The following is a 138,964-nucleotide window of genomic DNA, read 5'->3' on the forward strand; positions in this document are numbered from 1 at the left end:
TCACCTCTGTAGGGGGGCTATAAAATCCCACTTTAATTAGTGACAATACATACTCTGACTAAAACAGCTGTGATGAGAAAATACATCACATTACCACATGCAACTTCTGCGTGAGGAGCTAAGGAACGGAGAGCATTGAGACTGAAAAACAGTTACAAAGAAACAGAGAGAGAAAATCTTTAACAAGAGTGAGAAATATATTTTTTTAATCTTTTACTTTTTAATTACTTTTATAATTGCTTTTTTTTAAAGTGCTTTGCACTCCTACAAAAATTGCGATTGGATTTGTTGCTGCAAGTGTATAGCTACACATTACTATTAAGGTAATTAAAGGTGTACAAAAGAAGCTGTCTTGTTGGACTAGTGCTTAAGTGTTAGCATGATACACACAAATGCGAGTTTCAGTCCAGACATTTCTGATCCATTACTTGTTTTGTCGTCTCTATCCCTTCCCAATTTTATCACTGATAAATCATATTACAACCAAATGTAACCAATCACAACATTGACAAAAGAAAGGCAATCATATTGGCTTGTTGTATTCATAATTTAAGTCACTTTGGATAAAAGCATGTGCTAAATGAATAAAAATGAATACTGTCCAAAAGTTTGGCATTACTATGATTTTTTTAAGAAATTCACAAGTTTATTTAGAAAATATGCCTTAAATTGATTAAAACTGTATAATGTACAAAATATTTATTTCCATTTCAAATGTTCAAAATTTCTGCTCAAAGGTAGGTGTGTAGCGGTGTGTGTGTGTGTGTGTGTCCGTTTTTGTGACAAATGAGGACATACATTTGTATAATGACACAGGTATGACATAGGTATTACAAGGTGAATTATGAGGACATTGCCCCATGTCCCCACTTTTCAAAACGCTTATAAATCATACAGAGCAAGTTTTTTTTTTTTTTTTTTGGGGGGGGGGGGGGGGGGGGGGGGGGAGTAGAAATGCACAGTCTCCTGTGAGGGCTAAAGGCCATTGCACACTGAGTTTCCTTTCCTTATCCCATCCTTTCCTATCAAAATGCATGCTACGAATGCGAAAACGCAGAAAATCGAACCTGATCCGAATTTTTTTTGATGGACGAAAGTTTTGGAGGTAGTGTGCAAACGTGATTGACACAACGTGACACAATTGTGTCCAATGTGTATTAGAGAAAAACATTTATTTCATAATGATATTCCCCCCCCATTTTAAATTCTTATTATCCAATGAAAGGTTAGATTTTCGTGATTTTTTTAAATAAAAGATCAAAAGGATTAATAATGCAGATTCATTTTCCTTTGATCATATTTACCAAGGGTGCCGATATTTTTGGCAATGACTGTATATATATATATATATATATTTATATTGTTTTTTTTTGGGGGGGGTTATATGAATTAATACTTTTATTTAGCAAGGATACTTTAAATTGATCAAAAGTGATGATAAAGATATTTGTAATGCTACAAAAGATTTATATATCGGATAAATGCTATTCTAAACTTTCTATTCATCAAAAAAAACCTGACAAATTCTACTCAGCTGTTTTCAACAGCAATAATAATAATAATAATAATAATAAAAAATGTTTTTTGAGCAGCAAATCAGAATGTTAGAATGATTTCCAGAGGATCATGTGACTGGAGTAATGATGCTAAAAATTAATCTTTGAAATCACAAGAATAAATTACATTTTAAAATATATTCTAATAGAAAACTGTTATTTGAAATAGTAAAAACATTTCAAAATTTTACTGTTTTTGATATACTTTGGATCAAATAAATGCAGGCTTGTTGAACAGAAGAGACTTCTTTAAAAAACATAAAAAATCTTACTGTTCAAAAACCTTTGACTGGTATGCTGCTCTTTTGAACTTCAAATGCATAGAATCTTGAAAAAAATAAAATAAATAAAAAAAAGACATTAGGCACAACTGTTTCCAGCATTGATAATAAGAAAGTTTAGAGTTGAGCACCAAATCAGAATATTAGAATGATTTTTGAAGCATCATGTGACACTGAAGGCTGGAGTAATAATGCTGAAATTTGATATACTTTCTATTGAATTTATATTAATTATAATAATGTTTCACAATTTTTTTTTGTTTTGTTTTAATATATTTTTAATAAATGCAGCCTCTGTGAACATAAGAGAAGTCTTTAATATATATATATATATATATTATTTCTATTTTTGTTTTATAATAGCCCTAAATACTGACTCACAATAATCAAAGAATTTCACTTCGCTTAAAACCCTGGGAAATGTCTGGTCAGGTTTTGAGTACATATCAGATTTAACAGTTGGAAAAAGTGAAAGATTCAACTGAAGGCAAAAACTCTAAAGTAACGAGGACTGATGATCCCTAATTCCAAAATATAAATAATAAAAATACTTGTCCCTTCCAGCTGAACACTTTCATCTAGTTCCAGCTGTGCAGGCATCTCAAACATGTTCTGTGATGATTGGTGGCAGGTCTTTCTCATGAAAAGTTCACCATGCTGTAGGAAAGACTGAACAACAGGAAATCAAAACACCATTCCTTCTCTGTCTCTCCCTCCCAGTAAGAGGACAACCTAATGATGTTGGAAGAGAAAAGGAGAGAGGGTGGAGAGATTGAGCCATGATTGGGTTTGGATCGTGTGTTCGGTTGTAAGTTTCAGTCTGAGGTAATGAAGTGAATAATGAGACATGAAGCAGCTAGACGCCAACCTAAAAGCCGTGTGAAAGCAGCCACAATGACACTCTGGAGATGATACCACTCCCTTTCTCCTCAGACGCCCACTGGCCTACACACTACTTGTACTCCTATTTCCTGTCATTATTTTCCTTTTAAACATCTCTCATTAGTGGTGTTTGTTAAAGTAAGCACCAACATTACTATTATTCATACTTGGAATTATTCATTTGAGTGTTACATTTTGGAGCACAACTCACGTTTCAAAACACAACGACCTTGTAACACCCAAATAAACAGCCAGAACACCAAAGGAATTGCACAGGCAACCAACACCCTAGCGTCTTGTAAGCCACTCACACATTCTTCAGAAAATATAAACTAACCTAAAACGGTAAAGTAAAAATGTATTTACTTCCATTTTTTATCATTTTAGAACAAGGACTCCATCTTATCAACCTACTAAACCAGCTTGGAACAGCTTAATGACCAGCTTTCACAAACTAGAAACCATTTACAACTAACTACCAAAAGAAGGTTGTAATTGTGATTTTCTAGGATGACATTTCCTTCTGGAAAAAGTCATATAAGTGGATGAACCAGCCATTTTATGGAATATGATAGCCTTTTTTCTGCTCCAAGGTGGCCACCTAGCTTTTTCATGAGACTACAAAATCAAAAGCAGGCCCATCACCTGGTAGTCCAGTTGATCAACTGCCTAGACATGATTGGATCAGCTAATGTCCATTAACAAGTTAGAATCTATGACCAATTAACTACCACTTTAAACTAGTTTTTGAGTCTGTTTCACTTCCATAGAAAGTTTAATTCACTTGTTTTGGGGGGTTGATTACACAATTGTTCTCATTTGTTGCCTGGCTTCTACTTCTGGAAAAGGACATATAAGTGGATAAACTATCTTGTTTTTGGAATATGGTAGCCTTTTCTGGTTCCAGGTGTCCTACTATCTATAACTAGCTCTACCATGAAAGTCTACCAAATTAAAAGCAGGTCCACCACTTGTTAGTCCAAATTAGACCAGCTAACACACTTAAAAATAAAGGTGCTTCACGATGCCATAGAAGAACCTTTTTTGTCGAAATGGTTCCATAAAGAACCTTTAACATCTGAAGAACCGTTCTGTTTCACAAAAGGTTCTTTGTGGCGAAAGAAGGTTCTTCACATTATAAAAAGTTAAGAAAGAGATGGTTCTTTGTGGAACCAACAATGGTTCTTCTATGGCATCGCTGTGAAGAACCTTTTAAAGCACTTTTATTTTTAAGAGTAAATGTCCATTAGTATTAATAAGCTAGAATCTATGTTAAACCACAGATTTTTAAGTCCTTTTCACTTCTATAGAAAGTTTAATTCATTTGTTTTGGGGCGTTGATTGTCTCACATAATTGTTCTCGTTTCTAGCATGCATGGCTTCTACTTCTGGAAAAGGCCATATAAGTGGATTGACCTGCTGGTTTTTGGAATATGGTAGCCTTTTCTGGTTCCAGGTGGTCTACTACCTCTAACTAGCTTTAGCATGAAAGTCTACCAAATTAAAAGCAGGTCCACCACCTGTTAGTCCAGATTGGACCAGCTTATTTCCATAAATATTTAGCTAGAATCTATGTTAAACCACTTGACTACAACCTTAAAAGTATTTTCCTTAAAAGTCAAGTCCTTTTCACTTCTATAGAAAGTTTAACTCACTTGTTTTGTTTTTTTGCCCCATGTAATTGGTCTCTTTTCATCTTATGTTGACATTTCCAAAAAAAAATGCATTTTATTTTTCCTCACTGAGGTGCGCAGTGTGCCTTGTTTAGGGGGGGGGCAGACAGCGGGTCACTCTAAATCTCTCTCTAACCTTTGTTAAACAACAAAAGTGTTCATTCTGTCCTGTACGGCAAACAACAGGCCAGCACCATTCCCTGAACTCCAGCATCCATCTCACGACAGCTGGTCAAGCAGGGGCTGGATGAGATGTTTAGAATTCTCCATTCCACTGTTACCATGGGAATGCCATAGCAGGTGCACCGCATGTGAGGCTGAAGCCACTAGATTTGCTCAGAGGTACGGAATGAGCATCACTTCCTGTCCCAAGCCCACGGCTGACATCAGGCGTTGGGTTTGGGTCAGTCTGTCAGTTCAGGCCAAACTGTCTCTCTCATTCTCAATCCTTTTTATTTTTCTCTTTAGGGGACACAAGTTGTGGTCCAGGGCCAGCTAAGGAAGTAACATGGCAAGCTCAATTAGTCAATGGATAAATCTACCCTCCAAAAAGGCCAAATGATCTGTGGGAGGAGGACATATAAGAGGAGGGGGATTCCTCTGAGACTTTAAGAGTCATGCGATCGTTGATGAAGACAAGGGAAAGACGAATGAAAACAATGGGAACAAGGGAATGAAGGCCAGACAGAACGAAAGACTGAGGGAGAATGAGTGAGTGAGAAGGGTTTCCCCACAGCACAACTGGCATGACGCCACCAAAAAGGCGTCTGCTGTCACTGCTGAGCAGTAATGAGGTTTTTACTGGCACTTTCCATGTATATGGTACACTTTAGCGTCCTATGAAATCTTTAAAAGCACTGGAGACCCAAATCCCATGCTTTTTGTTGTGAAAATAATAATAATAATGTGTTGGGTCAAAAAAAAAACATAACATTTTGTCTCAATTTTTTGAGTTATGATAACTTCTTAAATTATTCAAATAATTAACCTTATGATTTGTAGCATAAACTTTTTTTTAATTAATTATTCAAAAAAGTTGTTCTAACTAATTGCTGTGGCCCCAGAACCAATTAATCTCATCTTAATTTAAGTTAAAATCAACAGCTGGCATAGCACAAAAACTAAGCATGTAGCTATTTAATGAACAATTAAATCATGTTAATAAACTGAATCTTATTTCAAACTGTTATGCAAATTTTGAACAGTTGTCAACAGACATGCTTTGTGCAGCCAGATGGTATAGTTATCTACTAGCAAGGGCAAACAGGGAAATGTTAGGCTTTCACCTTCTTTAACTGACAATTTGTTAACAAAGAAACAAAAAATCCTTTAGACTTACAGGCAATTGCAATTCAAGAGTTCCGGGTACTATTTTGTACCTTACTTGTGGAAAGCGATACTAAATTTAACAAGTATTGAGTTTCATTCTGAACCGTATAAACATGTTCTCCTCTCGTCTTGTCTCTCTTCTCCTTTATCTAAAGTCTTTACGCAACATCCATCTGTTATTTTGCCCCTCTTCAAATCTCAGAGGGAAAATGGAGGACATAATGACATAGAAACACCCACTCGTGCACTTACACAGGGGGAGAAAGAGAATTAGTCACTGTCATTATGAACCCCAGTAAGGAGACGGAGAGGCCTGACTGCTGCTCCTGGGTCTGCCTGTACTTCATTGTTTCCCTATCATTGGCTATATATCATACCATCAAACACTGAAATTACCTACCAAGTTTGACAAAATATGCAGTTTAAAGGCAGAGTACACTGTGAAATGCTGTATCCCACAATGCAATGCGCTAGACTTCACCTGTCATTTCCATATGAAAAAAAAGAGCAAAAGCAAGATAAACTATGTGAATTTCTTAAATTGTTACAAAATGCAAATTTTGTTAATAGGCTTTCATTCTGTTGGCAAGGCTTCAAAATGTAATTTTTTACCAGATGGAGCCATTTTTTCAGGTTTGGTCTATAAAGGGTCTATAAAGCAAATACTTGCTTTATTCCTGTTTTCTGCTTCTGCATATTATAGAGCCAATTGGATAAATAACGCAGCTATAATTGTGTGGGTGTGTTGGTATAGATGTCAGAGTGTGGTTTGTATGTGTGTCATAAAAAAAATTGTGTGTGTGTGTGTGTTCTTGTAAAAATTGAGAGAGAGAAACTCTACTGCAAATCACAAATCCAAGCACTGTGTACACCAGCAGAGTTTTGCTGGCATCTAATGGGGAAAATTTGGTACTGCACCCAAACTAAATTTTACTGAAAGCTCATTTTTTGAGATATCAACCTCAAATTTGCAACACAACTTGTTTAGATTTATGGCTTTGATTTTCTAGCAGGTTTAGAGTTCAACATGTTTCATATATAAAATATTCATAAAATAACAAAATATTGTTCATAAATAATTTTCATAAACTTAAACCAGTATAACTTTTTTTGGTTTCACTTTTTAAACTTTTTTTTTATTTCAACAATAATCTGCCATGGTTCTTCTTTAAAATGAGACCTGCTCCCAAGCTTCCAATTTTTATGACCGTTTTTTTGACATGGACATTTTTGTCCACTATGGACCTAAGTGTAACTTTTTTTTTATTGATGCACAAGGGTTAAATACTTTTATTAATATACAAACACACCCACTCTCACAATGAAGTTAGACAATTAAAATCAACTGTCTACTGAACTTCCTGCGACAAGAACCCACACAAATGAAAAGAGACAGATTCACACACACAGCGACAGAAATCCAAACAAACACGCATGCCTTCTAACAATACTCTTATATTCATGATGTAAAACCTCAAACCATCATTCTAATTAAGTTTTACATTAAGTCTGTAATCCGATATGATGTCTGTATGCCTCAGGGTAATTATTAATCCATAATGGAGACAGCAAATCAGACACTTGACTCTCAAAATCTCTCGTATTGTTTATAGAAACAAATTCTCACAATCACTTACAGATATGTTACATACTATACTTTGTTCCTAAAGGGATATTTCACCCAAAAATAACATTTTGCCGTCTACTCTTCTACCACAATTTCCTACAAAAACAAACACGGAGATATTTTGTTTTAATTATCTGCTTATTAAGAAGAAAGAACGTTCTAGACCTTTGAAACAACATGAGGATGAGTTTAACATACATTTGGGAATGCAATGTGTGCAATGCTTTATTTTCAACATTCACACAAATTCCAGCATTTTTGTGGACAGGAGTTCATAGCATTTCATTAGATTTGTAATGAGAGGCATTTGTAAACCTGTTGTCACCTAAACTTAAAGGTCTTCCTGCAGTTTTGTGCTGAAATAAAAGCTTGAGAGTTTAACTCTTGCAAGTGAATAAATACAATAGTCTACTATAGCATAAAGTAAATCAATACTTATTTAAACAGTAAATAATTATTATACTTACTACTAATTATTCATTTTTTTACAGTCCATTTGTATTACAATAGTAATTTATTTGTGTATGGATGTCACACCATATTAAGCCTGACACCTCTAAAACCACATATCAGGAAAAGGGAAGAACTCTGAGATATTTCTACTGAAAATTAAACAACAAATCCTGAAATGTCCTAAATATCTATGTATTAATTGAAATAATGTAATATCCCCAGATATTATTCTCAATATCATTCTCACTAACCTCAAGAGCAATGGTTGAGAGCTCTAAATCGCCACAAAGACTACAGATTTCACCAGTCTTTCAGACACAGACAAGGCAATCAGCTCTATTGTTTGAAAATTTCTGATTACTGCATGTGACCTGTCGACGGCGAAACATTCTGCGCATATCTCCGCATCCGAGACACAAACATTAGAAACACTATACTGGAATGCAATGAACAATCTGTGCTGTCTTGTGGATGCCAAAAGAAAACGGGCTTGGAAAGACAAAGGCATGATTGAAGAGCATAACTGAAAACTATGTTTGTGGTTTGAACCCCCGTTGTGAGATGCAGTATGTGTGGGAATATGTGGCCATTTCTGTGGCCGCAGATCGTGTTTAAATGAGCGTATCGTGAGCGCAGGACTGAAATAGTGTATGTGAGAGCTCATTCATTCACACCAAGGTTTGATACTCATGAATGAACTGATAGAAGACCTTAATAACAACCGGTGCGCTCTTCCAAAACACACACAAGGTTGCATACGACTGAGATTCTTTAAAGCTCCACTGCCGATTATGGTTTGGCCACTGGGTTCGACACTCGGTTGAGTGTGGGCAAGTACTCTAAATTCCCTTTCTAAAGAACTAATGCAATAAAACCCAACCAAACCTCATATAACTAGACTTCATAGAGCATAATCTAATATAATTAAGACTAAATGCTTCTGAATGTTTGCAGCTAGTACATACTTTCCTAAAAACACATCTGGGGCTTTAATCAAGATGATGAGAAGAGGCTTCCTGTTCCCATGCAATCAGCGCCAAAGATGAAGCTCTAAAGCAGCTCTACCAATCATAGTGCCAAACCACATTGGGAACAAAAAAAACATTATGCCATTTCTACCAATTAAACAAGTCAAACTATGGGCAACAAAGCCATCTCTCCATCCATCATTGGAGAATATAGCTTTATTACCATCTACTCTAAACCTAACCAATAGTGTTAAATGCATATACTGAAGTGATCATGCTTTTTTACCTTTTTTTCTGCGCTCTTTTATAATGACTCGTGTTTTATGGAACTTGTACTAGAGCACCCTGCACTGTGCAGTTCTGTACCAGGTGAGCTCTCGAGCAAGTTTACTACATTAGAAATAAGCCAAAGCAAATGTCAAAATATACCATACCATAGTATTGTGGAAAGAATCATGTGGAAATAAGTCTCCATTAACAAATAACTTGCTCCTTAATCAGAAGTTGTGTGAAAATGAATAAAATTAGCTGGAGTTTTACTGATACTAGTGGTCATTTCAGCTGTAAACTGTAGTGAATTGTAAGTATAAGAACACTTCTGCAAAAATGTAGGCGGAGGCAGTCTTTCCAATGAGCTTATGATGCTTTATCCATATAAATTCATTCCTATATCCATCAGTCCATTTCACTTATCCATTCATCCCTCTACCATCCATCTAATCTCCCATCCATGCATGCATCTGTGTACCCTGAAAGGCGGCGGCATGTGCAGAAATTAGATATTTCAGCTCAAAGCTGTATGATCTGATGTTCTGGGTGTTGTCTCTCAGGACTGCTTCTCTGTAGCTTTCTTCCATTCTTCGTGTACAACATGACGGCCCAGCGTGCTTGCATATTGACAGGTCCACATCTAAAATAAGAGAGAAAAATGCATTTGTTAAACAGACCTTGAACAAATACAGGGACGCTATAAAACCAAATTAAACCTGCATCAGTATCCCCATTCACACACATTCATGCAACTATATATTCAGCGGTTGAGTGTTATGGAGGCTCTGCCTCTTGCATTGGGGGGGTAGATAGTATAATGAAAACTGATCCTCAGAAAGCTCTTGCACTCTCTTCATAGCTGCAACTTAATTACCCAGGATGCACAAGGTTCTTTGGGTCCCAGAAGACTTAAGTCAGTTCAAGCAGCACTGAACCTCATGCCCCCACCTGCTTAGGCCTTGTGAGGGCATGTGAACTTTGTATGGCCAATATCCCCACGCTCAAAATACCTTGTATTTCCAATAGCCTGAGTTTACGATGTACATAAAAACAAACATAATCATCTTCTAAATAACATCACATGCTATAAAACCGTATTTTAATACACAAGTGTAATAATGTTTTCTGCTTTTTCCACTGCAAACATTCCTAAATGGCTTCCAAGCTAACGTTCCAAAATGGGAAAAAAACAATTATGTTTTTCTGAAATATTCCAATTCATTGTGTCACTCGTTATTCACAACAGTATGAAATGCCATGAAATGTTCACTTACTGTTTCCATCAATAATTAAGTTACATTTAAGGTTTAAAAAAAAGTGCCATTTTGATTTTTTGCTGCTGGGAAAATGTTACTATAGCAGTTTTAAAAAAAAAACATCCCTCAGTGTTAAACTGTGTTTGGATAGGCCTACATGTTCCTCTCCTTCCTAACATAGGCTGATTGGAAAAAACATGCCTCTAAATACCTATATAAAAGCACCTATATACATACAATTCACTGCATTTCCGGCTAAAATTAAATACTAACAACTTTTACTCCTTCTCACACAAATCACGATTACAGGTGCGGAATGTAAATTAATTAGTTTGTAAATTAATTCCTTGCAGAACTATGTTATGTCCTCAAAACGCTTTTGCCATAGTGCATTTGCAAACTAATTTTAATGTTTGCATCACATAGCCATCTTCATATGTATGGCCCTTCTGAAATAGTAAACTTGCTCGGTAGCTTACCTAGTATGGCACTCTAGTACGAGTCCAGTGAAACACAAATCTAAGTTAAAGGACTTGTACAAGCAAGGTAGAACGCATGTTAGTGTACCTAGATGGTAAAAAATTTTAAAACAACACAGCAATAACCTTTTAGCACCACTCAACATACACATAATTTCCAATCTGCCACAATACATACAAAACATTGCCAGATTCACGTTCAACTGTTTGTTAAACCTGAATGCACTTTTAGTGCCACCTACCAACCATTTCACTTTAACATATTTTGATTTTAAATAAATAAATAAAATGTCCAGTGAAAACAAAGCCCAATATATACCAAAACTAAACATTTTATTAAATCTACTTAACTAAACAAACTTCCCCAACACAAAATAAACACCTATCCAAACTAAACAAAACCTAATAAATATGAGTTTAAGAGTGTACCGTATTACCACTGATATTGTAATCCAAACCCTCTGCTAATACTGTGAATAATTATTATCTTTGTTAAAGAAAGAGAAACACACAGCAAAGGAAAAAGTGAAATATAGGCTGGCTGTCCGTGATGACTGATGCTAAGGCTGTGACGAAGCTTCATTCCATTTCCATGCTATACAGACGTCCGCTATGCACTTTTGAGACTGTAGGTCACTACTGTGACTCATTGGACATTAATGAAGAACTTTCTGAGATTGAGTTTCACTAGCCACGCTGGCAGACAGACCTCGTCTACACCAGGAATCAGGTCATCAAATACAAGTAAAAACCACAAGCACCTGCTCTTTAGGACACCGTGAATAACAGTGGTCTGATTTTAAACACACACATACATACATACAGGTACATGTGATATGATCACAAGCCCACAGCTGACAAGACAAGCCTTAGGGATGAAGGAAACACAGCACATATTTAGAAAGAAAGAAAGAAAGAAAGAAAGAAAGAAAGAAGTTATTTTTACCATCTTAAACTTACTATCTTACTATCTTTCTGGGCCTTGAACGTGGTAGCTACGTTGCAGTCTATGCAGAGTCAAAACACTCTCGGATTTCATCAAAAATATCTTAATTTAAGGTACAAAATTTAATGACAAAATTTTCATTTTTGGGTGAACTATCCCTTTAAGGCGTTATTAACTCAGCAGGAACAGTCTAATAATGCAGGATTTGGCAGGAAATATTAACTAGGAGGCTCTTAGCAAAGACAATATAAAGAAGGCAGTAGGCTAATATTCTAATAAAACAACATGTTATAAAAAAAATATATAAAAAATAGTTAATTTGATCAGAGGAGGATCATAACATGCTTCAATTCTCTGCAAATGTGGAAACACTCATGGAAAAATAAATCTAGAACAGGGTTTTTTTATTCTTTTTTTAACTTTTAATTCAACACATCTGATAACATTACATTTTATATTGATAATATTACAATATTTCCTTTTAATTTCAAAAGACTGGACTTCTAATGACTACTGTCAGCACTAGTTTTTAAAAGTAAAGGGGAAAATAAATCTGCATATAATTTTATGGAAAAATATTTAAAAAAACATTAAAAACTTAACTGTTAGATATAGTACAATGACAACGTAAGTCAAGAATTATGCAAACAATTATTTCACTGTGTTATCTGTACAATACCACTTTTAATATACTCACACGTTATAGATTGATTTTATACAAGCAACTATATAGCTGCCTTATTATTTTAGGAAAGGGAGAACATTCCTTAACATCAAAAAGTAAAAAGAAAAAAAAAAAAAAACTCGTCTACAAGACTACCTGAAATCATCTCTGGCGTCTGTCTCTCTCCAAGCCTTAATTAACAGACGATGGAATGAATTCAGCCCCTGGCGAGTGAATTAGGACCCCAGCAGGTGTCTGTGGTTCTGCCTGAGTAGACACTTCCGTATTCTTCCTCCTGTCTGGGGTTCAAACTTAGCCAACCTGATCCCATAATCACCTTCAGGTGACAAAAACCATTCATTTGATTGGCCGCATTAAGCCTTTATTCAGTTTGTATTTGCAACATCACAATGACCACCAGTGACCCTGGGGCCATTCTCAAAATTCCCACTACAAGTCAACCAGAAAGCGTTGTGAAGAACCCAAACAAGACATCCTCAGTGAGGACTGAAAATTTTATGGTTTATTTAGGTTAAGACAAGCAATTTCCTGATGCTTGAAGTGCAGAAGCAACTTTATGGGAAAGGAAAGTCATTAAAGTAGATGGCAGCCCAACTGGATTTAACCTCTGGCTCTCCTGAGGTTCTTCTCAGGAAGCTTTCGGTGCTTTGAAGTACTGGCGTACACTGGAAGCAGCAGGATATTTACCCACGACTGGTGTGCTGTTTTTGGGAGGGACCATGTTAAAAAGAAAACATCTCTCAAAAGGCCTGGGCAACACACCTGCATTTCTCAAAGCCACAGGCGTGCTGCTCCGGTGTTTGGCTTTGTGGAGCGTTGGCTGGCATTTACGCCCACAGTAAGCGAGTGAAAAGCTGATGCTTAGGAAAAGATGGTGGATTGGGTTGAAATCAGAAGGAGAGCTGAACCTCAAAGGGATTTGTAGACACTCATCCAGAACTCCAAGTTAAGCTAAAGTCAAATCTATGGTTAGGCCATACAGGAGCTTGGAAAGCCACAAAATGCAGAGGTCAAACTGACCACTAGGGCCATGGCTCAAGTGCTTCAAGTGTTCATACAACCAGATCACACCATATCAGTACAAAGTTAATAATTTAGAGCATAAAGGCACACACATCAAACATAAACTGGTTCCTAGAATTCTTGGCCTGGTACTTGGAGTTGGGTCAAATCAGCAGGAATAGCTTTACCTGGCCTCAGTAGTTTAAACATGGCAGATATATTCCCACCTTGACCTGGCTCTTAAAACATACCACAAATTCTTGACACATGGGTGCTAATGTCTAACAATATTTTCTTAGACATTATTTTCTAAGAATATTTTTTATATAAACATTTGCTGCACTTTTAATATTTCAGACTATTTTTGATATTTCTTCATAACTTTACAATTCAACCATACATGCCATGCAATTTTTACTACTTTACTTACTTTTAGTCATTTAGCAGACTCTTTTATCCAAAGCGACTTACAAATAAGAAAAAGTAACTAAAAGTTTACTAGTCCCATCATAAAACAATTTTTATATTTAGCAATGTATTTTCATATATGCTATTTATGAATGCAATATTGCATATTTCAAAATTTTTACAGCAATAAATAAAATACACATAAAATATCACATTTTAACTCTTACCGCACACTGTAAAAAATCAATTTAACAAAATGTTGGAAGGGCAAAAATATTTCAGTTGAACTAATTTTATTGCTTGGGCTTAGTTGAGAAAACATATTATAGTAAGTCTGCACAAATATATATTAAAAACATTAAATGAATGGTTATTTGCATATCCAATCAACATTCAAAATGCTAAATATTGAGTGAGCAAATAAAAACAAATCCAGCCAACATTGAGGTCATTCTGCATGTCTCTTGTCAATCACGTTCTCATCCGAGAGGTTTAAAAGGAGAAATTCGCGGGAGAGTTGCACTAAATAAATGTAGTTTATTTAGACTAAATGTAACGAAATGTAACGGAAAAAAATCATGCAACATTTTTTCTTTTTTTGTTGTTGAGTGAACATTTATAAAATGTTTTATGAGTTGTATATCCGAAGAAAAGTGGATATTTAAGTGTATGTCAAGTTCAGTCGTCAGGTAAGTCATGGCACTGAATAAAATGTTGTTGATGGAAGCAATTTACTCTATATATGTTTTGATCATTGTTCTGAATCCGATCAGGACGTAGTCTTTGACAAAAATTTTACTTTTTCATAAAATTAATCCACACTCAAGTGTTGATGAAAAAAGAATGAAGCGAGAATAAAACAGGTTTTTTTGTTTAACAGCAGAGGCTCTATTCTTTCGTTGGACATATTGCATGTTCAGATATTCATACAACAAAATGTTTCATGAAAGTTTTGCGAAAAAATTCCGGTAATTTTTTATCAAAATTGCTGGTGGCTGGAAACAATAAAAACCGCTGGCAAGGAAAGAGTGCCATGTTGTGAAATGTGTAAATGTTGTGAAATTAACAAGCTGGAAATTATATAGTCACAATGTAAGTCCTTGCAAGAAAACATATTTCTACAAATCAAAACATTACTGTATGATTTGTAGTTTCCAACATGCTTTCAAAACTATTACAACTCATATCAGAAATGACCAAAACCTCATCTATTTTTTTTGTAGGAATCATGACCTGTCATTTCTGGCAACAACAATGTAAAATACATTTAGCCTCTCTCGTGGCAGAGCAGTACTGGCCTGAAACTGTCTCATACTGGCCCTAGGTCATTCTTATGTTTGAGCCTTTCCGTTAAATGCACACAACAGTAAACAACTGAAGTCCTAACCACCCAGAAGAATGTTTCTGAGAATACACTTCCATGTAGTTTCAATTAAGTACACTCAAATGAATATAAGCATTAACATGTAAGTAATACCTGGCTCCTGTGGAGAAGTAAGGGGATATATCAAATCTCTAAAGTGGAGCCTAATTTGAGCTCTCCACCTAAGTACTCCGCAAAGCTGTAGATGAGAGAGGAATGAAGAAAATACTAACAAGCTGGCACCTCCAATCCAATTAAAGTCTGCGATAGCATATCAGACACATAAGGAGATCAGGGGGAGACTGAGATTGGTCTCAAAGACAGAACTAGACAGACTGAACTGGTACTGTAAATGAGGGACTTTCTGGAACAAACAACCCTATTACTGACAATGTTGCTACTCCAACAGTACAACCAAAATTATAAAGCTGTGCAAGGCAAGGCTCAGATATAAGGTGTATCTGAAGCAACTTAAGGACACAATGGTTATGGCTCAGCCGTCACAGGGCTTGAACCAACAACATTCCAGTTACAAGTTCAAAAAAATTTTCACTATATTTGCGATGCAAAAACTAATATGCTTTGGCATTAACGTACAGGGTTCTGGTCGCTCTAAAAAGGTGATTTGCTGAGAGCAGAGAGACTTAAGAGGAGCGCCTGCAGGTGTTAAAGCCTGAAGAAAAGTAAATATGCAAAGACATTTGGGTCTTTCTTCTCATGCCAGAGATTGAAAGCATGAATGCACAGGTTGTTCTACACCTTTCATCACAGAACAGTGTTTACCTCAAGAGACCCCATCAAAAAGCATTTGATGTTCCACACAAGCATTTAAAAATGAGTGGTGGGGATACTTTACAGCGGGGCTAGTTAAAGCTATGAGGCTTTGCTGTGTACATTCTGGTCACATTAAAATCTGGAGATAAACAGTGCTAAAGGATATAAAAATACAAAATAAGTATAAAATTAAGAATTAAAATAAAAAAATAAAAGCATTAAAAATTAACATCTTCACATTTTTATTTAAATGTTATTATATACATTTTATTAAATCCTTATATCATCTATCTTCTCAGTTGAAACATTATTGTTCTTCAGCTTAGATAGATACACAAGCTGAGCAACGTTTGGAACCAAAAACAGAAAAGGGCGTAATATTGTGTAGCTGTTGCAACCAAGCAGAAGACAGTGGTTCTTACTCAGCAAATAATCCATTCAGCTAAGAGTAAAACAATGCAGCAGACATGAGGCAATTCAGACTGCTGTAAGGCTCACAGAAGGCAAGTGGTTGTGTGTCTTTACGAGGAAAACAATCTTCACTCTGTGCTGTAACTGACTGTAACCTGTCTGCCACTTCAGCACACAAACCTTCATACGGATGGCTTGACTGCCAGACACAGATAGAGGTCTCTGCAACTTAATTAACTAAAGGACTTTTTAACCCAACAGAATGGCTGAAAATCCAATATTGATTAATTAGGCCTGTGATTTAATGGTGTGGAGTGTAGGAGATTCGGACTGTCCTTTAAATATCTGATTGCAATGGTTGCTTCATTTCATTAAACGAGTCATAATTAACCTGTCCTCTTTTTAAAGACTAGATAGCATCAAATAGAAGCATGCCTGAGGAGAAAGGGTAATTTTGTTTAATTTTATGGAACACATTCTATCTAATATGTGCTTATGTCAGATGAACATAAGACATAGATTAAACACAAAAACATATACACAATGTCCTAAAATCTCTTTCTTTCAAATATCCATGCTGCTCTAGCCTCACAAAGACTCATGGGATTAACAGAGCCTTTTTTGTCTTTTTTGAGAAATCTTTTTTGAAGGAGAGCCTGGGTTTCAGAGGTGGAGATTCAGAAGGCTGCTTTACTTGGCATCTGATCTGAGAACTGACATCTCATGCCCTCGAATCCTGTCAGCACTTCTGAGGAAAGGAGGCGACCCCAGATTTGAACCCTGTGCATCATTAAGACCTCACTAAGCGACAAACAGCTCACAACTGTTTTGCTACTAGAAAACTAGGAGAGGAGGGATCTATTTAGAGATAGATCTCTATCGTCCATGTATTGTCTATCTATTGTCCGGGTTAGTGCTTGATGATAATAAACTCATCCTGGAACAAGAGAAAGCTAGATAGATCAATAGGAAATGCGGAAAACCATAGAACAGCCATTAAAACGGGATGGGAGGATTGGGGATGGATGGATGGATGGATGGATGGATGGATGGATGGATGGATGGATGGATGGATGGATGGATGGATGGATGGATGGATGGATGGATGGATGGATGGATGGATGGATGGATGGATGGACGGACGGACGGACGGACGGACGGACGGACGGACGGACGGACGGAATGGATGGCAATTCACAGGACAATAAAACAATAGAAAGTGATAAACTGACTGACTGACAGACCGACAGAATGATAGATAGAACGATAGATAGAACAATAGATAAAACGATAGATAGATAGAACGATAGAACGATAGAACGATAGATAGATAGATAGATAGATAGATAGATAGATAGATAGATAGATAGATAGATAGATAGATAGATAGATAGATAGATAGATAGATAGATAGATAGATAGATAGATAGATAGATAGATAGATAGATAGATAGATATTTTTTTGAGGAGTGCTTTGAGTGGTTACTATTATAAGGTGTGTTTCTGCCCATCAGTGATAGTGTTTGGGAACATTCCGACGTGTCTGAGATTCCAGACTCTTGCTTAAAACCTCTTGTTGTCTGTGGCTGCTGTCTTGCATGCAAGCTGACCTCTGGGCTTCTATCTCACTGCTCAATGCCCATCAGCTGTCACCGAAGGAGTGGAGAGCTATGTCTGCAGCTAAAGCATTGTTCATGGCACACAGTCTGTTCTCTGCTATTCTGAATACAGGACTGGTGCTCCAACAACTTAATACTCACCTGATGAAAGTATTCTAAGATCAATGCAAAAGGGCACATTTTATCAAGAACACACTCCAAGCCTACCATTTTCAGCTGCTTTGGTTTTGGTTGCTGTCTCAGCCTTAATTGCGCCAAGTCGCTGTGGCAAATAAACAGACTGCGTAGTCCTGCAATGCTGATACAAGAACAGCTCTCAGTTATAAGGTTAGTGCTTGATGATAATGAACTCATCCTGGAGCTGTGTGAGCATTTTTCCTCAAACCTGGCACAGTCTGATATGCTGCATAATTGCAATAAAAATTCGGCCATAATTTAGTCACCCTTAAGCTGTTCCAAACTCGTCTGACTGATTTTTTTTTCTGTGGAACAAAACAGAAGATATTTTTAAAAATGTCTGTTTATTTTTATTTATTTTTTCTTCTATCAATAAAATGAATGTCGATGGGATCCAATGTTGTTTGGACCCCAGCGTTCTTGAAAATATATTTTGTATTCCACAAAAGTAATACGGGTTTGGAATGATATCAATACAAATTTATTAGCATCTTTTCATTTACGTCAAGTTATTGGAAGTTTGGTCAGTGTGATATGCTCCTTTTAATATAAAAATAATTAACAAACAAACAACTCACAAAGCTTCATCTAAGAGTTCCATGCTCGGAGACTCTGCTCATAGGAGAAATTCATAAAATGAAAATTCCAGTCTTTTTGCAACAAAAGTAATTTAGAACTTATTTAACCTTTGGCTTTCTTTAAACCTTTTTTTGAAAACCACAAAAAGGAAATAAAGAGTTTAATGATCTTAGGAGGAAGGCGAAACCACACTAACCTGAGATGTATTGTAATTATGGTTTTGCTGTGGTATGGTCTTGGTTCCCAGAGGAACGATTTCTATGCTAAGTCTACATATCAGTATTCAGTCAAATAAACAGGAGAAATTATACCAGAGGGCACAGGGTGTATACTGAGAGAACAGGCTCCTCAAAACTCTTCTGCATGCTCTGAATTCTTCTGCACATGTAGACCTTACCCAAAAGAGAGTTATAGCTCACTAACAAAACACAAACCACCAAAACAACTCAGCATTCAACTTCTAGCTAACCCAAATAAGCACCATCATGAAAAACTTTCCATCCCACTACTGCTCTTCAAGAATCCAAAAAGAGGAACTGGTAACTCAACTAGAAATATAGATCTGTCTCAGCCAAAGAACAGGTGTTTCACACACCTTGTCTGAAAGATGGTAGTTTAGTTTGACCACTCAACTTCGCGTGTACAGTAGGTGCTCTGTCTGAATTAAAATGAACTGAAATTCCAAAAACAAATAAAAATATTAAATGATTACCCAAGTTTGTCATGACAAGTCTTTTTGTCTTCTTGTCATTTGAAAGTTGAGGAAAAAAAAGTTTAATAAGTCTTGAAATGGACAAAGCGATAGAACAACAGATAGATGAAACGATAGATAAAAATGACAGAACAATTAACAAAACAATAGATAAAAATGATAGAATGATGAAGCGAATGATAGATAGAGTGATGGATAAAACAATGGAAAGAATGATAAAATGATACAAAACAATAAATGACAGAAAGATACAACGATAGATAGAGGGATAAAACAATAGAAAGCTATAGAACAATAAAATGATAAACAATGATAGAACGATCAACATAGAATGATAGAATGATAGAATGATGAATAGATAAAATGATAGAATGATTGATTGATTGATCGACAGGTAGATAAAATGACAGATACAGAATGATAAAGCGATAGATCGATTGACAGTATGATAGAATGATAGATAGATAAATAGAACGACAGACAGACAGACAGACAGACAGACAGACAGACAGACAGATAGATAGATTTGATGCAGGTTGATCTCTAGGAGCAGGATGGACACCCCTGTCACAGGAGAACTGGACCTGGGTTCAAGCACTGTGAGAACTCTAGACCCGCGTGAGCTGGGCCGGTGTCATTCCAGCAGGACTCGCTCCTGTTCACTGAGTCATGCGTCAAAAGCAGCTGGCTGAATACATCTGTCAACACTGATTCCCTTAACCTGACACGATCCTTGTCTGAAGATTACCAAGACATATTATTTACAGTGCAGAGTCCAGAGCCTTACAGCACACATGGGCATTCACACAAACTTTGTTGGGCAAAAAAATCAGTCAATGAACTTGTAAAACCTACTAATTAAATTTTCATGACAGGAACAACTAAATAAATTAATAAATAAAATTCTCTTGAATTCCAGTGGTAGGCTGATGAAAATATTGATTATACAATATATTTGAACAACTTGACTCTATATACTAATTAGGAATCAATCCAATCATGCTCTGCATAATGGCAACCAATGATTGTTTATCATGTATCTTCATTTCAGTTTTTAAAAGTACAGTGCCAGACATGCAGAGACACGACAATATTTCCAGTAAGTAAATATAGGGAGCAGCTGATGGTTTTTAACAGCATACTGTGGGAATTTTAAGGATGCAAAAGAAACACTGGAACGAATCTGACAGCACTAGAAATGGATGAGTCCCTGGGCAGTGCAACTAAAATAATGATTCAGACAAAACCCTTGAGCTATAGCTACCTTGAAAGTTCTTCTTTGTGGTTTAATGGCATTTGTTTAAGAAATATTTTTGTGCTAAAAAAAAAGCAATATTATTGATAGAGGACTCATATTTTAGCCAGAGGCAATGTTTTGAAGTTAAAAACATCTTAGTGATGGAATATAATGGTCTGGAGTCGTGATGTGTATTATTGTGATGCATCTATCAGCGGTTTGGACTCTCATTCTGACGGCACCCCTTCACTGCAGAGGATCCATTGGTGAGTAAGTGATGTAATGCTATATTCCTCCAGATCTGCTCAGATGAAGAAACACACTCATCTACATCTCAGGCGGTCTAAGAGTGAGTAAATTGTTTAGCAAATTTTCATTTTTTAGTATACTATTCCTTTAAATATTACCTTTCATCATTAAAACGTGCTATGAAACAATATAGGACCCAAAGCACCTGGTTGTTGCACCTCAATAAAAAGGTTTTCCATAGTAACCATACAGTTGTTTCTGCACAAACACCAAATTAACTACAGATAATGTTGCTTCAGAAATTCTATGGTAAAAGTAAAAAAAAAAAAGGATCTTTTTTTTTTACTATAAACCAGGTATAGTTATTTGGAGTCATCTCCGTTTACCATGGTAAATATTAAAGCAGGGACAACAATATTAAACTTAAGGAGACACATTTCAGTTTTGGCCAGTCAAACAACAACAGCGTTTACAAAAACCGCTCTTCACCAAGATGACAAACGGTTGCACGTGGCGTTCACACTCACCTGTAGCAGGTGTTTCCGGAACCCATTTCAGCTGGCCGATCTGACGCACCTGAAACGCGGTTTTCACCTCGTGACAGCTGTGAGCGTGCGCGGCGGACAGTGTCGCGAGCTCCACCGCGAGCACCGTAATAATCCAGCTGGCATTCACGCGTGGCATGACGGCATTTCAGTGGAGAAATCAGTGTGGAGGAATCGCTTAATGATCAGAGACTGGCTGCAAAATGTGTATCAAGAAAAGAGGAGAAAGTCGTCTGTGTTGGACTTTCACATGCTGCACCGGCTGTAGTGAGTCCTTCCTTCCCAAACCGAGAAGGGAAAAGCGCCGCTGCGTCCCGTTCACTGAGTGTCACTGAATTCATTCAGCATGTGGAATCATTCAGAAATCTCTCTCTCTCTCTCTCTCTCTCTCTCTCTCTCTCTCTCTCTCTCTCTCTCTCTCTCTCTCTTTACTGACACTACTGTAAGCATTTACATTATTTGCAAAGTATATAAAGAACTTAATTAACAGACAACAATACATAGGTGAGATAAATTAAATAAATGGGAACTATCTTACATAACATTTTACTTGCAAAATAATATAAAAAATCTACAATAAAACGTATATATATAGCTATATTTATATATATATATATATATATATATATGTGTGTGTGTGTGTGTGTGTGTGTGTGTGTGTGTAAAAAAAAGCTATATATATATATATATATATATATATATATATATAGGCATGATTGCATGTTATATTACTGTACATTATTATCACGGCAGTGTTAGACTGCAGTTTGCATGATAAAATATGACCTGCCCCGTGTGAGGATCGAACTCACGACCTTCAGATTATGAGACTGACGCGCTACCTACTGCGCTAACGAGGCCGATGCGGAAGCATAGGCGTCTGATTGGCTCATTAATATGTCTAGTTATTTGTGGATGATTGTGATTGGTTATGAAAGTTTTTAAAAGCAGCAACTACGAAGTCATTTTCGTTTTTACGTGTTCGTTTTACTGTTAGTGTTTTAATGTTGAACTACACTGTACTGAATGCTGCTAATAGTAAAATCAACGCGTTATTTAAAATTAAAATCGTCCTCTTACTGATATAATTTCTTATTTTTTATTTAAAAATAGCGTTGATGTCAGATTAAAACACTGTAATCTGTGTTCACGGGTTAGTAGTGCTTTCCTGGTGATTTGTCTCCCTCTGGTGGACTGGTAGTTTGCTCACTCAGAGTTGATTTAGCACTCAATAACGTTTTAAACTATAAATCCTGTATAATACAATATACTTCGTGTCATTTAAATACTCTTTTCCTTATACTCCAAGCAGCATTCCTATATAATGTTTTAAACTGTATTTGTGTATTGTGTATTTATTGCTATTTGTGTTGTACTTCCTTTTATATGTGTACATTCTTTATATAATAAAGGAATGATGATGATAATGAATGGTCCAATAAACTCAAATAAAAGTCCAATTTTCAATTTTTTCTTACTGCTATTACATCAAATTATCAACAAAGTCATAAAATATACGTACCATCGAATTATATGAAATTCTGTTCCTTTACCTGTCTACCTTTACCTTAACATTATTATTTTTCCCTTTCCCTAAAAATTAGAATGAAACAGGGTTTATGAAGGCCAATAGAATAGAAAAATATGCTTTAGACTGCAGAATGGTAATGTTACAGCATCGACCAAGACCACTTTATTGCTCCAACTTTTTTATTATTATTATTATTATTATTAATTGGTCTTTAAGACGGCCACAAAAGCCCTCTTTGAGTTTACATATATTTAAAAAAAAAAAAAGATGAATACAAATGTACACAGAAATATAAATACAATTTATACGTACATAAATAAATATTATTTTTTATTCTAAAATAATGATATTATTCCATGAAATTATATTGCATGTAAAAAAAAAAGTATTATTCCTCCTCGAGCTCCATATTCTCCTATATCATATTATTTTAGCCATAACAGCTACAAAAAATAGACCAATTAACATAATATAAATGAAAAATAAATTACTTTAGATTCAAATAAATAATATTATATATTCATTCTGTTTTAGTTAGCATGATATAGTTTGGATGGACTTTTATTTTGAAGTGTCGTCAGTTGTCAGTTCAACGCAGTTCACGCAGCAGCGTTTAAAAAACTAGCGTCCCGCACACACCCAAGCGTTTGGGTTCCTCTCCTGAAATCCCATTCGTGAAGTATAACAGCAAATCTGTCGTCCTTCGCATATTCGATTAATGGCGTTCACCATGATGAAAAAGAAGAGGTTCAAGTTTAAAGTTGATGTGGAGCTGGAGGAGCTGTCATCTGTCCCGTACATGAATGGAGTTCTGTTTTGCAAGGTCCGACTGACGGATGGAGGCTTTTCAGATGAGTCTTCGAGGTGAGTTTATCCTAATTAATATTAATATGTATGTTAATGTTCCTGAATATACAGGAATAACCGTTTACTGAACGGTTACATTCCGACGTTCCTCCTCATAAACACCACAGCCGAAGGTTTACTTGGCATTAGTGCTACTTTGTTTTCAGGAACAACATGTACAAAGTCAGTGAAAAACTACTGCAGAAAGCATTATTCTGAAATATTCCTTACAGAATAAATATGATGTCTCCCTGTAGACATTACTGTAATGTGCCTTTTCATTCAAATCTCCCTTGACAAATGCTTTCTCTAAATCACTTTCCCTAATAACACAGAGCTTATAGAGATGTCCTTGTGTATTGGGGCAAAGACAGTAAACACTGTATTCAGATTTCATCTGTCTGTATGTTATATATTCTATCAGTCATGTCTACACTATCTACATTATCTTTCTTCTGCAGAGAGCCAGTTCTGCTGAATTGTGTTAAATGGAAGAAAAGATTCTCCTTCTTATGTAAGATGAGTGCTAATGCAGGGACAGGGGTGTTGGATCCATGTGTTTTTCAGGTATCTGTAAGAAAGGTATGATTTAGCATCCTCGGTGTCGGGGAAAGTTACTTTTAAATATTACAATACAATAATACAAAATTGTGTTAACCCCTAAAATAGTAACTATTATGTTACTTAGCTACTTTTTATAGAAAGTAATGCGTTATGTTACTTTTTAAGAGTTGCTTGTTTGTTTTTAATATTAAAAAAGTAGTTCTTTTACAAAGGTAAAAGCCCTTTCACAACAGAAGTTAAATAAATGGGAAATGTAAATTCATGGCTGTACAGTAGAGAGCACAGCTCAAACAAATTGCATGAAGAATATGACGCAGGAGAAGAAAGTTCAATTTAGCAATAACAAAAATGAAACAAATGTGTCATTTTTGCTTAGAATGGTTGAATTGGGTCAGCGAAGGTTAGTAGCAAAGACATTGGTTAATAAAATGGAATTAAATACATAAATTATATGTCTTATTTAGCATATTTAATAACTGCAGGTTTGTATAATATTCTGAGTTTGCATTTGACTGTTTTTATTCATTGTGAGGAATACTGAATATGTTTATATGCAGGTGAGATGAGAAAATACATGTTCATATTTAGTCTAGAACTACAGTCATGTGCACACAACGTCACACTTACTCTCGATTTTTCTCAACATGGCAATACGAGAGCTGTCAGTCAAGACATGGGAAACAAAGTAACGCGTTATTTATTTGAAAATGTAACTCAGATATTTCTTCTAAATGAAAAAGTAGTTACTTTACCACTAAAAAGTAATCTGATTACTTGTAATGCATTACCCCCAACACTGAACATCCTTATTGGAAAATTGGGATCTAAGCAGTTTGTTTCTGTACAAATGTAGTTGGTGAGGTTTTTGATTTAGTTTTTTTCTTTTATGAAGGAGCTCAAAGGTGGGAAGACATTTGCAAAGGTAAGATCAGTTTATCTGTGGATTATGAAGACTTTTTCAATCAGATCACTGGCACTGATACCGTGTGTGTGTCACACAGCTTGGCTTTGCTGATTTAAACTTGGCTGAGTTTGCCGGTTCAGGAAGCACCACACGGCACTGTCTATTGGAGGGATACAACACCAAAAACACACGTCAGGACAACTCTATACTGAAGGTACACACACACGCATACGCATACATAGCAGAAAACCTTATAATGAAGATGCACAGTTGTCCCCTTTGTCTTGAGACTGCATGTCCTATGTATTTTATTTTCTAGTTTATTTTTGTCATAAACATGCGGTTGGTAGGGGACGGTGAGGGGCGTATCCCCTCAGATCTGTGCGTGGTGTTATGTTACTTCATGTTCCGCTTCACATGGGTTATGTGTGGCATGCTTCGGCCTGTGTTGAGCTGTGTTTTCCAATCCACAACCCCCACCTACGCCTAGAGCTGTTCACAGCGCCCCCAGAATTCCTCAGGCCTATATCCTTCCACCTCCGCCTGGAGCTGTTCGCAGAGCACCCAAAAATCCACAGGCCTGCACATATAGCTGTTGAAAGCCACACACATGTTCAGACCATTTTAACTTGCATCACTGCAGTCCATTAACATTTGAACACACATATTGCCATATTTGTAAGTTTATTATAGAAACAAGTCATGTAATGCATTACAGTTGTTTTATATATACGGGATGTTTTTTATTTTTTCAATATTCACACTTTTCTATTTTGATTCTTTAATATAGGGTTGGCTGATAATTGGGCCCTTAAAAATAACACCCAACAATGGTTCTCACAAGTAAAGTGATTATTATTATTTATACATTTTTAATATTAGTAATAATAATAATACATATTATAAAGAAAAACATTTTTAATTACATTATTAGTATTATTATTAATAATAAAATGCATTTTATGCTGTAATTTTATTTTTAAAACTATATTTTAAGCTGTAATTGAGCTCAAAAGCAGAAGTGACAATAATTAAAAATTGGTTCTTCATTTTGAGACTATTAAACATAATAGTATAAGTAAACTTTTGATTCTTTAATATTGGGTTTGCTGATAAATGGTACCAAAAACACTCAACAATGGTACTCACATGTAATATTAATAATAATACTAATCATCATCATTATTTCACAATATTAATATATTCAGTATATTTAAAAAAATATTAGATAATAATCAAACATTTGTTTCATTTTTAAATCATATTTTAAGTTTAAAAAAATTTGTTCTGCATTATGAGACACTTAACTAAATACCTTTAAACAAAATAAGAATGTGTATCTGTCTTAAAATTATATGTGAATTGATTAATTTATGTGTATATTGTGAATAAATGGGCTATTATTACAGTAGCTTCAAATCTTACAGTGGCTCAGTCAATCAAATTTTTAAAGGCGTGATTATATCCTTCATGAAAATACAATTTACCACTGCTTTATCTCTTACTGTATGTATGTGCGTATACTCTTTCTCTAGGTGATAATCAGTATGCAGCTAATGTCGGGTGATCCTTGCTTTAAAACGTAAGTTGTCCCTTTTTTAATTTTTAATATATTTATATATAATTGTAAAAGTTTAACAAGTGATACAGAACACTGAGTAACCCAGCAGCTCAGAATGACCTTGAAACTGTGCGACAAAAGCAGACGCAGCCGCCGTGATGCCTTTGTATTTGTTTGCGTGTCTGTGTGGCTATGCCAGAGTGCTTGTGCCAGTGTTTTTCTGACACCAATGTCTAGGATTGCATGAACACAGGACGTCAGGTTCAACCACTTCCTGGTGATGTTTAGTTAGACAGAGGTGACAGGTGTGTTTTTTTTTCTTTTTTTGAACACAGAGGTGTCTGTAGCTTGAAACCTCTGATTATTAGTTGAGGTGGTATGTTTACTCAACCATTCTAAAGTTAGCAGTAAGATTTATGTTCGAAAGAAATTATGCTTTCATTCAATTCAGTTGATCAAATATAACAGTAAAGACTACAGAATCCTCAATAAGATGCATTACGGTTTTCTATTCTATTAAAAGAAACAAATGTAACACTAAAAATAATAAATGTTTCTTGAGCAGCAAATCAGCATAGTGGAATGTTTTCTGAATGATGAGTACATTAACAATACAATAACTTACAATATGAAGGTTGTAGATTTTTTTTTAAAAATCACATTTCTGATCAATACTTAATATTAAAACATTTTATTTACTGGGTTTTTGTGAAGAAAAATGAATGTTTTCTTTTTTCACTGCCCTCTCTCTTTATGTAGGTCTGATTGTATTCAGATACACTAGTGCTTGAAGCACTAGTTTTTCTTGTATATTAGAGTAATCGTGTGGATGTGTTTGCATGCATGTTGAAATAGTTGACATTTATCCTGACATTTAGAGGGGGTAATATTAATCATCTCACACAGCACCCAGAAACACTGAAAGGTGTGCTTCCTGTTATGTAAGCGAGCTGGCACACAATCTCCCATCAAAACAACACGTACAGTGTTCTGACATGACTGGATTAGCAACTGAAATGATTGACAAATAAACGTCCATGAAGAGGTGTGTATGTCTCACTTCTGTCGTCACAGACATGTGAATCGTGCTCTAGTGAGAGTTGTATCATTGTTTCACTGTGGTTGGTTGTCAAAAATAGTCACGCGCACTCATAAATCAAAGTGTTTGGTGGTGTTTCCCTGTGAGTGTGTGTGTGTGTGTGTGTGTGTGTGTGTGTGTGTGTTTGTGAGGCCTGCATAAGTGTTATCGGGGTGTTTGTGTGTGTGTGGGAGTGCTCATACTCCACCTCAAGTGCTTTTAGCTCTGGCTGGTGCGTCATAGTCTTATGTCACTGACGGTTTTAGAGGCACTTGGTATTGATTCCTAAACATATAGGGGACGTTACCAGTTTTTTTTTTTCCTGGATATTTCCTTCGAAAATGAAATTTAACCACAGTGTCCTCGGCTCAGATGAGGGGAGATTATGGTGACTCCTATGTTCATTAGTGCATCCCAAAACACAACACTTGTAAAGCCTCTTTGGTGCTGACATTGTATATATCTCCAGTAATTGCGGACCGCATCTACGATCTTCTCACTCAGGGCTGTGTTTATGCTAATAGGGCAGAGAGCGTCACAAATGGGCAGGACTTTTTCTCCTCGGTGACGTGAACAGAGGGAGAATCTGAAACAGCTCGTTTGGAGAGACTGTTCATGATTTATTGGTTTTATAAAATAAATCTGTGGATTTTTTACATTATAGGCTGGTTGTTTTCACACACTGCAGCCATACAACTGTGTTCAAACATCTTATAAAAGTGATTTTGCATAATAGGTCCCCTTTAAAAAAATATTTAAGTTACTGTTTAAGTTAAGAATAGTAATTTTGTATATGCAACAATGTCTTATTTTGAAGATTTTTATGTTTTTGTATGTTTATATGTTTTAATGGAGATATTTTGGACTCTTCCAGGCCTCCATCCACTGCAATGACCATTGGTTTTCCAGGAGAAATAGAGACATGTCTACATGAGGACAGAAGAGGAGAGACACCGAGTACAACTCATATCTGTACAGGTACCTCCACAATCCTCACACAAAAATCACTACTTATATACTGTCAAAGTTTGGAATAAAATGCTTTTTTATGTTATTGAAAGAAGTCTCTTATGCTCACGAAAGCTGTTATTTGACCAAAAATACAGTGGAAACAGTAATAGTGTGAAATATTATTAGAATTTGAATATTTGAAAATGTTATTTATAACACATTTTTTGTAATTTATTTATTTTTTAAAATTTAATAATTATTCCAAACTTTTGACTACAGTAGCATATTTAATTTTCTTAAAGATCTAGTAAAGTCTAATTTGCATTTCAACAGTTCCAAAAATCACAATGATGGTAACAGTTTTTATTTGTTTGTTTTTTTAATTCTAGAAAACCTAGGAAAAAGTGGCTTCAGTCATGGTTCTGTTCCAGATGAACTGGGAAAGTGTGGTCACTCAAGAACAGACAGCTACGCCAGCCAGCAGTCCAAGTTTTCCGGTCTGTTTATTCACACCAAATGTTTTGCTTTTCTGTTATCTTTTTATTCTATGACTTTTTGCATTATATAATTTCATAATATTAATCAGCCTGGACATTCTTGTAGGCTACAGTACAGGTCATTCGCGCTCCTCCAGCCTGACGGAGCTCTCTCATAGGAGGAACTTGTCTGTGGGCAGTGCCTCCACTGGGATTGGCAGCCTACCAGAGCCCAGTGAGGACAGAGAGTCCCGTACACAGGCTTGCACACCTTTACCCCAGCACTTTACCACTCCGTCCCACAGTGGGATCACAGCCAACAGGTAAATGTGTGTGTGCGTTAGCACTTCATGCAAAATGTGTTTGTAGAAAAATATTTTAGTGAAGTCTTGTATTTCTTGTATATGTTTGTATTTCAGGCACCCTGTAAAACAGGACTCGGTTGAGTCTCAGCTGAAGCGAGTTGATGCTACCAGAGTGGATGCTGATGATATCATCGAGACAATCCTACAGGGCCAAGACTTCAGCCGCAGCATACTGGACTCCAGTAATGAAGGTACTTCTAGAAAGCACCTTGATGTATGCAGCATTTACAGTCCAGATGTTCAAAAATCCTGTTAAAAAGCCATGTCGTGTAATGGATTTTACATGCTCGCTTGAAATAGCACAGTTGAATGCATTATGAAGATGCACATTATTGTTTAAAAGTTTGGGGTTGGCAAGATTTTTTTAATATTTTGGAAATAAGTTTCTTATACTAACCATGGCTGCATTTATTATATAAAAAATACAGTAAAAAAAGTATTTTTACCATTTAAAATAACTTTTCTATCTGAACATATTTTAATGTAATGTAATTTATTCCTGTGATGGCAATGCTGAATTTTCAGCATCATTATTCCAGTCTTCATGTCACATAATCCTTCAGAAATCATTCATATATGCTGATTTGCTGTTCAAGAAACATTTCTTATTATTATCAATGTTGAAAACAGTTGTGCTGTGTAATATGTTTGTGGAAACCGTAATACACATTTTTTAGGATTCTTTAGGATTAACTTTTTTAATAATATAAATGTCATTAGTATATCTTTTGATTAATTTAATGTGTCCAAACTGACAAAACATTTTACTTTATACAGTAGCAAAACAGCCTGTTTATTTCTAAGGTGTCAAAGAGGGGATGAAAAATGATCATGGAAAACTAAATTACAATTGCTTGTGGTACAAAGAAATTGACTAACATTATAAGTGGACATTGGGGGGAAAAAATAAAATGCTATTGTTTCCTTTAAAAATCTACTACATTGTGACTTGGCAAGGAAAGGCACACATATTATGACATTTGCTTCTACAAGTATATTTTGTATAGCAACCTCCCTGAAAACAAGTTTAAATTTAAACATTATCTCCATCTCCATAACACCAGGCTGTGGTCAACAGCAAACCGATGCACACGCATGGCAACATGTCGTATATGACTAGTTCACACAGACCTTCTCATCACAGCTCACTGTATTCCACTGTCCCATAGTAGGCGCTCAATGCATTCACAAGACACAAACTCTGGATAAGGAAATTCTGAGTTGTATTTTACCACAGATGCTTAGTTGAACTTTAATATGCACCACATTGTGGCTTTGTAAGATGAATGTTTACTATGGTTACTACCGTCTCAAACAAACAGATGGTTAAATTTCCCCTCTTCTCTCTCTCTGACTCATGGATAGACCTCAGAGACTGCAACTTTAAACTTAGTTTTCTAACATCTGGTAATTCATGTTAGCTAACGCTTTTACATTTTAATGTTAAAAACTGAGATCTTACTGTAAAATGGTACCATTTGTTAACTTTAAAAAGCAAATGCATTAGCTAACATGAACTAATTATCAGCCATATATTTTCTAAAGCATTTAGTAATCTTTAGTTAGTAAAAATATAATTATAATATAATTGTTCATTGTTTGTTAATGTTTGTTCACAGTGCATTCATTTAATGTTAACAAATAAAACTTAATTGCAAAAAAATTAGTAAGTGCTGAGATTGACATGACTACAAATATCTGAAAATATTGTTACTATTCATTATTAGTTTAACTAATATACACTGCCATTCAAAAGTTTGGGATCAGTTAGATTTTTCATGTTTTTAAATAAGTTTCTTATGTTCATAAAGGCTGCATTTATTTAATCAAAAATTCTATTTTTATTTCTGAAGAATCATGTGACACTGAAGACTGGAGTGATGGATGATCAAAATTCAGCTTTGTATCACAGGAATAAATAATGTTTTAAAGTATATTAAAATAGAAAACAGTTGTTTTAAATTGTAGTAATATTTCACAATATTGTTTTTGTGTGTATTTTTGATCAAATAAATGCAGCCTTGTTGAGCATAAGGAACTTCTTATGTGTATATCATTATGGTATCATTAGGGAGGTTTTTGCCCTTTTTATCATCCACCAGTTGATGTTGATATATATACAGTATCTCACAGAAGCGAGTACACCCCTCACATTTTTGTAAATATTTTATTATATCTTTTCATGTGACAACACTGAAGAAATGACACTTTGCTACAATGTAAAGTAGTGAGTGTACAGCTTGTATAACAGTGTAAATTTGCTGTCCCCTCAAAATAACTCAACACACAGCCATTAATGTCTAAACCGAAAATGTCAAACTTGGTCCCAAAGTGTCAATATTTTGTGTGGCCACCATTATTTTCCAGCACTGCCTTAACCCTCTTGGGCATGGAGTTCACCAGAGCTTCACAGGTTGCCACTGGAGGCCTCTTCCACTCCTCCATGACGACATCACGGAGCTGGTGGATGTTAGAGACCTTGCGCTCCTCCACCTTCCGTTTGAGGATGCCCCACAGATGCTCAATAGGGTTTAGGTCTGGAGACATGCTTGGCCAGTCCATCACCTTTACCCTCAGCTTCTCTGCCCAGTCTCTGCTTCAGTATGTCACAGTACATGTTGGCATTCATGGTTCCCTCAATGAACTGTAGCTCCCCAGTGCCGGCAGCACTCATGCAGCCCCAGACCATGACACTCCCACCACCATGCTTGGCTGTAGGCAAGACACACTTGTCTTTGTACTCCTCACCTGGTTGCCACCACACACGCTTGACACCATCTGAACCAAATAAGTTTATCTTGGTCTCATCAGACCACAGGACATGGTTCCAGTAATCCATGTCCTTAGTCTGCTTGTCTTCAGCAAACTGTTTGCGGGCTTTCTTGTGCATCATCTTTAGAAGAGGCTTCCTTCTGAGACGACAGCCTTGCAGACCAATTTGATGGGTGTACTCGCTTCAGTGAGATACTGTGTGTGTATATGTATGTGCGTATGTATATATATTTTTTTATTTTTTTCTTTCTTAAGCCTTTGCACTGACTGAATGATTTCTGTGTTGTATGTGTGTTGCAGAGGAGGGTCTGCGACTATTTGTTGGGCCAGGAGGCAGCACTGCACTGGGCTCTCAGCACACCAGGTGAGATACATTATGTAACTTTCCCTGCCGCAAGGTCACCACAGCTACTGGTCTTGTCCGCTTATGCCGTCCTTGTGTGATACATGGTCATTGTGTTTTGCATTATGAGAAGCAGATTACAGAGAGGTATTATGTTGCATAAGCTCTGACCATATCATAAAATTGCAGACTGTGGTAATGTAATTCTGTAATGTAATGTAATGCCTTCTATCGCTCTTTTCCCATTATTCAGGGCTGGTGCAGGAGCTTTTGAACAGGTGGTTATAAAACGCTAGACTGAACGTCCATGGGGGAAGTGATGTAATATCCTGTGTCAAACGAGAGGACAGCAGTTGTCTTCCATCACAAGTAGCAGTTCTATACTGGGTTCCTGGCAAATTCATGGGCTCTAGGAATTTGTGGAATCACTGCTCCCCCTAGTGGTAAAGCTCTGAAGACAGACAGAAGCTTTGCTTTAGCTCAAAGTAACAGGAAATACTTGGATTGGTATTCTTTTACCAAAAATAGATGGTTATAGTTCTCACAGACACTTTAAAAAATGCTTGGAACCACTGGTGGAACTGAAAATGCGTGTTACAGATTCAGGACTATTTTTAATATAAAGATCAGCTTTTATAAATCCACTGACATGGACTGATGCACTTTGGATTGTCTAATATTTCCTTGGTTGGATGCTGCTGATTAAAAAAAAAAAAAAGAAGCTAGTATACTAATTAAACATATACTACTGATTTCAAGTGGACCACTTGAAATCATATATTTCTGTCTTTTTGTGAGTGCATCCATAAAGGTCAAGTTAAAATATTACAAATGTGTTGATTTATAAGAAAACTGTTTATATAGTAAACAGATGAAATATATAGTAAACAGATGACAGCTAAGATGGTCTGTACTGTAGGTGGCTGTTGGTACAACACCCAGTCAAAGTGACCCACAAACTAGTCAGCTTCTAATATCCCAGTTTAGTGCTGTCATCATAAACAAGATTCAACCACAAGTTCCACAGGGATGGATGCTGCAAATAGTGGACTATTTGATAAAATGGCATAATCTAAATTCATTTTACAGGCATTCCTTTTCAGTTAAGGAGAGATGTAGAAGACCTGAGCCAGGATTCAGGATCCTTTTAATGTTTTGTTTTTTTAAAGGGGTTTGTAAATGTGGGATATTTTATAGTGTATTACTGCAAAAAATGTGTTTGAAAGAACATGCCAATTATAAAGGCTAATAAAAAGGCCTGTTTATCAAATTTCATATTGTAATATTTTTTTAAGAATGTATATAAGGGGAAAACGTTAATTGTATGTGTTCAGGCTTTCTGATAGCGACAACTGTTAAATTATAGAAAAACTGAAGATTTATGATATATGTGATGTATCAAATCATAAAGGTCATGAAGTATATACAAAATTCAACATGCAATATATGTGCTTCACTATAATACGTTGCATTTTAAGAATAATTTTTGTTTAAAAAAATAAAACTGTTATATAATTTAAGTATTTGATTCTGTATTTTTAATTTGTTGCTAACTTGCTATGCTGGGTAGTTATCTTTGCACATCTGAAATAAATGTTGTTATAACTTGAGCTGGTGATGCAGTTTACATCTATATTATATTAAGTTAGAATACATGTTCAATAATCATAATAAACGCATCTTAAAAACATGCAGCCCTGGCCTTAAAATAAATTTGTAGTATTACTGTCACCCAACATCAAGAGCACATGGAAAAACATAAGCGCCTTCAACAATAAGGACATCTGCAGTCCGGTACAAGCCGTTGTAAACCACGCTGGAGGATCGTGTTGCCAAGTCCTGTGTAAAACATATTCCCAAGCAATGCGGGTAGCGATTAACTTTTTTCCACCTGTAGACGGACCCCGTTTTTATTTTCACACAGAAATACATAGATATTTTATTAATGATTTTTAAAAACAACATTACAGATTATTTGTGCATGCACTTTTTTAAAGCATTTCCCTAATTTCTTCTTTCTAGGGATAAAATAGCATTTTACTGTGACAACGTGGCAACCCCAGTTTTGCGTCCCTTTCCGCCGCCCCTCGTCCGTGCGCCATCTTGTCCCCACAACTCGGCGTAACGTTAACTGAACGCATCTCGTGCGTCTTCTGATCGCAGAGAATACGACCAAACGATTCTAAATCATATTCGAATGAATCAAGAGACGTTGGTCCGCCACTCGCGCACCTCGTCGCTGGTATATTCGTTTGGGGCAACGGTCGTTTTCTTTCGTTTAGTAGTTTAATGGCGTTGTGAAGGAACTGCCATGGCGGTTAGTCAGCAGCAACAACAGCAGCAGGCCGTGAGCAAACCGGCCGGCGGGAAACACGGTAACAACTTGCCGTTATGGGGCAACGAGAAGACCATGAACCTCAACCCCATGATCCTGACAAACGTCCTGTCTTCGCCTTACTTCAAGGTCCAGCTGTACGAGCTCAAGACGTACCACGAGGTGGTGGACGAGATATACTTCAAGGTGGCGAAATGAAACCGGGCCGATGAGCGAGAAGCCCGCGGTTTTCTTATTTGTGTTACATTGGTGTTTTGAGTATTTCTTTCTGGTTATTATTTTTCCTATTAGGCTTAAATAGTTTTTAAATAATAGTATTTTGTTTTAAATGAAGTATTACGTGAGCTGAACTACGTTAGGCCTTGGTAGTCCACGGAGGCTAATTGTGCTAACTAACTAGCAGTAGTTCAAAATATACCTAACGTTATATGAATGGTTAGTTACCTCAAAAATGAAACTTGTCGTCATTAACTCACCCACTCCCGTAAGATTGAGCTACTAGTCACCATTAGCTTTAATTGTATAGAAAATCATTCAACGAAAGTGAATAGTGACCAAGTGAGACCCATCACTTGTTGGGTGGTCCAGGGTCACAAATAATCGTTCTGAAAGTGATTCCAACGATATCGTTCCTCGTTGTTATAGTTGTGGTGTGAACTTCCCTATTCTCATAGAATTACAACGACTAGATTAAAGTTAAAATCATTTGTATGAACCCATTTATTGTTACTACAAAAAATAAAAGTATATCTTTCTATTAGCCAGTACTGTTGCAAAATAAATAAACAAAATGTAGAAGATTGTGAACTCTTTTCCCACTATTAAAGTTTTAAAGTATTAGCTTTAAGTAGCATATTTACAGTAAGTTGTAGAATCTAGGTTTGAAAGAAGGTTAGCTTGGGATTGAGTTGTATTTTTCCTCTAATTGTCTGTACGTTTCTTTCTCAGGTCAACCATATGGAGCCATGGGAAAAAGGCAGTAGGAAGACCGCGGGGCAGACGGGAATGTGCGGAGGGGTAAGTAGAAGTACGTGCCTTGAGACCTCCTCGAGTTCATTCTCCCGTCCTCTGTCATTTTGATTAAATCGAGGGAGAGGTTCACTAAGCAGGAAATAAGTCTTGCTGTAGGACTCATGATGTTTGTCTTGCAGGTTCGAGGAGTCGGGACGGGTGGGATTGTGTCCACTGCATTTTGCTTGCTGTATAAGCTATTTACACTGAAACTGACCCGCAAACAAGTGATGGGTCTCATCACTCACACAGATTCGCCCTATATCAGGTCACTGGGCTTCATGTACATCAGGTATGACTCAGAACACGCAACATTACATAAATTGTTTTTGGGGTTTTTTGTATCCGTTTCAGAAGTCACTTCTTGGTTTGTTTTTTAACACTGCCATAGAGGTTCATTTGGGTGAACTACTTTTAATAATCAAATTCTTGCGTCGAATTTAGCAAAATAATATTAATATGTAGAGCAGATGCGTCCAAACTGCATTTAGGTCAAGCCGCATTGTTTGTTTGGATGATGCGTATTTTCTGGTTTTGATGATTACACATTTATAAAGTCAAATCTATGTTTTGTAGGTATACTCAACCACCTCCTGACTTGATTGACTGGTATGATGAGTTCCTTGACGACGAGGAGGTATGTCACCACGGGTAATGCCTTCATCTCTCTCTTATTTCTAATGTACTCAATGGTAACCTGTAAGCTTTAGGCCAAATGCTGATTGTGATGCACATTGCTGTCCTTCAACCTTTGACCTCATTTGGCTTAATGTTCCTCTTGAGATACACAGTTACAACTTTGTGTGTGGTGGCAAGTTTACCCAAGACTTTAGATGACTGGTTTCTTGCTCTCACTGGGTATGCCATATCTGTTCTGAGATCAGCACAAACTCTTAGCAAATGGTCCTTTGAGCTAGATGTGAAGTTCCATGGTCATTCCTCTGTGGTTAAATGTGTTAAATTGCATGCAATATTCTCTTAGCCCAAATAAGTGTGTATATGGCAACATGCCTCCGTGATTCATAGAGACATTTATATTTGACGCAGATATCCATTACTGGGTGCTGGCTCATCGTGTGCTCCTTCACGCCCACTCTCACCTGTAAAGGAGTTAGTAATATATTATCCATTTTAAAACTAGTCCAGAAAAGATGATCTAATTTGCTTTGAGCAGAAGTTGCTGCCAGGCGTGGTGGTGGTTATGTGTGTCTCTGGCTGACTGCCCTGTTCTCTCTCCCAGATGGCCCTTGTGATGCGGGTGGATTGGATATAGGTGTGCTCCACACTCTTGGCTGGCGTTCGTGAGTGCAGTTAGACACCCACCCACTCCACCCCTTCACACGCACCGGTACAGCATATATATGTCAGCTGACCTACGACCTCTTCTGCATCGCACCTATTTTGAGTCATTGCATAGTAAGAGACATTGTGGAAGCTAATTATTTTGAAGCTGTGTAATAAACTGTATTTTCTATATAAAGCAGAAATACAGGAAATGTAACTAGTCTCTTAAGATTTCCACTTATGTTAAAGGTGCACTAACATATGATGGTATTCCTTTTGTATACATGCTGATTATTTGTTACTATAAAGTCCAAGATGACGGTCAGTGAAAACAAACAACAAAATTATATGGTGCACCTGTAAATATTGAATATTAAGTCAGGTGAGAGCAGAGGTGAAGACTCGGTATTTGGTCATCACAAATGAAGCATTTTATTCAGGGCAGTGTACAGTCTAATTATTAGCGTTAACATGTATACCAGAGGTTGTGCGATTAGTGCATGCCTGAGTGTGGTGCTTGTGTTTGTGATTGTAGTGGTAATTGTTTTGCTCCTCTTTGTGTCTGATCAGGAGTTGGACGTGAAGGCTGGAGGAGGATGCGTAATGACGATCGGCGAGATGCTCCGCTCCTTCCTGACCAAACTGGAATGGTTCTCAACGTTGTTCCCACGAATACCTGTTCCTGTACAGAAAGCAATCGACCAGCACATGAAGAGCCGACCACGTAAACCCCCGCAGAAAGATGAGCAGGGAGAAGAGGAGGCAGCCGATTCGGGAAGGCATGGAGATAGGCGCCGTTCCAGGTACAGTCGTTGTGTGTGGGTGGGTTGAGATTATTTGGTTAACCAGATCAGTGTTTGTGGTGTTGTTTAAACTGTAGTGGAAATGTAAGAAGGCATCTTCTTCAGCTTTTTTAACATAAGCTAATGATCACCAACCATTTTGAATGAACTAATTAAGACCAGCCATAAGTACTCTGTAATTAAAACCAATTCCTGGAGTATATTTTACAAGAAAATAACGTTTCAGTTTTTGATACATCACGTTTAATTCAATGTGGCACTTGCCATTTCTTTGTAATTGTTTGCATATAATGGACACTGTTGGATTTAAGCCCAATTAACTTGTGTTGTTGGTTGTTGAAAAAGTCATGAATTGTCTTTTTTGTTAATTTTGTACTGTTCTCTGAGGTCCACATGTTATAACGATTTTTACATAAACATTATAATTTAGAAGTAATAGGCTATTTTCTGTCCTGTTTTGATGCCCCTCATCGGCATGGAAGATTAAATACTTGGAAGTAAATGCCCACTGGTATGATTGGCAGTTTTTCATAGATGGACCCTGCTATGATTTAGGTTAAAAACATATAAATACTACATATCAAACAATCTGTAACAACAGACAAAGCATTAGTGACCACGTAATAAAAACAGTCACACTTGTGTGTTGCGACATTACTGTCGTTTCCAATATAGTTGCACAGCATCGTATTTTAGTTTCCATCTTTCTGAACATCCTGTTGAATTGTGCCTTGTTTGTAAAAAAATCCAGGATAAAATGAAAAAAAAGTGTAAATGATAAAAGTGAAATGCTCTTATTTCTGTTCCAAGTTATGCTTGTCTATATCAGATTCAGTCTTCCATATAGTGCCTTGTAATGTTGTGATGCCTACATTTAATCTGAATGCAGTTAATAGTATTGCGGTTTCTGAATGACCCTCACTCTCTCCTATTTGACAAAGTGTCCTGTGGGTTCAAGTGGATTTTTTTATATGCCGTGTTTAATATTTTTATTTGTGTCTGTTCAGGACACCTAGGAAAAGTCCCACTCCCGGGAGATCCCAAAATCGTTCACGGAGTCGCAGCCATCACAAAGAAAAACATGGCCCCAGCTTCGACCGTGAACTGGAGAAAGAACGAGATCGGCAGCGCAAAGAGAGGGAGGGAAAGGACCGGGATAGAGATAGAGATAAAGAGAGGGAGAGAGACCGAGATAGACGACGCTCCAGAACACCAGATCGAACCACAGAACGACGACACAGTCGCAGCAGGGAACAACGCCGGAGTCGCAGCGCCAGTCGTGAGAAGCGGAAAGACAGAGATAAAGAGAGGGAGGCAGAGAGTGAGAGAGAGCGAAGTCGCAGGAAAGACAGAGAGCACCATAAAGATCGGGAGAGGTCCAAAGACAAGAGGAGTAAAGGAGAGGGGGAAGAGAGGAGGCGCAAGGAAGATAAGGAGGATAGAAAGCACAGGGAAGAAAAGAGGAGTAAACGCTCAAGGAGCAGAAGCAGAGACAGGAAACACAAAACCGAACGATCTAGCAAGAAACGCTCCCGCTCAGGCAGCAGGCAGGAAGCAGGGGAAGAGAGGAACAGGAAACAGGAAAGCAGCCATAGTAAGGAACGCTCACACAAACGCAGTCGGAGCAAAGAGCGCTCGCACCGTCGAGAATCCAGCAATGGACGAGAACATGTAAAACTAGAGCGTCCCAGTCCTGAACCAGGAGAAAGAACAAACAGTGTTCGAGCGGAGTCTCCCTGATCCAAGTCTGTCTCTATCTCCCCCTCCTCTCTCTGATTCCCTCTGTACCTTTATTCCAGTCCCTCTCTTATTACTTCATGTCTTTATCTTTAATCCTCTTGTGCACCACTTGTTGAAGTAAGCATATGGAAAAGCGTATGGGGGGTTGCACTGTTAATTGCCACTTGTGTATATCAAAAAATGTCATTTCTCTCAGTTGCCCATTACAGATGTCCAGACTGAAAATGGCATTTTAAAACTTTTTTTTTTTTTAATATCCCTCTTCTTTCCCAATTTGTGTTCTGGATTTTCACAAATGGCTTTGTACATAGAGCTCAGAGAATGTTTTAAATTTCAACAGAGCTACCACAGAGTTGAGTTTGTGGCACAGGCTGCTGAAAGCTGTCCTGACATTGTGCTGTTTCATTGCTCTGTTGCATCTCGTTTTCTAATAAAATTCTTGTATGGCACACAATTGCTCAGTTGTGTATTTTTGATGTCATTAAGCAAAACTGTTGGGTTCTGCAAGTAAAAATGTCACAGTTTCTTCATAGAGGTTGATCGTTTGCTCTGACAAACCTTTCAAAGCAAACCTGCCATGAGATTTTTTGTTATTAACTTAAGACGTGCTTCTGCTGTATGATTTCAACTTTAGTTTTGCACTACAGTACTATCCATAATTTTAAAAAGAGATCTGAGAAGTTGCTATTACTGTGTAGGTGAGAGAAGTAGCAGCTACCCATTCCCATGAAGCATTGGGACGTAATTTAGTCAGTCCTACTCTCAAATTGTGCAAGTATTAATATTTTAGAAAAAATTGTAAAAAATGGGAAAAAACGATAAAATGCACCATTTTATATTTAAAATGATTTGTTGGCAATATAGTCCATAGTTGGTTCATGGGATGAGTAATTTACTCAAAGATGTTAAATAGTCTTTTAAAGTGATGCTTTGCTTTGAATAGGTCGCTGTTGTGCCCTTGTCAGTTCCTTGTAAGAACATTCATTTTATAAGAACAGCAGGTGTTTAGTGTATGGTTAATTTATTTTACATGTCATAAATTATAAGTCTGATCACATGGAGAAATGCTCTTTGTATTTAATATAACTACTCGTACAAAAACATAGGAATACATATATAAGACCTTTTTAAAAAAATATTTGGCATTGCATGAAAGTAAATCTTACAGCCAGAAACAACAGATTTTGGAAAACATTTTAAAAGAAATAATGTTAATCTTTTACCCAGTCAATCTATTCCACCCTTAAGTATTGTTAAAAAAAAATTGAACCTTGAACCAGAATATATGTAACATGCAAAAGTTAAATATCACAGAATTTCAAGAAATCTTAGATAAGTGCAGGAATTCTCAGAGGCAAGAGTTTGAGTGCGATGAGATGCAAGCGTTTACTCAGGGTTGGTTAGGCCTGGTGTAGAGAGAATCAAGGGTTAATACTGGAAACCATTTTAAGATGTCTGGCTTTTAAATATGCTTTTAAGATGTTAACCCTGTAAAACCCAAATATAGAAAAGCACACAAAAAATGTTTTTCAACCATTCAGATGTTGTTGTAGGAGGCCTTTGGGGCTGAAAATTTAGTGTTTTCAAAAATTTTATGTTTTAGTAAGTTTTTACAGAAATGTTGTAATATTGCAACATTAGGCTTAACGGGGAGCAGAATATGCTGTATTTTCACTCACTGTCTGAGCAACAATACAGAACTAAGGATTCATTTGCAGGCTTTTGCTTTTCCCAAACCAGTATATAACATGAATAATAATCTCAGTCATGTTGTTATGAGGAGTCATTTATTCCAACAACAAGAACTTTGACATTTATTTACATTATTTACAGTGATAGTCCCAGAAGCAGTTCTTGTCCTCTGAAAAACAGAGGCGGACATCACACTTGCTGCACTGGGTATTAGTATACCCTTTACTGCAATTTCTGCAGCGTCCTCTCTTTGTCTTCAGTGGAAAATGTCCAGTGAGGTCCGTGCGCACATCCAGAGGGGGGTGTGCACATGATTTTTTGGAAGAGGGACCGTTTGGACTCCCATCACCTAAGGATGGTCTCTTTCCAGCATTCAAAGGGCTCCCTGCTGCGACTGGGCTTCCATTGCCTGAAGATGGTCGTCCTCTCTTTGTAGTTTTGAGTGTTGTGTCCACCTGATTAGAAAAAAAAGAATAAATATATCAATTCATATACATCTCAAACGCACATGAAGATACTAGTCTAATATATCACAAGGCAAATAGCAGAAATAGATAATTACCAGGATGAGAGAGGATGCTAGCTGTGCCTGGAACTTTCTCATGTTCAGCATCTCCTTCTTTGGCATCCTGAGAGCTTGGCAGTGCCGCCTGTAGAGGAGCCAGGCGTTGACGACAGCGAGGGTGATGGTGTGCCAGAAGATGTACATGTACCATCGCCGGGATTTCAGGGCATACTTGTATTTTGCTGTAAATGAGTCCAACAAATCCACACCTCCCATGAATTTGTTGTAGGTACCCACAATGTAAGGCCTTTCGACGTCAATGTAGGTTTTGGTGGCTTTGTCCCAGCGTTGAATCTCCTGCACAGGTTCTGGTCCAGCGAGCATCTTGCATCAGTGTCGTCGAAATCCATGTCCACATCACTTTCTCCGTTTTGGACGATGGCAATTACATCCTGCACACTGTACCGAGGATCTTTCCTTGCTGGTGGCATTCTGAAATGGAAAAAATAAAATTGAAACAAATGTATATACAAATAGCACACATGCTTACTAGATTCTAGATTACCAGCAGGAAAGATGGGGTGGTGGGGAGACTGATTTCATTATAAGAGTTCATCATCAAGTGTTTACACATTGCACTGAAGTAGCCTATTCACACATTTCACTGTATGGCTGACCTATTGTAGACTGTGATTATCATCCTAATAGAAATGCATGTAGCCTCCAGCTTACAACCACACTTTACATTCATGAACATTGACACCTGTTCCAGAACAATGCCACAAATGCACCAGGAGCATCCCCCACAACTGCTTTGACTATGGATTGATAGGAACATTTTCTCTTCAATAGAGACTAAGACAAAGGGCAGACATGCACAAACAGAATTTCTTTGTTAGAAAGTCCTGCATTCTGTGATAAGAAGAAAATACTGAGAGTGTTCATTATATATCATTATATATTATATTATATATATTATATTATAATCATTAGTAAACATGTAATCCAATATAAGGCTAAAGGCTAGAATGTGTAAATCATGTGTAGTTTAAAGTTATATGTGAACATTTTGATTGAAGTTCCTCTCAAGACGTTCCTCTCAAAAACTGGACTGTTTTGACTACCACTCCTGCCCAACGTTGTAATATTGCAACAATTATAAAACATGCTCTAAATAAAATATAGGGCATATTTTCCACGACAATTACATATGTTCATGTTCTAGACACTGTAATAAACACAAAAAAAAATATTCAAAGCATTTTACTTACTTGAATCAGATGAATCCAGTCCAGTAAATCGAAGGGATGTTGCGCGATCGAAAAATTGGAGATTGTGTGACTTCTTGACCTGAGGGCGGGCCTTATATACAAATGTTGAATCCAATCGCATTGTGAGAACAAACAATAGGACCTAATGATCATGTTAATGTGGTTGAGCCAGAAAAAAAAAAAAAAAATTAGAGGTTTTTTGGGGATAACCAAAATTGTTGTAATTCTGCAACAGTGGGTCTTATTAAGGAAGGAGCTGTTGTGGATGAATCTTTAAAAGCAAACATTAGGTGGCGTCACGGCATAATTTATTTGCATGTGGAATGAGGCTGAGGGAGACAGAAATGGGGGGGTGGGGGGGTTGATCCACTGGAGAAGATATTTTGTGTTTCATCAACCCCAATATTGGTCTCTGCTTTTTTTGTGTTAAGTTCAATAAACCATTTATCCTAACTAAAGTATATTTTGAGAATTGATCTGAAAAAAGAAATCTCATGAACTTTATTTTCTGCTATTGAGCATCAACTCACCTTTCTCACTTTGTGCCAGGTCTCACCTCCTCCTGCGACCTGCTGTCACTGCCAAAGGATGGGTAAGATCAAAGGTTACAGGACTTTCACCAAAGCAAGATACATATTTACAAACCTGTTTTCATGGAAATTACCACTGATCTGATGTTTGATTTTTGTTCTCTAAAATCACCTTATTACCTACAACAGGCACTGAGTCTTCACTCTCCCCGGCAGTGTTTTGGGCAGTTACGACAATGTGACCACTGCTGAAATTGGTGACAGAGCAGAGGAGCTGTGAGGTCATGCAGAGTTTCGTCCTGTCAGAGGAAGTAACCCCATACACACTGTAGTTCGTAGCAAATAGAGACTCGTTCCATGCCACTACTGCCGATGATGAAGAGAACGTCACATTTAGAGGGGCACAAGGTACTGGGGGAAGGAAACAAATGAGCAGATGAGTTATGGATGTTTTTGCATTTTAAGCATCTTCATTTCCCATTTAAGTATCGTAAGATAGTACTGTGGTGACTGAACGTTGTGCACCTGTGGTTCCAGTGACAGCAGCAGACTTGTCGCTTGTGGCGGCAGAGTTCCTCGCACTGATGGTTGCGCTGTAGGTGGAGCCACAAGGGAGAGGCACCTCAAAGAACGTGTGACTTGTCCAATAGGAGGCGAGGTCAAAGAGTGCTTGGTTGTTGCCCTGAATGCTGCCCATGAGTGCCAGAAGGTATTCCGAATTAGGACAGTTCACAGTAGACCAAGACGCCCTCAAGATCTGAGTATCATTTACTACAGTACGAGGGACAACCCTCAATCCAGCTGGAGGACAGGGAGCTGAGGGAAAGAGGTGAACAAGACTTAAAACCTGTTTTCCAAGTGGGGATCCCAAAGAAATGTCACAAATATCTATCTTCACAATGGATTTGCCAACACTATATACCATGGATGGACAAATCTCACTGTCCAGCTCCAACCCTAATCAAATGCACCTAAACCAGCTCATCAGTGTCTTCAAGATTACTAGAAAGCTGATGGTAATGTTATAACTCTGGCTGCAGTGCATGCCAGTTAATGTACAACTGTGGTCGGAGCTGGTGCAGCCGATGCGATGTCCATCAGAACCAATAGCCTGGACTGTGTGACGTGAGATGTTATCACTGAGCTCCCAACTTACAACAGCAGAGTTGGTGTCACAGTTGAGGTGGGTGCTAGCATTCTGCGGCTTGCAGGACACTGAAGTGAAATTAAATATTAACAGTCATCATAATTAACAAAATAATAAATGTAGTACTTGAAACTTAAAAATTAGTACTAACGTGATAATTAAGTGATAATTTTTCAGTTATTTTGGGAACCACATTTCTAAATAATGAACAGTAAAACATCCTTGTCCTTGAAATAAAAAATTAGAGGGCTGTCGTTTTATTGCTATAAATTTAATTAAATATTAATATATGTTTTATTTTATTACACACTGTCTAGATGTGTTTTTTACCCTTAAGAACAAAAAAATTAAAGTAATATATGTATCATTGCACTAAAATACACTGTTCAAAGGTTTGGGGTCAGATCTTTTGGGCAAAATTTTATTCAGCAAGGATGAATCAATTTGATCAAAAGTGACAAAAATAAAGAAATTATATTTCACATGAATACAGTTCTTTTGAACTTTCAAAAATATTTACTAATCAGCATATTAGAATGATTTCTGATGAGTCACGTAGCACTGAAGGCTGGAGTAATGGCAGCTTTGCTATCACAGGAATTCATTACATTTTATTAAAACAGAAAATTTTAAGTTATTTTAAATTGTTGTAATGTTTCACAATATTATGATTTTTACTGTATTTTGATTAAATAAATGCAGCCTTAGTGAGCATAAGACGCTTCTTTTAAAAGCATAAAATAGTACTGACCCCAAACTGTTGAACTACATTTATAGTGGATGTTATTTTTCTGTTTTTCAGGTACCTGTACTCAGCACAGCTGGTGGACTCGGAGCAGTGTTGCAGGTCCCGTCAGTGGCGCTGACAGCTAGACTATAGTTCATCCCACAGAGTAGATCCGAGAAGTCACACGCTGTTCCAGTGCTGTTACACACTGAAGCGTAGCCACCACTAGTCTGAGCAACTGCAGCATGGACATGGAACTAGAGGAGAACAGAACAGAAAAAGCATTTGAGATCTGCAATATGGGTCAGTCTCAACAGACTGTATAAAGAGTCAAGCCATCAGTGTTTCTGTATTACCTGAAGACAGGTAAGCAGGTGGACTCCATCCACTTCTGCATTGACTGTTGATTGCTCTGACTGTGAACTGGTACTGTTGACCGCAGAGCAGCTCTGATAAGAAGCCACTGGTAATGTTGGTACTGAATGCCAGTGTGTGCCTGTCTTCATTCACTGCTTCCACCTCATATGTCTCAGCTCCAACACTGGAAGCCCAGCTCAGTGAGCCCACCCCTGTGCCACAGTCCAGGATGGGCGTCAAGGCTTGAGGAACACATGGGGCTAAAGAGGCAGAAAACATAGCACAGATTTAAAAATTCCCCTGAAGTTTGTTTGCACACACAAGAATGGAAAATGTCAGGGTATTGTGAAAGAGCCTTTTATTTAAAATAATATATATTTTTTTTTTTTACTTTTTTTTTTATTATTGAACGGAATGAAATATAGATTAACAGCAACAACTTGATGTAATGTAATACACAGTTTGTACTGAACTTCAGACAAATGTGTTTAATAAAAAAATTATAATTTATAATCATTAGAAGTTGCATATTTTTCTCTCATTATGAGAAATATAATCATTGAAAAAAATATTGAAAATGCGTAGTTTGTGTGGTTTAGCTGATTTATTACACTTTTTATATATGTATCTATTTACCTAGAGAGAGAGAGAGACAGACATGATCTACAAAACTGTTCTTTTTTACCATTATTTTTAACCAGCTGATCCCCCTCAAGTTCAGTGTTCAAATCATTTTTATCTTTTATCTTTTTATTATTTTAAACAGTACATATATAAATGCAATTGTCAAGTGAATGCCACTTGGTTTGATCTTTTCTTATTTTGTTATTTTCTGTCTAATGCACATTCATACATTTGTTTTTGTTTTATGTTTTTAATTTACTATCATGTAAATGATAAGTATGTAATGTTAGTTACGGATGCAGACTGCTGGTATATTTATCATTAGAGTGTCTTACCCATGTGTATGGTGGTGCTGTTGCTGCGTGCGCTCGTGCAGCGGCTGTCATTGGCAGTGACCGTAACATTATAGACTTCACCGCAGTGCAGGTCCTCCCAGGTGCAGCTGGTCCCATCAGTAACACACAGGTGTGAGTGTCCATCCTCACCCACTGCTGTAGCAGTGTACATGTTCGCCCCATCGCTTGGGCCCCAGCTGACAGAACCCAACTGATTGTCACACTCGAAATATGTCTCGAGATTAAGGGGCGTGCAGGGCGCTGGATCACAACACACATTACAAACGTAGGTTAACTAATTTCCTACCATTCTCACTCAAATAACAGAATTATTTGCAATTAATTCTCTTTTTTTATAACAACAGGAAATTGCATACTGCCTTTGTTTGTTTAAGGATGTGGATTTTTGTTTAGTTCACAGCAGGTTTATGTCTAATTTCAGGGACATATCGAGTCTGAAAACCACAGGAGTGCTCGGTAGGCTTTCACAGTCATCACTATGCGCTTGGACAGACACGTTGTAGCTTTGTCCACAGAGCAGTGACACAGACAGGTTAGTAGAAGTAGTGTTAAAGTTGACAAAATAGCCCAGACTCCCTGTTGCCATCACAATGTAGAATGATGTTCCTTTGGCTTTTGACCAATCGAGCGCCACCGTCTCGCTATCACATGACACGTGAGCAGTCACGTTCTCGGGTTTGCAAGGATCTGGAGAAGTGCAGGGGATTGTTATTTTGTAGCATTGTATAAAGTTATTTTGTAATCATTTAAATAAAAATATTAGTAGTAAAAGATATTAGCAAAAAAATATACAGTGGTGTGAAAAAGTGTTGGCCCCCTTCCTGATTTTTTTTTTTTTTGCATGTTTGTCACACTTTGTTTCAGATCATCAAACAAATTTAAATATTAATCAAAGATAACAAGTAAACACAACATGCAGTTTTTAAATGAAGGGTTTTTTTTTATGAAGGGAAAACAAAATCCAAACCCACATGGCCCTGTGTGAAAAATTGTTTGCCCCCTCCTCCCCTGTTAAAACATAACTGGTTTATCACAGACTTTTTAGAGTTCAGTTTCTCTAGCCACACCCAGGCCTGATTACTGCCACACCTGTTCAAGAAAATCAAGTGAATCAAGAAATCACTTAAATAGGACCTGCCCGACAAAGTAAAGTACACCAAAAGATCCTCAAAAGCTACACATCATGTTGAGAAATTCAGGAACAAATGAGAAAGAAAGCAATTGAGATCTATCAGTCTGGAAAATGTTATAAAGTCGTTTCTAAAGCTTTGGGACTCCAGCGAACCACAGTGAGAGCCATTATCCACAAATGGAGAAAACATGGAACAGTGGTGAACCTTCCCAGGAGTGGCCGGCTGACCAAAATTACCCCAAGAGCGCAGCGACGACTCATCCAAGAGGTCACAAAAGACCCCACAACAACATCTAAAGAACTGCAGGCCTCAGTTAAGGTCAGTGTTCATGACTCCACCATAAGAAAGAGACTGGGCAAAAATGGCCTGCATGGCAGAGTTCCAAGACGAAAACCGCTGCTGAGCAAAAAGAACATAAAGACTCGTCTCAGTTTTGCCAGAAAACATCTTGATGATCCCCAAGACTTTTGGGAAAATACTCTGTGGACTGATGAGACAAAAGTTGAACTTTTTGGAAGGTGTGTGTCCCATTAGATCTGACATAAAAGTAACACAGCATTTCAGAAAAAGAACATCATACCAACAGTAAAATATGGTGGTGGTAGTGTGATGGTCTGGGGCTGTTTTGCTGCTTCAGGACCTGGAAGACTTGCTGTGATAAATGGAACCATGAATTCAGCTGTCTACCAAATAATCCTGAATGACAATATCCGGCCATCTGTTCGTGACCTCAAGCTGAAGCGAACTTGGGTTCTGCAGCAGGACAATGATCCAAAACACACCAGCAAATCCACCTCTGAATGACTGAAGAAAAACAAAATGAAGACTTTGGAGTGGCCTAGTCAAAGTCCTGACCTGAATCCTATTGAGATGCTGTGGCATGACCTTAAAAAGGCGGTTCATGCTCGAAAACCCTCCAATGTGACTGAATTACAACAATTCTGCCAAGATGAGTGGGCCAAAATTCCTCCACAGCACTGTAACAGACTCATTGCAAGTTATCGCAAACGCTTGATTGCAGTTGTTGCTGCTAAGGGTGGCTCAACCAGTTATTAGGTTTAAGGGTCAAGCACTTTTTCACACAGGGCCATGTGGGTTTGGATTTTGTTTTCCCTTCATAATAAAAAACTTCATTCAAAAACTGCATGTTGTGTTTACTTGTGTTATCTTTGATTAATATTTAAATTTGTTTGATCTGAATCATTAAAGTGTGACAAACATGTAAAAAAATAAAAAATCAGGAAGGAGGGCCAACACTTTTTCACACCACTGTATACAAACATGTTGTTTTTATATGTATTATACGTTTAATGATAACAATATTTAAATAAAATATATGAATTATAAAAATAAAAAGTATTAACAATAAAAAATAAATATACAAATGTATTATTATTAATAATAAATACTGGGTAATAAGGCACAAAGAGTGAGAAGGGGTGTATCTAAAATATTAACAATAAAATACTAAAACTATAACTAACTAATAAAAATAAATATCAACTTCATATTATTATTTCTGTAATGATATTAATATCAGTAATACTCTATACTAATATTATTAATAACAATAATTAAAGTATTATCAAATAAAAAATATGAACAAATGTATACAACCATTATTATTATATATGTTGTAATAATTAGTTATTTATATAATATATTATTATTATTAAGAATAAAAATAGTTAAAAATTAATTGTAAAAATAAAATATGAACAAATTAAATAAATATGCAAATTTATTTTATTATTATTATTAATAGTAATAAAATACATGTTAAATTGTTATTAAAATACATTTTATTATAATTATTAGTAGTAGCATCATCATCATTAATAAATAATAATAATACTTTTCTGATTAAAGACCCAAGATTAGATATCTGAGGATTATTTTACACTGCATAATGCTGTACCTGTAGTGAGGTATACAGGTGTGCTGACGTCGCTTTGGCAGTGGCCTCTGTGGGCGGTGACAGTGAATGTGAAGGTCTCTCCACAGCCCAGAGTAGGGAAGGAACATACAGAGTTGGTGGAGTTACAGAGCTGATATTCTCCTGCTGCACCGATGGCTCGGGCGACGTAGTAATCAACATCTTCTCTCACATCCCAAGACATCACAGACATTTTGTTACCACACAGTTGATAGACGACTGGCTGCAGTGGTATGCAGGGTCCTGCATGGTGGTCACAAAAAAGTTGGACCCTAGTTAGCGTACTTCATCTTTCAACACTTTCCACACATTAAGCTTTGCAAACTCACTGGACAGGAATGTGACATTGGTGGTGGTGGTCGTTTGGCACTGCTGATTCGTAGAGCTGAAGGTGAGGTTAAATTGCTGTCGACACTGCAGGGAGGAGATGTTACAGTGGTTCTGACTGGTTAAACAGGAGATTGTTTAACCTTCTGACCCCAAAGCGGTCACGGAGTAATTCTCCGCCCCAGCAATAGCGCTCCAAGACACTAGAACTGAATCTGTAGGGCAGTCCACCATGGCAGACACACTGGTGGACAGACATGGTGCTGAAAATTACAGAAGTATATTTAATAACTTATATTTTAAAGTATATTATAATAGTAGTAATAGTAATATTATAATATATACACACATTTTTTTTTATTCTGGTAATGGCAAAGCAGAATTCTCAGCTTCGGAAATCTTCAGAAATCCCTTCAATATGCTGATTTGGTGATCAGTTATTAATAATAATTAACAACTTATTAACCATACATACACTACCATTCAAAACTTTGGAGTAAGTAAGATTTGTTTTTTCAGCAAGGATGCATTAAATTGATCAAAAAAGTGACAGTAAAGACATTTATAATATTAAAAGATTTCTATTTCAAATAAATGATGTTTATCAAATTTTTCATGGTGTATCAAGTGTACTGCTGTGACAGGAAAAATATTTTTGTTTCATTACAATATTTGTTTTTAATAGTTTTTTACAGACCTGATGTCATGTTGACCCCTATGCTGTCAGAGCTGTTGAACACCTCACCGATGGCACGGACTCTGACATAGTACACTGTTCCACAGGTGAGATCAGGTACACTGCAGTAAGTATGATTTGTCCGACAGGAAGTGGAATGACCATTTCCGCCTTCCAGGAATCCAACATATCCCACTGCCAACTGGCTAGGCTCCCAGGAGACAGCAGCACTGAGGCTGGCGCAGTTTAGGCTAGCTTTGACATTCTGAGGAGGACAGGGTTCTGGAATGACATGAAGTAAAAGACACTGATTCAAGAAGCACATCATGCAGATTTGAAATGACATGAGGGTGAGTAAATAAGAGATTTTAATTTTGTGTGATCATTCCTTTAAAATCAGTGGTTACACGACTGACCTGTCTTGATAGGATCAGAGGTAACAGTGTCACTACAGACACTGTTGTGAGCCGTCACACTGACGTTGTAGATCTGGCCACAATCCAGGTCTGGGAAGGCGCAGCTCGTGTTAAAGGTCTCACAGGTCACCATCAGGCCCTCGAGGGTCACAGCCTCTGTCATTGAATCGGATTAGACTATTAGCATCTCGCTCAAAAATGACCAAAGAGTTTCGATAATTTTCCTACTTAACGCTTGACTCTTCTGTAACTTCACTCTCATTCTGGCGTAATAATCAAGGAACTTTGCTACTTTCAGGTGCTGCGTAATATCATACTGCACCCATGGTACGGCAGCAAAGATTCTTGATTATTTCGCCAGAATGAGAGCCTAGTTCCTAGCCATATCAGCCTAAAAAAGTCTTCTGTCAGACTGGCGTCAGTGGCGGGAAAGCGTAGTGGGCGTGGTCAATCTGTCACTTCAATCGAGAGTGGCCAATAGAAAAGGGCCTTTCATCCTGGTGCATAGAGACCGCCCACTGACACACAGTTTCACTCGCAAACAAAAGTTTTAGACCCTCAAAAAAAGAAGGCAGGAAAGAGCAACATTTGTGGATTAGTGATGAAAAGTTTTTGAAGTGCACAAAGAAAAATATATATTTTTTAAAGATTTACACGCACTGCAAATTATTTTGTTTTCAATCACTTTCATTTTGAACCTTAAGAAGACTTTACAAATATAATTCCATATTTTATGAGTCAAAATTGCGATATGCAAAGTCGCAATTTTGAGAAGAAAAATCAGAATTGTGAGATAAAAAGTTTCATATCCTCCAGATGGATGGATTATAGTCTGAAGCTAAAAGAAACCGTCTGTGTCCATCATACATATTCCGTATATTCTGTGAAATCTGGCGTCGAATCATGCAGTAAATTGGCGCAAAAACCTTGGCAACAGTTGTATAGTATTCCAGAGACAAATGTGACATTACTTGGGCCTGTTGCTTAGAATAAGAAAAATAAATTTATTGTCTTGTAGTAGAAACCAAATATATAAGTATTTATTTACCTGGTATAAGCGTCATCAGTAATCTTTCCCACAGGATAAATGATCAGTGTCATTGTATGGCACGTGTTTGAGGCACATCTTTTCTCTCAGAAGCTATACATAACTCTACACCTTATGTTCATGCAAGACAATGAGAGGTCTGTCTCACGTTCTGCCAGCATGCTGCTGTACGGTATATCTCTGTCATATCAGTGCAACTTTTTTACAAAGCTACTTACAGTGCACTCACAGTATATCAAAATATGAGTTATTTGGCAAGTTTTCTATTATAGTTCGTATAACCCAAAGTATTAAACTGATGTTTGTTCAGACATGAATAATGCTACAAATCTTGTGTCTTTTTGAGCAGTTATGTGCTATTACTTGTTCAGGTGGTTAGGCTTATAATTGTAAAAATAAAAATACAACCTGGTGGACAATAAAAGAGACAAAAAAAAATCCATTTTGGTTGCAGCACTGCTTACAATTTCTTAAATGTAAAAATATAAAGAAAATGTCAAATGCAAAACCAATTGCCACAATAATAGAATGTTGCGGGTACTTGCTATAACATTGCTATTATGGTTGCTGTGATGTAACTAAATGTTTGCAAGGTTGTTCTTGTTGGTTTTATATGTTATGTGTTATCTGGGTTTTCTGGGTGGTTGCTAATTGGCTTCAAGTCTCCATATGATATTCTGGTTTTCAGTGTAAATCTGTGGAAGGTTTTCATCTGATTTGAGGTATTGCTCACTCCCATAGCACAGATAGTGCAGGATGAGTTACTGAAGTTTAATATTTATGGTTCAGGGTGTGTTCAAATCCAGTGTTGATAACAGTGATGCTTATCTTAGCAAGTGCCACTAAATATGGTGTTGAGAACATAATATATTAAAACCTTTTGTGGTTTTCTTGCAAAGTTCTGACGGTTTACACCAGTTATTAGAAACAGAATAGTATTGTCAAATTATATAAATAAAATTGTCAAATAAATTTAATAGCGTTAAACATTTAGTCAATCTAAAGAATTAGTGTGTTAACTTTAGCAGCCCTATAATGTACATAAAATAAATCTGAAATGTTAATTAAAAAAATATATTCTCCGTATGTAATGCTTCATGCTGTTTATTGAGAGTACTAAACATACATATTTTGCAAATTCAATGTAATATATCATCCAAAGGACACATGACCTGGGGCGGACACTAAACATGAAACTTGTGCTGTTCAAATTTCCCATCCTAGTTCAGAAGAGGTCCACCCTGTATAAAACACACTTGTCCACTCCCTTTGGAGGCTTGCTGCTTAGGGGAATTCCTACAAATGCTTATAGTGTTGTTCCAATCATTACGCTACATTAACGTAGTCATTTTTCATGTGACATTGATATTACTTATTCTTTTTTGGACATGTAAATATTTGGGCTCCATGACATGCTTTGAATAAGAGAAAATTACAATATAAATGCAAACGTCTTAATACAAAGGAAATGTATGTATAAAATATCACACATTTATAAATGGTTAACAATTTGATTGAAAAATATATATTTTGGTTTTCATGTTTAAAAGATCTTAAAGATACACATTTTCATTGAGCCAACTGTTATAGATATTGCTGGCAAACAGAATGATGAAAGTGGTGAGAAGAGAATGCCCTGTTGTCTCTGTTGATGACGTCAGAGCTCCATCTTCTTTTATCTGTGCCCTTTGATAGAAGACAAAAAGATATGAGAACCGGACATTTGTGGGCGTCCAACTTTGATCATATACACACCGAAATGTATATGGCCTATACATCATTCATGTCATGTCATGTCAAAGACAAGATCCTGCAACATTCTCATAATTCTTTTGTCTTTTTTCCACACCAACTCATCACTCACACATATGCACACACACACACACATATATATATATATATATATATATATATATATATATATACACACACACACTATGTACAGTATCTCACAAAGGTTTTTATAAATATTTTATATCTTTTCATGTGACAACACTGAAGAAATTACACTTTGCTGCAAATGTAAAGTAGTGAGTGTACAGCTTGTTTTGCTGTCCCCTCAAAATAACTCAACACACAGCCATTAAAGTCTAAATCGCTGGCCACAAAAGTGAGTACACCCCTAAGTGAAAATGTCCAAATTGGGCCCAATTAGCCATTTTCTCTCCCCGGTGTCATGTGACTCGTTAGTGTTACAAGGTCTCAGGTGTGAATGGGGAGCAGGTGTGTTAAATTTGGTGTTATCGCTCTCACTCTCTCATACTGGTCACTGGAAGTTCAACATGGCAAAAAACTCTCTGAGGATCTGAAAAAAAGAATTGTTGCTCTACATAAAGATGGCGTAGGCTATAAGAAGATTGCCAAGACCCTGAAACTGAGCTGCAGCACGGTGGCCAAGACCATACAGCGGTTTAACTGGACAGGTTCCACTCAGAACAGGCCTCGCCATGGTCGACCAAAGAAGTTGAGTGCACGAGTACACTTAGTGCTGCGTTCAACATTATAGACCATGACATACTCATAGATCGATTACAAAACTATACTGGTATTCAAGGGCAGGCTTTAAGATGGTTTAGATCCTACCTGTCCGATCGCTAACACTTTGTTCAATTAAATGGGGAGTCATCTCAATTAAGTATGGAGTACCACAAGGATCTGTCCTATGCTATTTTCAATTTACATACATCTTATAATCTTGTACTGCAGTTATATCTGATCAAATGTACATTATTATTATTCTTTAGCTTGGGTTGAACAAATAATTTTTGCTTAGATGGAACAGCAGCTATGCTAATTATGTCTCTATTTGTTTCTCTGTTTCTGTCACGGGATTAACATCCCGTGGTAACTAGGAATTACAGAAGCTTCAGTCTGGATCCAACCCTTAAATGATCTGAGATGACTGAACACCAGAGAAAAGATAATGCCAACCCCTCAGAGGATGCCAACGCTCAGACAACACACAGAATTACCAAATTTTGCCATAAGTTAAATATATTAAGGTTCTGCAATATATAAATATATTGTGTAAACTTAATTTCCTGTAGAGCTGCTTTGCAACGATTTGTATCGTAAAAAGCGCTATACAAATAAACTTGAACTTGAACGTGCTCAGCGTCATATCCAGAGGTTGTGTTTGGGAAATAGACGTATGAGTGCTGCCAGCATTGCTGCAGAGGTTGAAGGGGTGGGGGGTCAGCCTGTCAGTGCTCGGACCATACGCTGTATACTGCATCAAATTGGTCTGCATGGCTGTCGTCCCAGAAGGCATCTTTAGAATGCCTCTTCTAAAGATGATGCACAAGAAAGCCTGCAAACAGTTTGCTGAAGACAAGCAGACTAAGGACATGGATTACTGGAACCATGTCCTGTGGTCTGATGAGACCAAGATAAACTTATTTGGTTCAGATGGTGTCAAGCGTGTGTGGTGGCAACCAGGTGAGGAGTACAAAGACAAGCGTGTTTTGCCTACAGTCAAGCATGGTGGTGGGAGTGTCGTGGTCTGGGGCTGCATGAGTGCTGCCGGCACTGGGGAGTTACAGTTCATTGAGGGAACCATGAATGCCAACATATACTGTGACATGGATTCCAACATGAAAATGACCCCAAACACACCTCCAAGATGACCACTGCCTTGATAAAGAAGCTGAGGGTAAAGGTGATGGACTGGCCAAGCATGTCTCCAGACCTAAACCCTATTGAGCATCTGTGGGGCATCCTCAAATGGAAGGTGGAGGAGAGCAAGGTCTCTAACATCCACCAGCTCCGTGATGTCGTCATAGAGGAGTGGAAGAGGACTCCAGTGGCAACCTGTGAAGCTCTGGTGAACTCCATGCCCACGAGGGTTAAGGCAGTGCTGGAAAATAATGGTGACCACAGAAAATATTGACACTTTGGACCCAATTTGGATATTTTCACTTAGGGGTGTACTCACTTTTGTGGCCAGCGGTTTAGTCATTAATGGCTGTGTGTTGAGTTATTTTGAGGGGACAGCAAATTTACACTGTTATACAAGCTGTACACTCACTACTTTACATTGTAGCAAAATGTAATTTCTTCAGTGTTGTCACATGAAAATATATAATAAAATATTTACAAAAATGCGAGGGGTGTACTCACTTCTGTGAGATACTGTACATGTGTGAGTGTGTATATACAATGCCCTCCATAAGTATTGGAACAGTAAAGACAAAATTGCTTGTGGAGTCAAGACATTTGCAAATATGATTAAAAGATGAATATGAGACAAAACTACAGAATGTCACATTTTCTTATTAGCCGTTTCAACACATTCATGTTTTACCAAATAAAAAGAAAAGCACTTTTAGAGTTCATCCCACTCATTGATGTGAGCATACGTATTGGGTCAGTTGAACATAAGGCAGATATAAAAGATGAAAAGCTATTATTTATTTGCACAGCAGTGAGTCTGCACACAGCAGTGAGTCTGTGACCCATAGTCATCACCAGACTCTTGGTCTCATCCTTTGAAATGCTTTTCCCAGCCTTTAATGCAGCCAATTCCAATTGTTGCTTGTTTTGGGGATTTTATGCCTTTACTCTCCTCTTCAGCTGGTGAAATTCATGTTCAATCGGATTTAAATCTGGAGATTGACTTGGGCAATCTACGACTTTCCATTTCTTTGCCCTTATAAATTCCTTGACTGAACTGCAGGGTGTTTTGGGTCATTATCCTGATGCAATATGAAGCACTTACCAATGAATCTGGTGGCATGTTCTTTATATATTTCTTTCTAATATTGGTAGGCAAGATGGTTTTGTACCCTTCCAAATTCGTTCTGCTACTATCATCATACATTAAGTCACCAGTAAAGCTGAGAGGGCCTGTTCCAGAGGCAGCCATGCATGCCCATGCCATGACACCACCTCCACCATGCTTTACAGATGAGGCACAATGCTTGGGATCATTGCAGTTCCCTTTTTTCTCCACATTTTTGCTTTCCCATCACTTAGATAAAGAGGTCCATAAACACAATTCCAAAACTCTTCTGGCTCACCTTTGTGCTTTTTTGCAAACTCTAATCTTGCCTTTCTATTTTTGGTGCTGGTCAGAGGTTTGCATCTTGCTGTGTAGCATCTGTAACTCTGTGTCAAAGTCTCCTGAGGACAGTAGATTATCAGAGCATCACCCCAGCTTTCTGGAAGTTGTTGGTGATTTTACAGACACGTCTTTTATGGTCCATTTTCACAGCTTTTATGATTTGTCTGTCATCAACTACTGTTGTTTTCTCAGCCGATCAGGTCGTTGTTGGTTGCTGGTGGTTTCCAAACTCTTGATTTCTCCATGCCCTTTGTTTTTGCTAGAGCTCTAATTGACTTCCTCTTTTCTTTCAGCATCCAAATCACTTGCTTTTCTCCCAAAGTCAGCTCCCTCGTCTTCATCCTGATTTGTGTGTGTCATCATCGAATGCAAGATTCAGAATACAGAAGTAATGGATATAACTGATGAGACACATTCCCTGCTTTTAATATCTGAAGAATTAATGCAACAGGACACAGCTGATCACTTAGAAAGACCTGTGAGGCAACTGTTCCAATACTTATGCTCACATCAGATAGAGGGATGAAACTCTAAAAGTGCTGAACTTCTTAGCTGGAAAAACATCTATGAGTTGAATCACCCAATAATAAAATGTGACATTCTGTAGTTTTGTCTCATATTCATCTTTTAATCATATTTGTAAATGTCTTGACTCCACAGCCAACAGAGCAATTTTGTCTTCACTGTTCCAATACTTTTGGAGGGCACTGTATATAAAATATAAATAATTGTACATAGGCAAAGTGCTTAATTGTCATGAAAATAATGTCTTAAGTAGGATTTATTTTAAAATATAATTAGATTTTTTTCCAGGGGATATTTAGAGAGACTCTATAAGATTTATTTTTATTCCTAAATGTTTTAAGACAAGTAACAAGACACTTTATCATTTATCATATCTGAAGACATTTTGACTGAGATGCACATCTGGAGTCCCAAGAGCACAAGTGTCATATTTTATTGTCACAGGCAGTACAGCAATAAACATGTCCACATGTTGACATGATACGCTTTATCTTATGGTGGACACAAAGGCCTCCAGTTTCGGATGCCCTGGGTAAATCTGTCCCATGAGACTCTGCATCTGTGTGTGATGACAGTAAATGTAAACATTCAGTCATAATTTATGTGCAATTACTCACAAAAAGGTTTTAGTCCACACTCCTCCGGCCTCGATAGATCACTGCAGACGCACAGAAAAGCAGTTATATAGCACGGAGTCATAAGGAATGTGCTTGGAAGAGCTTGTCATTTCTAAATGTCTATTTTTTGATGTGTATATTTAAAAAAAATAGTACTATATAATATTCAAATTACATAATATTATATTAATATATAATATAAATATTTAAAAATGTATGATTGAAGATGAGTTTCAATAAGAATACACACCCATTCCCACCGTGTTTCCAGAACAGGAAACTTAAAAAAAAGTAAAGAAACGTCATTTTACAAGATTAAAATGTGATGTTTTATTCATATTTTTTTCTTGTTTAATTTATAATTATAACATCATTTTGTACCGGAGTAGAGTCTTCTGGGGCAGTACTTGACCTTTGAACCCTCTTGTGTTAAGGGAGCGACCACGACGGTGTACACTTCCCCACACAGGATCTCAGAGATGTCACATCCATGAGCCGCATTTGTGGCACTGCAGGTGTAGTTGGATCTGGTACCGTGCAGGTCGGCTGTGTAGTTGTACAGGCCGGGAGAAGAGCGCCAGTTCACCCGAAGAGTGTTGTTATTCATCCGGTATAGTCTCACGCTGGATGGACAACATGCACCTGAGAGAGGTTACAGATATTAAAATGAGATAGCATTTCTATTTTTCATTAGTTTATTCACATTTTTGCGTAAATCATTCTTAAAACCATTCTTAAGTATTGTTATACTGAATCTATGCAAAAAATGGTTTTACACCTGATTTACACAGGCATTTTGCTTGTTTCTTTATTTTAAACTGTCATTTTCATTCATTTCATTCATTTTTAAGTTATTAGACAAATGTCACAGTCATATATTAGATTTTTATTTCTCAATCAGACTGTTTCGTTTTATTAATCATTTCATTTTTTATTTTCAATTATTATATTATAAAAATATAATTTTTACTCTCAAATATTGTTTTTGTTGTCTTTGTTTATATAAATGTAATAATATTAATAACAATTATTATTATTATTATTTTAAAGAAAGAGCACAAGCTTAAAGTATAAATCGATAGAAGAACATCAGGTTGAATTGCTAGAGTAAATGACTATTAACCAGTCAAATGTTTGCAAGTGCTGAATCTGTAGTGAATAATTTTGTTAGTTTTTTAATAATTTCAATTTTTTTTCTTTATTAGTATTTTTTTATATTTGTATTATTTAGATAGATAGATAGATAGATAGATAGATAGATAGATAGATAGATAGATAGATAGATAGATAGATAGATAGATAGATAGATAGTAACGAGTTATGTGGTTAAATATGTTAGTGTCTAATCTGTAGTGATGCCATGAAAAAGCTACTTTACTCACTTGCAGAGAAACCGTGGTAACTGCACTCTGATTTATGTCCAGTAATGCTGAAGGCCTCCAGCGACACATTGTAGCTGGTGCCACATGTGATGCATCCCAGCAGGCAGTGGGTGTCCATGGTGTGACATCTGGCTTGACCTCTGGGTGATGTCAAAGAGGTGACATAAGACCGTGCCCCTGTGGCAGCTGACCATGTGACATTCGTCATAGACTGGGTCACCTGTTCAACACTCAGAGTTTCTGGACAACAGGGTCCTGGAAAGAGAAAGGGGACATTTATATATCACTTGGCCATTGTCAACCACTAATTATCTATTTCCGGATGTTTTCTATCTTCATAACTGCACCTGTTTCCAGGGGAATGGAGTAGCTGGGAAGACTCTGTCCAGCTGTGGTGGTGGCGGTGGCGCTGACATCATATGTGGATCCACAGGACACACTGATGTAGCAGGAAGTGCCACTGGATGAGCAGGTGAGCATGTGGGAGAGACCCATGGCGATCACAGTGTAGTTAGCCTCTGTGTTTGTAGCCATCCAGAACACCTCCACCGTGGAAGAGTTCACCTGAGTCACGTTGAGTATCACAGGGGCACAGGGAGCTGAGAGAAAGAGAAATAAGCTCAATTTAATAAAAACTGATACCATGTTACAGCGATAAGATCATATAGTATAGCAATGCTATAGTACTTTGAAATATACTATGGTAATGAAACTACTGTTATTCTAATTATTTTAGGAAATCCTTTACCATTTTGATTTTGTGTTTTGTTTTATTAAACATTTAATTTTTTCTACCCATGTTAATTTTGTTTAATAAATAATTATTTTTATTTTTAAATATGCTTAATGATTTTTTTTATTTCATATCTTGTTTTTGTCATTTTGTTTTCATATATAAAGTGCATTGAGAAGCTACCTTATGAATATTTATATAAATCATGCATTTTTTAATATTAATCATAATAAAATGTAATATTATTACACTACTATTATTATGACATGGTATTTCTGGAAGTACTTTAAGCATCATACATAATATATGTTAACATATATGTTATTATATATAGTATATAAAATATATCTTAACAATAATAATGATAACAACAATTATTGTTGTTGTTAATTGTTGTTTATATTGTATGTACATATTAGTTAAAGTACTTCAAAAATACAAAACATGGTATTCCATGGTACTTGGAACATACATGGTACTTATTTATTTTTTATATATTTGTTTTATAAGTGCATTGCGAAGCTTTTAAAGGTACTATGTAAAAACATATTAATATTTATATAAATATCATTCATATTCATAATAATAATATTATATATGTAATATATAAATAATTATACATATTTAATAATTATAACATTATTTCAGAAGTACTTTGAGTATCATGTCAATGCAAAATAATAATAATAATACTTAATAATAATAATCATTATAATTAATAACAACAACAACGTTATTATTATTTTATTTATCATTATTATTATTTTATTATTATCACAATTATTATTAGACCATTGGTATTTGTATATGAAATTGTATTTATACAATTTCAGTTTCAATAATTGTTACATTGTATTCACAGTACTTTAAAAAATACCATGGTACTACTATTGTAAATATAAAACAAAACATGGTACCATCATGGTACTTTTTGTATGCGGCATATTGCAGTATCTTGTGGGTTCAAATGTACCTGTCCGGCGTGTATGTGCACTACAGGTCTTATTGCATCCTTGTGTTTCACTGCAGGGCCGCACCACCACGCTATACAGGCTGTCACAGGTGAGATCAGACAGCGCACACACAGGAGCCGTGTCATTGCAGTGGATCCATTCGCTTCCGTCTGCAGCAATCGTCTCGTATAGCTCAGCTCCTCGAACTGAAGACCAAGAGATCTCTAGAGTCTCGGTGGAAATCAGAGACACTGACAAATCGTCTGGACAGCAGGGAACTGAGAACAGAGAGAGATGCATATCATATTTCGTGCAAAATTGTTTCTGTTAAATAAATAAATGTAAATTTATGTGCATGAAATACAAACTTGTAGTATAGTTGACTATTTGACCCGGTGGACTGCTCCCAGCCAGGTTGTAAGCGAACACAGTTGAGAGGTACGTGTATCCACATATGCACTGGAAATAGCAGGTCGTGCCAGTGGTGTTGCAGTTTTCCTCTAAGCCATCATCTCTCTTCACATAGGCAATATAGTAATCTACCCACTGAACCTCAGACCACGTGACGGAACAGTTCCCTGTGGTCGGCTCCTCAATCCAAACCAGCTCAGGAGGACATGGGACTGAAAATGATTTAAAGAAGTCAACAAAGAACTGCACAAGTCTTTATTAATGCGTATGTGTGGTTTTGTATGTGTGTGTGAGTAAAATCTACAGGTGAGAAGGTCCTGTGGAGCAGAAGGTTCACTGGGTCCGGCCTCGTTCTCTGCTGTGACGGTGATGGTGTGGTTCTGGCTGCAGCTGAGGGGACTGATTATGCAGTATGTGCCTAAGGAGGAGCTGCAGTTTTGGCCCGTTGAGCTCACAGCAGTGTACCCGTCGGCACCACGGACTACCTGCCAATACACCGCCATATCAATAGAGCGACCCGGCGTCAACTGAACCTGCACCTCTCCCGGGACAGGAGGACCTGTAGAGGACAATGGGACAGAAAGAGAGAGGAATTTAAATTCTGTCATCATATACTCCCCCTTGTTCTAAACATGTATTCAGGGCCTAAAATTAACACTCAACAAGCAGCAAATGTGAGTAAAAATATATGAGTATATGAAACAGTGTTACTCGCCAGTTGGACTGATACTCTTTTTTTTACTAATTCTAACAATACCTGAGAATGCAATGTGGTTTATCACGACTATCAAATCACAAAGACTGCATTAATCATATGATTAGATAATCTTGTGTTTCTTTCATAGTGAAGTGCTATGAGATTTCCACACGAGTTGCTCATGATAACATTGTCTCGGAGCGGTTAGCAGTAAATTCTGCTCCATGAACGTCATCTCTTCAAGTGCTGTGCGTTTAAGTGCATTTCAAAATGCAACATGCACCAAACGTTTTCCAAAGTTTGTAATAAGAATGGTTTATATATCTGTTGTCAACAAAACTGAAGTTTCCCTATAGATTTCTGCCCAGCAAAGAAAAGAAAAACAACTGTAAATATTAGTATTGTATTATTAATAATATTACTAATAATAAATTGCAATTAGATGTGTTTCCCCAATTTTGTCTGCATATTTTTTAATGAAACAATGCACATAACGTTTCATGGATGGTAAAAATATTTTTGGATGTTAAATCTTCTCAAGTAACCAGCCATTGGCAGACATGTGGCAAAATGTTTTAGGACTTCCTTTCTTCTGTGGAACACAAAAGATGATATTTTGAAAGAAGACATTTTGGGTCCAATTGGCTTCCATAGTTTGGACAAAAAATACTGTGAAGGCAATGGGACCCAAACCTGGTTACCAAAATTCTTCTAAATTATATCTTCTTTTGCGTTCCACAGAAGAAAGGAAGTCAAACAGATTTGGAAAGACGTGAGAAAATGATAACAGAATTTTCATTTTGGGTGGACTAGCTCTTTAAGGTTTGATTCATAATTGTATTTACATTTTACAAAATTATGAACAGATTATCTAGTACACAGTGTCAGGCAAAACCGTTCACGGAATTTGTAAGGCTGAACATTTTGGTTGTGGGACACTGGGTCCCGTCTCTTTCAATTAAAAGAGCCAAGGGATTTACTGGGAAATGCATTGTGTGAACACATTCTGTTTAAAGTACTAGAAACAAGTGAGCCCTTACGTGTGATTTGGGAGACAGTGATGTCATCTCCTTGGTTACCATCTGGATCCCAGGCATTGACCTTGATGCTGTAGGTGGTGCCAGGCTGAAGGTCAGTGTAGGTCACATTGGTCTCAGTCGTGTTGAATCTGACCTGTGTGTCTGAGCCCTCTATGGTTATGAGCAGGCTGTACAGCACAGCGTGGTCCACTGGATTCCACTCTATCACAATAATGTCACTGCTGGGGGAACTGGAAATCAGATCTGGGGCTACCAACACTACAAACAGAGAAAAAATTATAATTTAATAACTTAATTTTATTAGCGTAATGAAATACAGAAGGAATAGAACATGTTGACGAAACACCAAGTGCATATAATCACAGACAAAGACTCAACAGTTACTGTCCCTAGTGGTGAGTTTTGATCACTACAACTGAAAAAAAAAATCCTATCTAAATTAAATGGATGTGTACCCAAATATGAAAATTCTGTAATCATTTACACACCCTCATTTCATTCCAAACCTGTATGAGTTTCTTTCTTCTGTGGACCATTTGGGAACCATTTGGTTACCAGCATTCTTGAAAATGTCTTCTTTTGTGTTCCACAGAAGAAATAACATCATGCATATTTAGAATAACATGACAATGATTAAATAATGATAGCATTTTTATTTTTGGGGTGGACTTAATACACTAACATACTACACTAAAAATATTATTTGTTGTGAGATGTGCCAGTGCTCATCTGCAGATATACTATGATTAGTTTTAAAATTATACTAGTATAAATGTCTGATAGGGACAGATATTGGATCTTGAGATGGAAATAACCTGCAGCGTATCTGTAGGGTGAAATGAGATAGAGTGCAAGTTCTGTTATAAATGAAACTTTATGAAACCCATCCCTCTTATGTTACGTCAAAGCCGTTCCTTGGGGAGAAGCAACAGCCTAGTTCTCATGGTTTTATCTTTTCACTCAGTTTTGGGTATAAAGTCCAGCTGGTGCAGTTAACGTCAACAGTTGGTGGAGCCAGAGGTCCCAACTCTACACAATAGCTGGAGTTAACAATACTGTGTTATTGTTACAGGTTTTAAATACCAACTCATTGTCAACCAAACAGGGAATAGAGCTTAAGTTTCCATTGCTCAGGTTGGCTGACCAGCTAGTTGGACAGGTAACCAGTTGAAGACCACCTAAACCATGGTAAACCATCTTTTTTCTGTCACAAACAGCAGGGATGTTACCCTTTTTTGAAAACAAAGAAAGAAAGAAGTATAAAATAGCCAAAGTATTAAGCGAAAGGCATGTTTAAATCAAGCAGAAGGTGTTTTAATTAGTCATTTTACCTGTCCTAGCATTCACAGTTAGAGAAGGCTGACTCCTTCCCCCAGTGTTGACGGACATCACGCTGAGGGTGTATTGGGTGTAAGGCAGCAGACCGACCACTGTCCCGGGGGAAGTGTTTACCAGGCTTTCAGAGAAGAACCCATCCTCATTTTCTGCCCGGATGATGTAGCTGGTGGCACCAGACACCACACCGAACTCCACTGTGATGCTGTCACTGTTTTTGGAGTAAGCCTGGTATATGAGGGGAACCTCAGGAGCTGATGGCACACAATACAAGAACATAATAATAATAACAACAACAACAATAATAATACATTAAATTACAATAAATAAATAACCAATAGCTACATTTCTAGAAAATTAATCAATTATTAATTTTGTGATGATGGTAGATAAAAGCACTGTTTTTTAAATAATAATAATTATATACTTTCTATAAACACATACAAATAAATGCATAAATATATAGATTATAAAGTGCCCTTCGTAAAGTCTATGGAAGCATATGGGTAGCAAAATTCATGTTGAAAAAATCTGAATGCAATATGTAAAATGGCTATGTATTTCTTTATTTAAATTTACATTTTCCCATACATATGTGCAACGTTTAGTGCAAAATGAAAATGAAAATTAAATTACATAATTTACATTTGCCATTTTTTACACTAGTTAAAAAACATATTTTAATGCTTTATAAGTTGCGAAATTAAAATGAAATTGATTAGATATGTTTAACATGTCCAAGCAAAAACTGTAGCAAAATTATCATTTAAATGCCATTTTTCGTGAATGCATTTAGACTTATGGGTAGGACACTTGAGATTGCATTTTCATCATGATACCACGTGATAATTGTAGCAAAATGCAGTGTGAACGTTTCGGTGCCATGGAACACGCGCTATGTTACGGATTAAAAGAGAGGAATAAAATATAATGTAAGGTGGTAAATAAGTGTAGAATTACGTGCAACACTCGGCATGCAGAGTGAGATGTGCGACGCACCTGCAACGCTTAGGTGCTCGGGGACATGCGATGCATTATATATGGAAGCCCGTTTCTGCCACTGAATAAAAAATAAAAACGGTAATTGTGACTTTTTATTTCACAATTCTGACTTTTTTTTCTCAGAATTGCGTGATATAAACTCACAATTCTGAGAAATAAAGTCAGAACTGCGAGATATAAAAACTCAAAATTTTTCTCAGAATTGCGAGTTTATTTATAACAATTATGACTTTTGCAATTCTGAGAACATATCAAAATTAATTTTGCTACCTATATGCTTCCATAAAAGTCTGTGGCTCAAAGGTTTTTTTTTTTTTGGTTCCCACAATCTCTTGAATACAATGTTAAATCCTGTAGATAAATGAATAAATATTTAATCAAGACTGCAGTTCAACGGTATTTGTTAATGGTTTATTTCAATAAAGTAACGTTAATAAAATACATATGAATTAATGCATATAATTAATATTTATTACATAATATCGTTACCATTTAACCATTAAATGAAATAAATAAAAATGTTTCTAATAAATTAATACTAAAATTATTACTATTAAATTCACTTTATTTACTTTTTCTTTTGTAATTAATCATGGCAGCTTGTCCAATGCTCCAAATGTCCGTCTACCTGTCGTCTCCTCGGTTTCGGCGCTGCTGAGCACGTTCACCGCGTTGTCCATGGCTTCGACCCGCATCCGGTACACAGTGTTCGGGGATAATGAGTTGACGGAGCCCATCACCGTGCTGCCGCTGAACTGCGCGAAAACCGACGGCTCTGGGGAGTTTCTCGGCGTGGCGGTGATTTTGTACGAGCTTGCGCCGGTGTGTCCGCTCCAGCGGACCGTCATACTTTTGGAGGTGACGGTAAACACGGATAATGTGATGTCTGCAGACAGAGAAGCGGTTAGGATTGCATAATAATCATAATGCTGTTATAATACTACAATATGAAAACACAACCGGGTCATTCCAAGTCTTTAAACTGAAAAGGATGCCCTGAAAGGATGATTTTTTTATTTATTTTTATTTTTTTATATATAACAACAGATTTATTATAACAGATCTTACACCACTGCAATGTTAACAAAATTAGTCAGATTTAAAACTAATTTAGCTTTTATTTCATATTTAATTTTAATTGTAACTAGAAAAACTTGTAAACAGACCAAAAAGTGGGAGAGAAAACTAACAAAAAATTCATAATATTTATAACATATAGTACAAGTTTATGTCAAGTATGTGTTGAAGTAATCTTTTACAGTTTTTACATGAAAGACAAAATGCACCCATTTCACAGAATGACCCAAATATGACAAATATTAAAGATCTCCTACCATGTGCTTTGCATATCTGTAAATTAAGAGCAGAAATACAACAAATTACCTTTAAAATAAACCATTCTTTACTTATTTCAGGGCAAACTATTATTCTGTCATATGGTATTATGTGCCAATAGTGGCCAAGGAAGCTTATTTGAGCATCACTCAGCATAGATTTCCTATCCAGAGCTATTTTTCCTCCTATCTGACTTGAAAGTGTGTACAAGTGCAAAATATGACAGTAGTATAATAAAAAGGACTATTGTTTATGCATTACAAATAATCTGTTTTTACAATACTGTTTATTAAGACTCCCAATACACGTTTAAACACTCTTCCAGCATTATCGCATTAAACTTATCGCATGCATAAGAAAAAAATAATTCTTACCTGTGCCACAGTAATAATCAATAAGACAATATTAGAAAGATGTAAATATTTCGACTCCATGCCTCAAATTTGGTGCTTATCAGCTACCTTTAAGGCTCACTTCCTTCTTCTGATTTGACTCTATTTCTGCAAGGTAATGGCTGAGGCTTAAGTTTTTTTCTTCTTCTCTCTATTACCGTCCAACAGGTATTTTATTGTTCTGGGAGTACTGAGCATTCACATGTACCCCCTCCCTCTGTCACAGAGGAAGACTGGACCTATCAGCGCTGAAGGACGGCACAGGTAGCCATCAATACACTTGAGGATAGACAAAAAGATCCACTCTACCAGAGAATGGGCTGCTCAGGATTGTTTGTTCTATTGTCTGTCAAATACACCAGATATTGAATGTTCTATTGTAAATATAAACTTATATTAACTTAATAATACTTAGGTATTAATTCATATTATGAATTGAGAAAGTGTACTACAAATCTGATAGTGCATACTTGTATGACAACCCATTTGTTTTGTTGAACGGTTGCTATTTTATACACTAGAAACAATTGTCACTCATATATTGCTAAAGAAAATCAAGTAACGCACTGGATTAAACATGTAGTTTTGAAGTAGACTAAAATAGTATTTTGTCAAACACGCACTAGTAATCTTTAAATATGTTTTAGTACTTTTGTTTTAGTACTTTTTCCCAGATGTTTCACCTAAAATTGTAGTAGTCTATAGGAGAAAAAGAGCTATGAATGGAAAGCTTAGATAAGTAGATCTTTGAAGAACTTAATGAGTTCATTATGAAAATTCAGACTTTTGATTCCAGGTTTGATGTCTTACCAAGTCTGAAAACAGTTGGTGATATTAATGCTAGACATGCGTGAGATTATTGGGGTCATTTTTTGTAAAGAGGAACATGAGAGAAGCAGGAGATCTAAGCAAAAGTTTTGCTTAAAGAACAGATTATTGTGAGAGACGCAGATGAAATGTGTACGTGTAATATCAGTGTCAAAAGATCCATGTAGCTGAATGACCAGAGGAAATGTAAAAGCCATAAATCTGTGGTTCATTAATGTCAGTGTAACATGACATGCTTTAGTATATATCTTACAGAGCTTATTTTTCCTTTTTTGGGGACATTTAAGAATTTCAAAACCAAACTAGGAACAGTTTCAATTCAAGTTGTATAGCACTACAAATTAACACTGGTTTAGGTTGCCTGAGCTTAGGGCTGTTGTGACATACATCAGTCATGTATGTTATGTATACAGCCATCAATATGCCTGATGTATCATGAAAAATGACCAAAACTGGCCAGTGCTTAGAGAATTCACTTGAATCCCTCAGTTGACTGGACTTTTGTAGTATTACACTACCTTTCAAAGTTTTTATCTTTGTTTTTGGAAGATATTGCTACTTTTATTCCCCAAATATTCATTAAATTGATTAAAAGTGCCAGGAAATACATTTATAGTGTAACAAAGGATAAATGCCATTCTTTCGAACTTTCTATTAATGAAAGAATCCTAAAAAAAAAAAATATTTTATCAGTTTTCATTAAAATATTAAGGCGCACAAAACATTGATAATAATAAGAACTGTTTCTTGGGCAGCAAATCAGCTTATTAGAATGACTTCTGAAGGATATCGTGACACTGAAGACTGGAGTAAAGGAATTCACAGGAATAAATTGCATTTTTTTTAAATCAAAGAGAAAACTCTTTTCACAATATTCCAGTTTTTACTGTTTTTATTTAATTTTATTTAAAGGGGTCATATGATGCTATTTTAAAGATCATTATTTTGTGTATTTGGTGTAACAGAATATGTTGACATGCTTTAATGTTCAAAAAACTACATTATTGTAGTTCCTCTATGCCTCTGTTCCTCTCTCAAACGTCGTTTTCTACAAAGCCCTTCCTTCCAACAAGCGCAACCTGCTCTGATTGGCCAACGGACCCAGTGCATTGTGATAGGCCGAACACCACAAGCAGGCGTTGGAAATGTAAAGCTCCTTACCATAATTGAGAGCTTCAGCTTTCAAGTTAGTTTTATCAGTTCAAGCCCGAAAGGGGAATAGAGTCGCGTGACAGACACATTGATGATGCTCGTAAGTATTTGCAGTACACAAGCCACGGTTAACACGATTTCTGACGGGCTGTACACTCTGCTGTGATGTGACCCTGTTCCCCTCACACTAGGGTTGTGATGGTGAGGAAATTTTCCCACCGGTTAATCGACGTGTGACAATACCGGTATCACCGTAGTGGGGGGGTTGATTGAGTTTTCCCTCTTTTCCTCGCTTTGCTTCAGTTTTAAATAGATTGTAAAAGCTCCGTGCGCGATTTACTTTAACTTTCAAATTCAAAAACAGTTTGTTTTTAGGTTGCCTGAGTTTTCACGCTTTCCCTCACTTTCCTCTGCTTTTAAATAGCCTAGCTTGTAAAAGCACCTTGCGCATTTTACTTTCACTTTTAAATTAGCGGCAATTCGGCATCACATGCTTGAATTCAATACAAGCAACAACAAAATGCAACATATAACTTTTATTAACAAAACAAATAAAAATACACCATGCTATATGCCTAATATAAAATAACAAATAACTTACAAATTTTAAATAGGTATACAAAACTGAAAATCATTAAAGACTGAGGAACAAATAATTATAAAACGTAGAACGTTTATTAGCAAAACGATTAAGAAAGTTTGGAGGCAAGGACTGCATACACCTTGATGAAAAATCATAGTTTAAATCAAATAAAAATCAGCAAATACTGTGGAACCAAATAAATGAGAAACAAATGTTAAAAAAAACTTCCAATATCACCTTAGATAAATGGCAGGTCAAGAAGCTTTTCAAAATCCAAAATATTTTTAAAACAGGCGCTTTTCCGTTTAGTTTTGAAACTCTTCTGCCATGGTCTTGTCCGTCTCACCTCACTCTTCTTGTCAGTCAGCTCGACTCGCTCTCCTCACGTGATAAATTAAATCTGATCTGGGATGCGCGACTGTCGTTCGTTCTGTGTGCTGGATTGAGCAGCCGCGTTCAGTTTTAATTGTAGTGTCTGTTCTCTAACTGAACTAAATGATTTTTATTACTATTAAAAAAAATCTAAATGACGGTGAGGGACAGTGCGTGGTGGGAAAGTGACGTACACACACAAACACACGACGCGTTACGCGCAAAACTCTGCATTTGAACAGTCAGTAGCAAATAATTGAACTAATAACAAAACATACTTACAGTCACTGATTCAGAAGCACCAGATTGTCATAGCAAAGTTGGAATTGACCCTTTTTTTTTTTTAGAAATAGCCTTGTACTCTTCTAGGTTCACGAAACTGTCGTCCATAAAAAGCGTTGCACAAATTCGAACATTTGGGTTGTGCTGTTGTGCACAACCCAAATCTTAACCAATGATTCCTAATTGCATCTACTTTCGGAAGGCCAAATAAAGTGCTTTTGCTTTCGCATAGAAACGCACAGCGTCTCCCTATCATGGCTGCATCAACACTACTGCGGTTACTGAAACCACGCCTTCTTTCTTTGCGTGAACATTTGGGCGGCTTTACGCAAATATTTCCACATCATGACGTAGACATGTGGGGGCGTGTTTGAATGAGCCGTTTTAGAAGTGCGTGGATGAGGCTTAACTTTTATAAAGAATATCTCTTTGGGTTTGAGACTTTAGGCTTTGCAACTTTAGGGATCTCATCTTTGCACAAACAGCTTGTAACACTCCAAAAAGAAAGGAAAACTTGAAATCGCATCATATGACCCCTTTAAATAATTGAAAAGGCATCACTTTGAATGTATCATACTCAAAACCTCAGTATGAATGAAACAGACACGCTGGCACTTGTAAGCCAGATCTGATAATGAGATTCAGGTTCAGCAGCTACAGTATCATGGTGCCACATGAATATTTTTGTTTAACCAGAATGAAACAGGTCAGAGCAAACAGGAAGTGTGTTACTATGGTGTATTTTAGGTCAGAAGTGTTTAAAAACACCAAAATGCATTTTTAATTTGCATTAACTTTGTTATAGCATATCTTTTTTATTTTGTTTGGGAGCGGGAACTGGGGGTAGACAATTCAAAATCCCACCCTGTAAATCACACTTATCTGGGTCACTGATAGGTTGCGTTTGCCTCAGCATTGTTGGGTTTTCTATAGAGAACGGAACATCAGAGTTGTAGCATATTCATAGGAGTCATGGGAGAAGGACATCTGATATGTGCTTTTGACCTTTCATTTTAAGTGTCTCTAAAGTTACTGTATTTTACACTGAAATTGCTATAGGAGATTGTTTACAGTGTAACTCCCAGTGATACGCTGAAAGTGGCATTATACAAGAATCACACGTGATGCTGTCTCCATTGTGGAGAAATGTAATATAATTATATTATTAAAAGTAGTATGCTTACAACAATTAAAGCAAATGTGAAACTTAAACATATATATATATATATATATATATATATATATATATATATACACTCACCTAAAGGATTATTAGGAACACCATACTAATACTGTGTTTGACCCCCTTTCGCCTTCAGATCTGCCTTAATTCTACGTGGCATTGATTCAACAAGGTGCTGAAAGCATTATTTAGAAATGTTGGCCCATATTGATAGGATAGCGTCTTGCAGTTGATGGAGATTTGTGGGATGCACATCCAGGGCACGAAGCTCCCGTTCCACCACATCCCAAAGATGCTCTATTGGGTTGAGATCTGGTGACTGTGGGGGCCATTTTAGTACAGTGAACTCATTGTCATGTTCAAGAAACCAATTTGAAATGATTCGAGCTTTGTGACATGGTGCATTATCCTGCTGGAAGTAGCCATCAGAGGATGGGTACATGGTGGTCATAAAGGGATGGACATGGTCAGAAACAATGCTCAGGTAGGCCGTGGCATTTAAACGATGCCCAATTGGCACTAAGGGGCCTAAAGTGTGCCAAGAAAACATCCCCCACACCATTACACCACCACCACCAGCCTGCACAGTGGTAACAAGGCATGATGGATCCATGTTCTCATTCTGTTTACGCCAAATTCTGACTCTACCATCTGAATGTCTCAACAGAAATCGAGACTCATCAGACCAGGCAACATTTTTCCAGTCTTCAACCGTCCAATTTTGGTGAGCTCGTGCAAATTGTAGCCTCTTTTTCCTATTTGTAGTGGAGATGAGTGGTACCCGGTGGGGTCTTCTGCTGTTGTAGCCCATCCACCTCAAGGTTGTGCGTGTTTTGGCTTCACAAATGCTTTGCTGCATACCTCGGTTGTAACGAGTGGTTATTTCAGTCAAAGTTGCTCTTCTATCAGCTTGAATCAGTCGGCCCATTCTCCTCTGACCTCTAGCATCAACAAGGCATTTTCGCCCACAGGACTGCCGCATACTGGATGTTTTTCCCTTTTCACACCATTCTTTGTAAACCCTAGAAATGGTTGTGCGTGAAAATCCCAGTAACTGAGCAGATTGTGAAATACTCAGACCGGCCCGTCTGGCACCAACAACCATGCCACGCTCAAAATTGCTTAAATCACCTTTCTTTCCCATTCTGACATTCAGTTTGGAGTTCAGGAGATTGTCTTGATCAGGACCACACCCCTAAATGCATTGAAGCAATTGCCATGTGATTGGTTGATTAGATAATTGCATTAATGAGAAATTGAACAGGAGTTCCTAATAATCCTTTAGGTGAGTGTATATAGCCATTTCTCTTTCATATTTTTAAAAGTTAATATTTTTGTACAATTAGTTATGTGTACACACACTTCCAACACACATTTATGTTCAAACAACTTGAAAAGTGAATTTTGCATCCGATGACCCCTTTTAGTCATTTTGTAAGGATTTTTTTCCCAAGCAAATTCTCTGAGAACCTGACACATTGCACTTCTGGATACCCCACGTAAGTTGCAGTTCTGAAAAATGGTGGCACTGGAGACTAAAGGGTTAATAATAATAATTATGAATGCACTATTGTTCAGAAGTTTGGGGTTGATCAGAGTTTGTAATGCTTGAAAGCCAAGGCTTCTTTTATTTGAGTAAAACAGTAGTATTGTGAAATAATTAATTTAAACTAAACTGTTTTTTTATTTTTTATTTTATGTAATTTATTCCTGTGATGGTGAAGCTGGACTTTCAGCAGCCATTACATCTTTTACATATAAATGTGAAAACAGTATCTTTTTTCAATAAATTCAAATAAAATGTATAATCTAGTGTTTATCAATGTAAAAAAACAAAACATTAATAGTTACTGTATATTACTAGTTATTAATATTTACTGTAATAGCAAACTGTTATGTTCAGTGGTTTATGAGTTGGAGGGAAAAATGAAAAAAAGTTGTAAAAATTCAAATGTTGCCTCCAGTCTGCCCTAGTCTCATCCTTACACAGACATTACGTTACAGTCTGGTTCTACATTACATATTGACAGGTGTTTGCGGTCAACAGATCTGAATATTTCTTCTACACCAACAAGAGAGTGTAAGCTACTTTGCATTAACAAAAGCAATAACCAGAGGCTTACTACTCACACACAACATATTGACAGAAACTTGAGCGGTTTTGTTTGTGATTGATAGTGAATGATGCCGCTGGAGTTTCAAGTGAGACATTCAGCCGAGAGGAAAAACGTGATAGTCTCATGAAGTTGAGGGAATTTGTAAAAGAAAAGCCCTGGTTTCATTAAAACTCACATTCTCCTTAATAAAATGATGGTATGTGATGACCGGGGAGGAAATCCTTAGGTGTTTTATGATACATTATACTAGAGATGGGCATTCTGGTATTGTGCTAATCTGGTAATTATATAATTGCATCACACTTACATGCTAAAAGTATTGTGTTATTTTGGCCACATTAAGAGGATCTATTCTGCCCCCTATTGGTCATGATCAAATATTACAAAAGACGAGCTTTCAGGTCAGCTTTTTTATTTGACAATAATGCAAAACCTCAAACATTGTTAAAAAGACATGTAAAAGCAGATGCATGTAGTGATTTATACTCCACTGTAATGTCCTGAAGAGAGTGAATTACAGCACAGCTAACTGCCTGCTCTGCTGCTGAGAGGATGTAGGCCCAGTAACTTCCTCTGGAGCTGAGCTTTTGCCAAGTCAGCAGAGAGAGTGTCTGCCATCCTGTCTGTGGTCTGCTTCATTAGAAAAGCTGCCTGCAAGGCCTTGTCCAATGTCTTATGTATTGATTCCTCCTGAAAAGCATACAACACAAATGAATACATATATATGCTGTGTGTGAATATATAATACACTACTGTTCAAAAGTCTGGGGTCAGTAAGATTTTGCGATGTTAGCAAAGTCACATCATTGTAAAGCATTGTAAACTTTACAAAAACATTGTAAAGTTCTTTACTACATTTTCCCCTTACATCCAAAATAATACTAAAGTATGTTTTGTTCTGTTGTGTGGATGTTAGCTGTATGACAGTCTAAACTGACTCTGCTGGTGCGGTGTCGTCTTCCACTGGTCCTCGGCGAGGTCCGTTGAAAGAAGACATTACTGGGAAGCAGTGCTGAATCAGATTGAGTTGAATGCCTCCTCGTGGACACTGGCTCTGACGCTTGATCTCGCACTTTAAATCTGGGAAAACAGCCAGTGCAAAGTCAAATGCTGTTGCCAAAATTCAGTTAATGGTTAGTGACTAATTTTAGGTGTACAGCTTGACAGATCGAATTGCATTTGTGCATTGGCGATATGATGTGTTTGACGTAATGATTCATTGTTCGGTGCATATTTAATAGTTTGTTTGCCATGTAACTGATTAATTGCTTACCCTGCAGGTAGACTGCAGGAGGAGCCATAGTTGACCTGCAGCAGTGGCTTATGAGAAGGATGAGCAGGAATAGGAGGGGCAAGTTTTGTGCTGTTTAAGAAGATATTCCCCAAGTTTCCCACTGAAACAACAAAAAACACCATTTCTGTACTTTCCATTCCACTCTACATGATATGCAGGGGTTTTAGTAAGTTTGAAAGTGGTTCCTCACTTGCAGGTCTGTAGCTGGCACTTTTGTTGGTTGGCTCAGTGTCAGTGCTGTGGATCGTTGGCCCAATGCTGGCTCTCCGATGGCTAGCAGACTGGCTAAACTGAGATGTGTCCAAAGGAAAGCTCTCCACTGAGGCTGTGACCATTGAGAGAAGAACATTGAGTGCCTTTATCTCACTACATCCTGAACTGCAGCAAAAAACTATTTTGCTAAAAGCACATTCTTACCTTTGGATGAGGTTCTGGAGTCATGTGACCTCTTGTCAGCACTGAATCGGGTGCGTATTAGTCCGTGAGATGGACTGAAGGCTCTCTGTAAATTCATGGTGTGATCTGAATCCTCACTGTCAGTGACTAACAATACACAAATACCCTTTACTTCAGTTTCACTGTAAATACCTCAACAAACACCAGTATTTAACTGCTTTAAACCATATTTATTACATATGTGAAACAAGTGTGAACCAAATTGTCATGCTGTCACCTTTGCTCTTGCTGAGCTCCATATCAGAAGAGATCCAGTCCTCAGTCGTCTGAAGGTTTGAGTCTGTCTTCACACGTCTGATGGTATAGTGAGAATGCATATTATGCTTGCAAACCTTTGAAAAACACTCTTATTAGCTTCTATGGTCCAATGAAGAACCTTTAACATCCTTGGAACCTTTTTGATGCAAAAAAGTCTCTTTAAACTGGAAAAATGCTGTACAGATATTAAAATGTTCATTGCACCAAGAAAATAATGGTTCTTTTAAGAGCTGTTATTTGGTGAACCATATAACATTATAATCATTATAACTATATTAGATTGGAAAAGGTTTGTCAGATTATTAAAATGTTCTTCACACTAAAAAATTCTGTTTTCTTTAGACACTTATAGGATGGGACCTGTTCCTCAAACCCAACTTGAAGTACCTGCTGGAGGCACCTCTGTTCTGACTACGGGTCTGTCCCTTGTGCTTCCTCTCCAATGGATACCTGCCATTGGGATAATCAATCTTCTTGCTCTCATGAGGCAAGTGACCAAGGCTTTCCTCTAGTGCCCTCTTGAGGCGCAAAACCTCATACTGCAGTGCGAGGATAACTTCACTACTATGAAGAGCACAATGGAAATTATGGTTAATCTAACAATTTGCAGGTAACAATAAATAACTTCCATTAACACTTACTTGTGGCATGAGCAGTGTGATGCTGAGTGCGCCTCATTTGCAGAATGGCTCTTTCCCAGTTGATCGTCCCCTATTCCTTCAGTTACCTGGTTATGCATGGCAGTGGCACCACCTACTGATGTGCCATCTTCTTTTGGAGCTCTAACAGGTGCATTCTGGGTAATGCTTCTTGCTTCCATGACTTGTGTAATTATCTGTTCATATTCCAGGTGGTTCACTGTGGGCTGCACAGGTCGTGGTGCCACTGATATAGTTGTTCGTACATTGGAGTGGGAGGCTTCACTGTCTGAACCACTAGTATTCACTATGCTGTTGACATCGTCAGAGAGTGCAGAACTGAAGGGAACATCAGATATAATGTCATATTTTTTGAAAGGTCAGTTCTGCTATAGAATATCTTTCATTGATAAGATACTATTTATAATCTGAATATAGTATCACATTTATTTTAGTATTATGATATTATTTTTTGGCATTCCCATTTGTGAAATCACATACAGTTGGTTTTTCCTAGACTAGTCATTTATTAGACACCAAAATTAAATATTTTTCCAGTAATAATTGACATATGTGCTTCCCTCTTTTAAAGCACTAGCTGCCAGTGTGTGGATTTACCTCACAGCACTAGAAGGTGTTTGGGACAGTCCTGTGCTTGGCCGGCTTAGGTTAAAACTGCCAAAACCACTGTCAGTTTCTGGACTGAAAAATCTCTGAAAGAAGAAAAACACTCTCTGTTATTCTGTCCTTTGAAGCAGTGACATACAGTAGCAACAAATACCTTAACAATAACAGCACCAAAAAATCCTACAATATCTTGATTTGGGGGACTGAAGTTTTTGTACTGTATCTAACATACAACATTTACTCTGTCTCACAAAATGTCATGCTGACCCCAGTAATTATACAGTCCATGAGGAGATGTGATCATTTTATCCCCCTAACAACTGACATTATTGATATTCTTGCATGTAACAGATTTGTCTCACAGATAAATATAATCTCTTTCTCTCCAGGTCATCTTGTTGCAGTGTGTGTGTTACCTGTGTTTTATCTGTGGTTGGCTGTGGAGAGTTCCAAGGAGACGGTCCTACAGAAGTGAAGGTGGCTTCACTATGTCTGATCTTCTCTTCATACCTGAGAGAGGAACGGCGATCACACCAGCCATCAAAAGGCAAGGTTCTTTTACATTTATAATAGTTAATATAAGATTTTTAAAACTCTGATAATGGTTGCAGCATTGTACCTGAGAAAGTGCATTGCTGATGCAACAATGGACTTAAAGGACACTACACATACAAAGTACTGTGGCAGTGCTATAGTATAATGATTATTTACACAGTACTCCACAGTACTTCAAAATACAGTAGTATTAACATGGTACCATGTTCAGAATTATTTGTTCTTTATTTGTTACTTTCCAATAATATAGTCATACCATGCTGCTTTGACAAATAGCTGAAATAAAATAAGTAAACTTTTTATATATTTTATTCCAGTCAGTGTAAACAAAGTATGTTTTTTATAATAACCCTAAATCATGCACCTTTGATTTACCATATTATTCTTGTAAAATTGTAAGTTTTAAAATTACAACACACTTTCCCAGTTTAAGAATGCACCAGATTGCAAAGCATGCGCAGCAAAGCATACAAATCTGTCAGTAAATACTGACCTATCATGTGTCAGCTGCTTTAATAAAGTTGAGGTGGATGCTTGTGTCAGGACGTCCTCATAGTGTTGGTCCTCTCCTGTTGTCAGTCTGTTCTCCTTTTCCTCATTGGCAGTGCCAGCCGTTTCAGTGGAGACGGTGGAATACCTCAGAGGATGATACAGAAAAAGAACAGAGGGAACTAAGTGTTTCCATAATGAAACTGATATTCCCCCGTCCCTCCTCTCGACCTGCAACCTGATCAGCCTTGAGTGAACTGTGCTAAATATCACGATACGCTCTCTCCTCTTACAACCCTCATCAGTGATCTTTCTGAGATGAAGGCACTGGATCACAACATTTCTAAGTAACGTAACAAAGATTTTTCACATGTTTTGGGTGAATTATGCTAATTCTATGCTAATAGGTATTAAAGTTAATAATTGCGGAGTATGAGCCTGCAACCTTTTGTTTACCACCCCAGATATGTTTCTTTAAAAAGTAGCGAGACGCTAAAAAATCAAAGTAAAATTGTGCGGTTCAGGAATGAGTGACTCTTTTATTGTTTAAACAATCAAAATGAGAATATAGGTAATTTAGTTCTACATTCAGATGCATTTGTTCCCCATAACAATATAGTGTAAAGAATAAAACATGGCTGTACTGTAGATAGAAGCTGTTTTCTGTTCTCCTGGGTAAAAGCCCATCAGCTTTGTGATCTTCATTGGTCTCTTCATCATCGTTGTCCTCAGTGTTGTGTGTAACAGAGGAGATGCTGAAGACTGACTCCTGCAACATGACACATGCTTTTCATTCAGCCCCAGCATCCACAAAACCTACCACAGGCCAGTCATTCAGTTCTCACGTTACATACCAAAACAAGCCATGCAAACGGATATGGGGCACACAACAATATCAGCTTCACTGCGTGTGTACACACGGACATGAATAATTTCAGGAGAAGTTGTTTAAAGGAACAGTTAATCTGTTACTCATTTGTTTCACCCTTAGGCCATCCAAGATATAGATGAGTTTGTTTCTTTTTCTGAACAGATTGCATCACTTGCTCACCAATGGATCCTCTGCAGTGAATGGATGCCGTCAGAATGAAAGTCCAAACAGCTGATAAAAACATCACAATAAACCACAAGTATTCCACACGACTCCAGTTAATCAATTAAAGTTTTGTGAAGTAAAAAGCTGCATGTTTGTATTAAAAAAATCCACCATTAAAACATTTTTAACTTGCGTCTAGCTAAAATATGATTCCTCTATGCATAATATTGCATTCCCCAGTAACAAAAATATGGATTATGGACTTTGGCCAGAAGCAATGATTTATAATAAAAATGCCTTGATGGATTTGTTTATCACAAACACATAGCTTTTCACTTCACTGGAGATGTGTGATTACTTGTGGATTATTGTAATTTTTTTATCAGCTGTTAAATTGCTAGATGCTAAATTTGTCCAAGTCGTCTACATCCTTGATGGTCTAAGGGTGCGCAAACTTGAAGCAAATGTAAAAAAATTTAAACAGAAATGACTTAAGCTAAAAAGTATGTGTACACTATATGAATGATTGAATAAATGAATGAGGGAAAGTAATCTAAAATGTAGATTAATGTGTGTTACCTCCTGCAGTGATGGATGGGGTGATGAGAGAGGGATATCTTCACAAGGTGGAGGAGAGGGAGTGGAAGATGAAGATGAAGGAGGATAGAAAACATGGCACACATTTCTGTCAATCTGCTCTTTAATGTCCTCCAGGTGCATGCCTATCCTGAAAATCTGGCCCTCGACCTCCCTTAAACATAAAGGTGAAGACACGACACTTGCAAGTTGACCCTGTGACAGTTTCATTCTCTTTTGACAGACTCAAAGGAATAAGTCAAATTACAGTTACACCGCCTGTCAAATGTTTAGACACACTTGAATGAGTTTATCTGTGAAGATTTTAAGACACCTTTTCATTTAAAGGCATATGCATACAGTTTATGACTGAAATTTAAAACTAAGTATATAAAACATTATATATTAAGTATAAATTGTGTCCATGTAGGAATTTGGTTCACAGAAAAAAACTTTAAATTAAAAGTATGTTAATGGCTTTTTGTGAAGTCAGTAGTGAAGATGGAATATACAATCACAATCTTATAATTGAAATAGTCTTGTTTCTTATAACTTTTGGACATCAGTAGTAAAATACAGCTTGGCCAGAAAAGATGTCTACCTGTCAGGGTCAAACTCTCCTGTGTTTCTGGTTAGTCCCCTGTAGTTCTGCATCTCCAGAGCTCGATGGTCCTCCCTCTTTGTGAGGTAATTCCTCTCCAGCTGATCCTGGGCCTCCATCATGCTCTTTAGCACCTGCAGAGCGATCGAAACAAACTAGATGAAAAGTTTACATTTGTTTCCCAGTTTGTAATGCATGGTTGAATTTTGATCTTGTGCGAACAGTGTATGATTATAAATATGGTTTCATGCAATTTATGATAAATCTATACAGTTACCATCTGTTGTTCCTCTACATTCATTGACATGGTGGTGACACATGTTTTGAATTCATCCACCTGCAAATGAGGGACAAAAACAGATGCACCCCAATGCCTCAGGACGTTAAGAGGTTCTGCTAAAGCTAAATGCATGAGAGAGAACTAAAATGCAGAGGGCAGAGGGCAAAATCTGTTAACTTGTGGTATTTTTTTCTGTACCTTCTGCATAAACGATCTGACAATGTCTCTGAGCTCAAAGGTCAGTCTCTCTCCGTCTGTCAGGTTCTGTGATTCAGGCTCCACAGGTTGAGAGTTCTGCAGGCTAAATTGCGTTTCACTTGGACCTGCTGAATAGACATCAGACATGAGGACACAAATTGCATCTGTTATGCATCTACATAAATGTAAGTGTAAATGATCTAAACATGCAGCGTCGCTTGTTCATTAATTCATATTTTATCTTATAGCACTTTCTATCATTTTGTAACTATAAACCATCTAATATCTGGTGTTTCTTGTTTCCCTCTCTTAGAAGGTCTGTTTAACTGCTGAAGAATCCAGCTCAAATTTCCCTGTGCTGTCAGGGTTACAGTGTAGTACAGTACTTCAGTTGGAGAAAGAAATACAATGGCTTCTTGCCTGTGACTGGTGCTTGTGGGTTAGTTGCTGTCAGTTTGGTGTTTTCATTGTTGCTAGTTGCATCATTCCAGTCAATGGTCACAGAAGGCTCACTGGAAGCATGAATCTGCTACTTAAAAAAGGCAACAATATAACTGACACAAACTGGGCTGCAAATCAGATTAGAATGAGGGTATGTTGAAATGCAGATCATATGTGTGTACTGAGAGCATATAAAGGCATAATATTTATAACGTTAATATTTAGTGTTATAGATATACATATGAACTTATAAACAAAGAAGAAATGTTTTAACATTAATGGAAGATCCTTAATAAACTTAAAAAAACAAAAATAAAAACACTTGAGTCTCACCTGACCGATTAGGTTTTCAGCTTCTGTGTATTTAGCGAGCAATCTGTCATATTCAACCTGTAAACAAATAAAATGGTAAGTTATTTAAATTTTAAAACTTTTTTAAATGCTTTTGTTCACACGATAAATGTCACCGGGGGTCCAAAACAATATTAGACCCCAATGACTTTTTATGAACAAACAGAACAAAAAATAAATAAACAAATAATCTCTTCTTTTGTGTTCCACAGAAAAAAGTTAGTTCTTAGGTCAAAGGTCAGATATCAGGTCAAAGCAGCTTGATGCTTATTAAATCTATTTGTCTATCTAAATTCTAAGCTTTTCAGATTTTTTTATTTAAAAAATATTTCTTAAATTCTTCAAACTTCCAGATAGGATTTCTTACGCAGCATCAAAGCTTATCTAAAACCTTTACTATCTAGTTTACATACAATATTACATAAAAATAAAGATTCACCTGTAACTGATGTGCTACTTCCTTGTCTGCGAACACATTCTCTGGTGGCATAATTGAGTCCTCTAAAACCCTGCTGATGATATCTGCTGTAGGTTTACAAGAGGAGGCTGATTTACCCAGAATGCCTGGGGATGACTGAGCTCGGGCCATAGCTGGTGACTGGCTGATGGGCTTAACGCTTCCATTACCTTTAGGCATTTTGACTTTAGGTGCCACTTTAGAGAAGTCTGGTAGTGGGTAATGCACCTTTCCCTGCCCGTATTTCAGCTCGCTATAGGACCTGGTCCTGCTGAAGGAGCACTTAGGTTTTTGTGCATCTGCTTTAGACAGATCTAAAGAGTTAGCACTGCAGTTCTGCTTAGGACACTCTTTATTATCATCATCATCCCCAGCAGATGCAGCATCACTGATGCAAGTCGTTCCAGGTTCCTTAGATGAGCCTGACTCATTTGAAACATTTAGTTCAGCCAGTCCATGGCTTTCAGCAATGCTTGGATCAGGCTCCTCTATCATAGCCTGAATCTTCTCCCTCTCTCCTACGAAGATCTGTGGAGCTTGAGAAGCTCTACTCCGCACGGTTTCATCAATGCTGTCCATCAAAGACATCTCGGGTAGGGTCTCAGCTTCAATGATCCTGCTTGAGTTAAGCAGCTCCTCCTTGGAGAAGTGTCTGAGCAGGAAGTCATTGATGTGGTCGGCAGGTTGAATAGGTGTGGCTACAGGCGGAGCCAGATCCTTAATTGCTTTAAGACCGGGAGTAAGATTAGATTGGCAAGCCTCTGTTTGTTCTGCATTACCAATTGACAAACTTAACTTATCAAGCATAGAGAAATTCTGACTGGGCATCTCAGTAACCATTTCACGTGGAGATGCTTTTAAACTCATCTCTGTTTTGTAGTTGCTGTGTGCACCATCATATGGGAGGTCTTCTTGTTCTTCATCACTGGTGTTGACAGCATCATTCTCATGTGTTCCAATGACTGGCTTCACTGCAGGGGTGGTTTTCTGTACTGATGCCTTGGGTATGTTTCTCTTCCTGTTTCTGGTGTTTGAATGCTTTCTGAATTCACTACTAACTGATTCAGTGCTCTCTGAAGAGCCCTCTTCAGTCTCACGTGACTCTGACAGCTCTGCAGTATCTGTACACAAAATAACAGTGGGTTGGTTTGGTAGGTTGGTTGGTTAAAGTGGGAGGACAATGGGTTGGTTAAAGTCTTTAATGTCTTAGAAAAATGTTATAATTTAAACCCTTAAACCAATTTGTGGTAAAAATTGTCTGGAGATCCAGCAGACAATAGGTCATTATGATATCATTAATGTCAATAAGATTTTAAATAAGTTCAATCAATGTCAGAGGGACTTTAATTCATTGTGTTCTGAATGATTACCATAGTCATATACATATATAAGGTCAGTAAGATTTTTAATTAGTAAGCCACTTTCAGAAGGATGATTCAAATGATCAACAGTGACAGTAAATATATTTATAATGTTACAAAATATGTTCTTTTGAACTTTCTTTTCATCAAAGTGTCCTGAAAAGCTTGATCACAATTCCCACAAAAATTATGCAGCACAACTGTTTTCAACATTGATAATAAAATGTTTCTTGAGCAGCAAATCAGCATATTAGAATGACTTCTTGAGGATCATGTGACACTGAAGACTGGAGTAATGATGCGGGAAAATTCAGCTTGGCCATCACAAGAATACATTTTATTTTAAAATATATTATAATATTTTAAATTCTCATAATAGTTCACAGTATTATTGTTTTTTCTACACATTTCTTAATAGTAGTGTATCTGTATTTCATAGCATTTACATTTCAAAGATAGGCAACTGAAAACTACTTTTTGGTACTTTTTTATCAGTGACGACTAATTGCACAGTACTTAAATAGTATAAACCATGATATTACCATTGTAGTTTAGCTTTATAATAAAACTAATTTCATACGGATGTAAGCATCTCTTACCAGTGAGCTGTGGGCTCTCAGGTACACCAGAGGCCTGTGAGAGATGAACAGTGAAGGCGCCCTGCAGGTCACTGAAATGCAGGCTGTCATCGTCGCTGATATCCACAAATATACTCTGCTCGATGTGTCTTTCCCACAGCACTGATGAAGGTCTGCTATGAGCGTCATCGTCACCGTCCATATCCTCTCCATCAAGCGCGCTCCCTGCGCTATTGCGCGTCTTCCGCGCCTCTCTATTCATTTCTTAGCAACAACAATACACAAAATGAATGGAAAACTGTTACAACTACAAGTGAATTTTTGGTTTTCCAACCACATATTATAAATCTGCTAATTATATTTAGGCCTGTAATAAATTATACTTAATAAATTAGAATTGAATTAAAATTTAAATTATTTCCGACGTATCCTGCAGGATAAATCAGTAAATAATTAAGTAAATAAAAACAAGAAACTGATAAATGAACACTGAAGTTGCTCTAATAATGTGACATTGCACTTACATGTGATGCTTGTTCCAAGAGTTTCTAAGGCACTAGAAGTTGTAATAGAAGAATGACATAACATCCTATTTGAAAGGTACAATGAAGTCTCTGTCTAGCTTCTCAAGCCTGTGGTGTAGGATCTTCTTGGGCAATTTAAATAATAAATGCCGTATCTGATGCTGATGCTTTGGGCAGGTGCTACACGCGCACGGGGGTGAAACAGATCTGCTCCAAAAAAAACTCTTTAATTCATCTGAATAGATAAAATAGCTAATGATTAATTGTTTTATATTTTAATGGTCTCTATTGATTTACTTGACAATTAAAGCAGCATAAAAATAGTGAAGTGTTTTAGGAGTTATGTAAAACAAAGAAGTGTTTTCCCTCACAGAGTAGAGAGATAAAACATTCAAATTTCATTGGTGATCCATAGGGGGTGTGGATACATTTGAATTCTGTGCTCTGATTGGTCAGTCGAGTCACGACCACGCCCCTTGTCCGGGTTTGAGTAAAGTTTTTCTCTGTAACTTACTACCGCTTCGATGTGATCAAACGAGTAAATTACGCGGAAACGATTTTAATTAATCGGTTCTTACAATATGATTGGATTTAATTGATTTGGGTCATCGATCCTGTTGTAAGAGACTGAACCGAGAGAAGGATCGGTGGAAGCGGAGGAGTTCAGTGAGTATGACTGTAACGGCCGTTAAGACAGACCTGCACGCGCTAACACAACAAAATATCAAATTAAAAGCCAAAATTAAAACTGCAGATACCATATTATGATTTCGTTCAAATATAACGTGTGTTTTTTTATTTAATTTAAAAGTAGGTTATCTTATGTGCCCTCAAGTGATAATATGGTTAAACATTTACATTAATCTACCAGTAAACTAGTAATGTGCTTTCCCTCTTTGGTTTTGCTCAGGTCTGTACAGAAGTCATGTTTAAGGTTAGTGTTTTATGTGATTTTATACATTCGGTATGGATTATAGAAATACTTTTCTGGCTTAATCCTGGTCTTGCTTTTATTGTTTGCTTTGGGAGTGAGACGGGTGTCTTTATACAGCTTTATAAACGATGTGACATTGGCTTGTTTTTTCAGAATTATAGGTTTTACATTGGAATATAGTTCAGTTTTTATTTATTGTTTGCTTTTAAACTTTCTTTATTCAGACAATATTCTTATCACAATCCTCTCTGACTAACACGTCTATCCTCCTGCCACAATATACTGGAAAACTCTGGTTTTGGCTAATGTTTATTAGTAACTGCTTACTCGACACACTGTGTGTGTGTGTGTGTGTGTGTAAGTGTAAAAGGGGTCTTTAAATGGTGAGCACCTCAGTAACAGCTGTCAAGTGACAGTCACGCATTGTGATGACTGAAGTCAACATCACTTCCTGTTTCATGAAAGGTGCAGTTTCTTGCTAGCCTCTATTCATGTCTCATCTTGTCAAGCTAACCTGCCTCTGAGGTACTCTGACAGTTGTTTTTCTGTTGCAATTATGACACACAAACCAGTTTTGTAACTGAGAGTTTATGCAACTCTGTTTTTGAAGTTCTGATTGTTGTTTGGAATGAAGAATGAGAGTACAATGAATTTGAAGGTCTTTGGCGTAAATGCTGTTTTAGCAGGCAGAGTGTGGTTCACTTTTCAGTGTCAAATAAAAAAGGACTTTGTGTTTAATGTCTTTTTAATGAGGGAATAATTACACAAGAACTAGTATAAAACTATAAATGTAGTTAAATATGTTGATTAGATGCATAGAAACAACATTTTACATTTATTGCAAAATATGCATATATGTTTTTAAGTAGTTTGACTGTTACATCGTTTGCAGTGCTTGTTTCTTTGATTTTTTTTTTTTCAGAATTATGGTAATGTAGTTTCTCATGATTCCCACTGTTTAACACAATTGTTTTAAAAATGAGTTTCAACAAAAACATATTCTATTGACTAACAACCTGACAGCTGACTGTAGATCTGTCTTTAATGATTTATAAGTTAACAATAAAAATATAGTAAACATTTATCGTAATTTTGCTTCCAGAACCTGACTGTTCCACTCTATAAAGTCTTGCCTGACTTTTTTCTCATTTAACATCGTTTCCTCAAAAATGTCACATTATGTAATTGTGCATTAATGCAACCTCTTTTTCATGTTGATTAATACACAAGTTCACATGAACTAAAAAAAATCACCCTATTTTTATTTTAAATTTTTTGTGAATAATGCATCCATGTATGCTTTTTCCATCCATGTAATTTTGCATAAAAAAATCATAATTTGAACTTCCAAGGGAAACGACAGACTTCTCTTTGGTGACATATGCCTTTTCGTCCACTTAAACACCGCCTTCCACTATTGACCACAAACATGCATTAATTTTTGAGCGAGACACCCACATATGAAAATACAATCAACAACGGATTGATAGAACCCTGCCTAGCATTTTTTTCTCTTTACAATAATCCATTATACCCAAATGTATGTGACAATACAGAAGAAAATTTGTCGCTACTTCCAGTTCGTCATGACTTTAGACCACACTGGGATTGTGCAGCATTTGCATCTTTGTAAAATGATATAGACAAATATATATATATATATATATATATATATATATATGTGTGTGTGTGTGTGTGTGTGTGTGTGTGTGTTTCAGTGAACTCTATGGTTCCTCAAGCTGATTATCTTCTTTCTGGATTAGTTTGGCAATGACAAATCAGCTTTCCAAATGTTACAGAGGTGTAATAAGTTTGAAAGTGACCGACAGTTACCATTAGAGTTGAAAATTGTCTCTTCTTTTTCCTGCTATGATTCTTTTTACATCTGTGGGGCTTCGTAAGAGAAGGGTGAACAAAGCCCTTCTCTTGCCACAAACCTGAATGCGTTTTCTTTGGTACCGGCCTGCTTGCATGGCAGATAATCAACTGTGTTCATGGGCCAGTCGCTCTTGCTTTCTCTCTTGTTGTTGGGCCCCTTGATTTAGCTTTCAAATACACAGAGCTGACACACACTCTTAATATCTGCCTCCACTGCATGTGTCCACCGTCTTAGTGGGTGTTGCCATGGCATTACATACAGAATGAGGCTTCACACTCGGCATCTTGTGTTCTTTTCACAGAGAGCTCCGGAAGAGCATCCTGGACAAAACACACACAAACACTCACTTCCCAGACCCATGTGGTGAATATTAGTCTGGATAAGCTCATCTGTAGTGCACTGGACTCCACAACTGCAAAACGTCAGAGAGACTTTGGAAGTGTTTCTAATTTATTCAAACTTTTTTTCTGGGATTCGGTTCATTATTTTTCCCTGTTGGATTACTTTCTGGACTTGACTCGGATCAGTACTTCATAATGCTCTTCAATGGCTGCGAGCAGTGCAGTGGTTAGCATGCAGAATGAGAACCGGACCTTTGTCCACTACAGGTAGGCATGCAACACTTGAATTACGCTTTCTTTTGTAATACACCTTTTAAGATATTCAGAGCTAGTCCAGTATTAACTCATTCATAAAGACAAACCAAAATTGTATTGATATGCCACTTAATCATAGTTTTTTATTTAGTACTGTAATAGATTAACAGACCATAAATGTGTCCTTTGACTCTTTTGATTTAATACCTAAAATTTATTTTAAGGATACAAGTAGGCTTATAATCGAAACTTTTCAATAAATCATTGCTAATTGCTTGTCATCATCTTATGCATTTCCCTTTATGTCTAAAAAAAATGTTTTGTTGGGGAAGGTGTTTGACTGAATTTTAATGTCATTATCAATCTGAAGTTTTGAGAGAAATCTAGTAGCAAAATAAACCCAAATCTTGCAACATAGCATTTCCAAGGTAGTATTATTGTAGCGCTTTAGTGTGTGTGCATGCGTGTGTGTGTGTGTGTGTGTGTGTGTGTGTGTGTGTGAGAGAGAGAGAGCCGTTGTGCCCCAGTTTACTCAATATTTAATAACACTGTGAATCATTTATGACGATTGCCCATATTCTGTTCTGCAGTCCATGAGTTGGGTTAGTTTTTTATCTTTTAGTCAGTCTTCTGCAAACATCTGTCACTCAGACATTGTTAGCAATGCATATATAGTAATATTTACATTTATGCATTTGGCAGATGCTTGTATCAGCTTGCATTGCATTCAGGGTATCTGTTTTATCATTACTTGATTTGCCCATGACCTTGGCATTGTTAGTGCATTGCTGTACTGTTGAATGTACAAGGTAGATTTTTAAATTAACCATAATCATACTCATTTGCATTAATTTCCCAAGACCAGTTTGTCATGAGAAACAAACTACAATCACTGTTTCTGAGTTTCTTTTATGCAAATCGATTCCATTTTTTATATTCTAGATGAAAGCTCTCTGATTCGTGTAGTCTGTTGATCAGTCACATGATGAATTGAGTTTCATGTCATCAGAAGCAAACGCAGCGGGTCTAATCTCTGTAGTGTCCCTCTCTGTGTGCGCACTAATCGCTCATGACAGTGGAAAGCAGAAACACAATCAGATTAGCTGTTCAAGTGCTGAGCATGACAGTTTTTCCCAAAGCCATCTTCAACCTCTGCCCTCAAAGAGTTTGTAGTGGTGTAATTCCTGGTGAAGAATTTGGTTGATTGGCAGCCTCGTCGTGATGTATGTGTGTTTGGGACGGTTGGTTTTAGAGATTACGGCCCCATCGGAGGACTTTTTAAGGAGCCAACGAAGCCCTTTAGATGCCTTTCACATGTCCAGTTTTCTTTGATTGTGTGAGGCGTGAAGGCACCAGGTAGGACCTCTACAAACTCTGACGGACAGATTATTATGTGTAGGGGTTAATTTTATGGAAATCTGGTAAAAATAATTGCAAGGCCTGATTGATTTGTCACATATTATGCAGTGTTGGACTGATTGGTAATGAATTTTTTGTGTTGGGTGCGTTTTCCATTTAGCTTTATTGTTTAATTAATTTGTAAGAAGTTGTAAGGGCTTTACATTGGGCAGTATTCGTTTACTAATGTGAAAATAATCCACAAAGTTAATGTGTCATGCATTGTTGTATATACCCTAACCTACAATGAAATAATCAAAAAAATTAAATTATTTCCCTGAAATTGTGTGCCAAAAACTTTATTCCTTGGATTTAAATGATATCCTATAAGCCCCCCAAAATTAAGACTTTTTTTAAACAAATGTTTTGTTTACACACAAAGTTACAAATGTCAAACTGCCACTTTTTTAACTTTCCCAGCACAAACAAATCAGTGGTCTGTTATGGCAGCACCTAATTCTCCTTTAATTTCCCCAGTTTTTGACTATGAGTTAGATTCATAAAATTTGATCCATAAAAGATTTTGTTGGTTTTTGTAATGAAGACATCCTGCTTTGTTGGTTTATTCCTACTCCAGTTAATGCAGAGACATATTCTCTTCACAGTGATTCATAAAATAGTTTTTTGCTGCCCCCTGCAGGATGGAGGCATCCTGTTTGGACCTGGCTCTGGAGGGGGAGCGTCTCTGTAAGGTGGGGGATTACAACGCCGGCGTTTCTTTCTTCGAGGCCGCCATGCAGGTTGGCACAGAAGACCTGCAGGTTCTGAGTGCCATCTACAGTCAGCTGGGCAATGCATACTTTCACTTACATGACTACAGCAAAGCTCTGGAGTTCCACCACCATGATCTTACACTTACTAGGTATACTTGCACAACTTTACAGCAAATGTAGCTTCCCCAACTGCTCAACAGTTTGGGCTCAGTAAAGTTCCAATAAATGCTGTTCTTTTGAACTTTTCTATTCATCAAATAATTCTGGGTTTAAAAAAAATCACAGTTTCCATAAAATTAGGTAGTGCAAGTGTTTTCAAAATTGATAAGAAATGTTTCTTGAGCATCAGCATATTAGAATGATATATTACAATAGGAAATACTTATTTTAAATTATAATAATATTTTTACTCTTATTTTTGATCAAATACGCAGCCTTGTTGAGCATAAGAAAGCAACAACAACAAAATGTTGAATGGTAGTGCAAATTCCAGGTGTTTCGGTTGTATTACCAATAATGAATGTTCTTTAGGATTGTATGATATTTGTACTGAATGTTAATGACAGCGCTAATTTATTCTTTCAGGACCACCGGGGATCAGCTTGGTGAGGCAAAAGCCAGCGGTAACCTGGGGAACACATTAAAGGTTTTGGGACGCTTTGATGAAGCGGTGGTCTGCTGCCAGAGACATTTAGATATTGCCAGGGAGCTGGGCGACAAGGTGAATGATTCGTTTAATGTACACAATAGACATTACATTACCATAATGGACCATATTTCATACAAGACTTACACATTCTATTAATTCTATTAATGCTGCATTAGAAAGCTCTGGCATTGACTGGAAAAATTAGCTTGCAAACTGACAAACATTTGTGTAAATCTGACATAAATCTACAGGTCTTTATTTACCTTAAAATCAAAGTTGTGAATTGTTAAAGAGAAATAGATTTTTCTGACCTTGATTTAAAAAAAAATTAAAAAAATCAGCACAACTAAGATTTAAAAAAAAAAAAAGCTATTACCTTCTTTGTTTTTTATTTTGTGGTGGGAGCTTCCATAAGATGCACCTGGGAGTATAATTAACCTCTAATGTTCACATGCTTAGTAGTACTTTTTATTTTTTTCAATTGATTTAATTTGCTTTTTTCATTAAGGCGGGGCATGCCAGAGCACTTTATAATTTTGGAAATGTGTACCATGCCAAAGGGAAGAGCATCTGCTGGAGCGGAGCAGAACCTGGAGACTTTCCTGAGGAGGTCATGACAGCACTTAGAAAAGCAGCGGAGTACTACGAGTGAGTACCACCAAGACTCATGTGAATGGACATGTGTATGGTACAGAGTTTTAACATCCTCCTCCTTTTCTCCAATTGCTCAGGGCAAACCTGTGTATCGTGAAGGAGCACAGAGACAGAGCAGCACAGGGCAGAACTTATGGAAACCTGGGCAACACATTCTACCTGCTAGGAAACTTCAGGGATGCAGTAGCCTCTCATGAACATGTGAGTGATCTGTGTCATCATTTGATTATGGAAATTCTATTAACAATGTAAAGGCCTGTTCACACCAATTACGATAACAATATAGATACAGTTCTCAATATCATTCTCAGTATTAATGAATAGCTGCGTCCACACCACGGCTATAACGATAAAGGCACAGGGAAAAGATATCGTTGGAATCACTTTTAGAACGTTTTTTTTTCCTAGCTGATGAACAACAAAAACATTGACACCCAATCAGAGACAATTCTGCTATTACAAGGTGGAGAATTTAAAGCGGCGGACGAGTGTGCGCTTAGAATAGTTATCGTTCGCTGGTGTGGACGCTAAAATTATGTTTACAGTTATCATTATAGTTATCGTACTTGGTGTGAACGGGCCTTATCACTGTGCAAAAGCACTCACTGCACTGCACGTGAAACATTTGTCTTCCAGCGTTTGCTTATCGCTAAAGAGTTTGGTGACCGTTCTGCAGAAAGGAGAGCCTACTGCAACCTGGGTAACGCTTGTATATTCCTTGGGGAGTTTGAGAGGGCTGCAGAACATTATAGGTGAGTGTAACAGAAATATCTTCTTTTTTTATATACAGTGCCCTCCAAAAGTATTGGAACAGTGAAGACAAAATTGTTCTGTTGGCTGTGGAGTCAAGACATTTTACAAATATGATTAAAAGATGAATATGAGACAAAACTACAGAATGTCACATTTTATTATTGGGTAATTCAACACATGGATGTTTTACCAGCTAAAAAGTTCAGCACTTTTAGAGTTTCATCTGATGTGAGCTGCCTCACAGGCCTTTCTAAGTGATCAGCTGTGTCCCGTTTCATTAATTCTTCACATATTAAAAGCAGGGAATGTGTCGTATCAGTTACAGTGGGGCAAATAAGTATTTGATACACTGCCAATTTTTCAAGTTTTCCCACTTACAAAGAATGGAGAGATCTGTAATTTTCATCGTAGGCACACCTCAACTGTGAGGGACAGAATATTGAAAAAAAATACAGAAAATCACATTGTATGATTTTGGAATAATTAATTTCCATTTTATTGCATGAAATAAGTATTTGATCACCTACCAGCCAGCAAGAATTCTGGCTCTCACAGACCTGTTAGTTTGTCTTTAAGAAGCCCTCCTATTCTCCACTCATTACCTGTATTAATTGCACCTGTTTGAACTCGTTACCTGTATAAAAGACACCTGTTCACACATTCAGTCAATCAGACTCCAACCTCTCCACTATGGCCAAGACCAAAGAGCTGTTTAAGAATACTAGGGACAAAATTGTAGACCTGCACAAGGCTGGGATGGGCTACAGGACAGTAGGCAAACAGCTTGGTGAGAAGGCAACAACTGTTGGCGCAATTATTAGAAAATGGAAGAAATTCAAGATGACTGTCAATCTCCCTCGTACTGTGGCTGCATCTCGGACTCTGTGGGATCTCGCCTCCTGGAGTATCAATGATCCTGAGAAAGGTGAGGGATCAGCCTAGAACTACACGGGAGGACCTGGTCAATGACCTGAAGAGAGCTGGGACCACAGTCTCAACGGTTACCATTAGTAACACACTACACCGTCATGGATTAAAATCCTGCAGCGTGCGCAAGGTCCCCCTGCTCAAGCCAGCACATGTCCAGGCCTGTCGGAAGTTTGCCAAAGACCATCTGGATGATCCAGAGGAGGCATGGGAGAAGGTCATGTGGTCAGATGAGACCAAAATAGAACTTTTTGGTATAAACGCCGCTCGCCGTGTTCGGAGGAAGAAGAAGGATGAGTACAATCCCAAGAACACCATCCCAACCGTGAAGCATGGGGGTGCTTTTCTGCAAAGGGGACAAGACGACTGCACTGTATTGAGGGGAGGATGGATGGGGCCATGTATCATGAGATTTTGGGCAGCAACCTCCTTCCCTCAGTAAGAGCATTGAAGATGGGTCGTGGCTGGGTCTTCCAGCATGACAATGACCCCAAACACACAGCAAGGGCAACTAAGGAGTGGCTCCGTAAGAAGCATTTCAAGGTCCTGGAGTGGCCTAGCCAGACTCCAGACCTGAACCCAATAGAAAATCTATGGAGGGAGCTGAAACTCCGTGTTGCCCAGCGACAGCCCAAAAATCTGAAAGATCTGGAGAAGACCTGTATGGAGGAGTGGGCCAAAATCCCTGCTGCAGTGTGTGCAAACCTGTTCAAGAACTACAGGAAATGTCTGGCCTCTGTAATTTTCTGTACCAAATATTAAGTTCTATTTTTCTATTGTGTCAAATACTTATTTCATGCAATAAAATGGAAATTAATTATTCAAAAATCATACAATGTGATTTTCTGGATTTTGTTTTTAATATTCTGTCTCTCACAGTTGAGGTGTACCTACGACAGATCTCTCCATTCTTTGTGAGTGGGAAAATTTGAAAAATCTGCAGTTTATCAAATATTTGCCCCACTGTATATCCATTACTTCTGCATTCTGAATCTTGCATTCGATGATGACACACACAAACCAGGATGAAGACGAGGGAGCTGACTTTGAGAGAAAAGCGAGCAATTTGGATGCTAAAAGAACAGAGGAAGTCAATTAGAGCTATAGCAAAAACAAAGGGCATGGAGAAATCAAGAGTTTGGAAACCACCAGTGACACCAGCAACCAACAACGACCTGATCGGCTGAGAAAACAACAGCAGTTGATGACAGACAAATAATAAAAGCTGTGAAAATGAATCCTAAAAGACATGTCTGTAAAATCACCAACAACTTCCAAAAAGCTGGGGTGATGCTCTGACAATTTACTGTCCTCAGCAGACTTTAACACAGAATTACAGATGCTACACAGCAAGATGCAAACCTCTGACCAGCACCAAAAATAGAAAGGCAAGATTATAGTTTGCAAAATAGCACAAAGGTGAGCCGGAAGAGTTTTGGAACTGTGTTTATGGACCGATGAGACAAAGATGAACTTCTATCTAAGTGATGGGAAAGCAAAAATGTGGAGAAAAAAAATAGAACTGCAATGATCCCAAGCATACAGCCTCATCTGTAAAGCATGGTGGAGGTGGTGTCATGGCATGGGCATGCATGGCTGTCTCTGGAACAGGCCCTCTCAACTTTACTGATGACTTAATGTATGATGACAGTAGCTGAATGACTTTGGAAGGGTACAAAACCATCTTGCCTACCAATATTCAAGAAAATGCCACCAGATTCATTGGGAAGTGCTTCATATTGCATCAGGACAATGACCCAAAACACCCTGCCAGTTCAGTCAAGGAATTTATAAGCCGGGCAAAGAAATGGAAAGTCTTAGATTGCCCAAGTCAATCTCCAGATTTAAATCTGATTGAACATGAATTTCACCAGCTGGAGAGGAGAGTAAAGGCAGAAACTCCCCAAAACAAGCAACAATTGGAACTGGCTGCATTAAAGGCTGGGAAAAGTATTTCAAAGGATGAGACCAAGAGTCTGGTGATGTCTATGGGCCACAGACTCACTGCTGGGATTGTGTGCAAGGGATCTGCAAATAAATAATAGCTTTTAATCTTTTATATCTGCCTTATGTTCAACTGTCCCAATACTTATGCTCTGAGTGGGATGATCTCTAAAAGTGCTGTTCTTTTTATTTGGTAAAACATATATGTGTTGAAATGGCTAATAATAAAATGTGACATTCTGTAGTTTTGTCTCTCATTCATCTTTTAATCATATTTGCAAATGTCTTGACTCCACAGGCAACAGAGCAATTGTGTCTTTACTGTTCCATTACTTATGCAGAGCACTGTATATATAAATAGATTTATTTATATATTCTTCTGAAAGAGAGTGCATTACAGGCCTGTTGAGATGGGGTTTGATATGGATTTTGTTCCAGAGTTTCTGTGGGTTCTTAAAATCTTAATTTTAAGTTCAATCAAATTTAAGGCAAGATAAAGTTGATTTATTTAATGTACATCATTGACATTACCATAATCGAACATTGCATTCATTCATTTAGTTGTATTCATCGACCCTTTTATTCAGAGACACTTGCAAATGAAAATGCTACAAGACTAGCGGTTCATTCTGATCATAAGGCAGTTATATTAGTGCTGCATTAGAAATTTAAAACCATACAAATTTGTGAACATTATAACAAAAGTCTTAATTATCTTTTTTTTTTCTTAAATCCTAAATTTAGGATGGAAAACAGGAATTGCGATACATTCTAATATTATATTTAAACTTAAGGCTGGCTATGATATTTTATTTCAATAAAAGTGAGTGCTGCATAGTCAAAGTCAAAATATGGTGCTCTTACACATTCCACAGTCTCACAGTTTCAGAGTAATTTATAATCAGTGAATACTACACTATTTCTGGCAGGCAGTGACTTCTGATCTACTGCTACGGAATTACCACTTTATTATTTTTATTTTGTAGATTGTTGTAAGTGCATATTTTATCACCCTCACCTTTTCGAATGAGCAGCTGGATATAGTAAAGCAAACATATTTCAAAATAATTTTGGCCTAATTTAATTCAACATAAACCTCTTTTAGCTTCTCTATGGGCCACCCTGTAACAGGAAGGAACGAGTAGGTACATCATTTGATTTTCAGAAACTCTGGCTGAGATCTGACAATGATTGTGTTCTGAGTGCAGGAGAGCTCTACAGTTGGCGTGGCAGCTGAAGGATCTGGCGGTGGAGGCTCAGGCCTGCTATAGTCTGGGCAACACATACACACTGCTGCAGGACTATGAGAGAGCTATCGACTACCATCTCAAGCATCTCATCATCGCTCAGGACCTCAATGACAGGTGCTCTCACACACTAGCAATCATGTTTTGGTTGTGGCCAACTGATATCTAAAGAACGGGGTGGCAAACGGTCAAATAAACTCATATATACTGTATAAATATTCCCAATGTTCCCTGCTAAATAAAAACCGTTATAAAGCATAATAATAATTTGCATACTCATTATGGAAGGTATGTTTTCTGTAGGATCGGTGAGGGCAGGGCCTGCTGGAGTTTGGGAAACGCACATACAGCACTAGGGAATCATGACCAGGCCATGCACTTTGCAGAAAAGCACTTAGAAATCGCAAAAGAGGTACGTGCAGTTAGACACATCAGTAGGTGTATATCTGGAAGTACCTTTGATAATTGTTTTAAAGGAAACCAGTCTTGCTCTAAACTGCAGCAGGGTAATATGCAATTTGAATGAGTAAATAAATTATTATTGCTCTTAGGATGTATTTGAATTAAATGCTCGAATTGTCTTATTTACAGACTGGTGATCGTAGCGGGGAGCTCACTGCTCGCATGAACGTCTCAGATCTCCAGATGGTCCTCGGCCTCAGTTACAGCACAAACAATTCAGTAATTTCTGAGAACAAAGAGATCGACTACAACCTGCACGGTACACAAATAGAGCACCTGGTCTCCCTTCAGCCATAGTATCCCAAGTTCCTCTATAGGATTTATGAATGGAATAAAGTGAGGGACCACTGCATTTAAGGTTTTAAACTGATTGATTGGTTTGTTGTTTTTCCAGGAGCCAGACCTAGGATGAGTCGACGGCACAGTATGGAGAACCTAGAGGTGATGAAACTCACACCTGACAAGATCAACGTGAATGTAAATGTATTTATATGATTCATAACTCTTAGTCATCAGTTCATAAGACAATGAAGCATAAATCTATGTTTTTAAATCTCAGCTTCAGGGATTCATAGACTAATTTAATGTCTGTCCTGCAGGGTCAGAAGTGGACCAGTGACATCCTCTTCAAGCAGTCCAAATCCTCACTGGCCAAGTCATCCTCAAAGCTCTCCTTTGTCAATCGTTTCCGAGGAAAGAAGCACAAACTGCAGAACAGCTCCACTAAAGTCCTGCAGGACACCAGTAACACACGGGAAGCTCCTCAGAACAAAGTACTTAAATCACATGCAAACGTGTTTACTAAAACCCATAGAATACTAAGTCAAAAAAGACTATATTTATTAGTTGAGATTCCTGATCTGAGAAAGATTCATGAGTCTATATTATTCTAAAGAAAAAAGTTTTTGTAGTCTTTCATCAAAATGTAATATCTTGCTTCACATCTGAAACGTCTTCCCCTTTAAAGTCTGAACAGTTCATAAGTTGAAAATACTGGTTGCAAAATTGTGTATGTGTTCTTAGTTCTTCAGAGGGCATTAGTTTTAACCTTTGACCTCTTTGCTTCCAGAATGGGAGTACTGACGTGTTAGGAGACGAGGGCTTCTTTGACTTGCTGAGTCGATTCCAGAGCAACAGGATGGATGACCAGCGTTGTGCCATACAGGATGGGAGGAGCCACCTGTCTGTTAATTCTAGCTCCACCTCCCCACCCACCACCCCACCCAGAACCATCAAGAAATGTTAGTCATTGTTCATTGAATTTGTCTTTGAATATTTAAACAAGTAGCATTTAAAATGACATGGATATCATACATGTAGCTGAACGTATGTCTGTCTATCCAGCTTTCTCAGAGTCGGCTGCATCTCCAGGTCAGGAGCCATTCCTCAGACTGTTGGCCAGTGCTCAGGGCAGGAGGCTGGACGAGCAGAGGGCAGGAACAGGAAACAGTCTGCCAGGCCTGCGCACCCTATCTGAACACAGCAGCACTAGCAGCAGACAGATGATCCTCAGCCAGGTCATGGCCAGCACAGACGCCACCGAACCCGACGACCAGTTCTTTGACATGCTCGTCAAGTGTCAGGTGAGAACATGTTTGAACTGGAGTAGAAAACGAATGCAAAATAGCAGCTGTAGGAAAGGAATTGCATTCATTCGTCTCGTTTTTCTGTCTCTCTCAGGGGTCTCGTCTGGATGATCAGAGGTGTGCCCCTCCTCCGCCCTCCTCCCGTGGCCCCACCGTCCCGGATGAAGACTTCTTCAGCCTCATCATGCGCTCACAGGCCAAGAGGATGGACGAGCAGAGAGTGACGCTGCCCTCCTGCCGCTGATCAAACATACACTTCTCTGAATATATTCAGAAATTAGCTATTTTTCATGCACGAGTTACAAACCTCACGCTGTAATACAAACATAATGATGGAGTAACTTGCCATCAGTATGAACTGTGACCTGTCTGCTACGTGATTACGAATGGCTTTTTGTGTACAGCTGTACTTAGCAACTATGGGGAAAATGTCTTTGTAAATAACACGTTTAAATTTTTTACTGGATTTAAGCTCTTTGTACGTTTGCATTTGTAAAGATTTCAAAGGTTGTTTTAGTTTAGGATGTATTGTTTTATGATCACGCCAGTAACTCACACAAATGTATATTTCGATACAAAACTCCAGGTTTATATGTATTTATTTAAATAACATTTTTACTACCACTAGTTACCTTCCATTTAGTTTATGTAGTTGTGACAAAAATATCTCTGTATTATTTTTTTGTAATGTCACATTTAGATTATAAAAAAGTGGTTAAATTGTCAAAGTGATTGATACAGTAACATTTACAGCACAACTGTGTAGAAATAAAACCTGTACAGAAATATTTAACATTCACCTTGTTCAGTGTTCTTATCGGACAAGAAAATGTTTGAATCTCATTTTTATAGGCAAGCAGAGCATTTGAATGCTCTTTAATTCAAACAGTAACTAAAATACTGTTCTTCAAAAGTATAGTAGGGTGAGCTCTCCAGTGCATTGGTCACTTGTAGTTTACATCATTTCCCAATTCATGTAAAATACAATGTAGAATCATCGAGCAAAAAAGGTTAAGAGTCAGGTAAAGGCAGATGATTTAAAAGGTTGGGATCTTCTTCCAGAAGAATGGAGATGAACATTTCTTTCACGGTGTCACTACCTTTACGCACTATGCTGCAGATCTTTCTCATGCTGGCTTCACTGGTTGAAGTTGGATGTGTGATTTCAGAATATAATTCTTCATGAATGATTTGCTTCTGCAGCAGGTTGTCTGCGATATTATTCACATTCTCAACACTTTTAATAAGAGCACACCAATTTCTATCAAAAAACTGAACTTTATCAATGTTGGCAGCCACTTGTGGAAACAAATTAAATTTAGAATGAACTAGCCCGACTCCAAACAAAGCTTTGCAAATTTTTGAGGTCCATACTGATTTCTGATCATCCACTCGGCTAAGGGTCATATTGATGTCATCAACCACAGGATGTATGACCTCAAAAAAGTTTGGCTTGATGTCTCCTCTTAATTTGATTGCTTCGGGTTGGACAAAAGCACCAGGAACCTCAAGACTGTGTCGTTTATTCATTTGTAATGGGGTTTCAGGTCTTGAAAGACTGATTTGATGACTAAATTTTTCTCCTATTTTAATTTTTTCTTCAGAAAGTGAATCTATTGGTAAAAAATACACATGGAGAATGATTGGATCTTTGTGTGTCATGAAGATCAGTAGATCACAGTGCACTTTCACTGCTATCCCTAGTTTCATAAGCACTGTTTTAGGAGAAAAAGATGGTTGGAGTACTTTAGCATGAAAACGAGTCAACTCCACTGATTCCAAGGATATTCCCTCATCTTCAACACTGAGGAGCTTCACAGCATCTCTGAGAGAGGGGTCTGACTCTGCTAAACAGGCATAATGAGGTAGATGGGCCTCCTCCAGTTTCCCTGAGATCACGGTCACATCAATCACAGGACCAATTCGCTCACACTGAAGCCTCTCCAGCTCTGCTCTGAGGAAATGTCCATCCACTGCACGGTACTGGAGAGTGACGTCACCACCACAGACCCATCGCATTCTGGTCCTGCTGCACTCGAATCGACCCGCTGGAGTGCTGATCCTGAACTCTGACCCTCCTTCATCTGTACAGACTGACGGCTCCACCTGAACCCACTGATCAGAATCACCAATGTGAACACAAGACTGACACACCGGGAGCGGCTGAAGATTCAGTCCAGACTGTTCAGAGTCAGAGGTGGTCGGCCTAGAGAACAGGGATTACAATGATAAATAAAATGATAAATGTATGACGGAGAAAGTCTATAAAAAAATATAAGATGATCTCACTCTTCCAGCTTTTTCAAATCCTTTGGTTTGAAGTGAATCTCCACTTTCTCATTACAGCTGCGACTCCAGTCCTGTTCTTTGCACTGGTCAGTGGATTTACTGCACTTCCTCCTTGATAAACATGGAGGAAACCAGGATTTAAAAAAAAAAAAGATGCAAAATATACCACCAGTAAACTTTTCAATCTTTATAGGAAACAAGAAACCATGTTTTTGTTAGATCTATACCAATATGACTGTTTCAACATTTTCAGCAATAGTTTTATAGATTTTTAGTTTCTATCCAAATAAAAAAAAATTGTCATGTTTTTTTTTTTTTTTAACTAGTTGCATCTAAACTATGCATTAAAAAAAGCACACTGTGCACACAAACCCTTCAATGATCACAGTGCAGTGTGGATCTGTCAGTGATTTCTTCAGTAACATGAGCCCCTCTTCCAAAAGCAATCCAGCGACACTGACACTAAAATGTTAATGTTACACAAACATCAATATGCAAAGAATCATGATAATAACTTTAATAATAACATCATAATTTTGCACTGCTTTCAAAGCAAAATTATATTTTTTACCCACTTTGTATTACGTTTCTAAACTACGATGTACTAACATTCAAGTCAATCATTTGATACAGTAGTTATTGTGCACATACATATTTTCATTGTACTATAAAATTTAAATTCATTGTAATATAAGAAATATCTCCATGTACTTGCATCTGTAAGTAATTTCTGTAGTTACATCTATAATTACACCTACACCTACCCCTTAACCCACCCTTAAACCTAACCATACCATCTGTCCCTAAACTTAACTTCATCCCATCGTAAAAGTGTTTTGCAATACAGCATGAACACAAACATGAATAAGCTTTTTTTTGAGAGAAGTACAAACCCGATTCCAAAAAAGTTGGGACACTGTACAAATTACGAATAAAAAAGGAATGCAATAATTTACAAATCTCATAAACTTATATTTTATTCACAATAGAATATAGATAACATATCAAATGTTGAAAGTGAGACATTTTGAAATGTCATGCCAAATATTGGCTCATTTTGGATTTCATGAGAGCTACACATTCCAAAAAAGTTGGGACAGGTATCAATAAGAGGCTGGAAAAGTTAAATGTACATATAAGGAACAGCTGGAGGACCAATTTGCAACTTATTAGGTCAATTGGCAACATGATTGGGTATAAAAAGAGCCTCTCAGAGTGGCAGTGTCTCTCAGAAGTCAAGATGGCAAGAGGATCACCAATTCCCCCAATGCTGCGGCAATAGTGGAGCAATATCAGAAAGGAGTTTCTCAGAGAAAAATTGCAAAGAGTTTGAAGTTATCATCATCTACAGTGCATAATATCATCCAAAGATTCAGAGAATCTGGAACAATCTCTGTGCGTAAGGGTCAAGGCCGGAAAACCATACTGGATGTCCGTGATCTTCGGGCCCTTAGACAGCACTGCATCACATACAGGAATGCTACTGTAATGGAAATCACAACATGGGCTCAGGAATACTTCCAGAAAACATTGTCGGTGAACACAATCCACTATGCCATTCGCCATTGCCCGCTAAAACTCTATAGGTCAAAAAATAAGCCATATCTAAACATGATCCAGAAGCGCAGGCGTTTTCTCTGGGCCAAGGCTTATTTAAAATGGACTGTGGCAAAGTGGAAAACTGTTCTGTGGTCAGACGAATCAAAATTTGAAGTTCTTTTTGGAAAATTGGGACGCCATGTCATCCGGACTAAAGAGGACAAGGACAACCCAAGTTGTTATCAGCGCTCAGTTCAGAAGCCTGCATCTCTGATGGTATGGGGTTGCATGAGTGCGTGTGGCATGGGCAGCTTACACATCTGGAAAGGCACCATCAATGCTGAAAGGTATATCCAAGTTCTAGAACAACATATGCTCCCATCCAGACGTTGTCTCTTTCAGGGAAGACCTTGCATTTTCCAACATGACAATGCCAGACCACATACTGCATCAATTACAACATCATGGCTGCGTAGAAGGAGGATCCGGGTAGTGAAATGACCAGCCTGCAGTCCAGATCTTTCACCCATAGAAAACATTTGGCGCATCATAAAGAGGAAGATGCGACAAAGAAGACCTAAGACAGTTGAGCAACTAGAAGCCTGTATTAGACAAGAATGGGACAACATGCCTATTCCTAAACTTGAGCAACTTGTCTCCTCAGTCCCCAGACGTTTGCAGACTGTTATAAAAAGAAGAGGGGATGCCCCACAGTCATAAACATGGCCTTGTCCCAACTTTTTTGAGATGTGTTGATGCCATGAAATTTAAAATAAATGTATTTTTCCCTTAAAATGATACATTTTCTCAGTTTAAACATTTGATATGTCATCTATTTTGTATTCTGAATAAAATATTGAAATTTGAAACTTCCACATCATTGCATTCTGTTTTTATTCACAATTTGTACAGTGTCCCAACTTTTTTGGAATCAGGTTTGTAGACATAGTAAAGGCACCTAATATAATGTGGGACCTTTTCTAATATAAAAATAATTTTCATTTATATATTTTTTTTTTATAACAAATAGTGACTGTTCAGTCAGCCTGCAGCAAATATTCACCAGAGAGGGGGAGTTTATACTATTAATTATGATAAACAAAAATATAATGTGGACTTGCAGCATATTGATTTTTAGGGATCACCCAAGTACATGTCCACTCAATGATGAGAATTTTTTCATTATTTACTCAACCTTGTGGTTTCAGATGTGTTCTCAAAAGGACATGCAACAAAAAGGCATGTTCTAAATAAAATAGCTGTCGGTTACATTACAATAAATGGGATCTGTAGCTTCTGAAATATGATGCAATAGTACCATAAAATCATTCTAAAAATCAGTTACATTATTTACCCCCTATACTGTGTCGCATCTGAAGCCATACAATAGCGTTGTGCAAGGAACCGATCAAAACTATACCCTTACATAAACATCTTTAAGTTCATGAAAGTTTATGTGCACTAAAGTGTGACTTAAGCATCCAGTAACTTTATGGGGCCATTGTATATGGTATCAGAGGACATGACAGAAATCCGTTTCATGAATAAAAGCTAATGATCTAACCTGAGCTCCTGTAGACTGGTGCAGGTCTGGGCAAGGAAAATAATCCCAGAAGCCCAGCTCTTATTCAGACTGACCAGCTTCAGATTCAACGTCTTCAAACCCACAGATTGAAATGAAGACAGCAGCAAACTGACATGCTCATCAAGAGCTGAAGAACTGCAAAAATATATTTGACCACAAAAAAAGTATGAATTAACAGTAAATCTACTGATGAGATAAATAGAGCAATGGCAAAAATAATAATTTTCTTACTCTTCTGCTACTTTTCTTTCCTTGCTGAGTCTCTGTAAGAAGAGTGTCCAGTCAGTGCTGGATATCTCTGACTGTGGACATGTAAGTCTGATGTTTAAGACTGCTGGAAATGACGGATTCTTCTCTGAGGAGCTCAAAGACAACCTAAAACAGACAGAAACACAGAGAAACATTTGATAGCATTGTACACTCACTATAGCTGCAGTGTTTTTGCTTTGGATAAGCGATTACAACCAATGTGTTATAGTTTCTTACAGAACATCTCCATGAGTGACTGACAGATCAAGTGACCATCTGGGACTCTCAGCACGGTTCTTGCTTTCCTGAACCCTACCAGGAACAAAACATTTGTATCATAAATTCATTTAAATACAATACGGAAGAGGATTAGGTCCAAGCAATAATAAAAAAGTAAAACCATATCGAGAATAAAGTCATTATAATACGAGATTAAATTAGTTAAATTTCAAGAAAAATGTAGAAATAAAATGTTGAGATTAAATGAATGACACAAGTGTATTTATTCTTGACAAGTTTTTTCTTGAAACACAATGACTTTTTTCTCGTTATTAAATTAGTTTATTCTCAACATTTTATCTCGACTTTTGTTACCGAAATTTAACAAGTTTTATCTCGAAAACATAACTTTATTCTCTAAATTTTATTAATCTCAACATTTTATTTAAACTTGAGATGGTTTTAATTTTTTTTATTATTGCTTTGCCCTAATCCTCTTCCATAAAATACAATAATTTATTAGTTGTTTAAATATTTCATATGACTTTATCAGACGCAGGATGTTTGTTAAAATTACCTCATTTCTTTCAAGAATTTCGATTTACCAAGAATTTGGATCAAATCTCCAACTTCTGAGAGGTGCTCTACAGATAACCTTGAGTCAAACACAAGAAATTCATTTAGAAATTAAATGCTTTACATGTAGTTATTAAAATATGTATTTTAAAATGAGTTTCATTCAAGAATTAAGTTTCAATTTACAAGTGTTTCTCCATGCAAACACACTGACCTCATAGTCTTACACACACAGAGTGCTGGCTGAAGAATCTTGAGTTTCTCGGCTGTTAAATCACAGTACATGAGGTCCAGGTCTCTGATGTGTGAACAGCACTGAAGACAGTACAGCAGCACCCAACAGTCTGTGCTCCTCAGGGAAACGTTAGACAGATCCATGGATACCCAATCTCCTAAAGCTCTCCTCACAACTTTCTCATCCTGGAGCTCATACAGACAGTGCAGAGCAAACAGTTCACATCCATGCTGTCTTCTCAATGTAAGAACACATTCCTGCAGGTTTATCTTCAGTTTTATGATTTGAGGAACAGTCCACTTGATCATTTCAAAGAGTGAGCTGCTCGCCTTCTCATTTAAGAGACCACAGAGAAACATCACGACTGAAGGGATGGGATTTGATCTTCTTTCTGGAGAAGGCCTATTGATTATACCCTTCAATTTCAGAGAGTTTAGCAGATCTGTGACTTTCCCCCAGGACTGTTCTTTATCCAGTAAAACATAATAAAGAGCAGTGAAAAACTCCTGAAAGCTGGGATGCATAAACTTGAAAACTGGCACCTGTCTGTTATTTCTTTTCAAACTATCTTTATACAAGAACACATTAGTAGCAGGATCTAAGCCAGTCGCAGTCACACTCCTCTCTTCAAAAAGACCTTCTCTCTTCTCCATCCCTTCCTCTGCCCGACGACCCAGACTCCTCAGCATGGTGAGGACAGACTGACTCTGGTCATGATGCTCCAGTAGAGTGGACACAAAGTGAACATATATGGAGGTGGTTGTCTTTAGTTCTCTAATCACATGATCATCATCTGTAAAGTGTTTCTTCAGACAAAAACAGACCATCCAACACAGCAAAGGCACAGAGCAGGCAGTCAGGAGGCTTTCATTGGCTTTCACACTCTCATATGCTTTCCTGAAGAGCTGCTCATCCTGAAAGAACTTCTGGAAGTACTCCTGCACCCCTCTCTCAGAGAAGCCCATAATCTCAGTGAAACGCTGAGGACCCTTGAGGAGATTCATCACTGCATCAGCAGCTATAGATCTTGTGGTGACAAGCATGAATGACTCAGGCAGCAAGATTCCCTTTAACACACACCTAAGAATGTCCATAGGTCGGGCTCTATCGCATGGATTGGTGAGTAGTAACATCGAATGACTGGGGGGATGAAATACATGCTCATCAATTCCATCAATGAGGAAGAGGACTTTCTCTGGTTTTAACTCCAGTATCTGTGAGATCTGATCTGATCTTAAACTGCAACTCCAGCTCACCAGCTCACTCAGGCTCATCTCCTCAGAAATACACTTCAGGTCTTCACACTTCAATAGGAAAATTACATCAAAGTTTTTGTAGTAAAGTTTTCCAAATGCCCAGTCCAACATGATCTTCTGTAACATGAAGGATTTCCCTCTTCCAGAATCTCCACTGAGAATCACAGTTTTCGGTGTGTTTCCATCACAGTCAGGACTGAACAGCTGGTCTGTTCTGATGCTGTGATTTTTGTCATTTGATAACAGAGGAGAGGATGTATTGAATCCAGAAGCATGTGCAGACCTCACATGTTCATGATAGTATTTCTCATTCTGTTCTTTGCTCTTCTGAATGATCATTGGTTTAGTATAACGGCCTGCCAGCTCCACACGTTCATCAGATGGAAGATTACACTCTGTCACAAACTTACATTTATCAATGACTGATGCTTTATAGTGAAGAACTATGTCACTCCAACCTACATAAAAACAGAGGAGTACAACAGTTATTGACTTTAATGGTTTAAAAAACACACAAGGACATGAACAATCAGTTTAATGGCTAACAGTGTTACAAAAGATTTATTTTTCGAACAAATCCTGTTCTTTTGTACTTTCTATTGGCCCTGAAAAGACTTCCACAATTAAAAAAAATTTTTAAAGCCAAATTTCTTAAACAAAACATTTGTTATGTTTTTGTTTACATACAAATTTAGTTTATCTTAATAGCTTAAATTTACTGACTGTGTGGTATCCGAACTCAAAATCCAAGTGTTTTCAAGGCAGGTGAAAATAATTAATGTATTCTCGACACAAGTAACAAAACATTTTACAAAATTAAGATGTACGTAATTAAGTTTTGAAAGAATGTAAAAGAATTGCATAAACTCAACAAAAAGCTAAATATTTTTGAAAGTATTAATGACATTGATACAGGATCATTTGTACCTTTCCGTGGCTTCCGCTTCTGTTCTTCAGGGATGTGCTTTTTCATTTCTGTGGACAACCTGTCAGACCAAACAAATTCATTTAAAAAAAAGATTCACACATGCTCCAAATTGTGGTAACAGTGTATATGTTAAAGGAAAAAGAAAAAAATATATTTTATTTATTCCAAAATTCACTTATCAAAGTGCCTAAACCATAGCCATGTACCTAAGCCATGTCAAACTGGATGATACAGTAAAATTAATTTATCACTTGGGAATATAGAAATAAATCCTGTACAGATTTTCTTATATTCAATGATCTTAGCTGACCAAATATACTGCAGCAGTCTGTGTTTTATGGGATTTTGAAGGTTAGAGGGTTACCATCTGAGTGCGGTCTAACTTTATGAATTTAGTTAAAAAACTATTTGTAAATTGAACTGAACTGATGTTAAATGAAAAATATGTAATATGAAGTATTTTTATCTTTAAACAGTATCCATTAAACAGCAGCTGTTGACATCTTTTTATTAATTACACGATAAAACAGTGTATCTTGGATTTCTTCATATAAGAGATTATTAAACATCTGGTATTATTCATTTAGGAGTCACACTCATTGTATTCATGGTCAAAACTGACCAAAGACTATAAATGTATATAATTTTAATGACATTTTTTCATATTACTAAACAATATTCACATCTAAAATATGGACCATTTATTAAAAAACACATATACATACATATATATATATATATATATATACACACACACACACACATACATATATATATATATATATATATATATATATATATATATATATATATATATATATATATATATATATATATACACACACACATATATATATACACACACACACACACACACATATATATATATACACACACACACATATATATACACACACACACACATATATATATACACACACACACATATATATACACACACACACATATATATACACACACACACACACACATTGAGGCAGATTAGTGGCTGTAATGAGTGGGGCGGGGCCGAGAGCCGTGGGAACGGAGCGAGGCCGGTGAAGTTAATCATAATGAACGACACCTGCACCACTCACCGGTCTCGAGTCCCACGGAGGAGCTCCGGAAGGATAAAAGGAGGAGTGACGACAGGGGAAGACGAGAGAGGACCAGGCCTGGATTTTATTTTGTGTTTTGTGTGCGGCAGTCGTCCGTGAGGGGCCGATGTAACAAAGTTCGTCCAACCTCCAAACATTTAAAGATTTAATAATAAAAATAAACAAACACAAATCTACGATCTACGAACTTTGTTACATCGGCCGGTGTCGTTCATTATCATTAACTTCACCGGCCTCGCTCCGTTCCCATGGCTCTCGGCCCCGCCCCACTCATTACAGTGGCACCTAGTGGAGAAAAAAAAAATCAAGAAAATCATCTGTATAGAAATATACAGGGCTGTGTATTCCCTTGTTAAAGAGAGCAGTGTTTTCGGGCATTACTACTTCAGGTTTTGCATTTGCACATATATTTAGGAATTATCACAAACTAGTTTTTGCCATAATTTAGATATTTGAATATTAAAGTGTCAGTTAATGCATCATGGTTAGCTGTGATGTTTTTAAAAATTAAAACATTTTTCATCCAAAATGACAGAACAAAACACCAGAGGGTTAAGAATGAGAACATACAAGTTCTTCAAAGAGCTCCTCTTCCTGAAATCATATAACCTGAATGCACTTTCTAACAGATCTTTCTGGAGGGCCACTGACCTGCACAGTTTAACTCAAACCCTGATCAAACTCACTTACCTGTGACTTTCAAAGGATCCTGAAGACCTTGATGACCTTGCTCAGGTGTGTTTGATTAGGGTCGGTGTTAAACTCTGCAGGGCACTGGCCCTCCAAGGGAAGATTTGAGGAACCCTGGTATATGTGATTTCAGAATCAAATATATCAGCTTTAACATACCTGGCCATTAAATCTCTCATTTCTTTTTTTTTCTGATTAAGTTTGTCTTTCCAAATGATTGTTTTCCACACAAACATTTCGTGCTGCTCTTTGATGAGAGTCATCTGAACGTCCCCATCTATGTCTTGTTTGATTTTGAAGAAGACTGGGTGAATACTACTTAAAAATGTAATCCCTTCTTCGGTATGTACACTGGCACCGGATACTTTAAGAACATGTCGTGTGTCCATTTTAATTTTCATGCTAGTGCTGGGGTGCTCAATTTCAAGGACATGAAGATTATTTGTTGTTTCCTCCTGCTTAATTTTTTCCTTTGAAAAAGTATCAAACAGTGGAAGAAAGTAGACATGGAGAATAAGAGGATCTTCATTTGTCATGAAGATAAGAAGATCTAAATGTTGTTCAACAGGGATGCCTTTTTCTTTAATCACTGTGGTAGGCCCCAAGGATGGTTTGAGTATTTTGGCATGAAAACAAGTCAGCTCCACTGATTTCATGATTACTACCTCATCTTTGTCGCTGAGGACTTTTACAGCATATTTGAGGCAGGGGTATGACTTTTCTAAACAGGCATAATGAGGTAGATGGGCCTCCTCCAGTTTCCCTGAGATCATTGTTACATCAATCACAGGACCAATTCGCTCACACTGAAGCCTCTCCAGCTCTGCTCTGAGGAAACGTCCATCCACTGCATGGTACTGGAGAGTGACGTCACCACCACAGACCCATCGCATTCTGGTCCTGCTGCACTCGAATCGACCCGCTGGAGTGCTGATCCTGAACACTGACCCTCCTTCATCTGTACAGGCTAACGGCTCCACCTGAACCCACTGATCAGAATCACCAATGTGAACACAAGACTGACACACCGGGAGCGGCTGAAGATTCAGTCCAGACTGTTCAGAGTCAGAGATGTTCAACCTGAAGTGCAGAGATGATGATGATAAATAAGATGATAAACATAAAAACAAAACATACAAAATTATAAGATGACCTCACTTCATCAGCTGTTCCAAAACTTTCGGTTTGAAATGAATTTTCACTTTTTCATTACAGCTATGACTGCAGTCCAGGTCTTTGCACTGGTCAGTGGGTTTACTGCACTTCCTCCTTGATAAAGATGGAGGAAACCAGGATAAATAAAAATATGCAAAATATATCAACATTCTCCTTGAAGCTTTTGTAGGTTTTGTCCATACTCTCACCCAGCAAAAAACATAAAATAAATATATTATAAAAACGAAACAATTTTTTTGTTAATTTCCATGACTGTATTTTAAAACCACCTCTCTAAATCACACTAAAGTGAGACTCTACATTCATACTATTAAATATCCAGAATTTGGAAACTAATGTTTAACCCAAAACATGAGGATAATTCTGAATTATTTTGAAAACAAATAAAAACAAAGACTAACTTTATAAGCTAAATATCACCTTGATAAACAGTTAAAAAATTATATTTTCAGTGGACCTAATAGGCCTAATTTGTAGATTAACGCATCACAATATATATATATGCACACTGTATCTTAAGTAACTTATTTGTTTTGTGGTTTTAATTTAGTTAAAATAAAAAGAGCATCCTCAAACTAAGTATATCAAATGGACAGCTGTTGAGTTCATGCATACCCTTCAATGATCACAGTGCAGTGTGGATCTGTCAGTGATTTCTTCAGCAGCATGATTCCCTCTTCTAACAGCAAATCAGCACAGACACTGCAATATTGTTGATACACAAACACCAATATGAGCAAAACACCTACGCAATAACATACTTAAAAAAAGTGTTGAGTTCAGTTCTGTTCGGTTAGCCTGCAGCACATTTAAACTATTATTTATTATTATCAAATCTATAATGTTGAATTGAAAAAGAGTTCACCCTTGGCTCACTGGAGATTCAAGCCTCCCCTTTGTGTGAGGAACAGACCAAAACTAAAGCCCAAATTAGTTTTACTCTGATTCTTAGCTCCTTCTCTCATTCTTTTGCTGTGTTCATGGCAGCTTGCTGCAAATTTATGTGTAGATGCAGTTTTTTCTATCAAATGTGATGAAATTCAGATGTTTTTGATTTAAGCATAACTTCACGGGGCCACACAGTGTCATCGCCACTGGGGGGGGGGGGGGGGGGGGGGCAACGTGCATAGGGCCCCCACTGAAAGTGATTTTGAGAGGGCCTTATAGCAAAATCATTGCAATGGGCCCGGAATCCTTAGCAACGCCACTGGCACCACAGTAAATGGTCTTACCTGAGCTGCTGTAGATTGGTGCAGGTCTGGACGAGGGAAATGATCCCAGAAGCCCAGCTTTCATTCAGACTGACCAGCTTTAGATCCAACGTCTTCAAACTCACAGAATGAAATGAAGACAGAAGCAAACTGACATGCTCATATAGAGCTGAAGAACTGCAAAAGATGTAAATGGTTGTTGCATGTATGGAGAACAGTAAAGCTACTGATGAGATAAATAGAGCAATGGCAAAATGAGTATTTTTCTTACTCTTCTGCTACTTTTGCTGTCTTGCTGAGTCTCTGTAAGAAGAGTGACCAGTCAGTGCTGGAAGTTTCTGACTGTGGACATATAAGACTGATGTTTAAGACTGCTGGAAATGACGGATTCTTCTCTGAGGAGCTCAAAGACAACCTGAAACAGACAAAAACATTTGATAACAGCAAGGTACACTCCCTAAGAATGATTTATGTTGTGTTCTGGAACCTATGTTTTTCTTTACAAGACTATATAATTATTCTATAAATTATTCTTTATTAGAAAGATTACACTGAATGTGCAAAAGTTCTTACAAGACATCTCCATGAGTGATTGACAGGTTAAGTGACCATCTAGGACTCGTATCACTGTGTTCATCCTCCTGTACTCTACCAAGTACAAAGAAGAGATAGCTTATTATGTTCAAATGGCTGGTTTGATATTTTATATTGCTGTATTGGAGGTAGGATGTTGTCTTTTAAAATTACTTCAGCTCTCTCAGGATTTTTGATTCACCAAGAATCTGGATCAATTCTTCAACTTCTGACAGGTGCTCCACTGACAACCTAAACATGATATATGAGTCAATGACAAATATAAGTGTGACAGATATTTTTAAAAATCTAGTATAAAATGCATTTGCACAAAATGCCACCTTTCCATATTATACTCAATTTGACTTCATATTGTTTTGAAATAAAATTGAAAAGTTTTTAAATCATTAATGTAATAAAAAAATATTATCTTTAAACAAAAGTAAAAAAAAAAAAAACAGTTTTGGGGGGTGAAAACTTTCGAACAGAATGGAGATGTGTACATTTTACTTTACTTATTTTGCCTAAATATCATATTTTTTCATTTAGTACAGCCCTTCAGAGGCTACAGAAGATAGTTACGTGTTTTCCAGAAGACAAAACAAGTTAAATTTACCCTGATCTTCAAATTCAAAAAGTTTTCACCCCCCGGCTCTTAATGCATCGTGTTTCCTTCTGGAGCATCAGTGAGCGTTTAAAGCTTCTGTAATAGTTACATATGAGTCCCTCAGTTGTCCTCAGTGTGAAAAGATGGATCTCAAAATCATACAGTCATTGCTGGGGTTCAAATACACAAAAATGCTGTAAAACCAAAGAATTTGTGGGACCTGAAGGATTTTTCTGAAGAACAGCAGGCAGTTTAACTGTTCAGGACAAACAAGGGACTCATGATCAACTAAACAAAAAAACACAGCTGTGGATCATTCAGGTAACAACATGGTATTAAAAATCAATGGGATGTAAACTGTAAATTGTAAACCTCTTCATCTTTATAAATTCAATTATTATTTTTTCTTGTGGACTATATGTAAACATCTTTTATGTGAAATATCTTATTCAGGTCAGTACTAAATAAACAATAACATGCATTTTTTATGATCCCTCTTATTTTGGTAAAATAATTAACATTTTTAATGATATGATGGATGTAAACGTTTGACATAAACTGTATATAATAAACTAATAATTAGTAATAGTATTTTCAGAAGTGTCAATCAAGAATTAAGTTTCAATTTACAAGTGTTTCTCCATGCAAACACACTGACCTCATAGTCTTACACACACAGAGTGCTGGCTGAAGAATCTTGAGTTTCTCGGCTGTTAAATCACAGTACATGAGGTCCAGGTCTCTGATGTGTGGACAGCACTGAAGACAGTACAGCAGCACCCAACAGTCTGTGCTCCTCAGAGAAATGTTAGACAGATCCATGGATACCCAATCTCCTAAAGCTCTCCTCACAACTTTCTCATCCTGGAGCTCATACAGACAGTGCAGAGCAAACAGTTCACATCCATGCTGTCTTCTCAATGTAAGAACACATTCCTGCAGGTTTATCTTCAGTTTTATGATTTGAGGAACAGTCCACTTGATCATTTCAAAGAGTGAGCTGCTCGCCTTCTCATTTAAGAGACCACAGAGAAACATCACGACTGAAGGGATGGGATTTGATCTTCTTTCTGGAGAAGGCCTATTGATTATACCCTTCAATTTCAGAGAGTTTAGCAGATCTGTGACCTTACCCAAGGACTGTACTTTAACCAATAAAACATAATAAAGAGCAGTGAAAAACTCCTGAAAGCTGGGATGCATAAACTTGAACACTGGCACCTGTCTGTTATTTCTTTTCAAACTATCTTTATACAAGAACACATTAGTAGCAGGATCTAAGCCAGTCGCAGTCACACTCTTCTTTACAAAAAGACCTTCTCTCTTCTCCATCCCTTCCTCTGCCCGACGACCCAGACTCCTCAGCATGGTGAGGACAGACTGACTCTGGTCATGATGCTCCAGTAGAGTGGACACAAAGTGCACATATATGGAGGTGGTTGTCTTTAGTTCTCTCATCACATGATCATCATCTGTAAAGTGTTTCTTCAGACAAAAACAGACCATCCAACACAGCAAAGGCACAGAGCAGGCAGTCAGGAGGCTTTCATTGGCTTTCACACTCTCATATGCTTTCCTGAAGAGCTGCTCATCCTGAAAGAACTTCTGGAAGTACTCCTGCACCCCTCTCTCAGAGAAGCCCATAATCTCAGTGAAACGCTGAGGACCCTTGAGGAGATTCATCACTGCATCAGCAGCTATAGATCTTGTGGTGACAAGCATGAATGACTCAGGCAGCAAGATTCCCTTTAACACACACCTAAGAATGTCCATAGGTCGGGCTCTATCGCATGGATTGGTGAGTAGTAACATCAAATGACTGGGGGGATGAAATACATGCTCATCAATTCCATCAATGAGGAAGAGGACTTTCTCTGGTTTTAACTCCAGTATCTGTGAGATCTGATCTGATCTTAAACTGCAACTCCAGCTCACCAGCTCACTCAGGCTCATCTCCTCATAAATACACTTCAGGTCTTCACACTTAAACAGAAACATTACATCAAAGTTTTTAGAGTAAAGTTCTCCAGATGCCCAGTCCAACATGATCTTCTGTAGCGTTAAGGATTTCCCTTTTCCAGAATCTCCACTGAGAATCACAGTTTTCGGTGTGTTTCCATCACAGTCAGGACTGAACAGCTGGTCTGTTCTGATGCTTTGATTCTTGTCATTTGATAACAGATGAGATGAAGCATCCATAGACCTCACATGTTCACGATAGTATTTCTCAGTCTGCTCTTTGCTCCTCTGAATGATCACTGGTTCAGTATAATGGCTGGCCAGATCCACACATGGAAGATTATGCTCTGTCGCAACCTTACATTTAACAATGACTGATGCTTTATATTGAAGAATCATGTCACTCTGATCTACAAAAAGACACAACAGTTATTACTTTAGTGGCAACAAAATGCCCAAAGAACATTAACATGTTTTGCAATTTTGCAACAAGCAGCTTTCTGTTCTTTTAGTGCAGTGAATTCACGTGACCAACTTGAAAATGAGCAAAATCTGCACTGGGAACTTTTTCACCTTTACACTAATCTTCCAACAATTACAAACTTAAATATATGAAAATATAACGTTGTTTTGTGTGTACAGTCTCAGCCAGGCCTCTGTTGTCTTCAATTAAAAAATCCCTAAAAGGAATTTCCCAAAATAGTAGTTTAATCTGGCTATTTATTCTGAAATGTTGAATTTTGCTAAAATAATTCTAAATTAAAAAGTATTTATACCATAGAGACAGAGCGCATTTAGGCCATGCCCACATCTCCATAGACTTTGTATTGAGGGAAGCTGCCAACAATGCCTGAAAGCTACTGTGTGATATGGTGTACAGTAAACAAGCTAAAAAAACAGAACTATGTTTTTAAAAGCTGTCGACCCAAAAAAATTAGAGTTTAAGGACACAAATAGTTGTAGATGTCAAGTCAAGTCACTATTATTTGTATAGCGCTTTTAACAATGCAAATTGTGTCAAAGCAGCTTTACATCAGCTTGATATAAAGCTGGGTGGCTTTACATCAGCTTTACAGTATTTAGACGGGGAAATAGTGTCAAAATAGTGTCATTCTCCTATGGCCAAACAAAATCAGCAGTTTAAATTTAGGCTGCAGCAGAGTCAGACTGTGCAAAGTGTTATGTCACATTGGGCCATTCAGTTGGATCATTTCTCCAATAAAAGGAAAGTAAGTAAAAGGGGCACTGATAAAGACCAATACAATTTAGTTTTTCAATATATTCTCTAAGGTTCACATAGGGTGGTGAAAAAATCCTTTGACTTGGTTAAATATAATGAATGTTTCCTGTCACCTATTATGTTTCCCTCCAGTGGGTGGGAGCAAAAAGATCATTTTTAATCAGCTGAACAGCTACTTAAACTCAAATGTCTGGTTTCCAAGCACATCACAGGACAGACAGCACTCATTAAGATAATAAAATGATATTCACTTTAATTCTGATCCTGGCAAAATATCAGTGCTGATACTACTAGATCTTAGTGCTGCGTTTGACACTGTCGATCATAATATACTTCTAGAGAGACTGGAAAACTGGGTCTGGCTTTCTGGGATGGTACTCAAATGGTTCAGGTCATACTTAGAAGGGAGAGGCTATTATGTGTGTATAGGAGAGCATAAGTCTAAGTGGACTGAGTCTGAGTGGACGTCTGTGACATGCGGAGTCCCACAAGGCACAATTATTGCACCGCTCTTGTTTAGCCTGTATATGCTCCCACTAAGTCAAATAATGAGAAAGAACCAAATGGCCTATCACAGCTATGCTGATGATACCCAGATTTACCTATAGCCTTATCTGCAAATGACTATAGCCCCATTGACTCCCTCTGCCAATGCATTGATGAAATTAACAGTTGGATGTGCCAGAACTTTCTTCAGTTAAACAAGGAGAAAACTGAAGTCATTGCATTTGGAAACAAAGATGAAGTTCTAAAGGTGAATGCATACCTTGACTCTAGGGGTCAAACAACTAAAAATCAAGTCAAGAATCGTGGCCATGTCAAAGCAGTAACTAAATCAGCATACTATCATCTCAAAAACACTGCAAGAATTAGATGTTTTGTTTCCAGTCAAGACTTGGAGAAACTTGTTCGTGCCTTTATCAGCAGCAGGGTGGATTATTGTAATGGTCTCCTCACCGGCCTTCCAAAGAAGACCATCAGACAGCTGCAGCTCACCCAGAATGCTGCTGCTAGAAAATCTGAGCATATCACACCAGTCCTCAGGTCCTCACACTGGCTTCCAATTACATTTAGGATTGATTTTAAAGTACTTTTACTCGTTTATAAATCACTCAATGGCCTAGGACCTAAATACATTGCAGATATGCTCACTGAATATAAACCAAACAGACCACTCAGATCTTTAGGATCGAGTCAGTTAGAAATTCCAAGGGTTCCCACAAAATAGGGGAGTCCGCTTTTAGCTATTATGCCGCCCGCAGTTGGAATCAGCTTCCAGAAGAGATCAGATGTGCTAAAACATTTAAATCCAGACTCAAAACTCATCTGTTTAGCTGTGCATTTGTTGAATGAGCACTATGCAGCGTCCGAACTGACTGCACTGTATTTTATGTATAATCATTTTTATTTCTAACGGTTCTAAATTCATTTTAAATCAATTTTTAAATCATTTTAAATGTCTGGTCTTATTGTTATTATTATTTTACTTCCTTTTATGTAAAGCACTTTGAATTAACATTGTGTATGAAATGTTCTATATAAATACACTTGGCTTGCCTTGTAGTTCTCAGACTAATATGGCACATCGCGCTCTACTTTTGTGTCCTTAAACGCTTGTTTTTTTAGGGTCGACAGTTTATAAAAGCGTAGTTCTGGGTTTTTTAGCTTGTTTACAGTGCACCTTGTCACATAGCAGCTTTTAGACATTGTTCTGTTTTTTGTTATAAGTCAGAAATGACAAAGGAGGCAGCTTCCCGCAATACAAAGTCAATGGAGAGGGTTGGATTGAACAGTGTGATTACGTGTTCATATTTTATGTAAACCATTGATGTCTGTGTTTTTCATTGCAGAACTCAAACCAACTTTGGAGTTGTCTGAATTGGAGAGTAATCATTCTTGGTCTTCCTTTCTTAAAGGAATAGTTCACACAAAAAATCATTTATTTGCCCTCATGTCATTCCAAACCTATAAGAATTGTGTCTGTCTTTAGAACACAAATTAATATATTTTGAATTTTCTCTCAATTTTTTGTTAATCCATTGAGAATCTAGATAATAAGTATTTTCAAGCTTCATAAATACAGAGTTATTGTAGAAGTAATCCATTCCAATATTTATATATGAATAAATCTTAAATTATATGATAGCGAACATGTCTGTTCGGAATATTGGTCTCCCAGACTTGCAATGGAGGACAAAAAAAGTTAAAGTAAAATTAAAAATTCATGGACATTGAAAACAAATGCAGTTTTTGTAATGTACAAGAGGACGATCGGGACCATTTGTTTTAAAGCTGTGACCTATCTTTGAAATTATGGTCTGATTTTAGTTTTTTTTTTTGTCTATTTAACCCAAGAGTTATTAATTATAAATTATCCTTAAGAGATGCTATATGCTCTTACACACACAAAAGCAAAATGTATAAATATGTTGTGAACTTTTACATTTTGCACGGTAAATATTACATCCATAAACAAGAATTAGCAAACTGTATACCCAATTGTAAATTATTCTTAATAGAGATGAAATCGTTAAAAAAGTCCTTAATGTTAATTAATGACAAAAATAATGGAATTTTGTTCAATTTCATGGAGAATTTTTTTGTTGTAAAGTAATATCCCCGCTTTGTAGTTCAAGTTTAATGTATCCTTTGAATATGTCTTCAGGGAAAGGAAAGAAATATCTGTTTTATTTATTTATTTTCTCCTTTTTTCAGTTCTCTGAATGTTTACGGTCATCATGTTATAATGTAAACATCCTTCATGTATATTTGATGTTAATTAAAAAAGCAACATATCCATGTCCAGCAAGATAAAGGCATTTTATTCACATCCACAGAACTTTATCAACACATAAAGTATTATAATGGGAAAAGAGAGAGAGTTTTACTGTGCAGACAGTTGTAACTGAAAGAGACTTGTTGAATGCTGCACAGAGATGATTGACAGGACGAGTTTCTGCCAACTTTAATTTAAAGGTGTAAATATTCTTCTGTTCTGTCCCTCATGGAATGGCTTCAATGACTGAATATAGTGCACGAAAACTTATTGGCGAATTAGTGTTTGTCTATACTTTATGGTCTGCTCTCCTTGTGCAGTATAAAATAATTAGGCTTATATTATGTTAATAATAAATCATAGTAACCTCAATAATTATAAATAATTGCGGTCGTCTGAAACAACCGCTGCAACAGTAATTTATATTGCAAAAATTAAAAAAAAATTAAAAATAGGCCTAGCGCTTTGCAATAATTCCAGCACGCTTCAAGTACTTTTTCATAAATCTGTCTGTAGGGTTTTAAAAAGTAAAATTCTTCCATCACTTTAAGCACCTTGTACGAACCCTCTAAATTTAACAAAAAGCTAAGTAGCACACATCATATCCTTATACGCACACAGTATGTATGATTTGTACCTCCGCGTTGCTCCCGCTTCTCTCCTCCGTAGCTTTTCTCGCTCATTTTTGTAGATAATCCCAAACCCACGAATGCAGAGCGGGGTTAAGTTGGTTTTGTTTTCGATATTCGTGACACATTCAGAGATAAACGGCAATAACTCCAAATCGACTTGCCATAAAACAATCTAAACAGTGTGACCACCAAAAGAGCAAAGCTGATCATGTTTCACAGCCTTCTTTTTCATAATTTTCGGTCGATGTAATAAGCACTGCCCCGCACAAGCAGGCGCAATGTGCATTAAACCGGGAGAGCTCACTCTCCGCGGTGCTTTCAGTAAGGGACCGAGGGGAAAGTGCAGGTTTTCTTCGTTTTTTGCTATAGCTCAGTGGGCAGTGTTTTTGTAATAGCTTTTTAGTTAAAGGACCTAGAGACATGAGACCAATGTCAATCAATAGAGGGGGACAGTGGGCATTTTTCACAACCTTCCATTTTACCCCTACTGGTAGAAAAGGGAATTACATGTCCAAAATTAACTTTCTTTTTGTAATAACTTTCCTCAGCAAGAAGACAGAGACATGACACCAGTGTCCATCAATAGAGGGGGACAGTGGGCATCTTTCACAACCTTCCATTTTACCCCTACTGGTAGAAAAGGGAATTACATGTCCAAAATTAATATTCTTTTTGTAATAACTTTCGTCAGCAGGAAGATAGAGACATGAGACCAGTGTCCATCAATAGAGGGGGACAGTGGACAATTTTCACAACCTTCCATTTTACCCCTACTGGTAGAAAAGGGAATTGCATGTCCAAAATTAATAAACTTTTTGTAATAACTTTCATCAGCAGGAAGACAGAGACATGAGACCAATGTCAGTCAATAGAGGGGGACAGTGGACAATTTTCACAACCTTCCATTTTACCCCTACTGGTAGAAAAGGGAATTACATGTCCAAAATTAATATTCTTTTTGTAATAACTTTCGTCAGCAGGAAGATAGAGACATGAGACCAGTGTCCATCAATAGAGGGGGACAGTGGACAATTTTCACAACCTTCCATTTTACCCCTACTGGTAGAAAAGGGAATTGCATGTCCAAAATTAATAAACTTTTTGTAATAACTTTCGTCAGCAGGAAGATAGAGACATGAGACCAATGTCAATCAATAGAGGGGGACAGTGGACATCTTTCACAACCTTCCATTTTACCCCTACTGGTAGAAAAGGGAATTGCATGTCCAAAATTAACTTTCTTTTTGTAATAACTTTCATCAGCAGGAAGACACAGACATGAGACCAATGTCAGTTAATAGAGGGGGACAGTGGACAATTTTCACAACCTTCCATTTTACCCCTACTGGTAGAAAAGGGAATTACATATCCAAAATTAATAAACTTTTTGTAATAACTTTCGTCAGCAGGAAGATAGAGACATGAGACCAATGTCCATCAATAGAGGGGGACAGTGGACAATTTTCACAACCTTCCATTTTACCCCTACTGGTAGAAAAGGGAATTGCATGTCCAAAATTAATAAACTTTTTGTAATAACTTTCGTCAGCAGGAAGATAGAGACATGAGACCAATGTCAATCAATAGAGGGGGACAGTGGACATCTTTCACAACCTTCCATTTTACCCCTACTGGTAGAAAAGGGAATTGCATGTCCAAAATTAACTTTCTTTTTGTAATAACTTTCATCAGCAGGAAGACACAGACATGAGACCAATGTCAGTTAATAGAGGGGGACAGTGGACATCTTTCACAACCTTCCATTTTACCCCTACTGGTAGAAAAGGGAATTGCATGTCCAAAATTAATATTCTTTTTGTAATAACTTTCGTCAGCAGGAAGATAGAGACATGAGACCAGTGTCCATCAATAGAGGGGGACAGTGGACAATTTTCACAACCTTCCATTTTACCTCTACTGGTAGAAAAGGGAATTGCATGTCCAAAATTAACTTTCTTTTTGTAATAACTTTCGTCATCAGGAAGATAGAGACATGAGACTAATGTCAATCAATAGAGGGGGGCAGTGGACATCTTTCACAACCTTCCATTTTACCCCTACTGGTAGAAAATGGAATTGCATGTCCAAAATTAATAAACTTTTTATAATAACTTTCGTCAGCAGGAAGATAGAGACATGAGACCAGTGTCCATCAATAGAGGGGGGCAGTGGACATTTTTCACAACCTTTCTTCTTACCCCTACTGGTAGAAAAGGGAATTGCATGTCCAAAATTAACTTTCTTTTTGTAATAACTTTCGTCATCAGGAAGATAGAGACATGAGACTAATGTCAATCAATAGAGGGGGGCAGTGGACATCTTTCACAACCTTCCATTTTACCCCTACTGGTAGAAAAGGGAATTGCATGTCCAAAATTAACTTTCTTTTTGTAATAACTTTTGTCAGCAGGAAGATAGAGACATGAGACCAGTGTCCATCAATAGAGGGGGGTAGTGGACATCTTTCACAACCTTCCATTTTACCCCTACTGGTAGAAAAGGGAATTGCATGTCCAAAATTAACTTTCTTTTTGTAATAACTTTCGTCATCAGGAAGATAGAGACATGAGACCAGTGTCCATCAATAGAGGGGGACAGTGGACATCTTTCACAACCTTCCATTTTACCCCTACTGGTAGAAAAGGGAATTGCATGTCCAAAATTAATAAACTTTTTATAATAACTTTCGTCAGCAGGAAGATAGAGACATGAGACCAGTGTCCATCAATAGAGGGGGGCAGTGGACAACTTTCACAACCTTCCATTTTACCCCTACTGGTAGAAAAGGGAATTGCATGTCCAAAATTAATAAACTTTTTATAATAACTTTCGTCAGCAGGAAGATAGAGACATGAGACCAGTGTCCATCAATAGAGGGGGGTAGTGGACATCTTTCACAACCTTCCATTTTACCCCTACTGGTAGAAAAGGGAATTGCATGTCCAAAATTAACTTTCTTTTTGTAATAACTTTTGTCAGCAGGAAGATAGAGACATGAGACCAGTGTCCATCAATAGAGGGGGGCAGTGGACATTTTTCACAACCTTTCTTCTTACCCCTACTGGTAGAAAAGGGAATTGCATGTCCAAAATTAATAAACTTTTTATAATAACTTTCGTCAGCAGGAAGATAGAGACATGAGACCAGTGTCCATCAATAGAGGGGGACAGTGGGCATCTTTCACAACCTTCCATTTTACCCCTACTGGTAGAAAAGGGAATTGCATGTCCAAAATTAACTTTCTTTTTGTAATAACTTTCGTCATCAGGAAGATAGAGACATGAGACTAATGTCAATCAATAGAGGGGGGCAGTGGACATCTTTCACAACCTTCCATTTTACCCCTACTGGTAGAAAAGGGAATTGCATGTCCAAAATTAATAAACTTTTTATAATAACTTTCGTCAGCAGGAAGATAGAGACATGAGACCAGTGTCCATCAATAGAGGGGGGTAGTGGACATCTTTCACAACCTTCCATTTTACCCCTACTGGTAGAAAAGGGAATTGCATGTCCAAAATTAACTTTCTTTTTGTAATAACTTTCCTCAGCAAGAAGACAGAGACATGACACCAGTGTCCATCAATAGAGGGGGACAGTGGGCATCTTTCACAACCTTCCATTTTACCCCTACTGGTAGAAAAGGGAATTGCATGTCCAAAATTAACTTTCTTTTTGTAATAACTTTCCTCAGCAAGAAGACAGAGACATGACACCAGTGTCCATCAATAGAGGGGGACAGTGGACATCTTTCACAACCTTCCATTTTACCCCTACTGGTAGAAAAGGGAATTGCATGTCCAAAATTAACTTTCTTTTTGTAATAACTTTCGTCATCAGGAAGATAGAGACATGAGACTAATGTCAATCAATAGAGGGGGGCAGTGGACATCTTTCACAACCTTCCATTTTACCCCTACTGGTAGAAAATGGAATTGCATGTCCAAAATTAATAAACTTTTTATAATAACTTTCGTCAGCAGGAAGATAGAGACATGAGACCAGTGTCCATCAATAGAGGGGGACAGTGGGCATCTTTCACAACCTTCCATTTTACCCCTACTGGTAGAAAAGGGAATTGCATGTCCAAAATTAATAAACTTTTTATAATAACTTTCGTCAGCAGGAAGATAGAGACATGAGACCAGTGTCCATCAATAGAGGGGGGTAGTGGACATCTTTCACAACCTTCCATTTTACCCCTACTGGTAGAAAAGGGAATTGCATGTCCAAAATTAACTTTCTTTTTGTAATAACTTTCGTCATCAGGAAGATAGAGACATGAGACTAATGTCAATCAATAGAGGGGGGCAGTGGACATCTTTCACAACCTTCCATTTTACCCCTACTGGTAGAAAATGGAATTGCATGTCCAAAATTAATAAACTTTTTATAATAACTTTCGTCAGCAGGAAGATAGAGACATGAGACCAGTGTCCATCAATAGAGGGGGGCAGTGGACATTTTTCACAACCTTTCTTCTTACCCCTACTGGTAGAAAAGGGAATTGCATGTCCAAAATTAACTTTCTTTTTGAAATAACTTTCGTCAGCGGGGAGACAGAGACACGAGATCAGTGTCGACTAATAGATGGGGACAGTGCGCATTTTTCACAACCTTCCATTTTACCCCTACTGGTAGAAAAGGGAATTGCATGTCCAAAATTAATAAACTTTTTATAATAACTTTCGTCAGCAGGAAGATAGAGACATGAGACCAGTGTCTATCAATAGAGGGGGGTAGTGGACATCTTTCACAGCCTTCCATTTTACCTCTACTGGTAGAAAAGGGAATTGCATGTCCAAAATTAACTTTCTTTTTGTAATAACTTTCCTCAGCAAGAAGACAGAGACATGACACCAGTGTCCATCAATAGAGGGGGACAGTGGACAATTTTCACAACCTTCCATTTTACCCCTACTGGTAGAAAAGGGAATTGCATGTCCAAAATTAACTTTCTTTTTGTAATAACTTTCGTCAGCAGGAAGATAGAGACATGAGACCAGTGTCCATCAATAGAGGGGGACAGTGGACATCTTTCACAACCTTCCATTTTACCCCTACTGGTAGAAAAGGGAATTACATGTCCAAAATTAACTTTCTTTTTGTAATAACTTTCGTCAGCAGGAAGATAGAGACATGAGACCAGTGTCCATCAATAGAGGGGGACAGTGGGCATCTTTCACAACCTTCCATTTTACCCCTACTGGTAGAAAAGGGAATTGCATGTCCAAAATTATTCTTCTTTTTGTAATAACTTTCATCAGCAGGAAGATAGAGACATGAGACCAGTGTCAGTCAATAGAGGGGGACAGTGGACATCTTTCACAGCCTTCCATTTTACTGGTCCTACTGGTAGAAAAGGGAATTACATTATATATATATATATATATATGCATGGTCAGAGCATGGTCCTGCTAAGTTCAAGAAGATACAATGACCAACAGCTACATCAAATAAGTTAATATGTACTATACTGGAAATATAATTTTATATGATTATTTCACAAGTAATTACTACCACTAGATGATCAAAATTATAAAAAAAAAATGCTTATAGATTATTAAAAGTTTTGGTAATACTTTACAATAGGTTTAATTTGTTAACACTACTTAATGCATTAAAAAACACTAACTAAAAATGAACAATATATATTTTTTCCAGCATTTATTAATCTTTTTAATGTTATTTGATTAATGTTTTTTCATGTTAATTCACAGTACATTAACTGATGTTAACGGATACAACATTTTTTATTTATATTAATGTATTTGTAGTATGTCATTTTAGAATTATTATTATAAAATTTAATTATTGTTCATGTTAACAAGCACAGTTAAGTACTGTTAACAAATACAACCTTATTGTAAAGTGTTACCAAAGTTTTATATTTTGTTCTCTGTGTGTGTGTAGTTTAACCATTTTATTACTGTAACCCTTAAAACCAGACTGCCAGAGGGTTAATATTAATGCATGTGCCCTCTGTGCACCTTTTTCCCGATGCCACCAGGGTAGCTGTTGCACTGGTGACAGCTCGTCATTGGAGCTTGAAGCTATTTGTAACTTTTTCCTTCTAATGTCTTTTTCCACCAGGGAGACAGAGATATGAAACCTGTGTCAGTTAATAGAGGGGGGCAGTGGTCAATTTATACAACCTCACATTTAATCCTTTCTGGTGCACAAGGTAGTTGCATTTACAATTCGTACCTTATTTACATCCTTACAATGACAAAATTTATATAATCCTGAATTTTCCTATTAATACTGCAAACTAATTTGAAATAACAACAGGCAACAGTACAACAGCCATTTTGACAGAACTGGTATTTATACAAAGACATAGGAGGAAATTGATCAAACTGATCAAAACAATAAAACAAAAATATAATTAAAAAAACAAAAAAAAAACATACAAGAGTAAACCATATATTTTTACAGCTACAATTTTAAAGGACTTTTTACTTACAGAAAACACACAACCACATTCTTCTCTTACATTTGTGTATCTCTTTTTTCGTCATGTTGACACAGACAGAGTGGTATCTTTCACAGTTGGTGCACTGAATCTGGTGAAAGAAAATTGTCACAATTAAACTTTATTTAATTTTCAATTTTATTGAACACATTAAGTTACAAATAAAATGTACTACATACTTTTAATACTCCATTAATAAAAAACTAATATTAATGTCAACTTAAAAACTTTAACTAAAATGTACAAAACCTAACATACATTAAAATAATGAAACTATTTGATCGTTATTTACTTAATACAAAATACTACAGAACATTTGATGTAATGTCATTTCTAGATTACCTGCATACTAATTATCTGCATACTAATTATCTATATAGTTTAAATAATTTAACACTTGAGATCTACAGTATGTCTAATAGCTAATCTAATTAGAAATTTCTCATTGAAAAGGACACAAACCCATGTGTTCAGACCCACACCTCCAACAGGAGACTCTTTTCCACACAGGGAGCAATGAGCTTTGGGGTTGAATACTGAAAATACATTATCACAAATCAGTGTTTTATTTTAATTGTTAGGTCAGACAGACAGACAGACCAGTGTAAGGACGAATGGATGGACAGACAGACAGACAGACAGGCGTATAGGTAGATGGATGGATGAATGGATGCACAGACAGACATACATATAGATGAGCAAATGGATGGGCAGACAGACAGATGTATAGATAGATGGACGGATGGACAGACAGTCAAACAGCGGTGACCAATATTTTTTGAAAACTATTTTCAGCAGCTAAATTTTTTTTTTAATTCTTTTATTTACATTTACATTTAGTCATTTTGCAGATGTTTTATCCAAAGCGACTTACAATTGGGGAATACAAAGCGATTAATCTTGAAGAGGCAATCAGACAGAAGAAGTGCTGGTAACACCAAGTCTCAGTCATTATTCAAATAAGTACAAGCTCGCAAGGGAGGAGTAAATAAAAGAAAGATATAGTGTTTTTAATTTTTTTTTTTAAGTTTAGGATGAAGTCAAGTAGTGTCGACAATGTTCTTTAAATGTTTCAGATTTTAAGACCTACCATCACCAAATTTGAAAGTGAAAACACTGTATGACTAATAAGTAGTTACAAAGCATAAAAAACATTATTGAACTCTCGAAATGCGCTAATTAAATAAAGGTAATTCAAATAATTTTTATAATTACAGTGACATGGAATGATGACTATTTGTATAAACGCTCTTCTTAATATATTAACAGTGTACATGACGAAAAATAAAAATCATGAATTACCTATAATGTGCGAATGATTTGTTTGTGCTGTATTACTGCATGCGTATGCCATTTTACCATGTTCTACGTTATATTATAACATCGAAAAGAAGCTAATAATTCGTGAACTACAAGCATGTTGGACTGTATTTGCATCACTTTGGATCACTATGATCCTACAAATGCATTTATGTGCATGACAAGTTAAGTTAATCTGACATTCACACTTATTGAATGTTACATAGATGTTAAATGATTTAGCATTGTTTGTCTCACTGTAGTGGACAACATGGATAAAAATAAATAAATAATCAAACTAAACTGTCATCTTTTGGAATTTTTTGTTACGCAACAAAAAAGAAATATACGTAATTTAAATGGTCTTCAGAAGAATTTGATACACTATTTGGACAAAAGTATTCTAATGAACATGTTTATGTTCAAATGTAGTACAAATGTTAATGTTAAAACATACAGTATAATTTTTTATCCTAGGGAATTGTGTTTTTCAAATTTTATAGCAATAGTTTGGACAGGACCCTTTTCTATTCTAACATGACAATGTCTGTGTATAAGACAAAGTTCAAAAAGAAACGATTGATTCAGTCAATGTGGAAGAACTTGACTAGCCTGCAGAAAAAGTCCTAATCCCAGCTGAACATGCCTGGTGTGACTTTTAATGCAAAATTTATTTAAATTTCATTTCCCTCTTTGTTGCCACAGTTTTTGAAATTTCTGTTCTAAAGAAGGGGGTGTCACAATACTTTTGTCCATACAGTGTATGTACAAGTCATTGGTGTTTGGTGATGAGTTCGGTTCAAGGTCTGCATTTAGAGTCAAACAAGAGTTGTTCAGCTGGATTTATGACTTGGTTTTCTGCAGGCCAGTTAAGTTCTTCCGCACTGACTGAATCAATCATTTTATTTTTTTTAACCTTGCCTGTCCAAACTGTTGCTATAAAATTAGTAAAAAAAAAAAAACAATTCCCTAAAATATCATTATATGCTTTAACATAAACATTTGTAGTCATGGAAATTACTGAATCATTAGACCTGTTCATTAGAAGGGGGTGTCTTAATACTTTTGTCCATATTGTGTAGGTTTTTGTAACAGAATTCCCAGGGGTAAATAAAATAAAAATGGTATTTGTGCTTGAATGAAGGATTCATTTGAAAATAATTTTGATTCAAGCCATTATGATTACAGAGTTATAAACTAAAAAGCAAATATATCTACTACAGTTCTGCCTAGTGTCTGATTGGGTGCCTGAGCAATGGGGTTCATTTGGATCCTTTTCATCAACATTGGGAAAGTATTTATGGCTTTGGTCTCTGATGTCTAGACTCTAGACAAAGGATCTCTGCAAATATGATATGGTCCCAGCCAGTTTGATGCTTTGACTCATAATAATAAGCATACATATATGAATAGTATGTTCTTAGTACCTTTGTAAAGCCTACATAATAATGAAAATTACACTCTACACACATTAAAATCACTATTCATCACTTTGAAGGAGGCTTGGCTTTTAACGCCCATATATGTACTAAAAGAACACTCCCACTAAAGGATCAGTGCAAGATTATCCTTGATTGTGTGCTTACAATACATACCTGATGATTCTAGGATTGTTACAGCCATCTCCTTACGCAGCTCTGACAGGAGGCGCTTATTGGAAGGTATCACGATTTCAGATGGTGTCACTGGAAAAGCCTCCACTGTCTCCTTAGCCATCTGTTGGGTAACATAAATATAATTAAATAAACTTGCCAAATAAATTATACATAGCAGAATAAGAAATTTAAATATTACACTATTGAGGTTATGCAAAAATTTGTGTTGTTCCAAGGCTACATAAAATTGTATTGTTACCTGCATGACATAAACACCACAGCTGCAACCATCTTTCTGTATGCTGTGGTTCAAGACACCATGTGTCCATTTCACATCCACCCAGTCTGTCTTACTATGAATTATCTGCCGCATCTTGAAGTATTGTCTAAACGTATGTGAGAATTGTACAGTATATTATTGCATTTACAATTGGTTAATATGTCACTAAACTGTCCCCCAAGTTTTTAATAATCCTACTTCATATTGTACTGTATGATAATTAAGAAAAAATAAATAATACAATACCTGAATCTTGTGGCAGCAAGTTCAGAATCTTTTTCTTCATCTACACCTTGGGGATCCACCACAAACACTTTCAGCAATTTCCTATTGAGATACTATTAAAAACATGTAGTTTAGTTTAGTTTTCCATGTCCATAAATAAAAAACTGTAGTTTGACAATGGTTTTACACACCAGAAATGTCCAGTGGTTACTGTCGACCTGCAAAGAAGATGAAATATAACACATTAATTGTACTTGACCTTCTGACCTTTTTATTTTGCATTAAATAATAACTGTAAAGTCTAACCTTTTTGAAACTGTGATTTGACAATGCAGACCTCTCCCCAAATACAACAACACCGGCAGAGTAGTGGTTGGATACAATTATTTATTTGAATTCAACAGTGTTTGGAAGTATTCAATCATCTGAAAAAAACAAAGGAAATTAAATTAATGCCCTTAAAATTCATTACAATAAATATGTAAGTATTTCTAAAATGTATATTTACTTATTAGACTACCAGTAGTGACAGTGAACCTCCATGCACAGTAAGGACTGTTTAACATTTTGTAAACTTGTATGTATAAATAAATTTTATACAATGATCATTTGTCGTTGTTGTTATAAAAAGACAATGTACATTTTGTGTATATATTTACCTTTCAAGTCCAAAAATGCTTTCACATAAAACTCTAGCGCTACAAATACGACAATACATCCTGAAATGTAGGTTTGAAATCTCATGTAGCATTTACAGCAGTGGCTAATTTAAATCTTTACTTTTATAACTGTACATCAATGCTTGCTAAACAAATGTAGACATGATTACTGCCCCATTCAACCAGTTGTGTGGCTTGAGGCTTTTGAAATCTGTTAGGCGCAATGTATATGTCACATCCATGTGAAATGACTGAATCACTGCAACTACTACTTCCCTGTCCTTTGAATTCCAAAAAACCTAAAAAAAACATTAGATTGGAGGAAAAAGAATCAATCATTTTAATACATATTACACAATCACTGCACAACAAGAAATGACTAAAGACCTAGCATATATTTGACCATAGCGTTGACACTTTGTGTACATTTTCATGAACATAATTTATAGGCAGTACTCTTCCATAAAGACTTTTAGTTTTTCTTTCTGATAAGTTCCACAAGGTCAAATAATTTATTTATTGTTGTCTACAAGTACAATGCTAAATAAAATATCTTCGTATATATTAAATGCATGAAAATGTATCCATATTTGGTATTTTTATGCAGATATGTAATCAAGTTGTTTTGTTTTCCCGAGCAGGATGTTTGAATGTTTTAAGCAACACATTACAGGTGTTGGACGGAGGTAACGGTACAACATAGTTACAGGTACCCTAGGGCAGGATTGTCTGTGACAACCCAACTTAAAATCAACTACATTTTAAAGTTAGTGGAATTAACCCTTAACAGAGGCATATTATCACAGATACACACACAATATAACAGGTACATTTTGTATTATAATTTTTTTTACCTGTACAATGTCATCATTACGGACATGAGTTGAGGCCTCAGTGACACTGTCCGTTTCTTTCTTTTTGCCTTTGTGCTTTGCGACAGAAGCTTTTGATGCCTATGAAAACAAACATAAGAGAATTAACATTTGCATGTTCTTGTGAAATACACTGATAATATTATAGACTATGTGTAATATAACATGTCATCATGCCCTTGAAAATGCCAAAAGTTGACTTAGCTCTGTTTCTTTGTTTTTGGATTTGGACTGTGCTTTTGATGCCTATGAGAACAAACAGAAGAGAATCACCATTTATTTGTAGTTGTGAAACCAAAAAAAAAAAAAATAGTTAAAGGATGTATGTGCATTGAAACATGTCATCATGCCCTTGAATTAGTCTTACCTGTAAAGTTTTAGATGCTACTTTGACATGGTCTGTTTTTGTCTTTCCGGACTGCGAAATGAAGGACATGATGCAGTGTGTAACAATTATCTTTTGTGTTAATCTTAGAAATACTTATTATATAATGTCACCTTTCTATGGTCATCTATGTAATTATAAAAAATATATTGGGTTTTAAGATTTTATTAATGGCCATAATACTCACTTTTGCTTTTGGAGAAGGTATAACGTCTGGGGTATGAAAGTATTTTGTTTTCTTTCCTTTTCAGTCACACATGCTCTTCTTGGCCTATTTTTCTTCAGAGTCCTCCAATCTTCCTTTTTTCACATTTAAACACTTCTGTAACATTCTGTCTGGAAGGTCGTGTTGCAAAATGTGCTCCCTGTACCGGCCTTGCAATCATGCATACATTTTTTGTATGAATGTTGCTGGCCGATGGTGCAGTTTCCTCTGTAAGATTTTGTCTTTGATAATACAGAACCAGTTTTCAGAATGACATGTCATTCGTCTCATGGGTTTTCTGTAGGTCATCGCTGATATCTCTATCTCTGATAGACTCCCTGTCGTTGTATCTTTTTAAATCACCAAGCATTATCCCTGACCAGAGTGGAAAAATTGGCATATATTCTTTCATGAGAATATCCAGTATCCCTGGACAATAGTATTTGTTGTTGCCCATTTCTGTTTTGTCTTCTGGATCTTCAAAAGACGTGACAGCGTCAAGTACACCAGCAAATTCTTTGGTAAATGGTGACCTGGCCAGTATTGTTTTAGCCTCTGGAGGGATGCAGTCATCCACTGCCTGCTTCTCATCCAGTGTGTCTTCTGGAATTTTTATTCCACGAATGTGGTCATGAAGTTGTTGAAGACACTGATTTACACACTGTGTGTTTGCTTTGGTGTAAAAGACATGGCACATGCACTTGAAAATGTCTACTGCCCTCTTAAGACTTGTGGTGTTTATTAGTTGTGCCACACGGTGAGTAGCAAATTCTTTCAAGCCCTTGTCAGTTGTTCTTCTGCCAATAGCTCCTTGGACTGCCTTAATTATATGGGCAGAACATAGGTGAAGAATAGTTTGTCTACTGAAGTCTGTCATGGTGTCATTTCCTTTGACTAATTTGTAGCTTTTCATCAGATACACATGTATGTCTTGCTTGTTGAACGACAACAGGACACTCTGGATGAGTGCCCAACTGGTCGGTTTTAACCTGGTGTATGTTTAAGAGAGTGAGTTTCTGTATCTTGGTTACAGTCTGATGCAACCAGAAAGACACATTCGGGATGGTGTGGTCATTTGTTATCATTTCAGAGACAGGAAGAGGAGGCTTGTCTTGTCCATGCCCTGGTAGATTGATGCTGTAGTACAACACCCTCTTTGTCTGACTTGGAATTCGAATCACAACCCCTCCAGTTGCATCTAAATGCAAGGTAATAGGATGTCCTTTTCTGAGGTGTTGTACAAGAATGACCAATCCTGTCTCAGTGTATAGATGAACTCCAAATGGATCCACCTGCAGATGCTGGACATATCCTGGGCAAAATCTGTATGACTGATCTGTGTCTTTCATGATTTTCTGTGTCAACATCAGCTCCAGGATCACGTCATCATGCAGTCTTAAGCTTTTCTGAACTTCACTGGAAATTACTTTGAGTATGTTTTTACTTAAACTCCTAGTGATGTTTCCAGCCATCAACTCAGGAATGGGTGTTTTTCTGATATTTTTGTAGTAGACATTACTTACTCCTTTTAACACTTCTTTGGCAATCTTGCCTCTCTTCTGATAACTTGCAGGGCGGGACCCTACCTCCCCTTTCAAGTGAGTTACCTTACCAATTCTTGTCACCTGAATTGGAATTTGTTTGTCACTGCTCAATGGTTTTTGTCTAATCCGGAAAATATAATGCGCATTGCAAGATTTAAAGGAACATGATGCCTTAACTGTCATAAATGGACACCGATACTTTCTACTGCGAGCAACCTTTAAATGCTGGTATGTGAAAACAAGTGTGTAGCAAGGATTTTGTTTCCTGAATTTTTCATAAATGAAATGTGTCCATGATGTCTTCAGTTTTCTGCTACCTGGTAAAGGCCTTATCTTTTTCCATTTCCATGTGGAAATGTAAAGTGTAAAACACTTGGGTCCTGGCCTTGTGCTTTCTGTATGGCTTCTTTTGATGTTGCTGTTGGTCCTTAGACTTTGATGCCATGCCGCACTCTCCATCACCGTCTGTCAGCCCCACAGGTGAGGAATGGTCCGCAGGCTCTGGTGCCACGCCGCACTCTCCATCACTGTCTGTCTGGTCCACAGGTGAGGGATGGTCCGAAGGCTCTGGTGCCACGCCGCGCTCTTCATCACTGTCTGTCAGCACCACAGGTGAGGGATGGTCTGCAGGCTCTGGTGCCACGCCGCACTCTCCATCACTGTCTGTCTGGTCCACAGGTGAGGGATGGTCTGCAGGCTCTGGTGCCACGCCGCGCTCTCCATCACCGTCTGTCAGCCCCACAGGTGAGGAATGGTCCGCAGGCTCTGGTGCCACGCCGCACTCTCCATCACTGTCTGTCTGGTCCACAGGTGAGGGATGGTCCGAAGGCTCTGGTGCCACGCCGCGCTCTTCATCACTGTCTGTCAGCACCACAGGTGAGGGATGGTCTGCAGGCTCTGGTGCCACGCCGCGCTCTCCATCACCGTCTGTCAGCCCCACAGGTGAGGAATGGTCCGCAGGCTCTGGTGCCACGCCGCACTCTCCATCACTGTCTGTCTGGTCCACAGGTGAGGGATGGTCCGAAGGCTCTGGTGCCACGCCGCGCTCTTCATCACTGTCTGTCAGCACCACAGGTGAGGGATGGTCTGCAGGCTCTGGTGCCTCGCCTCATGTCCATGATTTTTTTGTGTGTTCATATTGCTAATGTGACCAAAGTCACCAAGTGTCATCCCATTCTGATGATGCTAAGATTTTTAAAATGTCAAAATATAAAAATTTTCGGTCAAAAATCAAGTTGAATGATTTGAATGATCAAGTTGAATGACCGAAGAGGGCCAGAGGGAGATGAAAACATAATTTTACTGTAAAATAGTACAGTAAAATTTGTAGAACTGGGATTTGTAGAAGTCATTGTTAACTAGTTGCTGATTAGCTTTGCATATTACAAGATTATTGGCTGTTTACTGGTACTAATAAATAACATATTAATGCTGCCTTCAGTGTGATCCAATTCTGCATCCCTTAATGCTATCAAATACCTAAACTTAAACACCACAACAACTGTCTTACTATTAATAAGCATAAAAAGTCAATGGTAATCGTGAATATGTGTTCCATACTGAAGTGTTTCTGTTTTTAATGAAAAAGTAAAAAACTATTTATTTTTTTCTCAAAATTTTACAAGACAGAATTGTTTTAGAGTGAGATGAGGAATGTTGATTTAAAATGTTGGCATGTTGAAATCAATCAATTAATTAATCCATGTATAAATATGTACAACAAAAATAAATCCTGCAAAAAAGGACCTTAATAATGTTATAACCTTATAACCTTTTTAATCATTGTTAATTTTCATTACTATTAGTATATTAGTATATTTATATAATTCATAATAGTACTATTAATAATATTTCTATGTATTATTGATATATCTGCCTGGACTTATAGTGTCTGGCATTATATTAGGGTTTTACATAATAAAAACAACAGCATGTTGTGCAGGTCCATCAACATGTGTTTTTGTGTGTGTGAGTGAGTGGCAGTTTCTCTCTGCAAATGATGACGTTGTAGGATGTGACAGCATATGAAATGCACAACAAGTTTATAGTTACAATATGTCTCCTTCCATTTAAATGTAATATATATATATTTTTTAAGATGGAAAAATGCAGTTTTACAAATGCTAGAAACATGTTTTTCGAAGGAAAGATTGCTATCAAAAAGTACGCCTAGGTTCCTAGCTGATGACGAAGAATTTACAGAGCAGTCATCAAGTATTAGACAGTGATCTAGGTCTAAATATTAACACCTCTGTTTTTTTTCTGAATTTAGCAGTAAGAAATTGCTAGTCATTCAGTTTTTGATATCAACTATACATTCCGTTAGTTTTGCAAATGGGTAAGTTTCATCGGGTCGCGAAGAAATATAGAGCTGAGTATCATCAGCATAACAGTGAAAGCTAACACCGTCTTTTCTAATGATATCTCCCAAGGGTAACATGTAAAGCGTGAAAAGTAAGGGGCCTAGTACTGAGCCTTGAGGTACTCCATAATGCACTTGTGATTGGTATGATACCTCTTCATTTACTGCCGCGAATTGATGGCAGTCAGATAAGTAGGATTTGAACCATGTCAGTGCACTTCCTGTAATGCCAACATAATTTTCTAGTCTATTTAAAAGAATAACAGTATGGTGTCACAATATAAATGAGACGGACAAGTCGAGTGCAAGGCAATTGGAGTTTCTTTTATTGTGATAGGCAGAATTAGCCAGAACATTAACAGTCACTGGAAGCTCACTTAACTGAAGTCAACAACTCTTAATTCAGTATCTCCTCCAGAATAGTCTAAACGAAACTTAAAAGTCCAAGCAGGTAAATCCAGCAGGCAAACCAGCAAGTCAGTATAACAGGTAAGTGCAGGACATAAAGATCAGGATTCAGTGGGTAAGTAAGGAGCCACAGAGGAGCTTGCAACCTCGAAACCAGCTGAGTGAATGAGCTGAATATCCTTCTAAGCAGTGCAGTTAAGTGATTGCAGGTGGTGCTAATTAAAAGTATACGTGGCTGGCATGGCTGGTGATTCTGTGACATATAAATTCAGTATATTTATTACTTACTTAATGGAGAAGAGGAGAGAAGTATCCTCAGCTTGTCAGAGCTACTCACACTTACAGTTGGGCAAAAAAGTATTTAGTCAGCCACCAATTGTGCAAGTTCTCCCACTTAAAAAGATGAGAGGCCTGTAATTTGCATCAAAGGTACACTTCAACTATGAGAGACAGAATGAAGGGAAAGAATCCAGGAAATCACATTGTCTGATTTTTAAAGAATTGGTATTACAAAAAGGTATTACAACTTTGACTTGGTTGGGATTTTTTTTGTCCCTATGAGTAAACAAGCATATGATTGACGAAAGTTGTGAAAATTGTCCACTGTCCCCCTCTATTGATGGACACTGGTCTCATGTCTCTATCTTCCTGCTGACGAAAGTTATTACAAAAAGAATATTAATTTTGGACATGCAATTCCCTTTTCTACCAGTAGGGGTAAAATGGAAGGTTGTGAAAGATGTCCACTGTCCCCCTCTATTGACTGACATTGGTCTCATGTCTCTGTCTTCCTGCTGATGAAAGTTATTACAAAAAGAAAGTTAATTTTGGACATGCAATTCCCCTTTCTACCAGTAGAGGTAAAATGGAAGGTTGTGAAAATTGTCCACTGTCCCCCTCTATTGATGGACACTGGTCTCATGTCTCTATCTTCCTGCTGACGAAAGTTATTACAAAAAGAATATTAATTTTGGACATGCAATTCCCTTTTCTACCAGTAGGGGTAAAATGGAAGGTTGTGAAAATTGTCCACTGTCCCCCTCTATTAACTGACATTGGTCTCATGTCTGTGTCTTCCTGCTGATGAAAGTTATTACAAAAAGAAAGTTAATTTTGGACATGCAATTCCCTTTTCTACCAGTAGGGGTAAAATGGAAGGTTGTGAAAGATGTCCACTACCCCCCTCTATTGATGGACACTGGTCTCATGTCTCTATCTTCCTGCTGACGAAAGTTATTACAAAAAGAAAGTTAATTTTGGATATGTAATTCCCTTTTCTACCAGTAGAGGTAAAATGGAAGGTTGTGAAAAATGTCCACTGTCCCCCTCTATTGAATGGCACTGGTCTCATGTCTCTATCTTCCTGCTGACGAAAGTTATTACAAAAAGTTTATTAATTTTGGACATGCAATTCCCTTTTCTACCAGTAGGGGTAAAATGGAAGGATGTGAAAATTGTCCACTGTCCCCCTCTATTGATGGACACTGGTCTCATGTCTCTATCTTCCTGCTGACGAAAGTTATTACAAAAAGAATATTAATTTTGGACATGTAATTCCCTTTTCTACCAGTAGGGGTAAAATGGAAGGTTGTGAAAATTGTCCACTGTCCCCCTCTATTGATGGACACTGGTCTCATGTCTCTATCTTCCTGCTGACGAAAGTTATTACAAAAAGAATATTAATTTTGGACATGTAATTCCCTTTTCTACCAGTAGGGGTAAAATGGAAGGTTGTGAAAAATGTCCACTGTCCCCCTCTATTGAATGGCACTGGTCTCATGTCTCTATCTTCCTGCTGACGAAAGTTATTACAAAAAGTTTATTAATTTTGGACATGCAATTCCCTTTTATACCAGTAGGGGTAAAATGGAAGGTTGTGAAAATTGTCCACTGTCCCCCTCTATTGATGGACACTGGTCTCATGTCTCTATCTTCCTGCTGACGAAAGTTATTACAAAAAGAATATTAATTTTGGACATGTAATTCCCTTTTCTACCAGTAGGGGTAAAATGGAAGGTTGTGAAAATTGTCCACTGTCCCCCTCTATTGACTGACATTGGTCTCATGTCTCTGTCTTCCTGCTGATGAAAGTTATTACAAAAAGAAAGTTAATTTTGGACATGCAATTCCCTTTTCTACCAGTAGAGGTAAAATGGAAGGTTGTGAAAATTGTCCACTGTCCCCCTCTATTGATGGACACTGGTCTCATGTCTCTATCTTCCTGCTGACGAAAGTTATTACAAAAAGAATATTAATTTTGGATATGTAATTCCCTTTTCTACCAGTAGGGGTAAAATGGAAGGTTGTGAAAATTGTCCACTGTCCCCCTCTATTGATGGACACTGGTCTCATGTCTCTATCTTCCTGCTGACGAAAGTTATTACAAAAAGAATATTAATTTTGGACATGTAATTCCCTTTTCTACCAGTAGGGGTAAAATGGAAGGTTGTGAAAAATGCCCACTGTCCCCCTCTATTGATTGACATTGGTCTCATGTCTCTAGGTCCTTTAACTAAAAAGCTATTACAAAAACACTGCCCACTG

At 37.2% G+C, this 138,964-nt stretch overlaps 7 protein-coding genes across 20 annotated transcripts in view; 3 read left to right on the forward strand and 4 right to left on the reverse strand.

Annotated features, from left to right (window-relative positions):
- gpc5c (glypican 5c) overlaps window positions 1-21,831 on the reverse strand; it is a 126,810-nt gene extending 104,979 nt beyond the window's left edge. The window contains exons 1-2 of the mRNA XM_079434619.1: window positions 21,464-21,831; window positions 9,518-9,679 (exon numbers count right to left, since the gene is read on the reverse strand). Of these exons, the coding sequence (XP_079290745.1) occupies window positions 9,518-9,679; window positions 21,464-21,620 (319 nt within the window). The 5' untranslated portion in view covers window positions 21,621-21,831. The remainder of the gene's footprint in view (window positions 1-9,517; window positions 9,680-21,463) is intronic.
- Window positions 21,832-23,606: 1,775 nt separating this feature from the next.
- On the forward strand, window positions 23,607-34,555 carry eeig2a (EEIG family member 2a). Its single transcript, XM_079435231.1, has 11 exons — window positions 23,607-23,876; window positions 24,320-24,440; window positions 25,315-25,344; window positions 25,424-25,540; window positions 26,862-26,908; window positions 28,840-28,943; window positions 29,306-29,413; window positions 29,520-29,715; window positions 29,812-29,948; window positions 32,830-32,893; window positions 33,126-34,555. Exons 1-11 carry the CDS (start codon window positions 23,731-23,733, stop codon window positions 33,166-33,168), a joined length of 1,113 nt encoding a protein of 370 aa, XP_079291357.1. The 5' UTR covers window positions 23,607-23,730; the 3' UTR covers window positions 33,169-34,555.
- Window positions 34,556-34,982: 427 nt separating this feature from the next.
- Window positions 34,983-40,498, forward strand: prpf38b (pre-mRNA processing factor 38B). Its single transcript, XM_079435549.1, has 6 exons — window positions 34,983-35,393; window positions 36,156-36,224; window positions 36,359-36,510; window positions 36,795-36,855; window positions 38,073-38,305; window positions 39,313-40,498. Exons 1-6 carry the CDS (start codon window positions 35,184-35,186, stop codon window positions 40,043-40,045), a joined length of 1,458 nt encoding a protein of 485 aa, XP_079291675.1. The 5' UTR covers window positions 34,983-35,183; the 3' UTR covers window positions 40,046-40,498.
- An 18,505-nt stretch (window positions 40,499-59,003) lies between these two features.
- fndc7a (fibronectin type III domain containing 7a) lies at window positions 59,004-68,316 on the reverse strand (the record flags this gene model as incomplete). Its single annotated transcript, XM_079434991.1, has 12 exons — window positions 59,004-59,035; window positions 59,245-59,274; window positions 59,376-59,636; window positions 60,377-60,631; window positions 60,724-60,975; window positions 62,083-62,340; window positions 62,431-62,685; window positions 62,778-63,032; window positions 64,211-64,468; window positions 65,542-65,799; window positions 67,176-67,458; window positions 68,257-68,316. 12 exons carry the CDS (start codon window positions 68,314-68,316, stop codon window positions 59,004-59,006), a joined length of 2,457 nt encoding a protein of 818 aa, XP_079291117.1.
- Window positions 68,317-75,189: 6,873 nt separating this feature from the next.
- Window positions 75,190-85,249, reverse strand: aknad1 (AKNA domain containing 1; the record flags this gene model as incomplete). Its single annotated transcript, XM_079434747.1, has 20 exons — window positions 75,190-75,481; window positions 75,730-75,871; window positions 76,065-76,185; window positions 76,276-76,410; window positions 76,503-76,628; window positions 76,759-76,835; window positions 77,187-77,363; window positions 77,441-77,776; window positions 78,056-78,150; window positions 78,481-78,574; window positions 79,113-79,256; window positions 79,753-79,877; window positions 80,724-80,895; window positions 81,322-81,455; window positions 81,599-81,658; window positions 81,800-81,924; window positions 82,220-82,328; window positions 82,574-82,630; window positions 83,031-84,169; window positions 85,009-85,249. 20 exons carry the CDS (start codon window positions 85,247-85,249, stop codon window positions 75,317-75,319), a joined length of 3,774 nt encoding a protein of 1,257 aa, XP_079290873.1. The 3' UTR covers window positions 75,190-75,316.
- Window positions 85,250-85,965: 716 nt separating this feature from the next.
- Window positions 85,966-100,051, forward strand: LOC306881329 (G-protein-signaling modulator 2-like). Of its 14 annotated transcripts, none has more exons than XM_079435366.1 (16): window positions 85,966-86,177; window positions 86,422-86,445; window positions 88,626-88,932; window positions 90,959-91,180; window positions 91,617-91,752; window positions 92,189-92,328; window positions 92,412-92,535; window positions 92,971-93,086; window positions 97,167-97,322; window positions 97,509-97,617; window positions 97,797-97,926; window positions 98,062-98,144; window positions 98,267-98,440; window positions 98,737-98,908; window positions 99,012-99,250; window positions 99,348-100,051. In XM_079435366.1, the coding sequence occupies exons 3-16, from the start codon at window positions 88,871-88,873 to the stop codon at window positions 99,495-99,497; spliced, it is 2,013 nt and encodes a 670-aa protein (XP_079291492.1). In that variant the 5' UTR covers window positions 85,966-86,177; window positions 86,422-86,445; window positions 88,626-88,870; the 3' UTR covers window positions 99,498-100,051. The 14 variants fall into 14 exon arrangements, with proteins under 14 accessions (XP_079291492.1, XP_079291487.1, XP_079291489.1 ...); XM_079435370.1 differs by having other exon boundaries at window positions 86,000-86,177; window positions 98,062-98,108; XM_079435371.1 differs by lacking the exon at window positions 86,422-86,445 and having other exon boundaries at window positions 85,995-86,177; window positions 98,062-98,108.
- nlrp1 (NLR family pyrin domain containing 1) lies at window positions 99,824-120,434 on the reverse strand. Its single transcript, XM_079435358.1, has 18 exons — window positions 120,117-120,434; window positions 114,163-115,873; window positions 113,072-113,149; window positions 112,898-112,972; window positions 112,596-112,739; window positions 112,346-112,501; window positions 111,729-111,815; window positions 111,096-111,206; window positions 110,097-111,017; window positions 108,129-108,187; window positions 105,925-107,659; window positions 105,712-105,789; window positions 105,153-105,227; window positions 104,898-105,041; window positions 104,646-104,801; window positions 101,915-102,004; window positions 101,543-101,653; window positions 99,824-101,459 (listed from the first exon to the last, which is right to left on the reverse strand). Exons 1-18 carry the CDS (start codon window positions 120,160-120,162, stop codon window positions 100,265-100,267), a joined length of 6,972 nt encoding a protein of 2,323 aa, XP_079291484.1. The 5' UTR covers window positions 120,163-120,434; the 3' UTR covers window positions 99,824-100,264.
- Window positions 120,435-138,964: the final 18,530 nt, after the last annotated feature.

Source organism: Barbus barbus (genome assembly GCF_936440315.1).
Source record: "Barbus barbus genome assembly, chromosome: 15".
Lineage (NCBI taxonomy): Eukaryota > Metazoa > Chordata > Actinopteri > Cypriniformes > Cyprinidae > Barbus > Barbus barbus.

Excerpts from the sequence above, each read along its gene's own strand:
- LOC306881329 (XM_079435359.1), top strand. The coding sequence starts at position 88,871 with ATGGCTGCGAGCAGTGCAGTGGTTAGCATGCAGAATGAGAACCGGACC. Across the intron at positions 93,087-97,166 it reads AGGGCTGCAGAACATTATAG|GAGAGCTCTACAGTTGGCGT; the intron begins GTGAGTGTAACA and ends TTCTGAGTGCAG. Across the intron at positions 98,441-98,736 it reads GGGAAGCTCCTCAGAACAAA|AATGGGAGTACTGACGTGTT; the intron begins GTACTTAAATCA and ends CTTTGCTTCCAG.
- eeig2a (XM_079435231.1), top strand. The coding sequence starts at position 23,731 with ATGGCGTTCACCATGATGAAAAAGAAGAGGTTCAAGTTTAAAGTTGAT. Across the intron at positions 25,541-26,861 it reads AGGACAACTCTATACTGAAG|GTGATAATCAGTATGCAGCT; the intron begins GTACACACACAC and ends CTCTTTCTCTAG. Across the intron at positions 32,894-33,125 it reads CTGGGCTCTCAGCACACCAG|GGCTGGTGCAGGAGCTTTTG; the intron begins GTGAGATACATT and ends CCCATTATTCAG.
- nlrp1 (XM_079435358.1), bottom strand. The coding sequence starts at position 120,162 with ATGAGCGAGAAAAGCTACGGAGGAGAGAAGCGGGAGCAACGCGGAG. Across the intron at positions 113,150-114,162 it reads TGTGTGTGTAAGACTATGAG|GTTGTCAGTGGAGCACCTGT; the intron begins GTCAGTGTGTTT and ends TATCATGTTTAG. Across the intron at positions 104,802-104,897 it reads GAAAGAAAAGTAGCAGAAGA|TTCTTCAGCTCTTGATGAGC; the intron begins GTAAGAAAATTA and ends ATATTTTTGCAG.
- prpf38b (XM_079435549.1), top strand. The coding sequence starts at position 35,184 with ATGGCGGTTAGTCAGCAGCAACAACAGCAGCAGGCCGTGAGCAAACCG. Across the intron at positions 35,394-36,155 it reads TGGACGAGATATACTTCAAG|GTCAACCATATGGAGCCATG; the intron begins GTGGCGAAATGA and ends TTTCTTTCTCAG. Across the intron at positions 36,856-38,072 it reads AGTTCCTTGACGACGAGGAG|GAGTTGGACGTGAAGGCTGG; the intron begins GTATGTCACCAC and ends GTGTCTGATCAG.